This window comes from Felis catus, chromosome C2 (genome assembly GCF_018350175.1).
Source record: "Felis catus isolate Fca126 chromosome C2, F.catus_Fca126_mat1.0, whole genome shotgun sequence".
Lineage (NCBI taxonomy): Eukaryota > Metazoa > Chordata > Mammalia > Carnivora > Felidae > Felis > Felis catus.
Window position 1 is genome coordinate 20,600,442 of NC_058376.1, and position 144,179 is coordinate 20,744,620.

Genomic DNA, 144,179 nt, shown 5'->3' on the forward strand with positions numbered 1-144,179 from the left:
TTTCAAGAAGAAATCAAATGATTACAGTTGTATACTACCAGCAAATAAGTAAGTTTCTATAAGCCTTGGCCTGATATTATTGTGCTTAAAATTCTAAATGACCACATAAAAGTGAAGTACAGATGACCATAAGAAACACACAATTAACTTCAGGAAAGTCAAATGTTATATTGATTTTTTCATTATGTAAAGTCAATTAGCCATATCAGCAGTATTGACTCAGATGGAATGTGTTCCTATGGATTTGTGAAGATGAGATTGTGCTCCTGGAAGGCATAAATGCCTTAGTAAATTTTTGGTGTTGCTTTGATTTATTAACGAAAATAACAACAAAGGAAAAACCCAACAAAACAAAAACACTATAAATTCAGAAAAAAAATTGTTGTCTTGATTTTCGAAAACTTAAAAAACAAGTTACGATCTGTAGCAACTTTTTTCCCCCCCAATTTTAGGGAAATGGCTCTGGATCATCAGAAAACAAAAAGGTATTTTTTGGAAATCTATGTTACTTTAATTTGCTACCTACTCTAGCTATGTGATATCACATGATTAGCTTACTCAAAATTTTAATTATTTAGGAAAATGCATTAAGTATCTGCTCTGTGCCAGGAATTTTCATAGATGTTGAGAGTGTAGAGGAGAATAATATCTTGTCCCTAAAGTTTTGTTGTTCAACAACCAGGGGTGTAAAATAAATTCAGTGTGGTGACATAAATTTTCTAATAGAAATAAGTACAAGTAGAGTGATGGGTGAAAATATATTTATGGAAATTAGAGAAGGGATCACAAAAGAAGATTCAGTTCAGCTGGGCCTTAAAATCACTAGAAATCTGTCGGAAGAGATTTGGGGAAAAGATTTTCAAGCATTGGTAATAGAATGTACAAAGATTGATTTTTTTTAATCTAGCCAATAAGTTAAAATAATACCTTTCTTAAAAGTCTGTTTTAGTATCAGATGATGACACATTATAAACTGTAAATCACTATGCTTAGGGAATAATCAATTATTTCTCTTTTTAAATTAAATGTCCAGTATTTTATAAGTTCTCTCTTTCAGATTTTGATGATCTGTATCATTTCAAAGTGATTCATTTAGAACTTCTATTACCTCACGTGTAGCTCGAGCCAATAAAGATGATCTCAAGACAGTAAAATTCTAAATCTACCAATCAAAATGCATGCAAAATGCAAAATGCATTAAATTTTCTGCTTGTAAGAATGTTTTGATAAACTAAAAATTCAATATAAAAGCTCCTCTGTTTCAACACTTCTTTTAAATATAATTCCTAATATACTGGAAAGTTCTTGTACTCTACATTTGAAGATAATGAGACATTAATGTTTTGTATTACACATTCATTCATTCCTCAGTGAAGAGGATTTGTCCACAGGAAATGCCTATTTCTCTAGGCAGATCCAAATTGATTAGATACTAATCCAGAGGTCATTTGGTCCAATTCCCTTATCAATTACAGAGTCCCTTAGTGGTATATATGTTTAGCATATGCTTATTCATCTTCTGCTTGAGTAAATCCAATGAGACATCTGTGATGTTGAAGGCATCATTCCATTGTTGATTATCAGGAAGTGAACGGAAACTACTTTTCTAAAGTGCCAGGTTGCGTTTACCTTTGCTAAAGGAACTATTAAAGTCTGTTGATCATGTGCAAACAGATATTTGGATCCATCTGACAGAACACATCATTTTTCCCATTTCAAATGTTTAGAACTGGCCAGTCACAATTATGTATTATAAAGTATGATATGTATTTGCCCTGCAGTACTTTTTATCTAGGGGAGAAAAATAATAACTTGGAAGAAATCTTCTAATAGTGGTGAGGTTCATAGGTGCTCCGGATTAATTGCCTGTAAATTCAGGTATATGTCTTAACATCTATCCACAACCTTCTTATCAATAAACCAGGGATAGTATCTAGTGTTTTTCCCCAGATCACATGAGATAATATCACCAATATTATGGGAACAGCATCTAATTCAGAATAGCTATGTACTGTTAGTTGGTATTATTGAGAAATAGATAAATATAACTTTTCCAGTATGGAAAAGTGAATTGGCACATGAATCACTTTAATCGGGATCTTCTAATGTAGAACAGAATCGGTAGGAGTGGGGAAAAAAAAAAACAACCTCGCAAAATGCTTCATACTTCCTTTTGTCAATGTGAGTAGGACCGCAGTGAGAGCGGATTGAAAAAAAAAGATATTTCTCCACACAAACCTTCAATTAGGTTAGATGAATAATAGTAAATTGCAATCTTTATTTCTAATTTTTTTTATGTTTATTTATTTTTGAGAGAGAGAGAAGCATGAGCGGGAGGGGGGCAGAGAGAGACACACACAGAATCCGAAGCAGGCTCCAGGCTCCGAGCGGTCAGCATAGAGCCTGACGCGGGGCTCAAACCCACGGACCATGAGATCATGACCTGAGCCCAAGTTGGATGCTTAATTGACTGAGCCACCCAGGTGCCCCATAATCTTTATTTCTATGATGTTATTTAACTTGGAGAAATTTAGATAAAAACCTCATACCAATTAACAAGTAGAATTTGAAATTAAAAACACGATGCCATTTACTTTAGCATTCCACATCTACACTTATGTACACATCTAACAAAACATGTATAAGATCTATATGAGGAAAACAAAAATTTGCTAAGCAAAATCAAAGAGGAACCAAATACATGGACAGATTTTCCATTTTTATGGATAGGAAGACTCAATATTGCCAAGATGTCAGTTTTCTCCCAACTTGCATTGTCATCAGCGCAATCCCAATCAAAACACCAGCAGGCTACTTTGTGAACATTGAGAAACTGATCCCAAGGTGTTTACAGAGAGTTGAAAGGCCTAGATGGGCAACCCAGTATTGAAGGAGAAAAACAAGGTTGGAGGACTGACAACTACCCCACTTCAAGACTTACTATAAAACTATATTGATCAAGAAAGTATGGTATTGGCAAGAAGATGGACAAATAGATCAACAGAAGAGAATAGAGAACCTGGAAAATGGCCCTAAAAATATAGTCAACTCATCTCTGGCAAAGGAGCAAAAGCAATATAACGAATAGAATGGAGCAAAGACGGTATTTTCAACAAATGGTGTTGAAACACCATATATGTGAGTGTGTATGCATACATACATATGGCTCAGGCTCAGTTGGTTGAGCACCCAACTCTTGATTTCTATTCAGGTCATGATCTCAAGGTTTGTGGAATAGAGCCTTGCATTGGTCTCTGTGCTGACAGCATGGAGCCTGCTTGGAATTCTCTCTCTCCCTCTCTTCCCCCTCCACCACTTGTGGTCTCTTTTTCTTTCTCTCAAAACAAATAAATAAACATTAAAAAAAATAATGGAGACACAGACCTTACACCTTTCATGTAAGTTAATTCAGAATAGGCTAGGGACCTAAGTGTAAAACTCAAAACTATAATAGTTCCAGAAGAAAACATAGGAAAAAGCATAGATGACGTTTGTAATGGCAATGACTTCATAGAGACAACACCAATGACGTGATCCATGAAAGAAATAATTGACAACTTGGACATCACTAAAATTAAAACCTTTTCCTGTGCAAGAGAATGTCAAGAGAATGAGAAGGCAAGAGACACACTGGAGAAAACATTTGGAAAAGACACATCTGATTGATAAGACATTTGTTTGAAGTGTACAAAGAACTCATAAATCTCAACAATAAGAAAACAAACAACTTGATTAAAAATGGGCCAAGTGCCTTAACAGACATCTCAATAAAGAAGATAAACAAATGGTAAATAGATATATGAAAAGATGTTCCACGTCATGTATCATCAAGGACATGGCAATTAAAACAACAACTCAAGACCAACCAGAGAAAGCCAAATATGCTTCCTAAATCAGTCACATAAGATGATCTGCTTCCAGTTGCCTGGAACTGATTGGTTGATTGGCTGCCTCAAGTTGCCCCTTGAAAACAACCTTGAACCAGAGCAGGTCTAAAGATGCTTGTGTCCAGGATTGTGACAAACTAATAAGGATGAAAGGGAAAGGGACATCCATCTACCTTTTCCTATATCGAATCATACCCATAATGGTGATTAAATCTTTTTTTTTCTAGAATCAGGCTTGGATTTGAGCCCCAGGTCCCTAACCATCTCCTATCCTCTCCTGAGCAAAGTATTGCACCTCTCTGAGGTCTAGTTTCTACATGAGAAATAGGAGTAAATGATGGAGTTACCTCAAATGGCTATTACGGGGATTAAATAAGAGAATGACTATAAAGTCCCTAGCACACAATAAACACACACAGTTGAGATATTGCTCCTATAACATTTAGCATTAGAAAGAATAGAAAAACCCAATCAAAATTATGCAAAACCAGATAACAAGGTTTAGGCTGGAGTCCATCTCAAATATTAGTAAATCTGTATTATTGAATGCAATAGTTTCTATATTACAGGGAAATTATTTAGTTTTTATAAAAGGAAAAAATATATATATATATACACCATTAAATGGGAGAAATTATAGCAAGAACAATTTCTTGTTATGTGTTTCACAAATCAAAAGGCATGTGACATAATGAAATCTATGTAAGACAGATGGGCAGGTCTCATTTAGTCAAATAGCTCTTACACACTAAAGGTAAAATACAACAGGATTGCAATGACTAAATAAGAAGAAAAGATGCATCTGTGTTACTGAACTTTTTGTTAAATAAGTTATTGGCAAGTTAGCTAACATACAATGTAGTATTGGGTTCAGGTGTAGACTCCATGATTCATCCCTTACATACAACACCCAGTGCACATCCCAACAAGTGCCCTTCTCAATGACCATCTCCCATTTTCCCTACCCCCTTACCCCCCTCAGTTTGTTCTTTGTATTTGAGTCTCTGAATTTTTTTTCGTAACATCAAATCTTAAAGTCTGATAATTATTTGTTCATCAATGATATTTTTTTTGTTTAATGGGTGACTTCCAACAAAATGAAACTGAATTAAAACATCCTTGCTTTCACAGCTTTACATTGTTCACAATAGATTGTACTCATTTTTCATATTTTTACAAACTTTAAATTGTATAAAACATACATATTTTAGACATAATAATACCACAAACATTCTTTATATTTCAACATACGTTGTCAATTGTAATTGCGGTTTTTAATTGTGAGCAGCAACAACAAACAAACATAGTAAAACATAGGTAGAAAACAAAAGAACCCTCTCATAAATTATTTAATACTGTAACAGCTGCTATAACCATTCAATGTTTTTGCTTCTAATAAAATTTCTAGTTTTCTCTCATATACATGTTTGTGTGTTTGAGTGCATGTTTTATTTCCATAAACTATCTTGTTAAGAAGCTTCATTATATCTTGCTTCATGCACTTGAATTTATGCCAAATATATTTCCAGACAATAAGTTGACCTATGTGTTTTCTAGCAGCATGTAATTTTTTTTTCACCACTAATCATGAAGTATTTGTCTAAGTTTTTTAAACAAAAAGTGAACAAATAAATGGACAAATATACGACCTTCCATTGTGACTTTAAACTTTATATTTTCAATTACTGGTGATTTTAGTATTACCTGATCAGTTGTCTTCTTTTAACCTGCACTTTTATTTTATATACCTATTATTTACTCATTTCTTAAATTGGATTTTAGAAATCTCAAAAGATTTTTAAGATCTCAATTTTTTAGATATTTTATGTAACTCATAATAATTTAATATTGACATTTAAATATTAAACATTTCTTCTGAGAATATCTTAGCTACAAACTTCTTGGGGCACCTGAGTACTCTGTCGATTAAGCAACCTACTTTGGCTCAGGTCATGATCTCCTAGTTCAATAGGTCAAGTTCCACATCGGACCTGTTGCTGTCAGCGCAGAACCTGCTTCTGATCCTCTGTCCGCCTCTCTGCCCCTGCCCCGCTTGCTCTCTTTCAAAAATAAATCAACATTAAAAAAATTGTTTAAAGGATAACAACCACTTAAAGCTTTTTAAAAAATAATTTTCTAGAGTTAATACACACAAGCTGGATATATTATCTCTACCCTCAAATGAAAACTCAATTTATTTATATTACTATCTGTAATGAGTATCAAGGGTAGTGAAACTTTATTTAGATTCTTAGCTTATTGTCTTAAACAGTGGGATTTTAAAATATGAGATTGATAAAAGTCATTTGTAAGATGTTTCCAGATGAACACTTCACAGTGCATAAAGATATGGCAGGTGCTGGACTAGACGTTTCTTCCAGGTTTGAAATTCTTATGACACCTCAAGCCATTCTTGAATTGAAAAGGAGAATGAGTTTGCAAAGATTTTAAATTCACAGTGTGCCTGGGGCAAAGACAGAAACTTCACTCAGCCAGTTCTATTACTCATGGTAGACAAAGCTAAAAATTGAAGTTGGATTTTTATTATAGTGCATTAACTTTTCTTGATAAAAAAAGTTGTAACTGGAGAAACAAACTTCATTCATTTTAGACTATCTAGTGTAGACATTATAGAATATTAATGTTAAACCAAATCTTAACGGAAAATACATTGTTTTGCATTCTACATGAAACATTGAAATGTATGTTTCACTTTTAAAAGCATAGAGAAGAATATATGATTGTAAATTCCCATTGTTTCTTTCTATAAAAAATAGAACATTCATATTTAAAAAATTAAAAAGAAAATAATTTCAAAGACATTTTATAATCCTAGAAGTCAACTAAACAATAGGGAAATCAGGTGAAAATATTATAAATATGTTTAATGAAGTCTTAGAACCTTAGATTTCTAATAGAATGATATTTAGAAGGCAAGGACCTTTAAGGTGTCATAAAAAACTGCTTTCAGGATATTGACATGTCAAGAAATTCACTTGCACTCCCACTTTCCTCATTATTCGACATGAAAAGAAACATAGTGCACCTTAGAAATGAGCAGTTTATTTCCCTGCTGGTAATTAGTTCCCTGCTGGTCTCAGCCTGGAGTTCTAGAGTCTCCTATGCTTTACTCATCCTGTTCTACACCATCTGTGCCCCTCCCCACCCCCACACTGTGTTCACAATCTTGTCCCATACATAGACCTCTGTACACACTGAAATCTACAAGGCTCACCCTACAAATATAGCAATTCAGTCTTCAGGTTTTTTCTTAATCCTTATCTTATTTTTTATAGCCCAGTACAACGTTTATCAGTGAATTCCAGGGACGCTGTGACCACTGAACCTCACCAAATGCTTCTTAGTATTATTCCTTTCCATGCTCAAGAAGCCCGGTGTAATTGAACATAGGTGGCTTGAAGGTACGAGCCCCCCCCACCCCCAAATCCCATTAGCAATCCTATTTACCATGCAATGTGCATGCAATATGATTTCAGGTGCTTCCTAAATTATGTCTATTTGAGTACATTCTTCCCTGGAAACTTCGGTTTCCTCCAAGAAGTAAGTTGTGCTTTCCTTCTCCAAATACATATATAGACAAGATGCAATTTATTTTCCCAGGGTAGTATTACTTCTACAATTGATCCACTGAACACCTGGGGCTATGAAATATAATGGACTTCCACAGGAAAATAAACGTATTACAGGACTCAATACGTCCAGAGTTACATATACTTGCATCTTATTTCCATTGCAGTATTGAAATTGCATTTATTCATTTCATTATTTGGCAAATATTTATTGAGCTTTATCAAGCACTGTGAAAGGCAGGTAAAATACAGAATTTTTGACTGGACACTTACCCTAAGGAAACACAATTTATTGATCTCATTAAAGGCTTTTCCTTCAGTATTGACTTTCTGTAGAATACAACCAGAGGTTAAGTGAATCATGATATTTTAAATCATTGTCTGGCTTGGCATGTGTTCCTTAATGATTTACAAACGGTCTATCCATCGGACTACTTTGAGTCACACACTTATTTGTGCATATATTCATGTATTCATGTATTCATTCATTCATATATTCAACAAATGTTTTTTGAGTACCTGCTAAGTGATATGCCCTGTACAAAACATTGTGAAAACTTCATTGAACAAAACAAATAAAAATCTTTTCCCTCTTGAAGGAGTGGGTTGCTAGAAGTTGATAGGAAAACCATTTGAACCAGGTGAGTTGCACGTTTTGATTTGGTAAGTTTTTATCTACTGAAATTACAATGAAGTGTGATTGCAAATCATGGTTTCATTTTTCAAGAAGTGGGTGGTAGCATTTTCAGAGAAATTTTGGTGACAATGGTGGAAGAAAAAGCCTGTCTGGGGACTCCATAAGAAAGAATGGAGATAGAATGAGTCAGCTATGATAGACAACTCTTGGTAAGCATGTCGCTGCAAAAAGAGAGAGAGTTGAACAAATACCTGGGTAGGTGGTGGGGTGAAGAAAGATTTTTTTAACATGTGGTTAAAAAATAATAGTATATTGCATGCTGATGGGGACACTCTAATAGAGAAGGCAAATAATAACGCAAAAGGCAATGATGAAAAAAATTTAGAGCAATTTCCTTAAGAAATAGAATAGAATCTGGTATGTAATGGAAGATAGCTTTACCAAAAGAATGTGTGAATAAAGATGCTGGTAGGTAGGTAGGTATCTAGTGGGAGTCTACAGAAGTTTTCTTCAATATTCTTAGTGAAGTATAAAGGTTTTTTTTTTTAATTTAAATGAATGTCATTGTCTATGATCCCTTGGCTCCCAAAATGTATTTTTCAATTTGAAAATCACTGGGTTAACATTGATTTCAATCCTGCTCCTTTGAGCAGCTCACATCCCCGTTAAGATGTAGAATAGCCTCGTGGTTACGTGCATAAACTCAAGATTCTGGCTGCTGCAGTATTTTTTTTATTTTTATTTTTCAGGTTTTTCAAGAGTTGTAGCCTCCTTGGTTTTGAAAAGTTGTTCCCCATTACTCTGTCCTTTTGAGCAAGTTATTTGAACGAAGTTTCTATTTCCTCATCTCTAAAACAGCAAAATGAAAATAAAAGTAAATGCCCCATAGGGTTGCTGTAAGGATTTGTTAAGATATTGACTAGAAAGTGCCCTTTAGACAGTATCCAACAATTACACAGTTCATTAAATTGACATATATCAGCTAAATAAAAAAACAACAATAAACTGCATGTCCTTCAGCTCCGTAGTTCACTTACCCATGTCTCTGTTTTAGTGAAAAGCTTGTCATTGCAGGATTTAAATTCCGTAACTCAGATCCAGGCATTTTTCCTTCTTTGTTCCTCTAAATAGTTTGGCATGGCCACACAGTATGAAAAGCCAAACATTTTTCTTCACTGGCTTCAAGATGTAGCTTTTCTGCTTAGGTTAGTAAACTACAATACAACCACTTCTTAATGTATATAGACACATATTATATATAAATTTAGATTCACAATATGATTTTCAATTACCTTCTTAACATTTAGATTTTGCTTGATACGTTTGGCATCTAAGCTCTCTCCCTAGCTATTATTCTTCACTAAAGGCTTCGCTTTAACAAACTTTTCCTTCTGCAGGTAGCAGGAAGAACTAATTCAAAGGATGGGAAAGGGACGTGACGTTTCTCTCTCAATTCCCTTGCTCTAAAATTTATTTATTCCCTCTCTTCACAAAGGAAGATAAAAAAAACCCCACTACTTAGGAATATAAAGTCTCACTACCTAAATGTCTTTCAGTTATAAAAAAATTTCTCTGCTTCACATTATCTCGTATCTTTGCTCAAGTTTTCCTTCTTAAGAAGCTATGTTTTCATACTGAGGATGTTTGATTTTGCATTGCTTTCCAGTTTGAAATTATCTTTTAGCCAATGTCTTAAAATTATTATTGAAGTAGAATTAACATAGAGTCCTATGTTAGCTTCAGGTGTCCAACATTATGATTCAACAATTCTATAAATTGCTCAGTGTTCACCTGTCATCAGACAATGTTATTATTACCTTATTGACTATATTGTCTATGCTGTACTTTTCATCTTTGTGACTTAGTTATTTTGTAACTGGAAGTTTGTGCCTCTGAATCCCTTTATCTTTTAGCCAACATTTTATTCCCTTAGCAATACTCCTGGCAACTACACTGCCAGTTCTTTTTCTTTTTTTAGACTCCTCCAAACTTCATTTAAAAGCCCGAATGCACACATGAAATGATGTTGACAGTATGTTAATATCTAATTAATCAGTTATCATTATAACAAGTAAATAATGACGTATTTACAGGTAAAGTATAGGTCCTCTCTAAGAGCTGATTAGGCTACATTGCATTAAATCATTTTTTGCAAGTAGAATTTAGAACAATATTTTATGTAACCTTTATATTCAAATTCAGAATTATGTACAAAGGCAATAAACTCTTCGCAAATCAGTTCCAAAGAGCTTAATCATGGAAAGTCATTTTCAGGAGCACTTGCAACTATAGGGCAGAGAGACCTAGCAGGCAGTAGAGTTGAGGACAGATGTTTCTTCAACATGTCGCATTTTATCAAAGTTTCAAAGGTTGGAATGGAATTGGCATGACAACCTTTGTACAGCATTGTTAATAATGAACAATTTCCAAAGAAGGGATAAAGTATGTATAGAAATCTAGAGTGTGCATATGTATGTATGTATGTATGTATCTATCTATCTATCTATGTACCTATCTATCTATCCACACGTGTGCATACATAATGAGAACAAACATTATATTATTTTACAGATCAGGATTAACATAGGATTTGTGAATCATTCCAAATTTCTAGCAAATGAATTAAAATGCATCTTTGGGAAGGAGCTGAAAAGTAAAAGGATCGTGTTTTCCTCTGATGAGAAATAGAAAACCAAGTAATGTGGACAGAAAGACACAGGGGAAAAGAAAATGTACAATAAAAGAAATGATACTAAAGAAATCACAAAGGTTATGTTCGCCATCTCTGTATAAAAATGCTGGGCTAGACACAATATGTGATAAGCCCTACATAGGTGAAAAGGGGAACCAAGGCTGAGACTGAAGGAGGAAGACTGTAATCAGGACATTTTAATGTACTTAAACTGGAGTGTGTATACCATCAGCCAACTGCAATTCTGGAACTTTCAGCTGGAAAAGGAGCATGTCAAAGCAGGCCTCAGAGGTCAAGCAATGTACCTTTTTCCCCTGTGTGGAGTAGTGCTCTCTGGTTTGATGAGAAAATATTAACATTTCCTCTTGGACATCCAGCTCCAATTCACTGCTCTCTGCCATATTGTTTTCCAGGGACCCTAGCTGCAAAACATGACAAGAGCAATGGATTTGTAGCAGATGGAGCCATTCCCAATCCCCTAAAGCTTTGCTTGTCTCTGTGTTAACAGATGAAGGCAGAGGAACAGACGCCAGAAACAATCAAACAGTTCTCAGGGCAGGAAAAATAAACACTGAAGGAAACCTGTATCTTGCCAGAACAGATGATCAAGAAATTAAAACATCTGATGATAAAACACTTTGTCCAGATGGCATTTATCTCTGACTTCTCAGGAAAAAGAATAATGATGGATAGAAAAAAAAAAAAAAAACATTCCCAGAGATAATTTAATCCCCTATGAAATCAGGCATTATTGCAGAAAAATCAAAACAAAAAAAACTTAAAACATATATATGGGGAAATAATATGAAAATCATGGAGATTATAAAACTCATTTGCCTAAATCATGAAAACATCATTACATGTATTTACTACGCATTGCTAACGGATGTGATAATGGCTAAAGTTTAATCATGTCCATTTATTTTTTTTATTCCATCATGAAGTATTAATTAATATAGTAAGGACATCTATTTCCGGTTCTGCACCTGGACACAGGGCAGAGGTGTTCTCGATATTTCCCCCTCAAATTAAGAATTTTGCTGGCAGAGGATAATTCAACTGCATCAAAACTTAGTGACAGAGGATTTAGTACATCCTGTCTGGTTCTACTGGGAGAGGGCTTAGGTAAGTTTACACCTGGTTTCCTCTGGGTTTTGACCTATGCATCTTTTCCCTTGCCTGATCTCGCTTTGTATCCTTATGCAGTAGTAAATTATAGCCATGAAAACTACTACTGTACATTGAGTCTGTGAGTCCTCCTAGCAAGTCACTGACCTTTGGGGGTTGTCTTGCATAACCTAACACAATGTCACCTCCAGGTTGGGAGTGTTAAAAGTCAGTTCATGATTTGGCAATTATATTCCGGCAATTATTAATGCCTGGGTTGCATCCTCCCTGAGCCTGGATTCTAAACAAGGGTGATGTAAAGCAGAATGTCACTCTTGCAATGTTGAATGAGACTTTTTTTGTTGTAAGTCATGGAGATTTTGGTGTTATTAACTCAGTAAAAGTATCATGTCTGGCTCAGACATTGAGCATTGAAGTCAGGATGTTCCCTTGTAGACCTACTAATTTATTCAAGTTAACTGGTTTTAGGACATAATAAGGTAATTGTGCAGAATATTCTGCAAAGGCTTTGAGTAGTTGCAGAGCAAGCTGAGGTATCATGTTTTGTGTGTAAAACTGTGCACACATTGGGGCGCCTGGGTGGTGCAGTCCGTTAAGCGTCCGACTTCAGCCAGGTCATGATCTCACGGTCCGTGAGTTCGAGCCCCGCGTCAGGCTCTGGGCTGATGGCTCGGAGCCTGGAGCCTGTTTCCGATTCTGTGTCTCCCTCTCTCTCTGCCCCTCCCCCGTTCATGCTCTGTCTCTCTCTGTCCCAAAAATAAATAAAAACGCTGAAAAAAAAAATTAAAAAAAAATGTGCACACTAACAAAAACTGAAGAATGCAGTTTTCTGTTCCAGGATCATTTGATGTTATCTTCACTACCAAGTCCAATCATGTTCAGAGGATGAGTGCATCTTTTACCGTAATTGATGTTTAACATGCATTTTAGTTTGAAGTTGAATTGGAAAACAAGTGGATCTACAGAAGTGAATAAAGTTTGAGTTTAGATGAGGCAGTTGGATCAGGTGTCTACATGTAAGGATATGAGCCCAGAATTTTTTCTCCCCAAAGTAGAGCAATTGGATCACCCAGAGATCTGGATTCATATTCTTGTCTGTTTGATTCTAAAACTTGTGCTTTTCTTAAGTTACCATTGTTTCCATCATTGAGAACCGTTGCAGTGGTTTTCAAATTTAAGAGTACAACAGAATTGCCTGGAGTCTTGATAAAACAGATTATTGTGACCTAGCCTCAACCCTAGAGCTTTTTATTCCGTAGGAGTGGGATAGAGCCTAAGAATTTGCATTTATAACAAGATTCCAGGGATGCTGACTATCATTCCAGGGAGCCATACTTTAGGAACTCTGCTTCTTCTTCTTCTTTTTTTTTTTTTTTTTCATTCATTCAGTGTTATTTTTTATTTATTTATTTTTAACTTTATTTTTTTTTATTTTTTAAGATTTATATCCAAATTAGTATATAGTGAAGCAATGATTTCAGGAGTAAATTCCTTAATGCCCCTTACCCATTTAGCCCATCCCCCCTCCCACAACCCCTCCAGCAACCCTCAGTTTGTTTTCCATATTTATGAGTCTCTTTTGTTTTGTCCCCCTCCTTGTTTTTATATTATTTTTGTTTCCCTTCCCTTATGTTCATCTGTCTATTAAAGTTCTCATATGAGTGAAGTCATGATTTTTGTCTTTCTCTGACTAATTTCACTTAGCATAATACCCTCCAGTTCCATCCATTTGGTTGCAAATGGCAAGATTTCATTCTTTTTGATTGCCGAGTAATACTCCAATGTATATATATACACCACATCTTCTTTATCCATTCACCCATCAGTGGACATTTGGGGTCTTTCCATACTTTGGCTATTGTTGATAGTGCTGCTGTAAACATGGGGATGCATGTGTCCCTTCGAAACAGCACACCTGTATCCCTTGGATAAATGCCTAGTAGTACAATTGCTGGGTTGTAAGGTAGTTCTATTTTTAGTTTTTTGAGGAACCTCCATACTGTTTTCCAGAGTGGCTGCATCAGCTTGCATTCCCACCAACAATGCAAAAGAGATCCTCTTTCTCTGCATCCTCACCAACATCTGTTGTTGCCTGAGTTGTTAATGTTAGCCATTCTGACAGGTGTAAGGTGGTATCTCATTGTGGTTTTGACTTGTATTTCCCTGATGATGAGTGGTGTCGAGCATTTTTTCATGTGTCGTTTGGCCATCTGGATGTCTTCTTTGGAGAAGCATCTATTCATGTCTTTTGTACATTTCTTCACTGGATTATTTGTTTTTTGGGTGTTGAGTTTGAGAAGTTCTTTGTAGATTTTGGTTACTAATGCTTTATCTGAGATGTCATTTGCAAATATCTTCTCCCATTCCATTGGTTGCCTTTTAGTTTTGCTGATTGTTTCCTTCGCTGTGCAGTAGCTTTTTATTTTGATGAGGTCCCAGTAGTTCATTTTTGCTTTTGTTTCCCTTGCCTCCAGAGACGTTTTGAGTTAAGAAATTGCTGTGGGCAAGATCAAAGAGGTTTTTGCCTGCTTTCTCCTCGAGGATTTTGATGGCTTCCTGTCTTACATTGAGGTCTTTCATCCATTTTGAGTTTATTTTTGTGTATGGTGTAAGAAAGTGGTCCAGGTTCGTTCTTCATGTCGCTGTCCAGTTTTCCCAGCACCACTTGCTGAAGAGACTGTCTTTATTCCATTGGAGATTCTTTCCTGTTTTGTGAAAGGTTAGTTTGGCATACTTTTGTGGGCCCATTTCTGGGTTCTCTATTCTGTTCCATTGGTTTGCATGTCTGTTCTTGTGCCAGTGCCATCCTGTCTCGGTGATGACAGCTTTGTAGTATAGCTTTAAGTCTGGGATTGTGATGCCTCCTGCTTTGGTTTTCTTTTTCAAGATTGCTTTGGCTGTTCGGGGTCTTTTCTGGTTCCATACAACTTTTAGGATTATTTGTTCTAGCTCTGAGAAGCATGCTGGTGTTACTTTGATAGGGACTGCGTTGAATATGTAGATTGCTTTGGGTAGTATCGACATTTTAACAATATTTGTTCTTCTTATCCAGGAGCAATGAATCTTTTTCCATTTCTTTGTGTCTTCGTCAATTTCTTTCATAAGCTTTCTATAGTTTTCAGTGTATCGATTTTTCACCTCTTTGGTTGGATTTATTCTTAGGTATTTTATGGTTTTTGGTGCAAGGGAACTCTGCTTCCAATGAAGGAATAAAAGAAACAACACCAAATCCACCTCATTGTGGCAGAGAACAAGAGGAAAATTAGAACAGGAACAAAGTCTTGTCTGCAGTGTTTGTAGATATCAGGAAAAAAAAAGAAGAAAGAAAAAGAAAAAAAAGGAAAGAAATGGAAAGGAAAGGGAAAAAAAAGGAAAGAAAGAAATGGAAAAAAAGGGAGAGAGCACCAAAAGTGAGGAACTAGAAAATAAAATTAAAAAATTAGCAGTTTTAACATGTCCTACTTCCTGCTAATATATTTTTCTTTCCTGGTACCATAATTCAACGTCACATTTGAAAAATGTTAAAATTCAAATCAGTGAATAAATGTAAAAGCAAATAGTGTTTTTACAAGCCTAATTCTTCAAAACCATTCTGGCTTAAGTCCCTTATTTAATTATCCATTCAATAAATATTTGTTGAATGCCTACTTAGTGCCAGATATTGTTGTAGATGACAGAAGATAAAAGAAAACAAAATACATAAATTTCCTTCCCCCATGCAAAAAGTTTGCTTTTTAATTTCATTATATTATCTTTAAATTCTTTTCTGATTTTAGACTCCTGTCTTTTTCTTCATGTATTCACCATAGTTCGTCTACTTTACTCATTTTGCCAAATATCCAACTTTTGAGTTACCACTCATCTTTATTGCTGTTTTATTTTACAATCATCTGTTTCTGTATTAGTAAAGCTTCTTCAGAGAAACAGAACCAATAATGATAGATAGATAGATAGATAGATAGATAAATGATAGTTGATAGAGAGATAGATAGATAGATAGATAAGGAGATATCAAGAAGAGATTTATTATAGGAATGGTTAGGGAGGCCGAGAAGTCTGCATGCAGAGAATCGAGAAGGCCAGTAGATTCAGTATGAATCTAAAGAACTTTCAACCAGGGGAGCCTACGAGATACATCTAGAGTAACAGGGTCTAAGAACAGGGAGCTCTCATGTCCCAAGGCAGGACAGATAGATGTTCCAGCTAAAGGAAAGATGAAGAATTCCCCCTTCCTCTACCTTTTTGTTCTATTCAGGCCCTCAGTGGATTGGAGGAGGCTCACCGACATTGGTTACCTTGATCCTCTACTGATTCAAATGGTAACCTCTTCTAGAAATACCCTCACAGATACACCCATAAATAATGTTTTCCTACTTATCTGGGCATCCCTTAGTTCAATCAAGTTGACATGTAAAAGTAACCATCTCGGTTTCTAGACCTAATTTTATTACTTCTGTCTTGATCTGATTTGGGTTTACTCTGTTGTTCTTTCTTTGACTTTTCATTTGAATACTTAACTCATCAATTTCCACTGATGTCTTCTAATACTTAGATTGATAATATGTAGTGATTTTATTTTTAAATATATTTATATATACTTATATGTGTGCATGTACATATATACATATGTGCATGGTGTATGTATGTGTGTTTGTGCATACAAACATGTGTGTATATTTCTCCAAAGGCTGTTCTCTTTACAAACATCCTTAACTTAAAAGGGTCATAAGTGCTTTCTCTGCCTGTTAGATACGTACAAATGTGAGAGACCCACAGAGAAGTTTCTCTCAACTTTATATAGATGTAGAATTTTTTTTGGCAATTTACCTGCAGCACATTAGATATATCATTCTAACTTTTGTTGCTACTAATGGGAAGACAGTTGGCAGTCTATGAAAGTCCTATTGGATATGGACTTTGTCCTCCTATTGATCTCATATGCTAATAGTCTTCCCCTGCCTCACTGAATCCCAGACAACTTAACTTCCTCACTGTGCCTTGAACATACATGCTTCTTTCTCTGAGTCTTTCCACTGGCAATTCCCATTTCCTGGAATGTTCCTAAAACACAATTCCTTGCTCAAATGTCCACTTTTCAAGAAGGCCTAGCAAGCGTTCAAGTTCTACCCTTCCTGTGACAATCGTCATCCCCCTCTCCCTCTAGGGGGAAATGATGACCATCCCCATCATAGCTCTACGACGCCATATAATTAATTTTTAGAATATTTTTTTGTTTATCATAAAATCCAAGTTCCTCAACTCCAGGCGGTTGTTGTTCCTTTTGCGGGAATACATGTCTTTTACTCGAACACCAGTTTTTTTTTGTTCTGTTGAGCTGGTAAAACTCCAGCGTCTGTTTTGAAGGGTAAGTTGGTTTAGTAGGCCATGGAGAGTACCAGGGAGAAAGCACAGATGGGCAGGGATAGAGATCTGAGTGCAGTGAAACAATAGAAACTCTGCTCCAACTGCTACTTCCCCTTTCTTGCTCCCGGAATTTTTCAAAGACTAGAAGACTTTGAAAAAGACAATTCCTCTTCTGAAAATAGTACTCCCCCCCCAACTCCTTTCTTGGAAATACTTGTGAGCTTTACAATCAGAATTGGACCTGAGGGAAGTTCCATTTTGCACAGTAGTAATTGACTTAGGCCACTGTTAAAGAATTACCTTTTGTTCATGCTTTTCTCCCTTTGGTAACACATAAACTTGCCGAAATAACTTGACGTCTTGTGTGCATATCATCTCCAGAGCCTCTCCTCATCATGCAAAGCTTCATGGGATGAAATGTGTGTCAGTGGTGAGAATCCTGAGTATCCTCCAGCTGAGAGATTTGGTTTGCATAAAGAGATCCAATACTGTATGAAGAGCAGCTGGTATAATAATTCAAACTTTTTTTTTAATGTTTTTATTTATTTTTGAAGGAGAGAGAGAGACAGAGCATGAGTGGGGGAGGAACAGAGAGAAAAGGAGACACAGAATCTGAAGCAGACTCCAGGCTCTGAGCTGTCAGCACAGAGCCTGATGTGGGGCTCGAACCCACAAACTGTGAGATTGTGACCTGAGCCGAAGTCGGACGCTTAATCAACTGAGGCCCTTATGTTTGGGAGATTTCTAAATGAGAAAAACAAAAAATGCTAGAGCTCAGGGACCATCTACTTGAGTAGTAAAATATGATAAATGCAGTCAAATTGTCCATATTTTGCCCATTATGCTCTTATACACAATGAATTCTGGTATCGCATTTACTTTTCTAGTGAACTAGAACAGCAACCATGATAAACTACCCTCAGCAAACCCCTGTTTTTTTGTACATAATGTGATTTAAGAACATTCTTTACATTTTTAAGTGGTTACATGTTAAATGGTTACATACATAGCTCCATAATATATTGGATCTTCCCTTTTGTCTCACAAAGCCTAAAATATTTACTAACATGCCCTTTAAGAAAAAGTTGGCCAACCCTGATATAAAACACAAATGGATGTCTAATTCTTCCTCTATATGTAGCCACTGATGATATGAGGATATTTTACTTATATACTTCGTCTTATGTTTCTCTCTGTCTCTGTATCTCTCTCTGTCAGAGAAAAATGGGACTCTTGCCCCAGTGAGAAACCGTTGCTAGGGTAGCGCCATCAGGAGCAAAGAGGCAACAGGAAACTTCTTATCTCCCCTTCTGTTACCTACTGGTCGAGCTCAGTAGGGACCTAGCTGGCAAAAGAAATGAGTTTTGCAGAATCCCAGCCCCAGCATTGCAGAGTTGATCAAAGAAAGGTCAGTTTGAATCTGAGAGTCAGTAGCTAAAAAGCACATTGGTCATTGTTACAAAAGAAGGTTTAAATTGGGCTCCTTAGAAAAAAAAAATGGCTCCTAGAAGACAGTAAGATTCATTGCCACTTTTGGGTGTTCCAAATACTATTTTTATTAGTACATATTACTGCCTTAGCTAAGTTGTAACTTCAGTTCAATTTATCAACTACGTATTTATTATTTATTACATATATGAATCCTATTTAGTGCTACTTTCATAGCCTTTTGAAAAGAGGCACAGCCAATTTGGGGATCTCTATTCAGTTATATATTTTACCTGCAAAAAGAAAAACCCGAGTATGTCACATGTGATCTTCAACTACTAGTTTTCTTATGGATGAAATTATAAAATTAGGTTTCTCTTATAAAATCTGCTACAGAAGGGTGCCTGGGTGGCTCAGTCTGTTAAGTGCCCAACTTCAGCTCAAGTCATGATCTCACGGTTCGTGGGTTTGAGCCCTGCATCGGGCTCTGTGCTGACAGCTCAGAGCCTGGAGCCTGCTTCGGATTCTGTGCCTCCCCCTCTCTGCCCCTCCCCCATTAGCACTCTGTATATGTCTCAAAACTGAATAAAAACGTTAAAAAATTTTTAACAACTAAAAGTTGCCATAGAGTAAATACTATTGACATAGAGGAAAAGAGAAAATGTTCACAATTTCTAAATGAGAATTAATCAGAAATCACACTAATTTCCTGACTAGGTCTTTAATATTGGCTAAAAATAGTCAATATATGTGTGGCTTTTGCTGCAAAAGCTGTGAATTACCATACACGACATGGGTATACTTCTGTGAGCATATAATGAATGCCCAGAGCGGGGTAAACTTGAGAAGGAAAACACTTGATCTAAGAGAGAGGAATGAAATGTAATTTTAGAAATATAAATCAAAGGGCCTGCTTCTTGAGACTTATGTTTTAGGTGAATCAGGACATTCTATGGCTTATTCAATAGAATTGAAAATATAAAGAGATAAATTCTGAGATATATGTGTAACCTTAGCAGATATTGGAGGATCCAGGTCTCACGCATCACAGTTGATAGCTGGTTCTAATGAAATATAATATATCACTTAAAAATAATAGGATGGGAGCCTCACCACATCAGAGTTCTGTTCGGAAAACTCCCATCAGGGCAGACACTGACAAACATGAAGTGTTTTTTGTTTTTTGTTTTTTGTTTTTAATATATAAGCACATGCCATTTAAAAAAATAATTAATGTTTATTTATTTTTGAGACAGAGACAGAGCATGAACAGGGGAGGGGCAGAGAGAGAGGGAGGCACAGAATCTGAAGCAGGCTCCAGGCTCTGAGCGGTCAGCACAGAGCCCGATGCGGGGCTCGAACCCACGGACTGTGAGATCATGACCTGAGCCGAAGTCGGCCGCTCAACCGACTGAGCCACCCAGGCGCCCCAAACATGAAGTGTTTTATATTGAACATTCTCTCCTATCGTTGCCACAGCGCGTAATGAGCTGGCACTAAAATGAAAAGCAGGCTGCCTGCCTTTCTTTTCTCTTGCGGCAATTTTTGCTTCAGGGAGTATTATTTACCTCCAGACTCTGCTGAATTCCACATATTCTCCTTTCCCAAAATACTACTTTGAAACGACTCCCTTTGCCGTATCACATGGGAACCCCCAGTTCAACATTTTTAGATCAAACTTAAAGGAGTTATGGCATCTTTTAGATAAATGGGATATTTCTCTGTTTTATAACCTGGAAATTCATATGTTGAGTTTATATTACTCCTTCTAATCAGGAGACACTTCTTGTTATTTCCGAACTGATTTTTATCACTGTTTTCTTTGGAGAAGCGTTATATCTAAATGTAGTAAGAAATTGGTTAATAGCCCAAGATATGTATAAGTCAATATAGCATACACGTGTTAGTTTTTTAATAATGCCAAGAAACTCTGGAGAAGGAGGAGAATCGTCACCCTTCTCCAAGTTTGTCTCTTCTATTATGTGCTGTATTCCTGCATAATTGCAAAAATCAAGGGTAATTGTATCTTCTAACCAGGAAAAAAGTGAAACTAGCTAAAGAACATTCCAAGAAAGCCATTCTTTCCTCTTGTGTTTCTAGAAAATATTATTTCCCTTTAGCTGACACATCTCACATCTAAAAATGTTGTGCAGCTGTACAGAAAAGCAGACATTCATTTAAGAGTAAGTGAAATTTATATTGAAAGGAAGTTGGGCTTCAGTAGAGAGCTTGTTGTGGCCCTTGGAAGGATGATATGGAAATAAAGGTGGTAAATTCAACTTGTCCTGGTATATATAAACTGTCATTTCTTTTTCTCACCAAAGAATTTTTAGCACCACATGACACTGGCCTATGGCTTACACGAAGTTGATATGGTCTTTGTTCAAATCCTGGCTCTGCCACAGAAACTCTGTGACCTTGGCAAGTTATACAAAATCTCTGAGTTTGGCTTCCCTCATTTGTAGAAAACAGGGATAACAACAAATAAAATGTAGTTAGTTTGAGAAGTAAGTGAGCTAGCACATGAGGATTTGCTTAATGTATTCGTTTCAATAATTACAGGGTCTCTTACTTAGGCATTTCAGCTGGATATATATACCTTGGACATTCTGTTCTAAGCTTACATTTCCCTTTCATTTAAGAAAGAAAAAGAAAAGAAGAGAAGAGAAGAGAAGAGAAGAGAAGAGAAGAGAAGAGAAGAGAAGAGAAAGAAGAGAAGAGAAGAGAAGAGAAGAGAAGAGAAGAGAAGAGAAGAGAAGAAGAGAAGAAAGGAAGGAAGGAAGGAAGAAAGGGGGAGGGAGGGAGGGAAGGAGGGAGGGAGGGAGGGAGGGAGGAAGAGAAGGGAGAGAGGGAAAGAAGGACGGAGTTTGCAGACCACACAAATATATCAGCCCTTCATGGACTTTCTTTAAAAAGTTTTTAAATGTTTTATTTATTTTTTAGGCAGAGAGGAAAGCGTGTGAGCAGGGGAGGGGCAGAGAGAGTGAGACACAGAATCCAAAGCAGGCTCTAGGCTCTGAGCTGTCAGCACAGAGCCCGAGGTAGGGTTCGAGCTCAGACTGCAAGGTCATGACCTGAGCCTAAGTCAGACGCTCAACCGACTGATCCACCCAGGAGCCCCTACCCTTCATGTACTTTCAACACTCATGTGTATCCATATTCATATCAGAAAGTCATGTCATTTATTTTTAATTACTGACTTCCTCCGTTTTGGTTTATTACCATCTATTTTAGAGAACCATGAAGAACATAGACTTTATTTTATAAAGTAAATAGGTTAATGATATTCTGTTTCTCATATCATTTAACCAGCTCATTTTTTTTTTCCTGCTTCAAAGCTCATAACAGACCATCACAATAAAGTAGTGGAATGAATGCAGGGACTTTCAGGTACATCCAGTCATGAGTGCTCCTATAATGATCTAGTTTTGGCTTATACTTCAGTGTTTCGTATCCTTGGGGCAAGTTAAGTTTGTGCTATTAGAAAAAGGTTATTGTCTGCATTCTATAAAGAATGGAACACTTGAGATGAAACTGAACCATTTGTTTTCGGAGGTGCACGTAAGCAGCAGTTTTCTTCTACTGTTTTTTAATTCAGGAGTGTAAATGGAGGGACAAGTAGGTCAATGACGAAAGAACATAGGATTGATTTGTTTCTTGTTTGAAAAATGCCATGTGAACATATATGAATATCTGAATTAAAAATTGGCTTACAATGGACTCATTGCTCTCAGAGCCCAAGAAGCCAGGTAGTTAATGGGCTTCTGGCACTTAATCGTAGACATGCCTAAGCACTCAGCCCTGCCAATTTCCCACCCACACAAGCAGCTCTTGTACCGTAATGGAAAATGCAGGTGTCTCGTTGTACGTGCTTAAATTCAATCCAAGGTTGAGCTTTAGATGTGCAAATAAGCATCAAAGAAAAACTGTTTTTATTCTGTTTTTACTCACCATGTTTAAAAACAGAGCACTGGCAACAATACATATTATTATAGATATTTTGAAGAAAGAAGCATTGATATTAACTATAATTCTATGACATGTAATAAGTTAATCATACAATGGATAAATAATAAGATATGATTAAATATTATATTTTTAAATTAAACTAGATTTTCCTTTTAAAGTTTATGGTGAAACCTATTTCAGAATGAAATATAGCAGGGGCACCTGGGTGGCTCAGTCAGTTAAATGTCCGACTTCGGTTCAGGTCACGGTCTCCTGGTTCATTAGTTTGAGCCCCACGTCAGGCTCTGTGCTGACAGCTCAGAGCCTGGAGTCTGCTTCAGATTCTGTGTCTCCCTCTCTTTCAGTCCCTCCCCCACTCACTGCTGTCTCTCTCTCTTTTTCAAAAAGTAAATAAACATTAAAAATTTTTAAAATAAAATATAACATATTTCTTTCTTCGGGTCATTCTGATGAAAAGATTAGAATAACTATATTTAAAATCATGGTGGTGCTGGTTATAACTGAGTGCTTTACTTTTCCCCTCATGCCCTGTCCTTGAAAGACCATTTAAAAGTTACAATAAGGTGAGGTGTCTATATTTCATTTTGTTTCCCCAAAAGTTCTTTACCATACTTAGCACAGCATCTCTAGGGATCAGATTCCCCATCCCTTCACCCTCAGTCTGTACAACCCATGTGGGCCTCATCCCTAGATCCAGAGCATCACAGAAGTGATAATCCAGGCCAAAGCCACTCTGTTACAAGGCTGGGCACAGGAGCGAAACCTGGATCACATGGCATATGCAGAGGCGATGAGGATTCCTACTGATTTTCTTGGATAGAAATTGGTGGACATCCATCTTGTAACCACAAAAGAAGAATGTCTACCAATGAAGCGTAGAGATGAGCTGAGGCAGGAGATGGCTGAGAAATGGATGCGATCATGTTTCTGCTTTTATATCCAGGCGTAAGTGAAAGCAGATCTTAGACCTCTGAACTCATCAGTTACACGAGTCAATAAAATTCATTTTATTCCAGCCAGTTTCAATTAGGTTGTCTGTCATTTGCAACTAAAGGAACCCAACTCCATGCATCCCAAGATAAAAGGTTCTCTTCACATTTTGATGTTTCAAAATATTACATATTAATATTAACACCATTTACAATGTTGTAGAAATACTTCGAATAATAGTATAGCTTGATGTATAAAAGATACTTCAAAATAATTAACTACTGGTATTGTGGTTTCATAAATACACATGTATGATTTATCACACATAACACCTGGGTGGCTCGGTTGGTTCAGCATCACACTCTTGGTCTCCGTCCAGGTCACGATCTCAAAGCGTTCGTGAGTTTGAGCCCGGTGTCAGGCTCTGTGATGACAGTGCTGAGGCTGCTAGAGATTCTCTGTCTTCCTCTCTCTCCGCCCCTCCCCTGCTCAGGTTCACACACTATCTCCCTATAATTTATCACATATACCTGAGGGTGTGGTATTCTCTTTTTTCCAATATATAACAGTTTCCATATTTTTAATAGGACCTAGAAATCATGGGGGAGTAGATAAACATTTATAAAACAAGGGAGTCATAATCCGTCTTGACCTCTTCTACTGTTCATAGGTAGGGGATTCAATCGTCTTGATCCTCAGATTTCCCAAAAGCTCTTAGACAATGAAAAATAAAAATGGAATTGCAACTTTATATCTTGACTCCTAGATAATGCAAAATTTCATCAACTCCTTACTTTATGAAATCTATGACATTTAATTGAGCTCTTCTTCATTTTTTTAAGGGCTTTAATTAAATAACAGAAGTGTTCATTAACACTGACATGCTTAGCACTACCCCAGTAGTCGGGCTATTCTGGGCTTAAGCTTCACTTTGTCAGTGATGCAGGGAGCTTAGACTCCTTCTCTGCGCATCCTGGGTTAGATGCAAGCTGTCTACCTGGGGCTCCAGCTTTGTGCTCTGACTCACCATTACTTGAAACTGGTCCAGGACTTGGATTTGCTGTGTTGGGTCTGTAATGGAAATTTGATCTCTCACCACATGTTTTTCCTACCTTATTAATATTTAATTTTCTGCCATTCTTTAAATACTTTTTGAAGCTTATTTATTTGTTTTGAGAGAAAGAGAGAGAGAACAGAAGTGGCAGAGAGAGAGAGAGAAAGAATCCCAAGCAGGCTCCCCACCGTCAATGCAGAACCCAACATGGGGCTCGAACTTAGAAACTGTAAGATCATGACATGAATCAAAGTCAGATGCTTAAGCAACTGAGCCACCCAGGTGCCGCATTTCCTCCTATTCTTAAGTGTAGAGGGCCCAAGGGCCACACTTCCTAATTTTCATTGTAGTCATTTATGTGTTTTTCCAGGTCCTGTCAAAGAATTAGATTACAAGCTTTATTTCTAGTCTCTATTTGGAGGATGGGACCCACCTCCTGATCTCTCAATTTTACTTCTTGACGTCAACAGATCTAAAAATTCTATTATTGAGTTTCAATAACTTTTGGAGACATCTTGGTGTCAGTTGGATGACGTACAACTACACGATGCTTTGGAATACTTCTGAACAGAATATTTAAAAGTTGTTGCTGGGGGCGCCTGGGTGACTCAGTGCATTAAGCGTCTGATTCTTGATTTTGGCTCAGGTCATGATCTCATGGTTCATGGGTTCAAGCCCTCTGTGGGGTTCTGTGCTGACAGTGTGGAGCCTGCTTGGGTTTCTCACCCTCTCTCTCTCTGTCTCTGTCACTGCTCCCCTACCTTCCTCCTTCTCTCTCCAAAAAAAAAAAAAAAAAAAAAAAAAAAACCACGTTGTTTCTGAAACTCTTGGATGCCTCCTTCCTGATGGATCCCCAGAATTCATAGAGGTTTCCACAAATAACTGCCTTATTCTAGCTTGTCTGATCCTTCTTGGTCTACCACTTTCTCCCACTTTTTCCTTAGTTTTCAATTATGTCTTTGAAACAGCCAAAGAATTTTCACGTTAGGCGAATGATGTATACTTTGCTTTTTGTAGGAGAGCCTACGATGTAAGTTTTCACTTTAATTTGAGGAATCAAATGCTGAGTATGCCAAGAAGGTTTCCAAGAAGGCTCTGACCACTCTTTACCAGGGTCATTTCACAAGGTTTATCTGTAGAGCACAATCACGAGGGATGAAGAAGCATCTCCTAACTGACGCAAAGTAGGCTTGCTCACTCACTGATAAAGGTGGTACAGGGCTTTGCACTGTATATGTAAGTGTGTAGGTGGACCTGCCTTTTTCCTGTGGGAACTGAGCCTCAGGGATCTGACACGATTATGCGAACACTCTAGCTATTGCTTTCTCTGTGCCTAATAAAGCTTTTTATTTCTGACCCAGGGGTCCCATGGCTTCTTTCAGCTTCCATGGAATTATAACAGGCTTGCTTGTTCGTTTGCAACTTGGGTACAATCTTAGACTCTTTAGAGTTCTTAACAATAGAGTCATGGGACACTTTAGAAAAACCTGTAAATTTCATTTTTCTCATGCTTAAAAAAAAACTCAATATACGGTGGCTAATAATTCCATAGAATTGTTGTGTATGCAATGTAGCTTATAAACATAAGGTAAGGTGCACCTTTCAACATTATTATTAATAAAAACCCGCCAAGAATAATTATTATCAGAAAATTACATAGAGAACCCATATTATCCAACTAATCATTTAATAATAGATTATGAACAGTAGTTTTATACTTTTTGCCTTCAACTCCAGTGAACCGCAATTTCTCTGGTGTGCTCAGACACAGAAATTTTACTTTTCAAACATATTTATCTGAACATGTATATACTTATGCCTCTCACTAACTGCCAAGTTTGTACCCTTTGAGCCACATTTCCCAATTCAACTTTAATAAATGAAAACTGATTCATTACACTTGACATAGCCAGGATTTAAAAAGATAAGTGGGAACTATTACAAGTTACGAGAATCATATCCATTAATTATGACAAGAAAACTGTACTCATTTGTTTGCTCAATGATCTTACAGTCACTTTAATGAGACAATAAAATGCATTTAAACATTTAAATTTTAAATCAAAATTAGCACTTCTTTGCTCACCATCGAACACAGTGATCTGTTTCAGAAGGAACACCCTGAGTGGTATGACCAGAAATGGATGCTCTGTATGAAATAGTGAATTCTCTTGTATCTTACCTGTAGGTGGGTGAAGCAACCGGAAACATGTCAGCATTTATTCCTTGTATTAATGCATGAGTAAGGCAAAAGTTCACCAGAGCTGTTGACTTATCTGCATATAAAATGTTGAGTGCTATCCAGGAGAGAGTGCTAAATGTTCCACAGCATTGCAAATTTGCATAATGAAGAAGAGAGTGCATTTAATTTACCATTAACATGTTAAACCGCTCTGTAATATTTTCTCTCTGTAATTTATTTTATATATGCATTACAAGGTAATTGAAATCAAAACTGCAATAGGTTAATGTAGTAAAAGGGGGGAAAAAAAGGTAACTATGAACTGGATTTGCCCTTAGAAAATTATCATAAAGAACCAGGATATTAGAGTCTATAAGTGTTGAAGGCTATTCATTGAAGCCTGATATTGGACTTCCAGATGGTAAGTAAAACACTTCTAATCAATTTTTATTTATACCTTCTGGAGAGATTGTCCATTAGCAACAAAGAGTACAATACACTATGGGGCACTATCTTACATTTTGTGTGATCCCTATAATGGATGAAAATTCTGAGAAGTACAATAGGATGAACCAGACAAATTAGAAATAAGCAGGTGGGCAAATGCTTACCGTCCTCAGCACTCCAACTACGCTGATTTAAAAATATTAAGAAATCAGGTTTGTATTAAGTATAGAAATGACTTAGAAATTTTAGAATGGTGATCGTAAACATAAGTGGTATATTTTAACATAATCCCCATGATAAACATAATTCTTGTCAAATATATCCCTATAAATGGGGACGGGTCTAATATTTTTCTTAATACTCTGCACATGACATTAAAAATCATCCTTAGAGGGACACCTAAGTGGCTCAGTTGGTTAAGGGGATGAATTGCGTTCAGGTCATGATCTCGCAGCTCTTGGGTTCGAGCCCTGTGCCGGGCTCTGTGCTGACAGATCAGAGCCTGGAACCTGCTTCGGATTCTGTGTGCCCCTCTCTCTCTGTCCCTCCCCTGCTCACATTCTGTGTTTCTCTCCTTCAAAAATAAATGAATATTTTAAAAAAATGATCGTTATTGATAGATGATAATGATAAATGACTTTTTTTTTCTATACTCTGATGACAGGAACAGTAAATAGATTTTTAAATTCCTCTTACTGTTTTCCTTAGCGAAGTGAGGCTAAAATCTATCACTGCCCACTTCTCTTCAACCATCCTTTATTTTGTGGTTTTGATTTAACCTCTACTATGAGTATGGGCCTTATTTATCTGTGCTTCCATTGCTGACTAACTCAGATTACTTGGTAGTTGTGTTCACTACTAAGTAGTTTGCAAAGCACAGTGACAAGTTCTCTCTGAGAATGAATTTCCTCACTTGGTCAGTGGGTTCAATACCTGAGACAATAGATTTTCCACAGTTTTGTGATAATCTAGTGACTGATGTGTCAGTGTGCTTTAGAGGAAACCATTAAACCAAGCACATCTCATATTTTTTGAAATCATTCTTACTATGGTCTTGTTTGACATGCTTTACATAAATTAAATCATCTATGAGGTCATGGCTATTGTTATCCCTATTTTGCCACTGGGCAAAATTTCTGAAGCACAGTGATGGTCAGAAGCTTGTCTAAAGTCAGGCCGCTCTTAGGTGACAGATAGGGGAGTCAGTGAGAGAGGTGCTCACGCTGGACAAGGAGGGATCTAGAGAGCCCTGTGTTATACCACGAAGTGCCACTGTGGGGGCACGCGATGACTGGATGAGTTCTAGGAGGCTGGGGGGGGGTGTCTGCCCCAGGCTGATAGGGAGCAGCTGAGGGCACCCTTGCCTAATCATAGGCTCCTCTCGTCTTTGAGACATTGGATGTGACAGAGGAAATTACTTTCCCTCAGGCTTTCTCTCAGGAGACTTCTCACCAGTCTTTCAGCAAAACTGCACCCCAAAGCTGGAACCCAATCTCTTCCCACAGGAGCTTGGTGCTCTAGGCAGAGGCTTTTTGGTCTTTTTTAGTGGTAGACCAAATAAATCCTCTTGGTCCTTGATGATCCTGTTTATTTTACTACAACTTATACTCTTCCATTCTATTTTTCGTTCTGTAAATAGGAAAGAACGTGAAAATATGAGTGCGAGCTTCAGGTGGAGCCCAAGACCCCAATGCATATTCTTCCTTACTTAGGTCTGGAGGGGGTGCTATATTGAACGCTTAATTAACTGCCTCCACTCACTGTGGAGTCGGCGGTACCTAGATGTCTGGGGAATGCAAACAACTTCATCCATAAAATTGCTTCTCCAAGAAAATCTGATGGTGAAAATACAGATGAAAAATTCACCTCATGGGTCTGTGCGTCCCCAGGTGGCTTGGAGAGACTTGGAGAAAATTATGTTTTCTTAAACTTGTACATGTGTTATCTCTATAAAAGAAATCAATAAATTAAAAACTATGATCTTCGCCTTCCCTAGGAGCTCATGTCTCGGACTAAAAATAGAATCATCAGGGAATAATGAGAAATTAACCTTGCTCATTCTTTCTCCATACCTTTCACTCTATTTTAGACGTTCAAAGGCAGTAAGAGTTGGTCTCAACTCCGGGAGTTTCAAGAGAAGAGACTCTGTTAAATAAGTAATTGCAACATCTAAGGATGTGCCAGTTCAGTGGAGCCTGCCTCTTTATTTCAGAGCCAGAGGAATTTGAAAATTGCTTGCTGGGGAGCTAAGTGCCAAAGGAGTAGCCAAGAGGCAGTACCACACAACAGATCCAAATAGAGAACCAGATGGACCATTTTCTTGTACGTCAAGATGCACAATCCAGATTTGGGTAGTTGAAGAGGTTTAAAAAAAAATAATCAGAGAATGTGCCATCTCAAAAATCTAAAATCAGTGGGTTCAGGGCCAAACTGTGGATACTGGGCACGTAAGACGCAAGGCAAAAGCTGCAGTATGACTTTTGTGGATAGGAATCATTGGCTTCTTCTATAGCGCTGGTCTTTGGTGGCTCCTTAACTAAATGCAAGTGTTCCTCTTGTGCTATCTCTTCACTGGTGTGTTTTCAGAGCATTGATAGAGAAACAGTAGTCTGGAGGATTTAGTGAGAAGTAGCCTATCAACTTTTTAAACTATTCCTGCGGTCTGAGGTAGATAAGAAGAGTGTTATCTACTTGAAAACATGTGGGGGAAGACCCAGGCTTAGAATGAGGTCCTTAACTTTTCAGGAAACACTGGATCATTCGAACAGAGCCATTATTTCTGACTGACCCCTAAACAGTGAAAGAAGCTGGGTCATCAATGTTGTGCTAACTCTTTGTGTTCAAAAACACCCTGGAAACAAGATGGGGAATGAGGTTTGAGGGATGAGCATCATGGCAAAGTCTCCCATCTTTGGGGTCAGAAGCTGTCCAAAACCCAAAAGAAATGACAAAAATCCAAAAGTTAAAGACAGTGTTTTCTATTTGAAGGCATAAGATACTCACATAAGCATAGAAGCTTCTCATCATTCTTTGTTGACATGTGTCCAGTTTAGAGGAGAGATGTTTTCCACAACACTCTACTACAAGAAAAGGGAGATAGTAACTTTTTGATGAGGTGCTACAGTTGGACCCTACAAAATGGGGGTGGTGGTAGACAGGGCTTGACCTAGTGACCCAGATTCAGAAATACAGGGGCCCTCCTATTTCTTCACCAAGGTATAACTGAAGTTCATTTACATTTTATTCTTTACTTCTGTGGCTGGATTTGCAAAACAATAATTTGCAAGATAATATTGAGCCCCACCACAATACAATACAATTAAGTCAGAAAACAGTGTTACTCATATCTGTTTCAAAAGGTGGCACAGAATTCCTTAGCCATGGAAGCCCGTTTATGGCCCTCATTACATTTTAAAATTTAAATCCACACCCGCCTCCAATTTTTTAGTCGCTCCCCAAAGGAGAGTAAGCATTCAATTGATTTTAGATCATACAAATTGTTCCTAATTAAGTGAGTCCCTAGGAAGTTTAGATACTTGAAATTGAAAGATATTTATTAAGATATTTATTCAGATACTTGAAAATGAAAGAAAAAAAAGAGTTTGAGCTTTACTGACAATGGATAACTGAGAGTCCAAAACTGAAACAAGCAAAGCAGAACAAAAAGCACTTTTGTAACTGTTTAGTAAGCCTGAAAAAAGGCAACATTGTTGACGTTTCTGCCCCGCTCTAGTTTGTAGCAAAATTTGTAAGACTTTTAGAAAAGGAAGTGCATACTGTGTTACCTGGATTTGAGTTAAGTGAGCATGCCAGAAATCCATTTTGCCCATAAAATTTTATGACCTCATGCCTCTGATGGGCTGCATAATTAAATATTTGTTAATTTGGAATAGTTTTTTCTAAGTATAACTGGTTTTGAAAGATTTCTTTTTAAAAAAAACAGTATACTGTTTTCTCCTTTCCTTACTTGAGTATTTGTAAACTTTTTGGAAAAAAAATAATTGCTTCTTAGAAAATTGACTGGTTGATTTAAACACCATCGTGAGTAATGGGGCAAAATAGTTCGTGGAAAAACCAGTAGCTAGCATCTTGTGTTTGACAAAGAGGCAACTCAGGGCTCAAATCTCATGCACATTGGTGTTCAAGTAATCAAAGTGCAGTTGCTTTCAGATCCTTGTTTTGATAGATTTTTCATTGTGTGTTTTGATTAAATGTCTGGCTGATTGATTGATGGGCTTTTTCTCATTGCACTGAATTGATCGTGAAGGTGTCTGCAATAGAACTACTGTGTTGGGTATTTTGTAAATGGATTCGGCTGTTAGTTCTTTTTAATGTAGTTTACAGGAGATTACAGATCACTTTGGGATTGGGATTTCAAGGCTGTATTCCAGTTCCACCAGTTTGAATAATAATTTATACTTAATATTTAAAATACATATTGTACCTCAAGTTGGAAGATAAGACCTATGACTATGAAAACTTGCATTAACATTTTAAAGCCATGTGGTAATTATTTAACTATAAAATATTTTATCAATGAAAACTTAATAGCCATTCACATGCTTACTTCCACAACCACATAAATAATATTAAAATGTTGAAAGAAAGAAAGAGGAAAAGAAAAGAAAAGAAAAGAAAAGAGAAAAGAAAACCACCCAACAAGTTTGTAGTTCTGAATATGTTTGCAACAACAGGATTCTAGACTGTCATCACACTTACGTTGACCATGTGACCTAGATGTTCATGGATTCTGTAGTCAGTGTGGTCAGTTTAAAACTTAGCTCCACTGGTTGGTAATCAAATGACCTTGAGCAATTTACAAAACGATTCGATGTCTCAGTGTCTTTACTTGTAGAATGGAAAGAGTGATTACATCATACTGATGTCAGGAAAAATGAGTGATTAAATGCCCTGTGCACAATCGATACTAGTGTTTCAGATCCATTGAGCCTTAGAGAGAAAGGCATACTGGCAGTGTTAATAGTGAAATCCTTAAGGTTCGACTTTTATGATAATCATGCAATAGGAGTTAAAATATTTTATGTAATATTCTCTCCACAAAAAGTTGTTATACCCAACATGGGTCAGGCTAAGAAGAAAACTATGAAGACAAAATCCTTTTCTGAATAACTCAGTTAAAAGAAGACAATATGAGAAACTAGAAGTTATGAAAAAAGATATTAGGATAAGAAGCATGGAGGCCAGACCACTTGAATCAATTTAGAATCCACTATAATGATAAATTAATTAAAAAAAAAAAAAAAACCTGTCCTGTGTTTCACGTTTCATGGGCCCTTTGGAATATTATTAAAGAAAAAATCGGATTAAATCATAATGATACTAAGAGAAGAACAGCGAGGCTCAGAATCCCTTACCCTCCCACACACTGGGCCCAAGATACTCAAGAAAAAGTCCTATCCTAGGGATAGGTCTGCCTGTTCATGAACAATCTTTTTTTTTTTTAATTTTTTTAATGTTTATTTATTTTTGAGAGAGGGAGAGACAGAGTGCAAGCTGGGGAGGGGCAGGGACAGAGAGGGAGACACAGAATCCGAAGCAAACTCCAGGCTCTGAGCTGTCTGCACAGAGCTTGACGCGGGGCTCGAACTCATGAACCTTGAGATCATGACCTGAGCCGAAGTCGGTCGTTCAACTGACTGAGCCACCCAGGCGCCCCATGAGCAATCTTAATTGAACAAATATTTATATGGGTTGACATACTGTTTATGAGAGGAGGGTAAATCCCTGGGAATTCTTCAGTTTCTTAAAAAGAGTTCATCACATTCCTGCAAGGCCTATTTTGAGATACAATAAGCAGTTACTATGCAGTAGAATTCAGACACTAGCTATTTTATGATGGTCAGGAGAAAATGAGAGGCTTTGAACAAAAGGAATAGCTTAAAGATGACATCTAATTTAACTTGAACACTTAGAATCATATGCAAACAAGTGTCTCACTTATTCTGAACAGCCTTTGTAAGTTGTTTTTATACGTAGAAACAAGCTTCTTCTGAATAGGAGACACGGAAATTTGCTAGAACGAATGTAGTTTCGAGAGAGGGTAATGGGTTTTGAACAATGGCTTGGATGTCTAGTTGTATGACTTCGGCAATTAGCACATTTCTTAATTCCTCTGAGCCCTCCTATCTGTAAACCAAAATTTACTTTGGTAATTAATGATAGCAGTCCCCGAGTGCTTGGAACTGGAAAGGGTCAGAATAAATGGTCATTATTTTATTCACTGGAATGAATAAGTCAACAAATTCTACCTACAATGGAAGAAGATTTCCTTTTTTTTTTTTTTTTTTTTTTTTGGTCTTCTTTCGGAAATAATGCTTGGACTTCCATTCTTGGCTAGGTTTCCATTTGTTTGTATCTTCCCCTCTGGAATGTAAGTTTCTCTGGGAAGTGGAGAATCACCGAGTCCAGTGGTTCTCAAAGTTTAGAGGTTCTCAGGTTCCCCTGTAGGGACGGTTAAAACACATACTGCTAATCACATCTTCAGAGTTTCTGATGCCATAGGAGTTCCGTGGTGTCAGGGTCCAACACTCAACATTTCTCAGAATCTCCCAGAGGATGCTGATGATGTAAGGTGGGAGGTAATAATGAAGGTAGTTTTGTATGGGGCGCCTGGGTGGCTGAGTCAGTTGAGCATCCGACTTCGCTTAGGTCATGATCTCGCGCTCTGTGAATTCCAGCCCCGCGTTGGGCTCTGGGTTGACAGCTCAGGGCCTGGAGCCTGCTTCTGATTCTGTGTCTCCCTCTCTCTCTGCCCCTCCCCCATTCATGCTCTGTCTCTCTCACTCTCAAAAATGAATAAATGTTAACAAAAAAATTAAAGGCCACATAGATTTATTGCTTTTTGGCAGATTTAGTCCCATGATATATATCCCTCTCTACTGGTCACAAGAGGGCAGCTTAATAAAATGGCTATCCACGCCTTATAAATATTTGCAAGTTATAGGTAAGCAATCTTCTAATAGCAACAAACACAGCAAACCTCTAAAAAGATTGTAATTAGCCCTTTTAAGTGATATAGAGAATTGAAATAATCATCAATAATAAGCGGGGGGAAGTCCAATAAGTCAGCAAGTTTTCTCCATAAAATCCAATGTAAATTATACTTGGGAAAAAAAATTTAATTGAGGTACCAAATACAGAGTTGCTACATTTTACATTTCAGGGACACCATAAATGCTTCATTCATCTACTCTACCATTGTTTGATTATTTACACAACAGAAAAACTCTTATCTCCTCTTAGGAGTGATAATGATTTTCACTGAGGTCATTGGCTAATAGGTACAGGCACAGCAGAAAAGACTATGAAGGTGTGTTTGTTTCTCTGCTTTTTCTCAAATTACTATTTTACTCTTTGCTTTTTAATCAAAGTACGGATAAAAATTGCAAGTTATAGTGCATCGGTGGCCATATGTGCACTCACACAGCAAAAAGATTTAAGTTCTTTGCAATATTTTGCATATGATAGTAATTAATGGATACAAAAGGAATATCGGGGGTAACATCAGCTAAATGATATGGAGAAGAATGAACGAGCTGTGTGTACATGTGCGACTCTGTGACCTTAAGTGCCATGTGATAAACAAATGCTTTCCTCCTATATAATGTCTTTGTAAATTGTGGAATTGGGACAAAATGCTTTGGTAATTAGAGATTTATTAAAATTCAACTAGTTAATAAAAGTTCCCAAAAGAATGACTTAATAACTGCAGTTCTATTTTGCTTCCCATTGAAATTCCTGGTTGCTTATTCAGGCTATTTTGTTAAATACTTGCTATTTTCATGTAATATCTGCAAAAACAATAAAGTGACACAATTATTAGAGCCGGTACATTAGTTTAGCCAAGCAATCAGATGCAAAATCGATGTACAAAAGCATTTTGGCATTCCAACACAAAGTCATAGCTAACTCTATATTTTCTTTCTTTTTTTAATTTTTTTTTTGTTTATTATTTTTGAGAGACAGGGTGTGAGTGGGGGAGGGGCAGAGGGAGAGGGAGACATAGGATCGGAAGTAGACTCCAGGCTCTGACCTGTCAGCACAGAGCCCAACATGGGGCTCAAACTCACAAACTGTGAGAAAATGACCTGAGCTGAAGTCACAAGCTTAACTGACTGAGCCACCCAGGCATCCCTAACTCTACATTTTCATAGAAAGATCTTATGCACAGAAAAATCTATGAGGTTTCTAGGAATATGTTTAACATGAAATGTTTAAGTTGTATACAAAGAGATTGGAAAAATTTAGCTAAAGACAAAAAAAAAATCTTTTGGGAGGGGGAGATGTCATGGTTAATTTTATGTGTCACTTGACTGGATGCCCAGTCAGCTGCTTAAACGTTTTTTTCTGGGTGTATATGTGAGCATGTTCTGGAAGAAGTCAGCATTGACTTTAGTAGACTGAGCAAAGATTCGAACTCACCAATGTGTTGGGCATCAGCTGATCCTCTGAGGGTCTAGACGGAATAAAATAGGCAAAGGAAGGACAGGTCCTCATGCTGTCTTCTTGAGCTGGGACATTCATCTTGTTTTGCACTCAGATATGGGAGCTCCTCCTTCTCAGGTCCTTGCATTCTGGAACTTAACCCAAAAGCCACTCAGTTCTCAGGATTTTGTCATCGAATTGAATCATACCATTGGCTTTTCTGGTTCCCCAGCTTGAGGATAACATGCTGTGGGACTTCTTAGGCTCCATACCATATGAGCCAATTCCTAAAACAAATCTCATTTTTTATCTATATGTGTCCTATTGGTTCTCTTTTTCTGGAGCATCCTAATAAAAGGGATATGACACATCCATAACTAGCGATATGTTACATTGAAAGCACATCTGTTTTTTATCAATCCCTATGTTCAGTTAAATCATACCCAAAACTTCAACAGAAATTTGATAGACTTTGTTTCTCCTCATAGGAGGAGAAAATTGGCAAGAAAAATCAAAACTACTTTGAAAAACAAATTAATTAATGGGGATGAGTTTGATAGGCTATGAAAACATGCTACAAAACTACATTAACTAAACAAGTTGTATTGGCACAAAATAATAACTAAACAAGTGTGGCAAGTTAATCACTGGAACAAGATAGTAGTTTGGGATCAGTTGTTTGAAAACAGAATAAAAAACCTTTAATAAGAAATTTTTCATTTCTAATCAGGGAAACGTGTTGGCCATTCAAGTTTTTCCTTTTGAAAATTGGCTATCCATAAAAAAAAAAAGCAACACATTTACATTTCATATAATATACAAACATAAATTCCAGAATGGTTAGAGTAAGAAAAGGATCATAAGAAAAGCCTCCTGAACATTGAAGGCAAAACACTACCACTGTTTTCTATTGTGTCATGGAACATTTAGGTTTCTCGTTCTTGGTAAAATTGATCTTGGCTTTCCTGGCCAACTGCCTTACAAAAATCTTTAATGAAGCCAAGTTCCTGATGCTTGAGATGTTTGTGTCCTACATGCTTAGGTCACCTTCCTTCCTGTACAAGACAGCATCAAGTAGTGAATGGATAAAGAAGATGTGGTGTATACACACACACACACACACACACACACACACACACACACAATGGAGTATTACTCAGCAATGCAAAAAAATGAAAGCTTGCCATTTGCAACAACGTGGATGGAACTAGAGGGTATTATGCTAACCAAAGTAAGTGAGTCAGAGAAACACAGATATCATACATGTTTACTTATGCGGAATTTGAGAAACTCAACCGATGAAATAGGGGAAAGGAAGGGAAAATAAGAGAAAAACAGAGAGGGAGGCAAACCATAAGAGATTCTTAAATACAGAGAATAAACTGAGGGGTTCTGGAGATGGGGTTAAATGTGTGATGGCATTACGGAGGTCACTCTTTGGGATGAGCACTTGGTGTCATACGTAAGAGATGAATCACTGGGTTCTACTCCCGAAGTCAAGACTACACTGTATATTAACTAACTTGAAAAAACTGATAAATACACAAGTAAATAAGTAAGTAGGTAAATACATACCTACATACATAATACATAAATACATAAATAAATAAGAGAGCTTCAAGTGGAAAGGTATGGTAGCCATGGATACCCAGGACTGAGTTATTATTGAGATGTATCTTTAAAACCAGTTAGAAACCCTTAAAACTTTTGTCTAAGTCAATAAAACGGGGAGGAGTTCTCAGCCATATTAACATATCCCTTGAATCAGGGGACAAGCATAATAGAGTCAGCTTCACATGAAACCCACGTCAGTCTTATCTTTTTTCTCTGCCATTTTGACATTGAAAATTAGAATGATAGAAAGCTTTAACCGATGTGGCATATTTTGTTTAACTGACAAAGTTATTTGTTAGACAGTGCAGGTTAATGTGTTAGGAAAGCCTGTGGTGAATTTTCTTGGTTCCCTGATCCCACTTCCAGTTTTATGCATTTGGGAAATCTTACTCTTGGCTTTGTTGCCCTGGACCAAGCTTTTAGAAGTCATTTACCTTAAACTATATATCGGATTTTCTAAACTAAATCGAAATTTAGTTTCTATTAAAAAGAAGTTTCTATTAAACTAAATATCAGATTTTCTGCCTCATTCCAACCTGAATAGCTGACAGTTCAAATGCATAGGACTCTAAGGATTTTCTCATATCTCCCTTGTCCCGTGACTAGTCTTCAGCTGCTGTTTCAATTTTTTTGTTTTGTTTCTAAACTTTCATACTTCTCATATTGTGCCTTTTTTTGATGTCATAGACTATCTCTTTTTCACATTTATGTGTGATATGACCAGAGGACACAATTGGACATTTTTAAAGTAGATATTGACTTCATGCTTTCTTACAACCTTTTATTGTTGTTATTACTATTATGTTTATTGTTACTATTATTAAGCATCTAAAACATTTACAACAATTCCAGGCAGTATAATTTTGATCACATCTTTTTTTTTCTTCTATTTCTTACTCCATTTTCATGATCAACAGCTTTATGGTTTTATTCTACCCTAATTTAAATAAGGCTATTGCTGAATGTAATAATAATTCCATTGATCAATACTAATTGTGATCTCACTCTTAGTCAAATCTATAACTGTCTGCTATATTCGACAAGATACCACACACTCTGATCGGGGTTTATTCTTACCTCTTCTTCTCCTAACACCCTCTTCCTCACTCATTCATTTGTTGGTACTTTCTTGATGGCCTTCAAACATAGGAAACTTGTTTTCTTTTCAGGGTCTCTCTGTTTGATTTTCCCCGAGACCTATTCACAGACTTTATCTTCAGATCATTCAAGGTTCTGCTTAAATGTTACTTCCTCACAGAGGAGACCCCTATCACCTTACCTAAAATAACCTTCTTCTTCCCCAAGATTTTCCTGACCTATTGTTTTTGAAGAACTGGCTTCAGTTATAATATTTCCCAATAAACTTTTATAACAAAAGTATATCAGGTAATACAGGTAAATAGTTAACCTAGTGCATACTATATGCTAATTATAGTATTTCCATTAATGTTAGTTTGTGATCCTTACAGCGTGTGAGAAGTGCTATGAGGACAGGGACCACGGCTTTCTTGCTAAAATGATACCACCACCTCAGGATGCCTGGGTGGCTCAGTCGGTTAAGCGTCCAACTTCAGCTCAGGTCCTGGTCTCACAGTTTGTGAGTTCGAGCCCCGTGTCAGGCTCTGTGCTGACAGGTCAGACCATGGAGCCTGCTTTGGATTCTGTATCTCCCTCTCTCTCTGGCCTCCCTCACTCACGCTCTGTCTCTCAAAAATGAGTACATGTTAAAAATAAATAAATAAAATAATACCACCAATGCCTGCCCAATGTTAGTAGTTCAATAAATATTTGTTGAATGGATGAAAATGAATAAAAGAATGCATGAAAGATAAAGTATATATGTATACATATACACACATATTTGTATTTATTATATTACTGTCTATATACAGTAACATACAGTATACACAGCACTCACTATATTATCTATCTATCTATCATCTATCTATCTATCTATCTATCTATTATCTATCTATCATCTATCTATCTAACAGCAGTAATAATAGGTCTTTTGACATACTATGTTGGCATTAATCAAAGTAAACACCACATTTTGTGAGATGATCATAGGTATTATGTTGTTTTAGATCTTTTTATTTTCAGGAGTGGGTAACTCAGTAATTTCAGTATTTCAGAACTCACAAGGATATGTGAAGCTTCAGGTCTAGAAATTTTAATAGTTATATCTTACAGAACAGGAGATATTTGGTACATGCCTCTTAGAGTGTTATGCTGAAAATGACCTCACTAAAAGTGAGAACACGTCTGGCATATCTGATAGCCAGGAAATGTTGGTGTTCTTGGAGGAGGCTGGAGGGCAAATCTGTGAAGGGCTGTGGTTGTCCGTTACCTACAGCAGGTGTCATCAGGGCTTCCATCCCTGGCACGGAGACTCCATAAGGGTACATCTTGGGCTAGGACTCATTTATAGGCACATTGTCTTCTGGAATTGCCGTTTTTAAAAAAAGATATATTTCAGAGCCCTCTTCCAAAAACCTAACTCTCCCCACTTGCCGACTTAGGCCAACTTACACTTCTAAAATTACTCTGAACTTGCTCTTGATTGCCAATATTTTGTCTGGTCCACAATCAATGTAATTTTGATGTAATGTGAAAAGATCGATAACAACTTTGAAGTTTTCTTTTCAGTATAAAAGAAACACATTTTCTTTCTATTGTTATTTTTGCCAAGAAAAATAGTTAAACGATGATGCTAAGATTTGAAAACCTACAATACATGTATTTGACATCTCTGATTAAAAGGATTTTAAAATAATCGTTTCAAGTATATCCTTAAGATGGTTTTGAAATTTGATTTTTCGCCCCTACGCTTGAGTTTCAGCAGACAAAAGAATGGGCCTACATACATTTTGATATGAAAGGGCCGTTTGGTAATATTTCTTACAAATGCAACTACTAAGCAAAACTGTATAAAACAAAACAAACAAAACAAAGGAAAACAATCTCATTAAAAATTGTATGGAAATTTCATGGTTGACTTCCAGTTCTGATTCATGACTAAGGGTATATATTTTGCCCTGGAAGATGCCCAATCCTCACAAGTTATTGTTCTTAAGCTGGCATCTCAGTTTCACTTACAGGAGATCATTTTAATGTTCTAGCAGACGAGTGGTGACTGCATGGCACGCAATGTTATGGGACAAAGCATTCCAAGATTATTTTACCTAATCAACCACCCACCCTCCGCTTTGGTGTTGAATCGATCCCTTAGTCTTCAACGTTATGTAGAATTCTGTGTTCTTGATGAAACTATTTATAATTCTTCAAATATTGGAATTGCTCAAGGCCCCATGGGTAGAAAAAGCAAACCCATTCCTAGAATATGTGTTGATCTTAGTAAACATGATCCACTGTCTTTTCTAAGATTTGAAGGGTTCAGTGCAATAAACTTAACAACAAGTAGATGGTTGGTCTCCTTGAAGGATGAACATTTCCGGTACTAAGGGTTGATCTTTGTGGATAGCTGACCGATCATTGAGCAACGACGGCAACTTGCTCCAAGTTGCTCCAACTTGCTCCAAGGACCGTCTTGGTGAGTGGGAACACATGTTGTTACACTCTGTGCAGACTTCATCCCTGACACAATGACCAGTTCATTCATTCACCCGTTCTGTCAGCACTGGGGTGGCAGATGACACAGGCTGGCTGATGCCAAGTAATAGAGTCATACTGACTATCCAAATGTTCAGGGGTTTTTCTATGGTTAATCCTTTCTGGTGGTTGTTAACGTGAGTTAAAAGAGCCCCACCCTTCATGACCATAAAAGTCCGTCTGCATGCCTCCTCTCAAACTTTAATTTTCTTTATATTTCCAATTTTTCTTTGTCCTTTAAGCCACATGGCCAGGTAGCCAGCCTAATAAGCAATTACTTGCTCTTATGTCTGTGTAGACACTTACCACATGCCAGTTCTCTTTTCCTGCATATTGGATAACAGGTGCACTGCTCACAACAGCACCCTGGGAAGCTTTCTCCTCATTGCCTTCTATGTGAGGTTGTAATACCACAGGATCCATTTTTGGATTACATTTATATACTGAGCTAACCGACCTTTTATCCAAGCTTGATTTTTTTTTACATCCTCTGGTCATCAGAACCCGCTATGAAGCCATTCTAGATACAATACCTCTATTGTACTGACTTGCATCTTCCCCACCCAACATATGCACGAGTGGGTCTAACAGACCCTAACTCATATGGAATTCTCTGGTTGCCTAACCATTTGATAATTCATTGTCAGGTACATTGTCAGCACTGGTAGGGCCCACGTTCTAAGGACTGCTTTTTCAAATGTTGCATAGTTTTCTTCTGCAAATGATGTGGCCTTGCTCCAGAGTTCTAAGGGACTACATTTTAATTTAAGTCCTTGCCGCACACTTCATGTAATATCTTTCCCAACAGCACAGCAGATTGGATTGCACTTTTCTCCTCTGGCACTCACACCGAGTTGGGAGCCTAAGTTTTCCATGTTGCTTGGTAAATGAGTCTGGATATTATTCACATGTGTGAAAGATGATGACCCCAGAATCTAAAGAGTTATACAAAGTAATGTGCTAGATCCTTGTGAGAGATGAGAGATGCATACGTTTGTTCTCCATTTTAGATGGGGCATCAGACCCAACATTCTTTTGTGTGTATTTTCTCTGTATGCTTTGAAATTACAATGACAAAATTGACAAGCTACAACAGACTGAAAGCCTAAAGAATTTACTACTTGAATCTGAAAAAGTTTGTCAATCTCTTTATCTTCCCAATATTATTAGTCCTTAAAACCATCAACAATATGTTAGGCTCCTGTATCTTTGAAGGGCTGTCTTCTACTGTATTAATTATCTATTATTTTGTGACAATTTTATCAAAAACTTAGCAGTGTCAACATCATACATTTATTATCTCACCATTTCTGTGGGTCAGAAGTCTGGGTCTGGCAAAGCTGGGTATTCTACAAGGCTGTAATTTGCGGTTGGCTGGGAATGTAGTCCCATCTAAGGCTGGTGATCTTCAAGCTCATGTGGTTGTTGGAAGCACTCAGTTTTTTGGAAGTTATTATACCAAGATCCTTGTTTTCTCTTTGGCTATTGGCCAGAGACCTCCCCTCATTCCATTGTATGGCCCTTTCCATATGCAGGTCATAACCTGACAGTTTCCTTCTTTTTTTAAGTTTATTTACTTATTTTGAGACAGAGACAGTGGGCATGAACTGGGAAGGGTCAGAGAGAGACAGATAGAGAGAATCCCAAGCAGGCTCTGCACTGTTAGTGCAAAGCCTGATGCAAGGCTCGAACTCACAACCATGAGATCATGATCTGAGCTGAAATCAAGACTTGGAGGTTCAACAGACTGAGCCACCCAGTTTTCATTAATATGTTTCTTCAACCGGTAACTTCATTAATATGTAACATAATCTTGCACATGTCATCGTGTTTATTCTGTCACCTTTTCTTTAATCTATTGATTAGGAGCAAGTCACAGGGCCTACCCACACTAGAAGGGAGGTGGTTACACGGAAAGGTAAATACCAGGAGTGTGACTGTGGGACCATGTTGACGACTGGTCTACAATATTCACACTTGAAAGCAAATATATTTTTATGGAGTTCTCCAACATTTTTCCACTTCTGGCTTATCTGGCTTGGTTGACATCCACCCACACAGTGGCCAGCTGCAATGTCCTGTCTACTGTTTCAACAGTCCACATACTTTGGGATAAAATTACAACAAAAGGTGGAAAGTTAATATGGCCCTGGAATAATGTGTGAAATCATCCTCTTGTCTATTTAACTTTAGTAATAACTATTTCTGGTCCTCTTTCCTGATAGTAATGAAAAACGTATGTATTCATAAGATTATTGCCCACTTACGAGGTGCCAGAAACCATGTGCCCTGCCACATGTGACACAGCAGCTACAATAGAGGCTACTACTTGATTATTTGGAGTAGTTCGCTGTCAGCCATGAATTTACATACATTTTCAGTCCCTTCAAATAGGTGAATTAATTTGGGATCTGGTAAGGAGAAATACCCAACATTAAGAATCCATGGCGTAACCCATCCCAAAATAATCCATCAGCCTAAGGTGACATTAATGTGTACTTTTTTCTCCTGCTCCCCAGTAGACGTTATGTTTTTTTTTCATTTACTATCTTGGGGTGTATGCAGTTTCATCAACTTGTTTGGGTCTTCCCCACTCATAGTTATCACCCCATGGGTCAAGTGACCGATATGAGGGATCTTCCAACACCAAGTGCATCCATTTCTATTATAATTCAGAGAATGGGGCACTGAGTACTAAGTGGTTTTGTAGATATAGGGGGCCCACTATAAGCTAGATATGGCCCCCATTTGTCTTCACTCTAACAAGGATATAAGGGTCAGTTTGTCCCTACATCCTCTAACATTTGGGTCTTCCCCTTTCTTCAATTCATATTTAATCAAATATTGTTTTATAGATCCCTTTGTGAACTCTAAGGTGAGTTGCTATAGGATAGATTAGTCTTGGGGTGAAAATTTCTTCCTAATAGAGAGTCAAGTTTTCCTTTAGCCCATGGGTTCTGGATTGAAAACTAGCTTAAGTCTACAAACTAGGTAGGGGTGGTGTCATTTTATTTTGGTGACTGTCTTCAGCTCTCTATTTAAAAAAAAAAAATAACATTTATTTATTTTTGAGACAGAGAGAGACAGAGCATGAACAGGGGAGGGCCAGAGAGAGAGGGAGACACAGAATCTGAAACAGGCTCCAGGCTCTGAGCTGTCAGCACAGAGCCCGACACGGAGCTCGAACTCACAGACCGCGAGATCATGACCTGAGCCGAAGTCGGAGGCTTAACTGACTGAGCCACCCAGGCGATCCACTTCTCTGGATTTTGACACTGTCCTTCAAAGCCATTATAGTCTGGCATTTCTACTTCAATTAATCTATACCATCATTTTTTTGCAAGTTTTCAAGAGCCTTTGTAGGCGTGTTAGTACTGCACCCAGTGTGTTTGCTAGGATGTTAACTCCTATATCAAAAGAGTATGTTCCCATATTGGTAAGCTATTCTCTATTAAACTTTGTGTAGGGTATCCTACTTATTCAGTACACCATAGAATACAGTACCATAAACACTCTTCTACCCCCTAAATGTATATATTAGCCACATCCTGGAGTTCTTCCACTTGATAATCTTCCTTAGCAGGGTCAATATATCTACAACTGGCTATTGGTCAGATGGCCTGCAGGACATTTTGAGGTAGATCCTGAAGGGGTACAGAATTGTCTCATAAGATATGAGGACATTTATATCATGTATCCACATGATTTTAATGCAAAGGGAGAGTGGCTTTATGAGCTGGAGTTAAAATGTAAACTTTTTTTGTAAAAAAAGAAATCAAAGCAGACCCCCCCAATAATGTGCATGCATATGAATTTATGTGTTTTTTAATGTGTACATGAACCTTGTGTATGTGTGCCTGTGTGTATGTGTGTGTATTTGTGTGTATAATATGATAATTCCAGATAATTTGCTTCAGTCTAAAAGAAGATTCTACTGATTTACTTTATAAAGAAGAAAGAGAGGAATTAAACTCTGATAAAAAAAAAACATAACTAATAGAATACTGCTAGGTAATAAAAAGGAATAGAATATAGAAACACATCATTTTGGATGGATGTCAAGGACTTCATGCTAATTGAAAAAATATATAAACCTCAAAAGGTCACATAATATACAATTCCATTTATATAACATTATTGAAATGTTATAGAGATAGAATTATAGAGATAGAGATAGAGAATTATAGAGATAGAAAACAATATACTGATTGTTAGAGGTTAAGGGTAGTATTTATCTGAATTATTTAGAGAAATATAACCAAATATAACCATATAACTAAATATACACTAAATATGTATATTATTTATATATATTATATATTGTATATATTCTCTAGAGAAATGCGACCAATAAATATATACATTTACATGTGTATGTATATATATGTATATAATATATATACATATATGTATATATATATGGCACATAAATGCTAATATATATTACTACATAAAGACATATACTATAAGGAATTGATTCACATAGTTATGGAGACTGAGAAGTCCAAGATCTGCAGTCTGTAAGCTGGAGACTCAGGAGAAACTATGGTTTAGTTCCAGTCTGAATCCAAGTCCAAAAGAAGTCCAAAAGAAGACTGACATCCCAGCTTATGGACAGGTACATAGAAATAATTCTTTCTTGGTCTTTTATTCTGCTCAGACTAAGTGGATAAAATGGATTAGATGAGGTGCAGCCACAGTAGGGAAGTCAATATACTTCATCCAGTCTACCACTCAAATGTTAATCTCATCCAGAAACCCCCTCGCAGACACACCCAGAATAACATTTGATCAAATACCTGGGCACCTCAAGACCCAATCAGGTTGACATGTAAAATGAACCATTACAGGAGATGGGGTGGAGGGTGGAGTGAAGGTGAGATGTACTACAGAGGGGAAACATGGGGGAGAGTTTCACTGTGATGGGATAGCCCTGTGTCTCCATTGTTACTTATTATACCAAACTTCATATGGGATAAAATGGAATCACACTGTGCACACACATTATCCAAGGTCACGTTCATGATTTTTATATTGCGCTATAGTTGCATATCATTGGGAAAAAAAATAAAACTAGTTACACCGTTCTCTCTGTGCTACTTTTGAAATTTCTTATGAATCTATAATTACTTTTTAATTAAAGAATAACTTTTAAATTTCTTATTTAAAAAATTATTTCATTGTTTTAAGCATTGAGAAAAAAAACCCAGATTACCCAAAAAAGTCATATTCAAGATGCAATATAATATATGCAATATTTCTCTTAATGATTGACATTCTAATCAATAAAATTATTAAGTTATTTAGTACAGTATTAAAATCTAATCAATGATTTGTTAGATGAATATTTATAGACCTCCAGAAATGTATTTTTACTTAGTTCAAATTCCTGAGTGTGCTTTTTATTTTTTTAGACCTACGGGCATTAAAGTGAATTTCCTTTTCTGAGTGGTTTGATGCACCTTGAGACCAAATGGAAATAATAACAAGTTTTCCCAGAACCATACCTATTTATTACTGTGGTGATATATAAGATATTATCACCTTGGAAGGTGAGTTGATGTCTGATTTACTCCCAAGCTTCTATTGTTCCCTTATTTTATACCACAGTTACTTGTTAATGCCAGGGATCGATACCCCATGCCAAAGGTTTAAAATAGCTTATGTAAAACCAATGAATCAGGTAGGTAGTAATTCGTAAACACTTATTGTGCACATACTAAGAAGACAGTTTGCAAACCAGGAGCACTCACACCAGGACACAGAATGAGGCTAAGGGGTATACTTTTATAAAACAGCTTATATAGTGAGAAAATGGAGACTGCTTATTCTTCACAGTGATTGGTTACAGTATTACACTTTTCAGTGGCTACCTCATATCAGCCTTGTGAAACAAGCCAAGTTTTGCTTATCATTTCCAGAGGCAAAAACAAGAAATGACCCAGGTCAAGTTAGCCTTGCAAAATACACTAAATTAAGCTCTGCCTGCGCGACTAAACTGTCTCTGTCCTCTCTGGGAACCTTCAAGGCTGGTCTCTGTCTGTCCTTGATTTTAACACCTGCTGAAAATAAGAAGCAAAAGGGATTAAAAACTTGAATCTAAGCCAACTTCCTGGAACATATAGCAGTAGAGGGTTTTTTTAAATGATTATATAGATGGCAATATAGTTACAAGAGTTCTGTCTAAAGTAAAGGCATCTTATCTTAAGCGGATGATGTTTGCTGAGCTGACAGCCTTTTCAGCGTGAGTCCAGACCAACAGTTTTATTCACACACTTTGTTTACTGCTTGAATTCAAGAAAAATAAAACAAGGCAAAGGAAAACCAAAGGCAGTATGGCAAATGAAAACTGAAAGATTTCATGTCTAATTACTACCTACCTGATTTATTGGTTTTACATGAGCTATTTTGAGCCTTTGATATGGGATATAATCTGAAGCTTTGGGTTTGTAGTTTATGTATTTCAAGATTTTCCTCTTTCGTTATGATCCTAATGATGTGGAGACACAATTTCTAATTAATGCAATGGTGATAACATAAAACAACAAATAAATCACAAAGTGGACTTTTCAATTATTCTAACAGAATCATCTCAAAAAAAATTGGGTCTACCTTGTTGCTTATGTTTCTGGGCAAGTGGAATATCATAGGCAAGCGGAAGGAGGGTTTTGGGGGCAAATAACTGTCTGAGTTTCATTTTCTTCCAACATCAACGTCTTCTTAAAAGCAACAACTTAATGTCCAGTTCTCATACCTTCAGTGGTCACTCTTGTCTTTATAAACTGGATAATATAAAACATAGTTTGGGTTGTCTCTTTGTGTGTGATGGCTTTAAGGTCTTGATTTTTATACAGTCTTGTCCCGGGAATGATTATATTTCCAACAAATTCATCATAAGTACCTCCATGTCCTCTGTTGCTTGAAACTCCTACTCTGAGCCTCTCTGATGATTACTTTTTATTTTTGAAAACCATTTCCCCAACCAGTGGCCTTGTGCATATATCGTTATATATTACAAGCAAAGCCATTCCTGCAAACACACACACACACACACACACACACACACATACACACACATGCTCTTCACTAAAGAAAAGCCTGGATGAAGCTAGGATAAAAGACAAAAATAAAAATAAATAACTTTCTGAAAAATTGGGAATCTGAGAATGAAAATAAAATGCAAAATAAATAAATAAATAAAAGTGTGCGCGCGCGCACACACACACACACACACACACACAAACTGGCTCCTAGGTTTCACTGTTCCTATTTTACCAGGATTTCTTACCGTCTTTACTCCGTGGCTCCCTCGACTTCCTCCAGCCATTTCTCAGGGGTCAACTTTCACTTTTCAGGAGTCCAGTTCAACTGTATTGTTCCTCTGCAGAGTGCAAATCCCACATCATGAACTCAGAGAGTGAAATGCATTCTTCCTATCCCCAGATTAAGGCCTGCTGCTTTGATGTGTCCCTGAGTGATATCTGAAACAGCACTTCCTTCAGAGGAAAGCACTACTTGGACTTCTGAAAGTTTTATGTGGTCTAGAGCCAGGTTAGGTGATCACAGGACATGATATATCTTTCCCCGGGCAGCATTCAAGGCTTCCCTGAGAATTATACTGCCTGTTTGCATAAGCTCACCAAGTGGTCCATCTCTTAGTTGAGGAAGGGTCTGTCCAGAGATAAACTTCAATTTCCACCCAGGAAAGCAGAAGGTACATACATGACCAACTACTTGTTTGTTTGTTTGTTTGTTTGTTTGTTTGTTTTTGCAGCTCTATATGTCAAGGATCTGTCTTTGACAACAGAAATGAATTGTTGATAACTTTAAAATAATAATTTGTTCCTGCTACATGAATGGGTTGGCCACTAATGTTGCAGCTTTGTCTTTTGGGTTGTGTCTATATGTGTGTGCATGTAGGTGTATTTATTTGTTTTGGTGGTTGTTCATCAATATAGTTAAGCATCCGACTTCGGCTCAGGTCGTGATCTCATGGTTCATGGGTTCAAGCCCCGCATCGGGCTCTGTGCTGACAGCTCAGAGCATGGAGCCTGCTTCAGACTCTGTGTCTCCATCTCTCTCTGCCCCTCCCCCGCTTGTGCTCTGTCTCTCTCTCTCTCTCTCTCTCAAGAATAAATAAACATTTAAAAAATGTACTTTACTTTTAAAAATCATATAAGTTATAATATTGTCCAAAATTAATGATTCTCTTATTTTTGTATTTTCAAGTTTGGTTTTTATTTTAAAGTGTATTTGGAGAGGATATGGTATTATAGGTGGCAGCTGATTTTGTGATAAATATAATCAAAAATGGATACAATTGATAGGGGAAATATATACTTTTGGTAGATATAAAGAATAAAATTAATATTTGCAGATATTCTTAAGAAATATCAAAGAAAGAGTTAACTAACAAGTATTGCTAAGAATAATTTACATTCTAGGCCTAGCCTTGGACTAGATGCTATGGGAGAAATACCAGTTAAATTCAAGAGAAGCCTTTAGTATCAAATCATTCTTTTCGGAGATGTCATATTCCTCATAAACCTGAATGTGCATTTCTAAAAATCCTAAATTTATTAGGATTTTCAAAGGCAGTTTAATTTCTTTCAAAGTCTACTTCCTGACTGATACATAATCTGTGGTGATTTTTTGGTAAACAAGTGTTATTTATTTTATTATTATTATTATTTTTGCTGTCTGCAGTGAAAAACATAAATATGTCATGTGTTTGATATATTAAGTTTAAAGGCTTCTTTTGTCAAATTAATCTCATTTAATTATACTAGTCTCAGGCTGACAGCATACTCATTTTGGTTACTTTATTGTATTTCAGTAGGATGATAAAATCATACTCAATTATTGATTTCATATTCTAATCAGCTATGACCTGACCCCTTGTATCAAACTTGAGTCAAATTTCTCCTCTCTCTGGATTTGCGGCAGTGAAACGCTCTCCTTTGGCAGGTTTTGCCTGGAGGAATAACTGTTCTCCGTCTTCCTAACAGAATCTATCAAAGTGGTTGTGCATCATGGCCTGTCCGGTGAGAGTTATTCAAGAAAAACTGCTGATTGAAAATAATGTGTGGAACCACTGCTGATCATTGCCGAGGTAAATCTTCCTTTTTACTAGCGAAGGGCCACTGGTAACCGCTAGGAGTACACATATCCACGGAGCTATAGTTTGGAATATAGCTTCACTAAATAGTTCCTTTGAGGTCTCACACTGTGTTTTGAAAATAGTTTTGAAGAGGCCATGGAAATCTGATAAATATATTCATGACTGTGTAGAAAAGGTAAAAACTCACAGAGTCCTCTATGACACCTCACCAGGGCCTTTTAAACATTATGTTTTCAAAGTAAGTTCTAGAAGAACGTTGAGAAGTGGAACTTGAGCTTCACAATTCTAAAGATCAAGGGCTCTGCGTTTTGTTTTTAATGTCTATTTATTTTTGAAAGAGAGACAGACCCATAGTGCAAGTGGGAGAGGGGCAGAGAGGGAGGGGGACACAGAATCCGAAGCGGGCTCCAGGCTCCAAGCTGTCAGCACAGAGCCGGATGGGGGGCTTGAACCCGTGAACTGTGAGACCACTACCTGAGCCGAAGTTGGACGCTTTGACTGACTGAGCCACCCAGGTGACCCCCTGAGTTTTAATACATATCAATTGGTGATTTGACTGAGGTTGTTTTTATAGTCGTGGCCTCTTAATTCTGAGAGTTCTTTCCCGAACTCATACTACTTTGTTTTCTCTTTTTCCATTTTTCTAAAAAAGCTGCTGGTATTTTAATACGTCGGTGTAAAGACTTTTTATATTTTAGTTGTATGCTAGAATGGCGTGAGGCAAAAGTGTTTAGAAATTAGGATACTAATTAAGTTTTCTGGATAACTTTCTACTTTGTTTTAAATCCAATGAAAATGGTAGCAAATTGCAGTCCAAAGCTATCACTAGCAAGTAATTTACAAAAACAAAAAACAAACCAAAAAATTTACTTTTATGCTATTCGCGAAGTGATGCTATTTTATGGTCTCATATCAGTTTTTTTTTTCGTATATATGGACAAGATGGACCTCCACCCAGAAGCCCCTATTTTTTTCTATTTCTGTATAAAATTTCATTAATATGACTAACACATTAAATTCCTTCAATCCACGAACTTGGGATATCTTTCCATGTATTTGTATCTTCTTCACTTTCTTTCATCAATGTCTGACCGTTTTGTGTATATGGGTCTTTCACTTCCTTGGTTAAATTTATTGCCAAATGCTTTACTGTTTTTGATGCTATTGCAAATACCATTGTTCTCTTTTTTTCTGCTACAGATAGTTCACTGTTAGTACCTAGAAATGCAACTGTTTTTTGTATGTTGATTTTGTGCCCTGAAACTTTCCTGAAATTGTTTATTAGTTCTTATACGATTTTGTTTTTCATTTTTGTTTTGAGTCTTTAGAGTTATACGTGTGTGTGTGTGCGTGTGTGTGCGTGTGTGTGTGTGTGTGTGTGTGTGTGTATGGAACCATGTCATCTGCAAATAGGGACAGTTTTACTTTTTCCTTTCCAATTTGGATGTCTTTTTTTTTTTTTCTTTTCATGTCTGATATCTCTGGGTGGGACTTCCAGTGCTATGTTGAACAAGCATGTTGAGAATGGGAACTCTTGATTTGTCCTTCATCTTAAAGGAAATGCTTTCAGATTTTTACCATTGTATATGATGTTAGCTGTGGCTTGTCAGAAAGTCTTTATTATGTTATTTATTATTATTATTTATTATTTATTATTATGCATCCATTTACACATAATTTGTTGAGAATTTTTACTATGAAACTGTGTTAAATTCTGTCGAATGTTTTTTCTACATTTATTGTAATGATCATATGATTTTACTGTTTTGGATTATTAATATGGTATATTACATGCATTAATTTACATATGTTGAACCATCTTTGCATATCAGAAATGAATCCCACTTGGTCATCATGTGCACTGTTTTCATTATGGTATTAAATTTGATTTGCTAGTATTTTGTTGAAAACTTTTCATCAGGGATATTCATCTACTTTTTTTTCTTGTGTCTTTATCTGGCTTCAGGTGTCAGAGTAATGCTGGCCCTGTAGAATGAGTTTAGGAGTGTTCCCTTTTTTGGAAGCATTTGGAAAGGATTAGTGTTAATTCTTCAAATATTTGGCAGAAATCACCAGTGAAGCCATCTGGTCTTGGGCTTTATTTTGAGGAGGGGGAAAGGAGTTGATAACTGAATCAATTTCAATGCTTGTTATTGATCTGCTCAGATTTTCTACTTCTTCACGATTCAGTCCTGGTAGATTGTATGTTTCCAAGAATTTTTCCATTTCTTCTTTGTTATCCAATTTATTGTCATATAATTTTTCATCGTATTCACTTATGATTCTTCGTATTTGGGGCACCAATGTAATTTTTCTTTTTTCATTTACAATTTTATCGATTTACATCCTCTCTCCTTTTTTTGGCAACTCTAGCTACAGGCTAATCAATTTTGTTTCTTCCTGGGAAGTGTCCTAAAATCCTGGGGAAGCTAGATGTCCATCTTGGGTTCTGTTTTCCCACTGGAAGGACCAGAAGGCCTTCTTATGCAGCACTGTGCTGGTTTTAAGGAGAGGCTTTATCGTCAAAGTGAAACTGTTCCTCTTACCTTTGTAATGTGGTTCTTCTTGATATCTGTGGTCAAGGCAAGATATTTCAGCCTCATCCCCAGGTTCATGGATTTTCACACTGATGTCTTGTCTATGGATAGTTGCTAGTTGGTTATCTTGTGAGGAGAGATGAAATTGGGAACATCATTATATCATTATATCACGTGTTTGGTTTTTAACTAAGTTTTTATGGGAATGTGTGTTTGTGTGTGTGTGTGTGTGTGTGTGTGTGTGTGTGTGTTTATATGTGACTGTATTTGTGAGTATGTATATGAAAAAGAGAGAGATTGTTTTCATTTGAATGAGGTGAAATAATCCAGCTATAGTTCTAGTTAATTGAGACTGATTCCACAAGTGTGATACTGAATTATCATTTGATAAAAGAAAATAAAAATTGTAAAATGCCTGTGACTTGGAGAAATTCTTATGTTGCTCTTTGATAAAGGTAAACGTAAGAAGTTAAATGGGACAAAATCCCTTGTATATAGCATTTTATATCATAATTACTACTGGCATGGGTTGCTGTGATAGCATTACTTTGAGGCCAGTCCTTCTAAAGCTGTAGGTGTGAAATGTATGAGTGCTTCAGCCTATATCTGATTTTCCCCTTCATTCTCCAAATGCAGGAAGGTTTCTACCTTTCTGTCCTGAGCAAATGAATAATTGTGTAAGAAATGGTTAAACAGCAAAGCCAGAGGCTCTAGGAGCCAGGGATGTAATTAATCAAGGCCACAGAGGAAATTAGTATTGATTTTTCAAATAATGGGTGAAGACTTTCTGAAATAGCGTTCAATGTGGATGTTATTATTTTTGTGTCTCTATTCAGTACGTTCACAAGTACTTCTTCATTAACACCTTTCTATCCATAGTCCATCATTTTCCACTACCCATATCACTTAATCAGTGTAGAAGAAGAAGGCATGGCTTGGAATTTGGATGTGGTTCCAGTGGGCACACTTTGAGAAGAGTGAACATCCTTAAACTCTGCAGGTACACAATACAAACTTTACAAGGGCAAGATGGTTTGCTTTGTTTTGTTCATTCATGTGTCCAGTACCTTGTACAGAGAGGGCACATAAAAGACCCTCGATAAATATCCCCTAATTAAATAAATAGTTAAACAAAATAAAACTAAATGTTGATAAAAAAATTCTTTTTTGAAATTCTGAATCTTAGGGAACGAAAACAGAAAGGGAGAATTATCCATTGGTAGATTCTTCTTTCTGATACAAATAAGGGATCAAACCAATAGCAATTACGTTTTCAGCTCAAGAATCCAAAACAGAATAACACAGAACCAGGAGCATAACACGGATCAGCTGTAAAGTAAGAATTGAATAGGTTTCAGAGAAGGTGCTTACATTTCCCTAAGCCATAAATGATGCACCCACACGTAAACACACACACACACACACACACACACACACACTCTTTAATATCCCATTTAACCACTTAGTAAACAATTTGTTATATTTTAATTTCAATAATTCTATTTTTTGGTTTCCAAGAAGTTCTTAAAAACAGTGATTCTCAAACAATTTTCCTTCTCGGGGGATATTTGGCAATGTCTTGAGACATTTTTTAATTGTCACGACTGCAGGATTGCTCTTGTCATGTAGTGGGCAGAGGCCAAGGATGCTGTTAAACATTTGACAGTACATAGAACAGTCACCACAACAAAGAATCATACAGTCCAAGAAATCAATAGTGCTGAGGTTGAGGAATCCTGCTATGAAGGAACATGTATCATAGTTTTACTGAGAACTGATGATTAGAACAGAAGAGACCCTGCCAAACAAGACTCTGATACTCAGGTTAAGTCATCCAAGTAAAAGACACAGGTCTATCCAATCATCTCATTGTTAGATCATAATGAGGCCTACAGATGAGTGTAAATTAAAAATACATTTAAAATTGTCCTGGAAAATTTTCTTTGATTAGAGATACTTTTGACAGTCGTAAAAATCAGAGATGAAAATTTTTATCAAGACGGTGATTCCAACTATGAGACCGTGTGAGTTATGTGAAACTGTGTCCGTATGACACATAGTCAGACCTCAATAATTACTGAGTGTCTGGATAATTGGATGTATTGAATGCAACACTTGAATTTCCTTGAGTTACGTAAAATGATATTAAGGCCTAATTATTCATCCAGTTGATATCCGTGATCAAGGTGTGATATATTCACAATGATATGTTAGGTTAGTTTCTTCTAGAAGCAAAATCAAAAATGGAATGAGAGGTGCACAAGATTTATTGGGGGAGTCCCTGTTCAACACGGTGAAGGAGCCAGAGAAGGTGGGCAGAGCAATGAGACTGACTTACAGTTCTAGCAACTGTAAAGGGGGTAGGGCTCGCAGGAGGATATGTAGGAAGCACCCTGGGACTCCAGCACACTTCCAAGACTGGTTTGATCAGGCCAATTAGATATCTTCAAGTGCACGTCCTCTGTGGAAGAACTCCCTGTCTTGTAGGAATGGGGCTGCATCACTGTTCCCATTGTACAGGGTCATCAATATGAACAACCCACAGGAAGCATGACCTTGTTGTGGATGTAGCATCAGGTCCACAGAAGCAGCAGCAGGGCTGAGTTCCCCGTAGTCGGAGATGGGAATAGTGTGTGTTTATAGTTGTTACGTCACTGAAGATGAGAAGGTAGAATGTTCTCCAGCCTATTTGTGCACGTGAGACACCAGAAACATTGAAAATCTCTACTGAGAATATTAAGTGAAGGCACAAATAACAATCTGTCTTTTCTCCCCACCGTTTTGGTAATATTCTATAACTCTAAAGTCTTTAAACATAGAATTATGCCGTGGGTTTCATATCAGCCACACATAATTGATATTTCCAAAGTCATTAATTGATATCAAGAGCCAGTGTGGACTGACAAATGTAGAATCTCGACTCAAGGTTTTGAAAGGATAATTGAAAAGAGTCCTCGACAACTTGCCAATAGAGAATGTATCCATCTAATAATGCAACGATTACCTGATACGCGAAAATTTACTTACACTCACAAGTTTCTGATCAAAGGGTTTAAAGAGTTCTTCAGCTTTCTTCCTTTTTAATGGGAAGAAGAGTTAGAAATGGTTTTAATGTAACGATACTGGGATTTCTCCCTCTGGACTCTATGATAATCCACAACATTTTCTGATAAAATTAGAAATGAAATTGTATATGCTGATTTTTACACATTTTGGTTCCTGCTTGAACTTTCTAGTAGAAATTAGCCTTCATACTTTACATTTCTATCATGCATCTCTTAATTTCTGGCACGATTATTCTTTTTTTTTTCTTTCAATGTTTGTTTGTTTTGTTTTTAGAGAGTGCAAGGAAGGGAAGGGCAGAGAGAGAATCCCAAACAGATTCTGCTCTGTTAGCCTGGAGCCAACATGGGACTTGATTTCATGAACCAGGGGATTACCTGGGCCGAAATGAAGGGTCAGTCACGTAGCCAACTGAGCCGCCCAGGTGTCCCCGCAATTATTCTTTTTAGCAATATTAAAAAATGTATTTGTGAAGGCTGTGGGGGCTATTCTGAATCAAGATGCATCACCAGTTAGATTAATTAAGTTGATGCCATGAATTCACCGTCTTTTGATATTCATCTTTAGATCACTCTAATTTAGCTTTATCTTTTGAACCAGTGCTTCTTAACAGTGGTAGTGGACATGCTGTTATTCCCAGTGGGGAAGAGATGCATGCTGGGGCCACATGAAAAGGACCAGCACTTTAGGGCACACTGAAATTAACACCCCTGTGACCACCTCCCAAGATCAATTCCCATACCACCCTCTATAGTGGATTGCCATCGTCCACACTCTGGACTCTATGCTGTTTCAAATACCACATTTTGTCTGCCTTTATTCTAACTTAATAACTAATAGACAGATTTTGAAAGGGGAAGTTTAAAAAGCTCAGAAATCTGGTGGGTACTATTTTTGGACCACAGTTGCATTTATTACCTTATTTTTCTAAAGTGTTCAGTTATTTTTAGCTAATTTTTCTGGGAAGGTATAAGCTTCATGTGCTTTCACACCTTACTTTATTCCTAACCTTCTGCTTCCATCAAAGTATAGAGGGGGAAAAAAAAGAAAAAGATAAGCAAAGCACAGTTAAGGAAAAGAAGTCTGGCTAGTCCTAATTTATCCCTATTTTTGGTAAACTTCGATGATATTGTAAACTCTGCACATTACTTAGGCCTGCAACATCCTTCATGGCTTATTGTGGAAACCTCTCAAACTCACGTCACATCATTCTGCAGGACAGGTTCTTGAGAAACTTTCTGTCTGTTGTTTTGCCAATCTTTTCCTTCTCCTTTTTGTTGTTGTTGTTTGTTTGTTTGTTTTGTTTTTGTTTTTTGTCATTCTCCCTTTGGTCCTTTTCTTCCTGTGTTGTATATCTCATATACAATATTTATACATTTAATCTATCTTCTGCCCCAAAAGAATGTACGCCTGTTGAAAATAAGTATGCTAAACATTTTTTATAGCCTCTAAATGTTTTCTATATATTATCCCATTTAATCCTCTTCTCACTTTGCAAATGGAAAATCTGATAGATAAATAACTTAAGGGACCTGCCAAAAGTCATATGGCTAGTAAAGCTAGATGAGTAAATGAGTATATACTACAGAGATTGGAGTTATACTTAATTCAATCAGATTTAAAGCCTATGATTCAAATCCCGTTTAAAATGCTGCCTTGTCCAACCATGGTGTGAATTAATGTAGTAAATGTATCTATTAAAAGGAAATACAACATTAGTTTAAGATCAAAGCAATAAATTCTTTTAGATATTAATATGTAAAACTTTATCAATGGAAGCAACATGATATTCAGCCATTAGTTAATGCTGAGGAATTATTCACATACTTTCCCCTTCCATATAACTTCCATTATAAGAGCAAACATAAAAGAAAATATCTTAATGAAGTAGTGATTAGCTAACAACTGAAGACTTCATCACTTCATTCAAATCAATACACCAAGAAATGGGAAGAATAACATTTACCAATTTTTTAAAGTAAAATGTTCCCCACCCAGGTGTTAGCAACTCCTTGGAATCAGTCATGTTAAGTTAAATTTATGAGAGGACATAATATCTTGGTTGAGATTAACAGATTTTCTTTGGATTTCAAACTTGCAAGTATAAGATTGATAGTCTCTCCTGGAATAATATCTCTGACTCCAGATAACTTGTGTTCTCACAGCGATTGCAGAGCAACCCATCTTTATAAATAAATCAGTAGGAAATTCTTAGCATTTCTTCACATAGCAATTTCGCATTTCTCTTGAACCTTGGTAAGTGAATATTCAAAACATTAAGAGACCTTTGTTAGAGGAAAAGGAAGTGATAATTACAGCTGGACACTTTAAAATTCCATTATCCCGTTCAAAATGTTTGATCACATCAATGACAGGAAAACCCCATGCTGCTGTGTAAAACATTCACGTCAATGATTGTTTTGGTTTTAAAGATCAGTTACCATTCATTCAGTTACCAATGGAAGGTTACACTCAGAAATTCAGAAAACAAGAACCCTGGAGTAGCATCACATTGAAATAACAAATGTGAGGGGCAGGATAATCATGCTATTGACCCCAATGGATGGAGTTTATTTAAATGTATTCTATTGTCCCGTCATAAATATGACTCAACTCCGTTGTCTCGGCTTCTGTTTGCATTTCATCTTCCAAATACCAAAATCTTGATTATTTCTATTTCACATTCAATCTCTCAGAGAGAATCTAATAGGTATAATCTATTTATACCTATTATATACCTTGTTATAGTAAGTCATCATTAGCCTGAAAGGCTGGGGATCTAGAGCTTTAGATCACTGGACAACATACAGATTGGCTGGCCTTGGGTCAGGTATTCCTTCATATCCCAAACTCTAGCTGGATATCATGACAGCAGAAAATTTCAGAGCCACTGCCTTTATATGGGTGAAGGATAGGAACAGCTAGTATAATCTTGGGAGATAGCGTGTCTTTCTCCAACTCATTGTGTATAATGAATAGACCCTTAAGGGACGCTTAACACAACTGGTTAATTGCACATATTTACAGCTTTTTAAATCAAATTTGCTCTCTAAATGATATGGATTTTTTACTACTGACCATTTTATTTGTAAAGAATTCTACCAAAACTTGGCCAAAACTAATAATGTTTTTTTTTTTTTCAATTAGACTAGAAAATGAGAAGATTTGGCTGTTGAAGCCACTATTTTTTTTTTCCAAGGAGCGCAAAACTGTATTATTGTTGCAAGGGAAGATACAACTTTGCTGCCATGGCAAAAAGTCAGTCCTCTAGTTAATTGAAAATATGCATCAGTGTATTTAGGTATACATTAAAAGTGTAGTAAAGGCTGAGAAAAAGTCCTCTTTTATGCTATTTAAGGAAAAACTGCTGTCTTTCAGTGCTTGCTAGCCTACCCTGATTCTGTCAGGGAAAGATAGTTCTTCAGAAAAGTCATTACATAATAGTTTCGAAAGTTGAACTTGTGTAGCTTAGCCCGGGAGTGATTTCTACTAAAGTCTTAAAAGCTGCTGATCACTTAATATTCAAGTGCTACACAATGCTCCGTATTCAAGGGTAATGACATATACAAAGCAGAGATACTTAAAACATTTCTGCGTGTTTATTCTGAACTTTGCGGGAATATTCTTTTGCTACAATCAACAAGCCTTTTGCTTGTGTTTGTATGTTTCTAGAAATCTTAACTGAATGAAGAACTAAAAAGCCCAGACTTTCCATGTACCTTCGCATGGAAAGGAAAGGACCATCTAGTACTGTAGAAAAGTCTTGGAGGAAATAATCAACTTTCAATAATCAACATGGCCACTCCTTACCTTCAGGGTGGGTTGCACTTACTGACTTGCTTCTACATATTATAAAGAAAGGGAGAAAAAGTAGCTTTACTGTGTAAACTTGGCTGGTGCGACTTTGGCCAAGGGATCAAGATGAACATCGGTGATCAGTCATGTTGACAGCAAATACAGATGACATGATGTGACAAGAAGAGCACTGCATCTCCATGGCATTTGGTCCATCAGACATAATGACAGTCTGACTATGAGGGAGAAGAATCCAAATTGAGGGATACTCTGCAAAATACCTCACCAGGACTCCTCAGAAGTGTTCACCTTGTGAAAATCATGGACAACCTGAGAAATAATGACAGACCAAGGGACAATAAAGAGGCTTGACAACTAAGTGTGATGTGGTATTCTGGATAGGATCCTAGAATGGAAAATAGGGAAAAAGTAGAGAAATGTTGAATTTTAAATTCAGTGTAGCTTTTAGTTAATAGTATTTGAATAAAACCAGGTTGTTAGTCATAACAAATGGTCCACACGAATTTGTGTAAAATGTTTGCAATATGGGAATCTGGGTGAGAGGGAAAGGGTAGCTCTCCATACCACCCTTGCGACCTATCTATGAATCTAAACACCGTCTAAATTAAACAGTTTATTAAAATCATTGTGAGAAAATATTATTTATTTCTTTGATTTTAGATGTTTTATTTCTACACCTTCTTGCTCTATTTTAACTTTGTTAACCATCGTCTAATCTTAGCATTCCAGTCATCAAAATAAAGCAAAATCAAACAGAAGAGCTGTTTTGCATAACAAGATGCAAAGTAGAAGCAGGGTGGAGTATAGCGATTTTTTTCACTTTTTTTTTTTTTGGCTCCTGTTTAGCATAATTTTTTGTCCTTCCATCTCAATAACAAGAAAAAGGGAAAGTCAGTCCATGTCATCGGGACTATCAATTCAAGGTTATAACCAGTGTTATGGGTTGTGTTACGCCTCCCTCAAAATTCAGGCATTTAAGTCCCAACCCCTAGGACCTGACCTGAGAACGTGATCCTTTTAGAGATAGCATCTTTATAGAGGTCATCACATTAAAGTGATGTCATTAGTGTGGGTCCTAGCCCAATATGACTCATAAAGGGGAATTTGGACAAAACAACACAAATAAAGGGTAGGTGGTGAAAATAAATGCAGGGTGAAGACGACCATCAAAAAGCCAAGGAGAGAGGCTTGGGGCAGATAGTTCCCTCATGGCCCTGCCAACATCTTGGCTTGGGATTTCAAACCTCCAGAACTATGAGACAAGACATTTCTTAAATTTCCATAACATTAACAACCCAATCTATGGGATTTTGTGAAACCTGCCTTACGAAAGTAATACATCCTGTAACTAGTCATTGAAAAAAAAAATGTATCTGTTGTCCCAGCAGAGTCAGCTTCAGGAGCTATACAGAGTGCCAAGGTGTAGCCGAGGAGATTACATTTGGCAAAGAACTCCAGGAACAATGTTCTAAGCAAGGAAAAAAGGTCAATGTTAAATGGTATGGGTAGAAAGGAAGGACTTGGGGTTTACTAGGCTCAGAGTTCTACTGCTACTCAGAAATAAAGTATCATATCCATGGCAGAAGAATCAAGACAGGGCTCAACTTTGGGTCTCCTAAAAGCTCTTAAATAGGGAACTGGAGCAGGGCATCTGCATGGCTCAGTCACTTAAGCATCCAACTCTTGATTCGGTGCAGGTTATGATCTCACGGTGTGTGAGATCAAGCTCCACTTTGGATGCTCTCTCTCTCCCTCTCTCTCTTCGCCTCCTAAGCTCACACTCTCGCTGCTCTTGTTCTGTCTTAAAATAAATAAGTAAACTTAAAAAAAATAAAAGCAAAAAACAAAACCAGAGAGCAGGAGTATATCTATCTGGAGCATCTAATTGGTGGACCACTGCTAAGATTTTTACCTCAAGGTAAATGAAAATAACCAAAACTACAACAAATAAAATATTAGTTGTTAATATTAAGCTGAAGGAAAAAGATCAGATTCAATGTTTTAAAGACATGAGGGGTCTTGATGGTTCATACCATCATAAGTGAAGTGAAAGTAAAGAAATAGATTGAGGATGGTTGGAGGGAACATGGCTACACTGTCTCCTACTTTAGAAGGGTTGTTGATAAATAAGTGTCCATAGTTCTTACCTTCTCATGTGACCATTCTTGTAAGCCATGCCATCAGCTCTCATGTATTTATACATTCACGAGACGGTCATTATTATATTCTACCACATTCACAGTCCTGATGAATCATGTGGAAGACAGAAACAAAAGAGAAATCACAGTCTTCCCCCTCAAGTTTTCTTTCCAATAAATTCATCCAGGAGACAAACAATGGTTGAGCATCAGCTACGTATAATACACCCTGGTAAGAACTACACAGTGTATAGTAGATTCAAGAGACTCTTGGTTGTAAATTAGCAGTGAAAGAAAATAACCTAGAAAGCCATTAATTTTCAAAAATTGATTGTAGTAATTTACTAAATTGTGCTAGATAATAAGTAATTTAACTTCTATTTTTGGGGTGTGTGTGTGTGTGTGTTTGTGTGTGCACGTGCACACAAAAGCACATGCTTTGAGCTAAAGAAATTTCATTGATTAAATGGAAAAATTCTGGTGAGTACAACTTCCACATATATAACAAGGGGTAAGTAATACTAAAGAAATAACTAGATAGATAGATAGATGGATGGATAGATAGATGATAGATAGATTGATAGATGATAGATTGATTGACTGATAGATGATAGATAGATAGATTCATTGATAGATGATAGATTGATGATAGATTGATAGATGATAAATTGATTGATAGATAATACATGATAGATAGATAGATGATAGATAGACTGATAGATAGATGATTGATTGATAGATGATTGATTGATAGAGGATAGATAAATAGATGATAGATAGATAGACAGATAGATAGATAGATAGATAGATGATAGATGATAGAGAGACGACTCATGTTGAATTTTTTAAAAGCTCTAGTAGATGACAATAAAAAAACTCTCTAAAAGTGGGATGAAGCAAAAGGTAAATTCCAGATTAAAAGCACAAATGCCTTCAGTGTTGTACAACCAAACCGTGAAGCAAATACCCCAGAATTTAGTGCTAAATAACATCACTTATTACTGCTCATAAGTCTACAGGTCTGCTGGACATTTCACATAATATGGACCAGACTTGCCTGATCTTAACTAGGCTCATAGTTGGTGGATGAGGAGGAAATTAATAACCTAGCTTAATTCTAATGCCTGGTACCTGGTTGGTGGTCTGCTAAGGTGAAAAAGATGGCTGGGTGTCCTCTCACTTGTCATCCACCAAGTGAATGGCTTTTGTTCATGGAGAAGACAAGTTCCAAGAAAGGGAGAAATGCACAAGGTTTCTGGAGGCCTGGGCTGGTAACTGGCACACTGTAATTTCTGGTATATTCCATCAGCCAAGGCAAGTCTCAAGGCCAGTGCAAATTCAAAGGTAGAAAAATACAGATTATATCTTTCAATGGGAGAAATGGCACAGGGTATGGACACAGGAAGGGATGAAGGTTGCACCCACTTTTGCAAGCTACCACAGCTGTTAACAAAGTAGTGCTCTGCACCGCCACATTTAGACAAGTAATCTTGGAAGGTGTCTTTTATTTACATCCTCAACGTGAAGCAATGTCTACAGTATTGTCATACATATATTACATATACATGCAAAGCATACAAATATTTCACCTTCTTTTAAAAATTGGTATTTAACTATTTTCAGAAATTATCCGTCTGGGGGTATCGTTATAAAAGTTGAAAAACACAAGAAGCACTTTGTGTCCTCGTTTGCTCGGGCTGCCATCACAAAGTGCCATTGACTGTGTGGCTCAAACAACAATATTTACTCTCTCACATTTCTGGAGGCAAAACTGAGGTCAAAGCATCAGTAGCGATGATTTCATTCTGAAGCTTCTCTCTTTGGCTTGTAGATGACTGTGTTCTTGCTGTGACCTCACACTGCTACCTCTAATTCTGGGTGTGTCCATGTCCCTATCTCCTCTTCTTTCAAGGACAGGAGTCGAATTGGTTTAAGGCCCAGACATATGACCTCGTTTCACCTTTATTACCTCTTCAAAAACCCCTATCTCCAAATACAGTCACATGTTGAGGCACGGAGGGTTAGGACTTCAACATATAAATTTGAGTGGGGTAGGGGGCACAATTTAGCAAATAACAACTTCCATGCAAATAAAACCAGTTTCTTAGTTGTTCAAGATATAGAGTTCTTTAAGGATGCTATTTATATTAGTATGAATATTACCTCCACTGTTGTTCTGTTCCCACCTTCCTCAGTTGAGACCGTTGGGAATGAATATTATTTTCTACTTATTTTCTTGAGAATTATTTGTCCTGTACTTTGATACACAGGTTTTTCTTGACATGCGTCTGGAACAAGCTTTTATTGTTTGGTAAATACATGTATGGGTAAAATACCTCACAGCAAGTATGATTTGAAACTTCTGGAAAAAACTTGACTTAGTTGGATGGATTTTAGTATCACTCTTTTACCTTCATCTCAGATCAGCCGCAGGTGAGAATTACCAAAATAGGTTAAAGTCCTGTACACATTTTGACTTTTTAACACATAGTACAAATTACATGTGTACACATTACATATGCATTTATACATGCTATATTTATTACACTCTCCCCAGTCCCTAACAAGGAGGTGGGATGATACAATTCCTATTTTCTTATTATACAGGTACAAATGGGTTTTGACAGTTCTGGAGGTAGAGTTAGTGCAAGAATCGAAATAAAAAGCCAGACTCCCAGCCTTTCTTCCACCCTCATCTTTATTCCGTAACTAATTGGGGAACTGCAGTTGCCTGGAGCTGTAGAAATCTGTATCTATCAGAAAAGAGAGGACTTTATTTCAGCATATTGTTCCTGTGTCAAGCCAAATTCACAGTCTTCACTGTGTTAAAACAAGTTAAATATTCTACATGTGATCATTTATCTCGATGACTGGATATTGCTTCTTTCTCTACAATGCTAAGATTATTGTTTAACTAACGGAGACTTGCATACCAGACCTGAAAGTATTTCCTAAAACACAGCTTCTTCTTACTCTGAAGAGACGGGGTAAATAAAGCAAAATACTCTACAACTAGTACATTGACATTTAGATTCCTGGGATTTTCCCAGCCCTACTCTAGAATTAAACACATCCCTATATCTATTGCTCTATCAAGGACATGTGCCCCTTACATTAAAATATGTCTAGACAGTACTCCTGTATCCCTTGGGTAAATTCCTAGCAGTGCTATTGCTGGGTCATAGGGTAGGTCTATTTGTAATTTTTTGAGGAACCTCCACACTGTTTTCCAGAGTGGCTGCACCAATTTGCATTCCCACCAACAGTGCAGGAGGGTTCTGGTTTCTCCACATCCTCTCCAGCATCTATAGTCTCCTGATTTGTTCATTTTGGCCACTCTGACTGGCGTGAGGTGATATCTGAGTGTGGTTTTGATTTGTATTTCCCTGATGAGGAGCAATGTTGAGCCAAAGCATAAGAGACTCTTAAAAACTGAGAACAAACTGAAGGTTGATGGGGGGTGGGAGGGAGGGGAGGGTGGGTGATGGGTATTGAGGAGGGCAGCTTTTGGGATGAGCACTGGGTGTTGTATGGAAACCAATTTGACAATAAATTTCATATACTGAAAAAAAAAGAAAAAAGAAAAATAAATAAAAATAAATAAAATATGTCTAGACAGCTTGAAAAAAACAAAGTACAAAAAATATATATATATACAAGTATGCCATATGTAGTCATAAAAGAAACATACACCATTTCTAAATTTGCAAAGAGGGGATCCTAAATAACTATTTTCTTCTTCTGCAAAGCTCAGCGTATTTGTTGACAATTTTGGATCTTGAGTTCAAACCCAGGGCTTTCTGGCACCCAAATCTGTGTTATTTTTACTACTCCATATTGCATGAAACATTAGACTTGTTCATGTTGCTTTCCTGGCTTAACTCTCTTGGCTTAGAAATTCAGCTCAAGGGTAGATACCTTCCCTTAGACATAAAGAGTGGAAATAATGTACTAGACACCTGGGATGTTGCCTTCTAATAACTATGGCATTTTCCTCTAATCGAAAGACCCCAGACAGAGACTTGACAATCTTGCAAAAGCTTCCAGAAGAACTTTCTATGGTGCTCTGAAAATTTCCGTACTGCCATCCTTTGTAAATCTATGGACCTTGATTGTTCTTACCACTTGACAGATTGGCATTGCAGATTCCTGTTTATATTCCCTTGTTTCATTTGCATTCCAGCATTTTTTTCTAAATTATTTATTTCCCAATTCAAACTTTAATGACTTTATTTAAATTTTTCACAGTTATCCCCCCAAATTGACTGATTAGACTTATTCGACTTTGATTATCATTAGTTTGGTCCCCAGGGCCATGACCATCTAATGCCAAGATAGTATGATCCTGATAGGCTGTAAGTTAGAGATGGTGTGCTTTGTTTAAGTTATCCATGCACCGGTATCATCAGGAAATATTGGAGTATTGAACAAAAGAATTAAGGGGTGGTACTATGTAGATCGTATATTTATTTTATTTTCAGGCTTGTTACTTTTTCTCCAAGCTCTAAGGCACTCCCAGTTGCTGAATCAAGTAGGATATAAAATATTTTACTGCATTACACAGGGCCCCAAAATCTCAATGACTGTAAAAGAAAATTTATTTTTTGCATGTGCGACTTGTCTATCTAGGTTCAGCAAGGGGTCTCTGCTTATTAGTATTAAGGGACTGTTGTTGATTGTGGCTTAACTTTGAAACATGCTTCCGTATTCTACAGCAAGTGAAAGAAAGGTCTGGCGAGCTCTGCACTGGCTCTTCACCTTCAAACAGAGGTGCCCATCATGTGTGCCCATATTTCACCAGCCTAACCATAACATATGGCCAGGACTGAGGCCAATGAGAGAAGAGTGCAATTATTCCCCATAGATGGGAAGTCAATATTTGCATACCAAAACGGAACCAGTGTGGGCTACCACACATCTACCCTTCTGTTAGTAGACTCTGGGTCTGGAGTTCTCTTTTGTCCAGCAAGAGAGCGGACACAGAATTAAATGTGAGAGCGGCTAATGTCTGGGAGGAGACAAAAGCCCTGAATAAGGGTCCTCGCTCTGTTTTTATTGGGATCAGAAGGCTTACAAGCATGATGGACCTGCACAAAGAGACAGTGACACTGTCATTGGCTCATGGGTGTGAGGGAAAGGGGGTTTTGAAGATAGGCAGTGTTAGGGGTTTGGGTCGATACAAAACAAAATCCTGGTGCCCGGCAGATGTTGTTTACGGTAGGCATGAGGCCAGAGTCTGTTCACCTAAACTTGCCCAGGGGACAAGATAGACAGAGCATGCTGCCTCAGGATCAACAAGGCACCTTTCTTTCGCTAATTAGTTCCTCTATGGGCAACTTCGCCCTGAGCCCTGCTTCGGTCTATAGCCCTGTTTACTTACCTATTTTGGTCCTTCCTTCCTGTGAAAGAAGCTTTTTGCTATTGTACTAAGTCGGAGGGTGTTTCCACTCTGAATACCTAATCTTGTTTACCTAATCCTGGATGCTTTCATCCTGATGCTTCTTATTCCTATATGCCTTGTTAACCCATGGGTACAAACTCAGGGAACTCCTAAGCTTATTCCCCACACCCTTCTGGTCCCCAGTGTTCTATTTAGTCTCCCTTATACTTGAAGAGGACATTCCCTCCTACTCCCTCCACTTCCCCCAAGAGAAACCTATGTCAGTTACAGCACTAGATTCAAGAGCTGGGGTCTTATCGTCCTCCGCCACAGGTCCTTATGTTCTAGAAAGCAATAAATAAAAATGTCAAGTTATCTGTTCCCTAGTTGTAAACCCTCACCGCCTTCCTCCTTCACATACCCAGTATACACTGGGAGAAGCGGGTCATCATAACCACAATAAACACTCCCACTGACTTCACTTATTTGTGGAGTATAACAAACCAAAACAAAACAAATGAGCAATGAAGCAACAACAGAAAGAGAAATAGCCTCATAAATATGGAGAAAAAAACTGGTGGTTGCCAGCAGGGATATGGATATGGGTAAAGGTGAAATAGGTGAAGGGCATTGAGAGGTACAAACTTCCAGTCATAAAATAAATAAGTCACTGGGATGAAAAGTACAGCATAGGGAATATAATCAATCACCTTGTAATAAGTTTATATGGTGACAGATGGTAACTACATTTACCATGATGCGCATAGTATAAGGTACAGAATTGTGGAATCACTACATTACATACCTGAAACTAATATAATATTATATGTCAGCTATAATTCAGCTTTAAAAAATAAAGAAAATGGGATTTACACAGCATTCCTTGGCCCATGACAATTCTAAAATCTTGGTAGGCAGATATTTTGAAGAGCTTGTTTTCAACACATCGCCAGAAATATTAATAGAGCCAAACAAACATTACAAATGTTTTCATAGTGCAAAGATTAATGACACAAATACATGTTCCAACAGAAAGCAACATACATCCGTAAAATTATATCTAAGTTAATTGATAAATTAAGTTAGAGAATTGCCCTAAGAGATGTTAAATCATCTTTTAAGCCTTTCAGAACTCTCCTTTTCAGAGAAGTTACTTTAGCAAGACTATTTTTAAATATCTTGTTACCTATTAGGTTGATGTTCAACCCTGACCCCTGCTGTTCTTTGCCTAAATGGCTGCTTTTTCTTTCCTGCTCTGTGGATCACCGAAGGCTGCCCTCCCTCTGGCTGGGGACCTCGCCCCTGCATGGGGATTTGGGCCTTTGGTCTTTTGTGGCCAGTCCACACATGTGTTGTTCAGTCTCCTTCTCACTTAACTCGGAGATTTTTATCAGCCAACTCACACCCTTTCCGTGCACCTCTCCGCTGGCTTTTTTTTTTTTTTTTTTTCTGGAATGTAAAAGTATAACTTTTATTTATTTTTTTTTTAATTTTTTTTCAACGTTTATTTATTTTTTGGGGGACAGAGAGAGACAGAGCATGAACGGGGGAGGGGCAGAGAGAGAGGGAGACACAGAATCGGAAACAGGCTCCAGGCTCGGAGCCATCAGCCCAGAGCCTGACGCGGGGCTCGAACTCACAGACCGCGAGATCGTGACCTGGCTGAAGTCGGACGCTTAACCGACTGCGCCACCCAGGCGCCCCTAAAAGTATAACTTTTAATTGTCCTGGTCCAATTTTGGTGGCTTCACCTTCTGATTTTTGTTTTCGGAGCTGTTTGTTCATTGCTTGTCCATGTTCCTAATGTCTCTGTTCTGTTTTACTGAGAGATAATTCTGACTGATTTGCTGGAGTTGGTATTCTGTGGACAGGCAGAAACTAGGCAGGTTTGTCTCAGTTTTCATGATGCATCTTTTAACTGGAAAAATCAGCCTAGAACTCAGAAAATCCAAGACACCGCTTAAAGTAGCCGTGGGGAGACTTCAAAACACTACCATTGCAGCACACAAGCCCTTGAAAAAGGCCGAAGGCTGAGCAGCTCGTCATTTGTGAGCCCTGCTTCTTCCGCCTCTAAACACACGTCTTGATTTTCATCCAAATGGATCACGAGCTGTAGGCAATGTTAGTTACCCTCCCACAACATTGTGTTGTAGAGCTAGAAAAGTCTCAGATAATTCCTGGAGTTGCGTTTTGGCTGCACTGTAACACATCTTTAGAAGACCGTTCACATCAGAGGCTTTCCTGGACCCACGTCTGGTCGGCCTTGTACGTCTAATTTGCTACACCATGCTTGATTTGGGAAGCGGGAAACCCGTGGTGGTTCTTTGAAATCTGGATTTGAAATATTTGTCTGTATCTCTTTTCTTCTCACTTCGTCTACAAATTCAAGGAGAATCCACCAGGAGAATTTAGATGTAAAGAGGTGGGAAGGTAGGCACCAGCTTATTTCCATTGGAGATTCTTTTAAGTTCATGGATCTGAAAGACTTTATCTAAAAGCAGCAGTCGTGTATCATCTCATTCACTTACCTGCCGTCCCCATCTCGCATTGCTCTCTTCCTATCTCGTTCTCATTAGCAATGAGGAGATTTCAGGGAAATTAAAAGCAATTTCTTAAGGAGATGTTGAAGGTACATGTTACCGAGTTGAGAAAATAGATGTGGATTATGTTCCTGGACAGAGTAATATGGAGAAGCCAATATCTTAGAAGTCTCAAACTCATTCAGTCTAAGTAAGCCATTCCATTGAGACTTGACCACGTTTTGCATATGAATACTCTCCCTTTAGCTTCTGTCTGGTACTTTAAAAGCCCAAGTTGCATGAAAATGGAGGGTTATGAAGCTACCTCTATTAAATAGAAAGTATAAAGTTTTTTTTTTATTGCTCTTTAGGCACAGATTATTAATGCTATAATGACACTAAAGGGTATTAAATGCAAATTTGCAAAGCTCTAAAGAGCTTTATTAAGATAAGCAAGATTTTATTGAGTCAATTCTGTTGCTATTTTAATGAAAATCTGGCTACATAAATCTCCGTGGAAGCCACCACAGATGTTGTATCATGCATTCTGGGGAATAAGCAACGGAATTTGGCAGGGTGGTGAGAGAGAAAAACCTGTAAGAAGGAGGAGAAGGTTGGGAAAGGTGAAGAATGGGGCTCTAATCTAGATTTTAGATGATCTGCATTTCATTTACTGAAATTGCAAAATTGCCTTTGGGTATCATACAAACCAATACCTGTCTTTTGATACTAAATGACATTTCCTTTTCTAAACAGATGAATGGCATTTCTTAACTTTTCTAAGTGAAGAAAAGTGTGTGTGCATGTGTGTGTAAGTTTGAACTTCAAGAGAGGCTGGAAAGAAAGAGGAAAAAGGGAAAAAAGAATCAAAGATGGCATTTAAAAAGAGGAAAAGTAAGAAAAGAAACAAGTGGGGGGAGGAAGTGGAGGATGCAGGGAAGGATGGAGAAAGGGAAGGAGGAAGGAAGGAAGGAAGGAGAGAAAGGAAAGGAGAGAAGGAACCAGTTGTTTGAATGGCGGTACTTAACAAAATAGCCATAATGCTCCCCTTGGCTTGAATAAATGTTGATAGGCTTCTTTTTATTTATGTGGGGGTGAGGGTGGGGTGGGTGGCTTAGCCATCCTTTGCTTAAAGCATTTGCTATAGAAAAGTTGCAGTTGTGATTTCTCTCTCTGATCTTTTGAGGTATGTCTTCTCCTACCCAGGACTTTCTTTTTCTTTTTTTCTTTTCTTTTCTTTTTTTTTTTTTTTTTTTTTTTTTTGTATACATTGATTTATTTTTGACAGACAGAGAGAGAGAGAGACAGAGCCCAAGTGGGGGAGGGGCAGAGAGAGAAGGAGACACAGAATCCGAAGCAGGCTCCAGGCTCTGAGCTGTCAGCACAGAGCCCGACAAGGGGCTTGAACTCACAAACCGCGAGATCCTGACCTGAGCCGAAGTCAGACCCACTTCGGCTTAACCCACTGAGCCACCCAGGTGCCCTGAAAGAGTCTCTTTTTCAAGGATCTGACAGCTATCCCTTTGATACGTAATCAAGAAAGATAAGGTCCTTATCTCCTAGCCTCTGTTGGGAGGGAAGGAATCTAAAGTCAAGAAACCACAATTAGCAAACACAAAGGGTGTCATCACATTGACCAAACTCCCACTAAGTGAATTTTCTGGTACTTTTCCATTAACCCACCACAGTGTTTAAAAATCTTCTGACCTTTTGTTTCAGCAGACTTGAGTTTGGTCTCCCTCCCCTCTTACAAGTCTTGACTCCTACTGCAATTGTGTTGAAGAGCCTGCCTTGTTGTTTTTAATGTGTCTGATACAACTTTTCTTCTAAGAAAAAATGATGAGCGTGCAAAGCCAGAGCGCTAGGTTCTGATTTTGGCTTGACCAGGATCTTGACTCAGCGTGTGACCTTGGACAAATCACTCAACGTTACTGAATATCAGCTCTTCGATCTTTCAGTTGAGATTGTCAGTCTATAAGTTTCTCACCAGGTGCACTATTACTGTTCTGAATCGCACAATTCTTCCTTGGTTAGTCCTGACCCTGCACATGGCACTAGGATCAGTACTCCTGTCTCCTATCCCCCAAATACCAGTAGTGCCCGAACAATTATGATAATGTAAATTCTATCACCTTGTTATGTAAAGGGTGACCCTCAAACCAGAAGCAGAATTACCCAGGGAACTTGTTAGAAAAGCAAACTCTTGGGGCACCTGGGTGGCTCAGTCGGTTAAGCGGCCAACATCAGCTCAGGTCATGATCTCATGGTTCCTGAGTTTGAGCCCCACATCAGGCTCTGCATTGACAGCTCAGAGCTCAGAGCCTGGAGCTTGCTTCGCATTCTCTGTCTCCCTCTCTTTCTGCCCCTCCCATGCTCGTGCTCTGTCTCTCTCTGTCACTCAAAACTGAATAAAGGTAAAAAAGAAAAGAAAAGAAAAGAAAAAAGAAAAGAAAAGAGAAAAGAAAAGAAAAGAAAAGAAAAGAAAAGAAAAGAAAAGAAAAGAAAAGAAAAAAGAAACGAAAAGAAAAGAAAAATCTTAGACCCTATCTCAGACCTGCTGAATCAGGATATCCCTTATAACAATTTTCCCAGACGTGTCATATGCAAACTAGATGTTTTCAAAAGTCGGATTTTGTGGGGGTGGGGCTGGGGGAGGGTGCACTTGTGCGAGCTTATAGACTGGGGTGCTGTTACCAGCTTGAAGACTATTAGATCCTCACTGATTTCCAAGATTTCTTTCATCTTTGACTGAATTCTTTTCAATATCTTTTAATATTCTATAGTTTTCTGTCTTGCATTCTGTCTTGCAATAGGTTCTCAAAACCTATTGCTAAATTGATTCATTGTTATTTTATATATGATTGCACGTCCTGAAGTATGTATTTTAAAAATTTTATGACTATATTGCTAATGTATACAAGTTCGTTTCCCATATGCATCCCTTGTCTAGCCAAATTCACATGTTCACTTAAAATTTCTAACAGTGTGCTTCACAATTATTTAAACTCTTTTCTGTGAATAATGGCATCTTTAATACTGCAAACCTTTCAATTTTGGGTTTTCTGATTTCTAGAACTATTTTGAAGTGATCATAACAGGCACCTTTGTTTCACTTTTATTCCTAACACAAAAATGTTACTTTGCCATTAAGTGAATGTATAAAAAGTGTCTTTTACTCTATCAAGGAAGTTTCCTTAAATTTCTAGTTTGCCTAGTGTGTATCATATTCATGTTTGATGTTTGATTAATAGGTATTCAGTTACATATGCTTTCCTGCATCCTTGGAGATGAGTATCATTTTTTTTCCTTTAAATTTGTGATTTAAACTGATTCATTCTCAAGTATTAAGTATGTCCTATATTCCCATAATAAATCCAACCTGGCTGTGATCTATTTTTCTTTATACATATTGCTGAATTAGTTTGCCAATATTTTGGTTAGAATTTCTGGTAAAAATAGTATATGATTTTTCTTTCTTGCCAATTATTATCAAGTTTTAGTTCCATAAGATGCTGGTATCATAAAACCACTTGTGGAATACTCTTTTTTTTTAATAGTCTATACAACTTTTATAAGTATCCTTTTAAATTTTTTTTTAATTTTCTTCCATAGAATTTACTTATTGAGTTGCTGTATCTAATTTTTCCTTGGTGAAAAGTATTTTATTACATTTTTAACTTAGTTGATATTTATTAAAATATTAAGATTCCCTTTTTTCTTTCTTTTTTGGCAATTTTTATTTTGTAAGAGTTTGTCCATCTATCTAATTCTTTCACATATTGGCATAGAGTACTATTACCTAATAACAGTATTTTATTATTAATATTATTTAATATTTTATTTTTAAATGTTTTGTTATTTTATTTATTATTTTATTTTTTATAAAGACTGAAATACCAGTGATAATTCCCCATTTTTATTATTGGTAACCATTACTGATTTCAAAGTGAAAGAAACATAAACCAGTTAAATCTCTTTCAATATATTCTATTATATTCAGGTAATTTAGTTACAAATAAACTTTAAAAAATATTTATTTGTTTGTTTGTTTTTAAGTAGGCTCCACAGCCAGTGTGGAGCCCAACACAGGCTTGAACTCATGACCCTGAGATCGAGACCTGAGCTGAGATCAAGAGTCAAAGTTTAACTGAGCCACCCAGGCATACCCAAATTTTTTTTAAGTGGGCTCCACAGCCAACATGGGGCTTGAACTCATGACCCTGAGATTAACAGTCCATATAAACTTTGAACCCAACTAGTTATCGCTCAATGGTCTTTGGTACATACTCACACATTAGCTCTTTTAATTGTTTTGTTGTTTTTGTTTTTGTTTTTCTGTCTTTTTCAATCTTTGACCTTTAAAGATCATTTACATTTTCTGTAAAAATACCTTTGGTATTTTCTTTGCTAAGATTTACTAGTTTTGTCCCTTCCACCCGACTGTATATTCAATATCTCATTCTAACTCTATGAGGTTCTCAAAAACAGATTTCACTCTATGTGCCTCTGTCCTCTTCCACATCCTGGACAAATAATTTTCCATAAGCTTGTTGTATATCTGATGGTTTTAGATGGATCGTCCTAATATTTTAAGCAAATAACTTTTTCTCCTCAGCAAGACATTAGGTCCAGATGAGCTCATCTACCATTGCTGGAGTTGAAATATCTACTAGATAGATTATTGTTTACCAAGCTTTTAGTGACTCACTCTGCCTCAAAGACTTCAGGGCTTAACTTTTTATTTTTCTTTCCCACCTGCCTGTCTATATGGTCTAGGGAAACATTTCCTGGCAATTATTACTGGGTTTCTTGTTTAGCTTCTCTTCGCTGTGTACTGAAGGACATTGTGAGTGTCCAGGCTTGCCCTATAGTTTCTTGGAATGCTACTATCAAAGTCACATTCCCAAAAATACTGAATTCTTTAGCAGTGTTTTTGATAATAAAAGTTAGGAAATGTTTTATCATTTGGTAGGAACAATGATTAGTGTAATTAGTGCAGAAACTCTAAAATATTGCATGCCAAACTTTGGGAAGTGTAGTACAATCATAAATTAATAAATATAGGACACCTATTTAAGATTTTATATCCAACTATTTTATTTTTAGTATAGAGATAATTCTTTTTTGCGGCAAATGATAATGACTATTAGCCAGCCTTTTGTATGGGAAATATTTAGGTGAATGAATGAATGATAAAACAAATGAATTAATGGGTAGATTTTGAGTATATTACACGTCAAACAACATCATGTACTTTAGTTAATACAGCAGGCAGGTGAAGAATTATAATTTCCCAAACTTGAAGATGAAAACAAACAAACAAACAAACAAGTTTTCTGCTTCCAATATAGCAGTTTTCCAATATTATCAGGGGACTGTAAATGATGAAATCAGAGATTCAGGGAAATAGTGTATATGGTATCTCATCTCTACTAGCAATATGGATGGCAGGTGCTATTAAAATAATGACAAAATGGTATTTTTCATGATACAGATGAGGGTATAATATTATATTAAATTCCTAAATGAATATTGCCAAATTGGTTCTCACAGTGGGTGAAATAATTTATGTTGCTATTAGAAATGTAAGGAAATTTCTACTTTCCCACTTCCCTATGCCTCCACTCTGATCAATAATACAGTACATTATCCAATGGTTTCTGATATTTGTCATGTAAGAGGTAAGGTAATAGCACTTCAGGGTAGATTTCATTTGAAACATGATTGAGGAATTTTACATATGCTTAAAATCCACTCATGTTTTGTTTTCTATGAACTGTATATTCATATACTTTGTTTATATTCTGTTAAGATTTTGGTTCTTATTGATACAGAGACTTTATTTTTTTTTTTAATGTTTACTCATTTATTTTGAGAGAGAGGGAGAGGGAGCAGGCATGTGAGCAAGTGTGGGAGGGGCAGAGAGAGGGAGAGAGAGAATCTTAAGCGGGTTTTGCACTCAGCGCTGAACCAGACTACCAGACTGGGGGCTCAGTGTCACAAACCATGAGATCATAACCTGGGAAGAGATCAAGAGTTAGATACTTAACCAACTGAGCCCAGGCATCCGAATCCAGAGACTTTTAGAAATGTGTTAGATAAATGGCAAGTCATGGTGATATTTATTGCAAAGATTTTTTTTACCAGTTTGTTCTATGCCTTTTACCTTTGTTTGTGATATTTATTCCAGGAATCGTTACTTTAATGTAGTCTTTTCTTTTGCAGCTTTTTATTTTACTGTATATTTAAAAAAATGTAATCCACTCTGATAAAAAAATAAATTTCCTGTGCTTTCTCCTTGTATTTTAAGGATTGCTTTTTTTCTGTGCTTAAATCATATGTCAATCAGAAATTATTTTTGTACAAAATTAAAATAGATGTGTCTTTTTTCCAAATAACTTTCCAATTGTTCTAATACCATGTAATGAATAATTCATCTTTTCCTTGCTTATTTGAAATGAGTGGGTTGCCGCTGTTTTCAGTGCTTCTTATGATCCTCTATGGTATCATCTCTTAAAGTACCAATATATACCTATTCTGTCCTTGTAACCATCAAAATCCATGGTCAAAAAACACCAAAACATCCATTTCAATTTTAGTTTAAATCCAATAGTGTAACTGACTTTCTGTCAGAAAATTTGGATTTAAGAGTTTTTGCTTGTACTATTTTTATTTGATAATTTGCCTAATGACACAATTAAAGTAATTTTATACATTAACTACAGGCTAAGATAGGGTTTGGTTGATGTAGATCAACCACTCCTGTTTCTGCAAATCATAAACTATCAACCTATATTTATAAAAAAACTAGCCATGACTTTGAAGCAATAAGTAAATCTGATAGAAGAGCGAATGTCAAGTAAAGACAGTGAAAAATAGCTAAGCTTTTGATCTGAGTTAAAATTCTGGCCTTGCCACCTCATAGTTCTGTGAATTTGGGAAATTTACTTTGCCTTTCTGAATCCTCATTTTTCAGAATCGCAAAATTGAGAAGATAATAGATACTTCATGAAATCCTCTTAAGATTAAAATCAACATAGTATACAGTATACAAAGGTTTTTTTTGTCATTGATTATGATAATGTATATAGATCCATTGCAAAAATGAGTTAGATACATCTGAAATTTATGAGGGTAAAACAGAAAATTCAAATTTTGTTCCTTAGAGCAGTTGTAGTTAACATGTGGTGTCTGCTTTTCAAATTTCCCTGTGTTTACAAGCACATATATGAGACATTTTGCAAAAAAAAAATATATATATATACATATATATATATCATTACCATATATTCTTACGCAGCTTGCTAATTTTATTAAATAACACACACCTACACATAGACTTTTTTGCCTCCACTGAATGCACTCATTTTTGTATTACTAGTTGCAAGAGATTTGTGTCTCATTCTGATAACAGGTCTTTGGTTCTGTTAAATGACAAAGCATTACATGAGTGAATAGTTTGAAGGTGGAGTAAGTTCTTTATTCTTCTTCTTCTTCTGTTTTAAATGTTTATTTATTTATTTTGAGAGAGAGGGAGAGAGAAAAATAGAGAACGTGAGGGAAGGGCAGAGAGAGAAGGAGAGAGAGAATCCTAAGCAGGCTCTGTGCCCTCAGTGCAGAGCCTGATGCAGGACTCGAGCTCATGAATCGTGAGATCATGACCCGAGCCAAAATCAAGAGTTGGTGGCCTAACCAATTGAAGCACCCAGACGCCCTTTTATTCTTCTTTTTCATATTCATCTCAACTATATTTCTTAAAGCCCAATAAAGAAATATTGAAACACAGGTTTCTTAATTTATCTAATTGTAAGAGAAATTGAAGTGCAAGCCTAAGGTTTAGAGTCAGACTAGGATGTAGCTATTTCACCGCAGATTGTGTGACCTTGGATGAATTTCCAAAACAGTAAAATGGGGATGATAATGCTAACCTGGACAAAGTGGTCTTTAGAATAGTTTCAAAACCATAAAATACTTTAAAAATATTTATTGACTTGGGGGGGGTGGGGCAGAGAGAGAGAAAGAGAGGGAGAGAGCATCCCAGGTAAGCTCCCCATTGTCAGCACAGCCTCATGAACTGTGAGATCATGACATGGGCCAAAATCAAGAGTCCGACACTTAACCCACTAAGCCACCCAGGTGCCCCAGGACCACAAAAATACTTACCAAGTGTTAATCATACATGTTTCTTATTTTGACCCATTACACCCAGAAAATTTGCAGGTTTTACTTAAAATTAACCGAGAAAATAGGTCAACATCAAGGAGACATTCTGGCTTATTGCAAATCGGTGCTTAGTTTTTACACAAGTGTTAAGACAACTGTGTGCACATTGTTGCTCAAGATATAGTCAAGACAGTTTAGAAGGGAACAGCTGAGGCTAAATATTTCTTTTTATTTTGTGTTTTCGACCTGGGCAGATTCATTTGGAAAGGATGCTTTGTTGAGAGGATGGATGTATTTGCAGATGAATTTATATTCACAAGTTTCATATTAGGTCATGAACCCAAAGAGATGTGTTATAAGTTTGAGGCTAAATCCAAGAGACTATTATTTTTTTTTTCTATTGGTATTTGTCGTGGTAGTGATATAAGCACTGAAGATGGAAACATAGTTTTTTGTTGCTGTTAAAGTAAATTCAGAGAAATCAGATTATAGCTGATGTAATTTAGATGCTTGGAGGTGGGGGGATTTTCTGATAGCAAAATCTAATATATGTAGCTCCCGGAATGGAAAGCCTCTCTCCGGGGGATGACCTGCCATCGGGAATTTATTTTTCAATGTGGTGATGCTGACACCAACTTTTCAAACCGATTTTTTTTTATGGAGGTTTTTTGATTGGAAGTGACTCAGATTTTGTACTTAGCCTTAACTGGGAGTGGGAGTGAGAGAAAGAGACACCGTTTCTTTCTGCACACCACTGCCTTTAGTCTGAATTAATGTCTTCAACACTTCAACTGTGTATCACTTCAGTTTCTTTTTATTGATATTTCACATGCGGTGAGCACCATAATATTCTCCTTAACACTTCCTTCTTTTATTGGTACTCTACACGGTGAAGTAAGGGTTATCCTGCTTGTTTTATAGAAAAGAAAACTTGACACTTAAGAAGTATAATGTACCCTAAGTCACAAAGTTCATGTTTCAAATCACTATGTTACAAGGCGGACTGATAGCAGTCATTGTGTGTCATATATACTTTTCTGTCTCCAGAACTTAATAATTAGCCACTCTGGGGCTTGTCATCTTAGTGTCTCCACAGCACCAAGCTTGTGTCTAAATAGTTGTTGAACTCAATCTGCAACAGCTAGAAATTCCTAAACTCTGCCTGGGAACAAGGGAAGATTTACATTTTAGTTATTGGCTCCTCAAAGACCAGTGACCATGACCACTGAAAGGGCATCTGTTGTTGCTTTTTGTTTGTTCATTTGGTTTGGTTTCTTGTTTTTCCAAAAACCCTGTACTACTGGCTTCTTCTTCTTCTTCTTCTCCTTCTTCTTCTCCTTCTCCTCCTCCTTCTTCTTCTTCTTCTTCTTCTTCTTCTTCTTCTTCTTCTTCTTCTTCTAACACACTGGGCTTTTATTTTGTCCCTCATCTTGCACATCTGGGAGAGGAAAGTTTTAGTCATGAGAATGGAAGATGGTAATTCTCAGTTTCTGTTAAATTGTATGTAAAAGCCGTTTGCAAACATGACTCAACCCATTGTTCAGTTTTGTGCAGAATTCATCACACTTGCCATAGCTGACTACTGCACATTTGGTTTGAAAGTCCATTTTCCTTTTATCTTTAAAAGGGCCATGAAGACAACTTTCCGTGAAAGGTACAACCGTATAAAAGAATCAATCCATATAATTATTCAATTATAAGCTTAGATATATGATGCGCAGTTTCAAAGAAATTTTTATCCTCTTGGGTTTGATATGAACAGTTACATATTTTGTTGGTTTTTATCCTGAGGAAAATGCCTTTCAGCTCTATCCTATATTCTTCATTACCCACGCCCATTCCTGTAGAACTATTTAATCTTTTCCAAACAGTTATCATGAGACACTTATGCGTTGCTTCCTTTGGAGCCATATGTTGTCAGTACACTTATTTTTATCACTTAAGAGGCAGAAAAAGCTTACATAAAATTCTAAATATATCCCCTGCACATTTTAGATAACCCCCCACCTCACCTTTTTAAGGATTTATTCTCTAATTGGCTTTCTCTCCAAATCTCCACACAGCTATTTCCAGCTTTCTGAATTCTTCAATTTGAGATCCTTTCTTCTCCCACCTTATTCTTATCAGATGAGCTCATATACATCTTAGAAAAACATAGGAATAAAATAGAAATCATCAAACGACCTTTTTTTCCCCCTCGGCATCCTGTTCCCAAAGTTACAAATTTATATGGACCCTCATTTGATCTTTCTTCCTTATTTCCTATTAGAAAGAATCATTTTCCCCTTGAGCTGCAGAAAGTTCATTTTTCTGTCTGTGCCCTTCTATCCCTTGCTTCTCACATTTTCAGGGAAAATCAATTATTTCCTCTATGTGTGTTTAACCTATCACTGTCCACAAGTATCTTCCTTCCTTTAAGCTTTTATACATGCATACTTGTCGCCAAAAACCTTAAATAAATTTTAAAAAAGTAATTAACAAATTAGAAAATGCTTTCTTAGACATGGCAGGTCCTTATGGCTAATTGTCTCTCCCCTTGCTGACACAGCAAAAATTCTCAAGTTGAAAGAGCCCATGCTCACTGTTCTACTCCTCATTTGCTGGTCCTCAGGAATCAGACATCTTCTCCATTGTTCTACTCACACTGATCATATCAGATCAAAATTGGTCTTCCTGTTGCTGAATTTAGTACAACTATATCCGTTCTTATCATAGCTGACCGAAAACAACATCGTTATAACAGCATTGACCACTTCTTCTTGAATGAAATGACTTTGGCTTCCAGAAGACCAAGTTCTCCTGGTCTTGTTTGCTGTTCTTTTATACTAGGATGCCTTTTTATTCTAATATTTTGATATCTGGGGTCTTACTGTTTCTAAGGAGACTGTCCCTTCCAGCGCTAGCCAATTCATAGAAATGGTAAAGGACTCACAAGAGAACATGCCTTTCAAGTAAAAGCTAAACAATCAAGAGCCCATAACCTTACCCTCACCTCCATCAAGCTTTTATACTCCTGGCCAATATTCCCGAATCCTAATAACCCCAGGGCCAGGTACCAGATGTAGAAGAACCCATATTCCAGACTCCACTGATATCATTTAAACTAATCATTCCTAAGTTTGCATACCCTTGTGCATCATTTCTTCCCATAGAAGCCACAATGGAAACTTTTGCTTGCATTTTCCTCACACTGTCTCTGCCTCCTGACTGACCCTGGTGCTTTCCTGGATAGCACTCTGGAGTGAGAAGTGCCCCCTTCTCTTAGAAACCGTATAACAAGCCACCTTTCAATGGCAAACATGTCATGATTTGTTACCCTCCCCAAAGCCTCACCGCTTGATGTAACCATCTGAAGAATTAGGTTTCAACAAAAGAAGTGAGGAGTAGGGGATCAAGAATTCGGAATAAGTAACTTCTAAGCCTGGCAAAAATAAAGCAAGGTACAAATCATCGATATCCAGGATGAAAAGAATATTGGCACTAGCATTTCTGAAGCCATCAAAAAATATAATGAAAGAATACTACAACTTAATGCTCAGAAAAAAATAGACCAATTGCTTAACAAACAGGCAAGTGAATCAAGATGAAATTGTCAACTTGAATAGTCTATAATCATAACAGAAACTTAATTTCTATTTTAAAATCGTCCTCCAAAATATCTCCAGGCCCAGATGGTTTCACTGGTGAATTCTATGAAATACTTAAGAGAATTGGCACCAATTTTGCACATCTCTTCCAGAAAATAGAAGATGAGAGAACACTTCCATCACTTGTTTTGTGGCCAGTTTTATCCCGATTAAAAAAACCAGACAAAGATAGCACCAAAGGAAAACCCATTATCTTTCATGAATTTAGATATTAAAGTCAACATAAGATTAGCAAATAGAATCTAATAATAAATAAAATGATTGTATGCCAAGACCAGTGGCATATACATGAGACTGATTGAACACTGGAATAAATTACTGTAATCCATCTTATCAACAGGTGAAAGAAGAAAAATCCCATGATCTACAATTTCTCTGAAGAAAATAAAATACTAATGCATAAATCTAATAAGACATATAGGAACTGCATGCTGTAAAGTACAAAACTCTGATAAAAGATATTAAAGACGCCCTAAATAAATGGAGAGACAAACTGTGTATGTTTTGGGAGACTCAACATAGTAAATATGTCAATTCTCAACAAATTGATAAATAGGTTTAATAAAATTCCTATCAAAATCCCAGCAAGGTTTTCCGTAGACATATACATGCTTATTCTAAAATTTATATGGAAAGGCATAAGCCCTGGAAAACCTAAAAAATCTTGCAAAAAAAAAATAAAGTAGGAGAAATAACTCCATCTGGTATTGTGTCTTACTATATAGCTACAATAATCAAGACAGTATGGCAGATGGAGGGATATATATGTAGATGCATAGATTAATATAACAGAATAGAGAACTCAAAAATAGACCCGCACAAATATGCCCAAGTTATTTTTATAAGGGTGCAAAAGTCATTTAATGCAGGAGATTAGCCTTCTTAACAAATAGTACTGAAGCAATTAGACATCTATAGGCCAGAAAGGAAAGAAAGAAAGAAAGAAAGAAAGAAAGAAAGAAAGAAAGAAAGAAAGAAAGGAAGAAAGAAAGAAAGAAAATAATATTAAATTTAATTTCACTCTTTATACAAAAAGGTAACTGATTATAGTACATATTTAAATCTATAAAGTAAAACTAATTTTTTTGGGAAACATAGAAGAAAACATTCATCATCTTGTGCTACACATGCAAAGTTCTTAGCACTAACACCCAAACATACCCATAAAAAGAAAAACTGACCAACTGTACTTCATCCAAATTTCGTTTTATTTTTTTTTTATGAATGACCCTATGAAAATTGGATTCTTCCCCCTTCAGAAAACAAGACCCAGCCCTTAATTTGGGTAAGGAATATATCCATCACTTCCAAAAGTTTCCTTGTCTCTCTTTGCTCGCTGTTTTTTTTTTCTTTCTTTTTCTTTTTTTCTCTTTTTCTTTTTCTTTCTTTCTTTCTCTCTCTTTCTTTCATCTTTCTCTTCTTTCTTTCTTTCTTTCTTTCTTTCTTTCTTTCTTTCTTTCCTCTCTCTTTCTTATATGGTAAGATTATTTAACATGAGATCTACCCTGTTAACAAATTTTTAAATTACAACACCATATTTGTTAACTATAGGCACTATGTTTTACAACAGACACTTAAAACTTACTCATCTAAAATCGTAACTTCATACCCATTGAACAACAACTACCCATTTTCCCCTTCCCCTATTCCCTGACAACTACCATTCTATTGTCTGATTCTATGACTTTGTTTTGCGTGCCCCATATAAGTGAAATCATGCAGTCTTTGTCCCTCAGTGCCTGATTTATTTTACTTAGCATATCTTCCAGGTCCATCCATGTTGCTGCGAATGGTAGGATTTCCTTCTTTTTTAAATGCTGAATAATGTTTATTGCATATATATATATATGTATATATATGCATGTATATATATGTATATGCGTGTATATATATATATATATATAATATATATTTTTATCCATTCTTTTTCTGATGAACATATGGGTTGTTTCCATATCTTGGCTTGTGATTAATGCCATAATGAACATAGAAGTGTAGATATGTCTTTGAGATCCTAATTTTATTCTTTGGATATATATCTAGGACTGGAATTGCTGGATCATATGGTAGTTTTATTTTAAAATTTTGAGTAAACTTCATACTGTTTTACATAGTGAATGCACCATTTACATTCCCACAAACAACGTACAAGGGTTCCAATTTCTCTGCATATTCACCAACATTTGTTATCTTTTGTTTTTATGACAAGAGGATTCCTAATGGCTGTGAATTATGTGATAGCTTATTGTAATTTCTATCTGTATTTCCCTGATGATTAGCAATTTTGAATACCTTGCCATATACTTGTTAGCAATTTATATGTCTTCTTTCAATAAATATCCATTCAAGCCCTTGCCTGTTTAAAATTTTTTATTTATTTATCTATATTTTCCTTTGCCCATTTTTAAATTGGGTTATTTGTCATTTTGTTATTATGTTATGGTTGTTTTTTATATATTTTGGACATTAACCCTTATGATAAATATTTTCTCCCATTCTGTGGTTTGCTTATCCACTCTGTTGATTGTCTATTTTTCTGTGAAGTTTCAGTCTTTTTTTTCCCCACTTCCATTTGTCTATCTTTGCTTTTGTTGTCACATCTATGAAATCATTGCTGAGACCAATGTCATAAATCTTCCCCCGCTATGTTTTCTTCTAAGAGTTTTATAGTTTCAAGTCTTCTGTTTTAAGTCTTCAATCCATTTTTAGCTGATTTTTTTTGGGGGGGGTATGGTGTAAGATAGGAGTTTAATTTCATCCTTTTGCAAGTGGATAGCCTGTTTTCCCAAAATTATACGTTGAAGTGACTATCCTTTCTCTTTTTGCACCTTAGTTTCAGAATAGTTGACTATAGATGTGTGGATTTGTTTCTGTGCTCTCTATTGTGTTCTATGGGTCTATATGTCTGTGTTTTTTTTTGTTTTTTTTTTTTTTGTTTGTTTTTTTTTTTTTTTTTTTGCTAACACCATACAATTTTAACTGTCATAGCTTTGTCATGCATTTTAAAATCAGGAAGTGTGATGCCTCCAACTTTGCTCTTCTTTTTCAAGATTTTTGACTATTCTGGGTCTTTTTTGTTCCATATGAATTTTAGGATTTTTTTTTATATTCCTGTAAGAAATTCCATTGAGATTTTGATGGGAATGGCATAGAATCTATAAATTGCTTAGGGTCATATGGACATTTTAACAATATCAAATCTTTCAACCCATGAATATTGGATGTCTTTACAATTAGTTGTCTTTTTAAATTCCTTTCATTAGTGTTACATAATTTTCAGTGTCATGAGACTTTCACTTCCTTGGTTAAGTTTATTTCAAAGTATTTTATTCTTTTTGATGCTATAGTAATGACCTCATCTCATTCATTGACACTCCATGAGAATACATTTTAAATGCCTTCATGACAAATACAAAAAGAAATCCTAAATTGCATATATTTCTATAAAATGTTGTTAGAAATAATAATTAAAAAAATCTTTTTCATAAATATCTTTACAGGGGAGGTGACCGTACCCCTCTTAAGAACACAAGGACATAGATCTTAATTTAGAAATTCTATGGGGCACTTGGGTGCCTCAGTCAATTAAGCATCTGACTCTTGATTTTGGCTCACATCATGATCTCATGGTTCATGGGTTTGAGCCCTGCATCAGGCTCTGCTCTGACAATGAGAACCCTGTTCTAGATTCTCTCTCTCCCTCTTTCTCTGCCCTTCCCTTGCTCATGCTTCCTCTCTTCCTCTCAAAATAAAAAAATAAACATTAAAAAATATTTAAATTTGTTGATGTAGAGAGTAGTAAAGAAAACACATTTGTTGACATGATTAAAATTCAAATCCATATTTCCTTGAAAAGTCTGAGAAAACCTAATGAAATGGTTGGTATCTGATGAGTTTTTAGTCTTTACTTTAGTAATATGCAGGTTTCCTTATAATTAAGAAAAGTACACTTCAACCATAAATACACATCTGTCTCATTCCAAAGCCTTTGATTTCAACTAATATACAACAGAGCTCCTCGAATAGTTCAAAGGTTGCTTACAGATGCTATATATAATTTATATGAAAGTTTAGACATTAATCACAAATTTTATTTGTTTCATACTTACTTTTTAGACCTACCTTATAGTTTCTTTCTTCTTTCTTTTCTTTTCTTTTCTTTTCTTTTCTTTTTTTTTCTTTTTTCTGTCCTTTTAATGTGCCAGCTACTAGTTGTGTAGTAAATCCAATAACTACTCAGGATTCATATAGATTACACCTTGAAAACTCAAGATTATGGTTTAGAGTATGGAGTGTCAATCAAGGAATTTTTATTATGGAGGAGGAATTGTAATTTTAAAACTTACTGTCACAAGAAGTTTTGTACCGACAGAAGGAAAGATAGAGTAGAATATTATGGAGAACTTAAGAAGTTAAATATGATAATTATTGTAATTAAAAAAAAAACACAGTTTTGGGGCACCTGGGTGGCTCAGTTGGTTAAGTGGCCAACTTAGGCTTAGGTCATTACCTCGCGGTTGTGAATTCGAGCCCTGCGTTGGGCTCTGTGCTGACAGCTCAGAGCCTGGAGCCTGTTTCAGATTCTGTGTCTCCCTCTCTCTGACCCGCCCCCATTCATGCTCTGTCTCTCTCTGTCTCAAAAATAAATAAACGTTAAAAAAAATTAAAAAAAAAAACATTTTTTTCATTCAATTGAAAGTGTATAAATAAAAGATAAACAAAAGTGTAATATATATTGACTTCAGGAAACAAAAAATACATGATAAATAGATAAAGTAACTAAAAGAGCAGCACTATTCACTATAGACAAGACATGGGAACAACCTAAATGTCCATGATAGATGAATGGATAACAAAAAAGGTGTATACACATATAATGGAATACTATTCAGCCTTTAAAAAGAAGTGAATTCTGCAATATGTGAAAAAGTGGATGAACCTTGAGGACATTTATGATAAGTGAAAAAAAACAGTCACAGAAAGATAAATACTGCACAATTTCACTTATATGAGCTATCTAAAGTGGTCAAGTTCATAAAATCAAAGAGTGGAATGGTAGTCACCAGGGGATGAGGGGTAGGGGAAATGGGGAGATACTAATCAACAAGCATAAATTTCAGTTAAGCAGGATGTTTAGTAATCTACAGTACATTTTATCCATGACCAACAAATTGTATTATATATTTAAAAATTCATTAAGAGGCTAGATCTCATGTTGTGTTCTTAGTATAATAAAATGCTTTTTAAGAAAAGAAGTAATTAGAAAATGAAAACAGTCATCAGAAAAATAGGACTTGATAATTACTCAGAAATCTTTTCCAGTTACAAGTAAAGCAACGTGTAAGTTATTCATAACAGTAGCAACATGGTGAAGTATGGGTACAATGTCCCCGAGTTTCAGCAACAGAGGCTTAGCTTAGGAATGATGAACTGGATTTATGAAAGGAGGGCAGGACCATAGATGGTCTCAACATGACTATAAGCACTTGCATTTAGCATGGAGGTCAAATACAGGAGAGTCAAAGTTTTAAGTAGACATTGGTTATATGTAGTATAACTGTCAGGGACTTTCCCTGAATTAGAGTATTGAAATATTTATTATAAAATATGGCTTTAGGGGTGCCTGAGTGGCTCAGTCGGTTAAGCATTTGACTTTGGCTCAGGTCATGATCTCATGGTTCTTGAGTTCGAGCCCCACATCAGGCTCTGTGCTGACAGCTCAGAGCCTGGAGACTGCTTCAGATTCTATGTGTGTGTGTCTCTCTCTGCCCCTCTTCTGCTCATGCTCTGTCTCTGTCTCTCTCTCTCAAAAATAAATGAACACTGGGGCGCCTGGGTGGCTCAGTCGGTTGAGCGTCCGACTTCGGCTCAGGTCATGATCTCACAGTCTGTGGGTTTGAGCCCCACGTCGGGCTCTGTGCTGACAGCTCAGAGCCTGGAGCCTGTTTCAGATTCTGTGTCTCCCTCTTTCTCTGACCCTCCCCTGTTCATGCTCTCTCTCTCTGTCTCAAAAATAAATGTTAAAAAATAAATAAATAAATAAATAAATAAACACTAAAAAAAATTAAATAAATAAAATGTGGCTTTATTGATTTAAAAAATGTTTAGTACATATGTGAATTCTAGAGAAAATGAAAAATATGTAAGTTGAATTACAAAATTAAAAAGCTTTGGAAATTCTTAAGAACAAAAGTGCTCACCATGAAGTCAGTAGGTATTAAAGAAATGTTTCTCCAAAGCTTGTAGAACAGCTGAGAAAAGAAATGCCTTAACAACATTTTTATAAATAAATCTCAGGAGGGGCGCCTGAGTGGCCGAGTTGGTTAAGCGTCCGACTTCAGCTCAGGTCACGATCTCACGGTTTGTGAGTTTGAGCCCCGCATCCGGAGTTGAAGAAATCTAGTACTAAAAGGAAAGAAAAGAAAATAAGGCAAAACGAGGCCAGGAAGTAAAAGGTAAATCACTGCTGGGTTTATGAAAATCAGAACCAGATTATGTGATTACTCATTATTCTCTGACTAATCGAAAAAAAAAATCAGCAAATGTGCTTGCAAGCTCAAGTGTGTTTTGGAACATTGACAAGTTTGTGCGTTATTTCAGTAGTTGGCAGTGGGATATAGAAAAGCATGAATGATGTGTAAATGAAGATGTAATACATCAGGAGAGATTTTGGAATCCAGAGATGATGTGGTGGTTGTAAACACTACAGGTCATAGAGGTAGAACGCTGCATTCTTGGTCAGTCTCCAGAGGCAATTTTACTTCTTCTTCTTATTTATTTATTTTTTTAAGAGAGAGAGAGAGAAAGAGAGCGAACAGGGGAGGAGCAGAGAGAAAGGGAGACACAGAAGCCAAAGCAGACTCCAAGCTCTAAACTGTCAGCACAGAGCCTTGACGGGGAGCTTGAACTCATGAACCACAAGATCGTGACCTGGACCAAAGTCAGATGCTTAACCAACTGAGCCACCCAGGGGCCCCAAGGCAATTTTGCTTCTAATTGCCAGAGGTAATATTTCACCTCATTTTAAAAAAAGCTCTTAACCATTAAACTTTTAGCAATTTTCCAACATCCAGCATTTATCCTGAACCACATTGAAAAGGCTGATTGAATCTTCTACTAATATTTACAGTGTCTCTGCGTACCAGACTTGCTGTTGGATCTAGGGATATGTTGATGAAAAGATAGAGATACTGTTCGTCCTTCATAGAAGTTTGCAAGTAAGTAGCCGAGGTATACATTACTCAGGATTACAGAAATGTGTGAAATTATAACTGTGGTAAGTTCTACAAAGAAAAAAATATATATATGGTACATTGAGATCAACTAACAGAACAGGAAAATCTGAATTCTTCCAGGATTGAGTGTCAGAGAACGTTCTTGAGGATGGGTCCTTTGAGTTGAATTCAGAAAGATGAGCAGGTCCAATGAGAAAACGGAAACTATTTAGCAATTTGAGGAGAATTTAATATAAGGAACTCAACTATAACAGGGAATGGGAGTAATGAGAAATAGGTAAGAAGTAAAAAGAACTCTTGTTTTTAATTTATTTTTGAGAGAGAGAGAGAGAGAGAGAGAGAGCACACGCAAGTGGTGTGGTGGGTGAGGGGCAGAGGTTGGGGCACATGGGATCCAAAGGAGGCTCTGCACTGACAGCAGTGATCCCCATGCAGGGCTCGAACCCATGAACCACGAGATAACGACCTGAGCTGAAATCAGATGCTCAACTGACTGAACCACCCAGATGCCCCGGAAGTCAAAAGAATTCTAAAAACAAAGAAATACAAGGTGCAACAGACAGCAGCTCCCCTTAAGACAGGGAACGCAAGGAAATTCCTCATCTCTCCACTAGCACTGGAAGCCACAGTGATAGAGAAGTAGCTGAGGGGCCACACTGGTGGAACTTGCCAGAAATATGCCCTCTACAGTGCCAAGGGCATGTTCACGGAGAGTATCTCACTGGAGCCAGTTGTCTACAAAACCACCCGGCGGGGCTGCCAGGTGAGGCTCTTGGCCCTGGGCTGCTGACCTCTCTGTACCCGGAGGAACCCTACACTGAAGAAGTTGCAAGGCCCGGCGCCGAAGAAGTCCTTCACATTGCTAGAGCCGGACACTGGGGACATGCTGGAGCCTGCCAAGAGGAACATCTCGGACCAGGAAGAAAAGCTCTTTCTTTTTGCAAAATCTGTTCACCATTCTCTACTGATAAAGCTCACGGTGTGCCAGCTGGCTAAGGAAGAAAAATGTTTAGTGGGCCAGCTTTATTCCCAGAGTACGTTTGGACCCGAGAGACAGTCAATTGATAACCGGCCAGGGAATTGATTTTGCAAAGGCTCTGGGCGAGTAAACAAAACACACTTGAGGAAATAATTCACGGTTTAGTGCATGTGGTTTAACTCTTCAGTTCACATCGGAGCCGAAATGAACTTTGCGTACTTTGCAAGGAGAGTTAGCGTAAACTGTAGATGTGTCGCATGTATTCCGGAGAATATTTGCAATAACCGTGAGTGCGGTGCAAGTATTTCCCTCTTGTGCATGCGATGATGCGATTTTCATATGTAGGTGCCAGTAAAAGCCTCCAAAGCACCGTCAGCATGTCACAGAACCAGAAATGTCATTTGCGGTAGTCAAAGTCTGAGGAATACCCTCATAGATCTGCCACTCTGATTCAATGGGTACTTTGAAGTGACCACCATTGGCAAAGCGATAGATCCTTTCTATTTTGTTTTTTTTATGCTCCAGGAAATGACTTTGACAATTTTCTTCAACATACGAGGGAGAATTTATCCTAAGTGTTGGCTTACAGTAGCTTTAGTTAAGTCGAAGATGTAGTCATTGGAGTGTTATGTGATGGTAACGTCAAGTCATTGGAGTGTTAAGTGGCATTTTGCCCCTCTGATGCCATGATTTTCACAAGATGGCATCTGCCAGTTCCTGGGTCTGTAAAGACTGTAATTAATATTCAAAACCACCATCAGTTTGCAAGTTTATCCTGAATGATTCTTTTTTTTATATGTCTGATTAACAAGATGATAATGAATCGTAACAGTTTTGTAAAAAACAAAATTTCCTGAGATGTCTTTTCACATATAAGCTCTGATAGTGATAGAGAAATTTGGTTAAAATAAAGGATGCGCCTTCATGCAAATCATGAATCTTTTTTAAAGCTGTATTCAGCAAAGCTTTTCTTAATCATAAAATTTTTATTAAGCCTTATTATTTTCTGGTTTTCAAATGACCTAGGAGAAGATGTTAAAAGATGAAAATGAACACCATTTTCCATAAATTTCTGGCTCATGGAGTTTGGGACAGCATCCAGACCCACTTTCAATAGATTTTATGTCATAGATTTGCCACATCTGAAGATGCTAACCCTTATATGTTGGTTCCTTTAGGGAGATAAAAAAAAAAGAGAAGGGGGATTTTTCTGTATCTCAGTAACATTTTTTAATGCCGACTACTTTTTCTAGAACAGCAGCTTATGATGTCCATTTAATTGACTTAAATTTGCCCTTTCCTTTCTCTGTTTTAATCAAAAGTAACCTTGTAATTAGAGAAAATAGAGAGCTATTTTTAGAGGTGGTGAAAAACTTCTGCCTACAAATCCAGTTATATCTATATATCTAAATTATGTATTAATATTTGTTCTTTTTTTTTTCTAGAGAGAGAGAGAGAGAGAGGGTGCAATGAGCAAGGATCAGGAGAGGGAGAAAGGGAGAGAATACCACCAGAGGCAGAAAGAGTGAGTGAGAGAGAGAGAAAAGAGAGCAGCGGGGCTCATCTGAAGCAGGGCTTGAACCCACTCAAAGTAGGGCTTGAGCTCACCCAATGCAGGACTTGAACTCAAGAATCATGAGATCATGACCTAAGCCAAAGTCAGATGCTTAAGCAACTGAGTCACCCAGGCACCCTGTTTTTTTTTGTTTAATTTAAAGAGATTATTTTATGTAACTGGGTTTTGTTAAATTTAAGATAAATTAATCTATGAATGTTTCAATTTGCTTCTTTGACTTATCAACTGACTCAACGTTTTTATGAAGATATTCCATGAAGAAAATCTGTATACCAGAAATTATTTATGAGCAGCTTTTCCATATCAATGCATCTTTGCAACATAGTGTGTAAGTCATATCATTAATTCACTCATTCAGCACATGCTGACTTTGCCAGATTCTGGAAACACAACAGAAACCCAAAAACACAACATCATGAAGCTTCTAGTCCAATGGATAAGTTTTATTATTTAGTCTTAACTGGCAATATGGAGAAGAGAAATGCAAGATAACTGATACTTGAAAATAATCCTTCAATAAGGAACTATTATGATTTGCGTTTTTGGCTAAATGATGTGATTGAAATCTGAGAGGCAAGAATAATGCAACATATTGTATATTTATGAAATATAGGAGAGGAAGTAAGTGCAAAGTCAGGGAATAAAAGTATTCTGACGAGCTAGACAGATGAGCCTAAGTTTATATGATGAAATTTAACTGGCTTTAAAACAAGTCCTTAGGTCAAAACCAAGGCAATAAGCAAGTATTTAACAGAATAACTACACAAATATAGAGGAAGAGAAGCACCATTGGTCTCAAATCTTGGCAGTTTGTGGACAGAAAATTCAATACTAGGCAACCATGAGTTATATTAATAACGTGAGTCATGGTAAGTCATACTTCCAAGAAAAGTCTTCTTCACCTTGGTTACACTGATAGGCTTATAGAATGAGAAATGTGATAGGAACACAGAACAAGGAAAACAATAGCACTTTGTCGTTTGGTTGAGTCTACGTGTGTTCAGCTGGAAGCACCAGACGCTGAGAAAGATATTGACAAAGCGGAAGACCTTCAGAGCTGAGGGAGGCCACATTTGTGACGGGAATCAGCAGCATGACAGATGAAGCCTCCTTAAAGGAATTGCAGGTATTAAATCCGTAGAAGACTCAAGGGGAATTTGAGAGTTCCCCTTAAATAGGCCAAGAGCTCTCCTGTGCAAGAGGCATTTGATTTGTTCCTTGTGGTCCCACAGTTTCAAGTTGGAGTGAAAAAGTGGAAACTATTATAGGGAGCATAATTTCGGCTAAAAGTAAAGAGGAATTTTATACCAGTCACAGCTATCCAAAGATACTTCAGGCTTCCTCTGGAGAGGGAGGACCGCAGGCTGTAATATTTTCTGCATTACTGAAGGGGTTCAGGTGCACATCTGGTAAGTCATTAGATGGGGGATTCAACATCCAGCACAAACTGGACTAGATGCCCCTAAAGATCTCCTATCCTTTTCCACTCTACACAAAGTACATGTTTATTCTTTTGGCTGTTGAACAGGTGCCATTGAAGGAACCAGCCGAATGAAGTCTCATTCTGCGCTGCCATGAGGACAAAGGTCCTCTCTTGGGAATCACTGCAAGGCAGTGACCCGTCGCCAAACCGCCTGCTGCTAGTTTTGCTTTTACTCTCTATTCTCCTTTTCACCTATGGGGAAGCCTGGAAACTGGAGACATATGTAAAATATTTACTAGATCCTAATGATAGGATGTGTATGTGGAGTGATTGGGGTCCTTATACTAATTATGGGATGAGGGGACTTTGCCAGAGGAAATTGAAAGGGGGTTTTCAATCACCTTGTATTGGGTTCATTTATAATCAGAAATATTATTCTGTAAGTCATCTTACTAGTACTAGATATACTGCATGGAAAGTTCCTTGGAAATTAGTCAAAGATATGTTTAGATGTTGCCCCTGGCCAAGATATTGCAATGCATTGTGTCCTAAGTTTATGACTAATCCTAAAGGTTGCCATTGTGAAGTGTACAATGGATTAGAAGACAACCTGTACCCTAATGTGTATAAATAAATTGTAAAACTCTGACTGCGTCAATATGAACACAACAACATTGTAAAGCTTCTTAGAAAAGTTATCATGACCCTAAGAACCTGGTGAACTTTACACAAGAATTGTAATAAGATAAATGACCCTGTTTGTGACATTGTTAAAGATTTCTTTTCATTGTATCTACCTTATGTAAACTGAGGAAATAACCTTTGAGGAACTTTCTGTGAACTTTGTACCTTCCCCTTTCCCTGAAAATAATCATGTTAGACTATATATGTCGGTACACTCATGCCTGCCTCATGCCTATCATGTAGAATTAGTTATCCCCCACCTGTTAAGACTCCGGTCCCCAAGTGATAAATAACTCCTTCGCTACCTACAATAAAAGCTGATGTGCAGAAACTGAAGTGTGACTTCCTTCGCCGACGTCCACCCATCCCATCAGGAACCCTGACTGCTGGAGCTGGTCTCCGGCATGCCATCATCCACTTAGCTACATGTATCCAACAGTGAAGTCTTTGAATCTTTTTTTTTCCCCTCTGTAGACATTTAATTGATAACATTAAAATCTTTTTATTTAGCAAAGCCACCTAAGAAAAAAATTTGTATCTCTCTATCTACTGTCTAGCTACCTAGCTAGTTATCCATCCATATCATCTATATCTGTATCTGTATCTGCGTCCATATCTGTACCTCTGTCTCTCTCTTTATCTCTTCCCTTTAAAACATAACCACAATTTGTCTCATGATAAATGGATGAATTTTAAATATGGCTAGGTGCTAAGGATTTGGGGTTTAGCAAAGTTAGCAAAAGGAAAATAGCAAAATAGCAAATTTCAATAATGCCAAAGTTTTTATCCCCAATCCTAGAACTAAAGGGAGTTTGTAGGAAAATAGAATCCTGCATTGTGAGAACGCCAAACGTGGGAGCCCAGACTCCCACAGTGACAGAAGACTTGTGTTGGGGCGTAGTTGAGCCATTGGTAACGTCATCATTGCTGCCTCTTCTTTTGCCATTGTTGTGCCATTGACTTGCATTTTTAGTCAGTGTGCCCCACAGGCGTCAGAGATGGGCTTTGCTACCAGCAGCTTTCTGCTGACCCCAAATGTGCCTACAAGAATCTTGGCCATTTTTCTCTAGGGGGTGGTGTAGTTTGTATCTTCTTTTCATAGCAGCCGTCCTGCATGTAGGCAGCCCAGGTCTTCACAACTCCTAGTTGACTCACCTGTCTGCCAGACTACCTGTCTCAAGGATACTCAAGGCATCAGACTTCTGTTAGCTTCAATCCTTTCTAGCTATGGACCCAGCCAGCTTATTAGTCATCAGTGAGCCAGAAAATTAACTGATCTCTCTTAACTCTTTGGAGGTAGACATGGGGGTCAGGGGTTAATGCTTATCTACTGTTTTCTTTAGAAAAATAGTGTTGAATCCTCTCCTTTATTTCCTTGTATTAACAAAGGTTCTCTCTTTAACCAAACTCTAGTCAAGCATCACTGAGGCCTTTTTTGGACTAGGCCTCAGCCTTGGCCTACATATGTCTGAATAAACACTAACATACTTTCCAACAGCTGTAGGCTGTATCGCTGGGATGATTCTCGTCTCCCTCACAGTGCCTGCCTGAGAAAACTCAAGTCTGCGAAAATCATTTACTATTTCTTCCAGCCAACACTTAAAGATAGGGCCCCTTGGGGCGCCTGGGTGGCACAGTCGGTTAAGCGTCCAACTTCAGCCAGGTCACGATCTCGCGGTCCGGGAGTTCGAGCCCCGCGTCAGGCTCTGGGCTGATGGCTCAGAGCCTGGAGCCTGTTTCCGATTCTGTGTCTCCCTCTCTCTCTGCCCCTCCCCCGTTCATGCTCTGTCTCTCTCTGTCCCAAAAATAAATAAACATTGAAAAAAAATTAAAAAATAAAAAGATAGGGCCCCTTTCTACCAGATTCTGGGATGGTAGAAACCTAACTTTGTTAAGAGCCAGTTAGCAGACCAACATGAGTTTTGTATGGCCCAACCTTCCTTTCCTACTTTTTGTAATCTTTCACTTCTCTGACTGTGCTCAAGTCTCATACATTCCCCCTTCCCATTCCCTCATGTTCCCTTTAAAACAACTAGTCACCTCTTTTTAAACTAAAATTGAGTTCAATTCACATTGGATCCCCTTATCTATTACAATAGTGTATATTACTGATTAAAATTGGTCCTTACCAGTTTAACTAACTAGTGTCTGCTTTGTTGGTTATTTGACAGTGTTTGAGGAATGGACATGATGGCAATTTAATTTTCTTAACTCATCCTGTTAAAAAACCAGTCTCATTAATAAATCATAGAGCATTGATGTTTCAAAGCACTTTCCTGAAGAGCAAGGCCCAAATCAGAGGTAATCATTGGTGGAATGCAAAGCTTCCTGTAGGAAATTGAAATTGAAAGGATGAGTTTCTTTTCATTTCCCTTCTCATCTGCTTTCTTCTCCCTTGCCTCCTTCTTTCCCTTTTCTTTATTAGATTATTTTTAAGGTGTTTAGGCTTTTGTTCTAGTAAGTAGATACGGTACATAGAGGCTGCTTTGGAGCTAAGATGAAATGCAGATTGTGATCCTGTCTGTCTTACAAAGTAGATCCTGTGTTATCCTTTGTGCTTATGTATTTCTACTTGCAATGCCTTAGTCTTCAGTGCAGTTTTTAAATGCTATTTTATTGTCATAGTATCTTTACTACAAGATTTAAAGGGAAGAATTCTGCATCCAGAGGGCTAAAAAGCGATCAGTGATATTCCTCCCACTGATTGCAATGATTTCTGAAAATGCATGTTAAAAATATGGATCCATGACCTCTGGTTCAACTTCTTTAAATATTTTAATTGGTTGATAAATGTAACACACGTAACATAACAGGAACAAAAAGCGGCTTCTTTATAAACAATGATTAGAGTCAGTAATGCTGAAAAGAGGCACTTCGAGCACAAGGTACAAACACAAGAGATAACACAAGAGATTCTGCTTCAATGATTTTTAAAATCTAAATTAGTAAATGGATATTATACGTTTAAGTTGTAAGACATAACATTATTCCTATCACAGATCTTTAATTTATGTACCGTCCAATATATTTATTTTTTAAGGCAGAACTTCATTATACTTCAAAACACAACTCCTATACAACCAAAAAGTCAAATTTCACAGTAAGATGTTGGCAAGAAAACATGGTATTTCATTTGCAATGCAGGGTGAATGGTTAACATCCTTAGTCATAAATGATCTCTTAGAAACCAGTAACAAAGATACTGATATTCCATGGGAAATGAAAAAAAAAAAGCTACAGAGGAAAATGAAATAACAAATGACATGAAACATAATTTTAGAAATGGAAAGTAGCTCTCAGAAAAAGTAGTAGTTGGTGATGTATACAAAAATGACTTCCAGTGGCCAAAAAATGGAAGTGAAGCCCAGGTAAGATCAGGCTGCCTTATTTGGTCATTTTAGTTAGTCATTGTTTTGTGTGAATTCTGAACCCTGTGGACAGATCATTTGCTGCTAAAGCCAGAAAAAACTGGAAAGAATATGTATAAACTGAAGCAACTCTACTCTTTTTTGTTCTTGTTCTTTTTCTAGTAGGTTCGATGGCACTGAAGAAACACCTTGTGGTATTTTGCAACCCAAAGTGTTTGACAATAAAGACATTCACAAAATCAAGTCTAACATCTACCTGTTTATATGAAAGTGAATCTCATGTTCGATTTATCCTTTTCTTTGTCTCTCTTATTTAATCTACTTGTAGGTCCTATTGATATGATCTTTGTATATTTCTTCTCTCCTCTTCATGTCCACGTCCACTATTCTTGTGAAGGCCTCAATAACTAAGGTAGAAATAAAAGAACTGTTCTATGTGTCTCCCTGGTTCCACTGTTTCTACAATAGTTTTTATATTTCACTGTCATATGAAGCTTCCTGAAACACAGATCTGACGGCCTCTTTATTTTAACAAAAAATTGTAGAGTCCCCTTTACCTGAGGCCAAGAGCAAAAATATTTAAATTCATCAGCATTTAAGGTCTTCATTGCCCAGATCACAAAATGCTTTTCCAATGTCATTCCCTTGAAAATATGTTTCCTTTCTTTTGGCATTGCCTGAACTGGGCCACTTTTACTTACAATATATTTCATGTTTGTCAACACTTTCTTTATTCTATTATCCTTAGCTGAAGTACTTTTCTAAATTATTCTCAAAGGTGTAAATTGTTTCCATTCGTTATCATTACGCCCTACAAAAAATGGTTGCACATTATAAGCATTCAATAAAAACATATTTTTTCATAAATGAATAAATTTCTCAATTAAATTTAAAAAAACACAAAGGGGCACTTGGGTGGATCAGTCGGAGAAGCATCCGACTCTTGATTCTGGCTCAGGTCATGATCTCATGGAGGTAAGATTGAGCCCAAGGTAGGGCTCTAGCCTGAGTGTGGAGCCTGCTTAAGATTCTTTCTCTCCCTCTCCCTCTGTCTCTCCCCATCTTGTGCTCTCTCTTTCTCGCTCTTTGTCTCTCAAAAAAATACAAAAAAAATAAAAAATGCAATATTAAAAAATTCACCGTTTATTCACTCACCAAATATCTATTGAACACCTATTATGAACTGAGCTGTGTTGAGTTTAAAGATAATCAAACATGATCCCTATTATTAAGGATTTCACAGGCTACCGAGAGATTTGAAAATTCACAAATTATCATATATGTTAGCATCTTAATAGGAAAATTCATTAAATAAAAAACACTTTCAATATGAATTTAACAATATGAACTTTTCAATTTTTGCAGCCTTTCTAGGATAAGGTATAATACAATGTCATCTTATATAATATATAGTCAAATTGTATTTTGTAACTGTTTTATGAGACAGAATCAAGGCCCTTTTTAACATTTCTTTTAATATTCAACTTATTTTTTAAAAAGAGAGAGAGAGAGAGAGCAGGGGAGGGACAGAGAGAGAGGGAGACACAGAATCCAAAGCAGGTTCCAGGCTCTGAGTTGTCAGCACAAGAGCCCGAGGTGGGGCTCAAACTCACGAACTGTAAGATCGTGACCTGAGCCGAAGTAGGATGCTTAACTGACTGATCCATCCAGGCACCCCTCAAGGCCCTTTTTAATAGGGTCTTGCTATGTTGATTTACTTATCATTTATATCAACTTTTTTCTCAGAGGATTCCAACAGAAATTGGTTGTTAAGTGTAGCTTTCACAGATGAGTTATGTTTAATGTTATTAGTAAAATGACCACTGCTGCAATGTAATGTTTTAAATCCCGCTCTGCTCCATATAGATATATAAAATATGTCTATCACGAGAGTTGAAACATTCCCAAAATTATGTCTTAAAATTTTCAGGGATAAACTGGTCATCAATATTACTTGGGGGTCAAAATTATTTTGAAAGGGTAAAAAATAGGTTTTGAAATCTCAAAACAGGTGATGCATTAAATTAATGTAAATTAATGTTTTGTTTATGTCATTCATTATTTGAGTTGCCATGCCCACAATAGTAGCGATCAGGATTTTTTAGGTTCGTTATGACTAGGCTCTATGTTTTTACAAAGAGAAGGTAAAAACAACATCTACTGATTTATACAAGTATATCTATTCCATTCATTAGCTGAAATCATCATATTGATCTCTCAGATTTATCATCGCGTGTTAAAAGGATTGAATCCTTATTAATCCTTATTAATAAATATTTACTGATATTTAGCATATAGTGTTATGATCTTCCTGCAAAAGAGGAACACAATTATTAATAATGAGAGTCCAGTTTGCTTATTGTTTAGATGAGTAACAGTTAAGTTATGCTATTCTTATGAAATCTCGTTTTCCACCTGCCTTCCCTTGGTGGCTGTGAGTATATTGGATTGACTTTTTTCCTATCGTGACATAAAATATGAGATGACAATTTGGGCAATGGGTCAGAAGTCATAGAGTATTAATTATTCTAGGTATTAGGAAGTTTAAGAAATTTAGGAAAAGCAATCTGGTTTAGCTCAAAGTACCAGGGGTATCTACACTGGAATTTAGGATAAAAGATAAAAAAAATAGTAAAGAGTAAACTTTTTTTTTTTAATGTTTATTTAATTTTGAGAGAGAGAGAGAGAGAGAGCATGGGTGGTGGAGGGGCAGAGAGAGAGAGGGAGACACAGAATCAGAAGCTGGCTCCAGGCTCCGAGCTGTCAGCACAGAGTCTGATGCAGGGCTCGAACCCACAAACTGCAAGATCATGACCTGAGCTGAAGTCAGACACCCAACCAACTGAGCCACCCAGGCACCCCTAAAATGTAAATTTTCTAATTTACCTTTATTTCTGAGGTATAAATCTCTTACAGGGAATTTATCAGGAGAGTTGACTTGAAGTTTTAAGAGTTAAGTGTTTTTATGTTCGTTTGGAAAATATCACTTTAGTTCTTACTAAAATCACTGACTTTCATAACCACATTTGACATAGAGTATCCCCAATGTCCTTGATGTTGTGAAGGATAAATATATGTTACCTTTCTAGTAACATTGGAAAATTATCCTTTATGTAGAATTTTAACTTAATTTAACCAATGCGAACATGTTATTAGCAATTACAGTGTCAATATTTAGTATGTATTCACATGTTTATGTGGTTTTCATAGGTATTTTCCACACATTAAAATATGTATTAAATATATACAAATATGCATATATATATAGATTTCTGCATATGCTTAATTAATGGTAATTCAATGGTTTAGTATATGATTCTATTTAAAAATATACTCTATTAGGGGTGCCTGGGTGGTTCAGGCTGTTAAGTACCTGACTCTTGGTTTTAGCTCAGGTCATGATCTGACAGTTTATGGGATCAAGTTCCATGTCGGGTCCCATGCTGACATCATGGAGCCTGCTTGGTATTCTCTCTCTCTCTCTCTCTCTCTCTCTCTCTCTCTCTCTCCCTGCTTCTCCCCTTCTTTCTCTCTCACTCAAAATAAAATAAACTTCAAAAAATACATATATAGGGGTGGTTAGGTCAGTTAAGTGTCCAACTTCGGCTCAGGTCATGGTCTCACAGTTTGTGGGTTCGAACCCTGCATCAGGCTCTGTGCTGATAGCTCAGAGCCTGGAGCCTTCTTTGGATTCTGTGTCCCCCTCTCTGTCTGATCCTCTCCTGCTCACACTCTGCCTCTCTCTCTTTCTCTCTCTCTCTTATATAAATAAGCATTTACAAATTAAAAAGTATGTATATATACTTTTTAAATTCATTAATAATCCTTACTGATTTCAGAATACATACTTTATATACTTCTTTCAGAATCTCTATCTCTTTTTTCTTTTCTCCTATAACTCCAACTAACCTTTATATCTTCTCTGGATACCTATCAGTTTTTCAGTTGTTTTGTTTATCTCTTTGTTTTCAAATGGTACCATTTTTTTTCAATACTAACTTCTAAAGCTCAAGAGACCACAATGATCCATTTCCATTACCTGTTCTGTGTGAAATGATATCTGTGTCATCTTTTATCTGATTTACTTGTAAAAAGCAATTTCCCTGAAATTTAGTCAATAAGATTACCATATTATTTTATAATAATTTGTTAGTCAATTTTACCATTGATAAAAGTAACAATCTCTACCTCGTATAAATTTTTATGTTATCTGTCACTAAAGTTTGATCTTAAGATATCAAATGAAAAGGGTTCCTCGTATTGACTTACTTATATGAAATTTTAATCATTTTCTCTTATTCCATGTAAAAGTGAGAAATCATATTCTAGAAATATATATACATACGAATATATATACACACGTGTGTGTGTTTATGATGTGCTGAATAATGCTTCCACAAGGAAGTGCACATCCGAATCCCCAGAAAAAAATTTTGCAGATGTGGTTGAAGTTATGAACCTCGAAATGGAGATGTTATTTTGGATTGTGCAGGTAGGCCCAATGTATGTGCATGAGACTTTAAAAGTAGAGAGGAAAGAGGAAATATCAGAGAAATACATCAGCAGAAGAGACAGATTGGACCTGCCTTGTTGGCTTTGAAGATTGAGTAAGTGGGCCTATAAACCAGCCTTAAGCTGAAGAATGTCGGTGGGCCTCTGAAAGCCACCAGGGAAACTGGGACCTAAAACCATGAGGAACTGAATTCTTTCAACAAGCTAAATAAATGAGGACTCAAATTCTTTCCTGGAGACTGCAGAAAGGAACACAATCTGCCTGTACATTGATATTTATCCCGTAAAGCCTCCACCAGGCTTCGGATCTACAGAACAATGAAATAATAAATTCATGTTAAGTTTGCGGTAGTAGAAAACGAAGATGGAATTAAAGATTTGTATTTCAAGAGTCATTTATGGCATAGCATGTCATTTATTTATGTATTTATCTATCTATCTATTTATTTATTTATTTATTTATTTATTTATTTATTTATTTAAAATCCAGTGTGGTTAACATACACTGTTACATTCATTTTATGTGTGTAATATAGCAACTCACCAATTCCATATATCTATCACCCAGGGCCCATCAGGATAAGTGCATTCTTAATGCCCTTGATCTATTTCACCTATCTCCCTACCCACATCCCTCTGGTAACCATCTTTTCCTTCTCTACAGCTAAGAGTCTGTTTCTGGGTTTGTCTTTTTTTCCTCTTTATTCCTTTGTTTTGTTTCTTAAACTCCACATATGATTGGAACGGTATGACATTTGTCTTTCTCTGACTTAGCCTACCATTTTGAATAAAATGCCATCGAATTTCTCTTCCAAAACAGAATTATTTTGCTTAGAAGCAAGTTCTGAGTCATGTAGGGCAATGATGCATGCTCTTAGAATTGCTAATATATCTATGTATGTGTTATCTATACAAATTTAGCCTTCCAAATAACCCTTAAATTTATGGTGGTGTGATTGAACTGAAAACTCTTTTCTTCTTGATGCAGAGGGACTACAAAATCATTACCACAAGGCAGATTAACATTAAACAGTGTTGCTAAGAGGCGCATAGTGATTTAAGAATGGTAAGTAAATGGATGTTGCCTTCAGTATTTCTGTATCCTACAAGTCATACTAGCTGATTGAGGAAAACATGAAATATCTAGATAAGAAAAGAGAAAAAAATGACATAAATTCCATTAAAAATACATATCAATTTTTAGTATGCAATGTGAAGTTCTATGACCCTTTAAAAATATGTATCTGTAAATATGTAATTATGTACATAATTAGAGACTCTTTTTGCAATAATGGAATCAGGCTCTGTGCATGGTTTATTTTCCACTGCGTCATAAAACTAATTCTGTTGTTTGATTTGAATTAAATTAAAATTCTTTAATAATTTATTCTAAAATTTAATTAATATGCCCCTTTATCATTTCTTGGTATGCTTCATGTTTTACATTGAAAAGTAGTTATTCTTTTTTTTAAATTTTTTATTCTTTATTTTTGAAAGAGAGACAGCGAGACAGAGTGCAGTGGGGGAGGAACAGAGAGAGGGGGAGACACAGAATCTGAAGTGGGATCCAAGCTCTGAGCTGTCAGCACAGAACTTGATGTGGGGCTTGGGCTTAAGAACTGCAAGATCATGACCTGAGCTGAAGTCAGAGGCTTAACCAACTGAGCCACCCAGGTGCCCTGCAAAATAGTTATTAGGGAGTCTAATATTAATCCTCTTTAACAAGTTATGATATAAAGAAAAAACAAGCAACTAAGGACAATATGCAAGGCTCAGTGACACATATACACACAATTTCCCATCAAAATCTAAACAGAGCTATCCAAAAAGATATTGATTTGATTTTTCTGCTAAGTTAATTTCTTGAAACAACTTGGCATAGAGTACAGCATTTTATATATGGGAGATGACTAAAATCATTAATTTAAATTCTCATTTCCATACTTACATTTTACTCATGTTTTCTCACACTGAAAAAGCATGATGTAATTATTTAATTTGAAAATACTTATTCTATTCAGTAAGCCTTCTTTAATTAATATGAAAATCATTCAGTACTTTTTAGGGTTACCTCAAAAATTGTATATTCGTGTCTCACAGGAATATCTCATCGCATAGAAACAAATTTTTGGAAAAGTAGACATCCTCCAACTGGCTGTTCACTTAGCCCAAGACTTATCAAAAATGCACCAACTTGGACTTCATGTTATTTTAAGTTAATACTCCCCAACTGCAACATGGATGTGAAAACTGAAATGATCAGTAGGGAACATCAAGTTTTTGCCAGATGGTTTTGCCAAACTTTGATGGAGTGTGTGTGTGTGTGTGTGTGTGTGTGTGTGTGTGTGTTCGGTTTGATACTCAACCACAATTTCCTTCCTTATCTTGGTGTTGTTCTAAAAATTTATTATGGAGCATCTTGAAAAAACAAATAATTTAGTCTCAGGCCATGTAAAGCAAAAATGGTTAGGGTTCTCTTATTGTTAAAATAAACAGGAAAATATGTAGTGTAAAAGATACTTCTTTTTTCAACTCTTAAAATATGTATTTTTAAAAAAAATGTTTGTTTATTTATTTATTTACTTATTTCTTACGAGAATGGGGGAGGGGCGGGGGGGGGAGGCACGTGCACAAGCCAGGAAAGGGCAGAGAGAGAGAGAATCCCAAGCAGGCTCTGCACTTTCAGCTTGAGCCCAATGCAGGGCTTGATCCCATCCACCGTGAGATCATGACCTGAACCAAAATCAAGAGGCTGATGCTCAACAGACAGAGCCATCCAGGCTCCCCTAAAATATGTATTCTATAAAGAAAAGAATGAATCAGTAATAGGCAACATCCCTCGTCAATATTTATAAAGAATGTTTTAAATTATCAAAGAGATTTTCTAATATTTAAAAATGTTTCAAGAAGACAACAAGGAATTCTTCACTTGAAGGCTCCGAACATTAAATTCGAGCAAACTACTGAAATGGTAGTGGTGGTGAGGAGACGCCTCATCAGCGTAAATCCGGTTGTGGTATTAACAATGAGCGGGTATAAACGTGAAAGAGACAAGAAACTGAGACGGAGGAGAGTCATACAAATAAAAAATCTAATTAAATTATACATTTTACACTTTTTTGGAAACAGAGCTCGATGATGACCACGGAAGAAAAAACAATGCTTTGCCACGCCATGAGAGCAGAATGGAAGGAAATAATAAATTATCTTCAAATAGCATCACTGGAAACTAGAAACCAGAAGGGGAAAAGAGAGGTCATGCTAGGAGGTATACAGAAAATCAGGACTTTTAATATCCTAGAAACCTGAGTTTTCACTTGGGTTAGGGTGGAAGGTTCCATAAAGTCTAAGAACGTAATTCTCCCATAAAATAATTTTTTGACCAAGTTTTAACAGGCGCCCATTCTGTCAGAAGAGCTGTGACCATGTTACATCTCACAGGCTGTTTGCGATCACATTGCATTCTCGCTAACAGGGCATTTATTACCATGGCTTTTTCTCATCTTTCCCTGGTAAGAGTTAGGACTATGTACAGGTTGTCAGGTTTCCAAATCTCATCTTTGATAGAATTAGTGAAGGAATGATCTAAGAAATTACCTTGAGTTTCATTTGGCCACATCAGTTAAATTAGATGAATCAAAGTTTTCTTCTGGTACTGAACTCTCAGTTCGTATCATCAAGATCTATGAACCACAGGGAGCCTCGGTGACTCAGTTGGTTAAGCATCTTACTTCGGCTCAGGTCATGATATCCCGGTTCGTGAGTTCGAGCTCCGTGTCAGGCTCTGTGCTAACCGGCTCAGAGACTGGAGCCTGCTTTGGATTCTGTGCCTCCCTCTCTCTCTCTGCCCCTCTCCTATTTTCTGTCTCTCTCTCTCTCTCTCTCTCTCTCTCTCTCTCTCTCTCAATAAATAAACATTACAATTTTTTACAAAAAAATCTATGAACCACAACTATGTAACATTTTTACTTTTTCTACCTTTTCCCAGGCTATAACTATAGGGAATATACGCAGAAGCTAACAAAATAGGTGATCATGTAGCACTTTAATGAGTAATTTGGGGAATAACGTGCAAAGACCCCTCCAATAAAACGTCTAATAGAAGGGCTCACAATACAGTTCTAGGCAAATAGGCTGAATGTCTAGGGAAAAATAATATTATTGGTGCAGCATCAATGCTGTCTGGAAGATATATAGAAAGTCAATTTTAGGAAATTCTTCTGAAACAAATGTTTATCCTGTTATTGGTGTAAATCTCTATAATTACAGTTGCATGGGATTCTTATTATCATTTGGTCATGTTAAATGGTCATTACGGTGTCATAAACACTTGAAATGGCTACAACAATTGCAGTGAGTTGAAAGGAAATCCATACACACAGGATTGCATTTTACCCAGTAGGAAAAGTTTTCTAATACTTAATTTTGTACAAAGCACAAATCTGGAAGGGAATAAAAAAAAAGCTTGAATTATTTAAGCTAATTTTTCAAATAGAGAAAAAATAAGGACTCTACCTCGGGACTTCCATCTGTCTGAACGGTGTGATAGTCAGCACCTGGCTTCTGTGTAAGATCATTCCTCCTACAGCAAATGTCACAATCTCCATTTCATAACTCCTTTTCAACTGTCTCTTCCTCTACCTCAAAATAGCAAATCATGTAGTATCATGGTCGGAAGAAATCCCCTATCTTTGTGATAAAGATGAGAGGACATACCTCAAGAAACAATCATGGTGGGTTGGTTGCTCTCTACTGCACTGTTTCTATGTGACACGAGAGAGATTGGAGGTGTTGGAAAATAGAGAATTAGCCACGTTTACTCTCTACTCACTCCTAAGACATGATCATACCCATTCTGGTGCTGCGACAGCAGCTCAAACTCTACAATGACTGCTGCAAGATTGCTTTAACTACAAGATTGCCAGGTCTTGGGATTTGTCCCCATCTTTGTGTATTGGGAATATGTGTGGAGAAATACCACTTTGTCATCCAAGAATCATTTTATTTTTGTTTTCAAAATAAAAAGCAGGTACCATAACACCTGCCTTTCTCCCTTTGTAGAGTTGGAGGCTTAATAAAATGATGGGTGGGTAGATCTATGCAACTATTCTGCGATGTCCAAAACCATATCTTTCCAGCGTAGATAGCATTAGTCACCTGGCCTTCGTTTATAACAATATCTCTTCCTGTGTTATACACTGTGTTCACGATAAGGAAGTAAAACCACCTGATTTATTTAAAGCCCAAGGGTATAATTTATTTGGAATATCTCCAATTCCTTCTATTATGTAAGCAACAGGGAAAAAAAGTGACTCTTATTTACCATTAAATTGAAGTTTTTCCCTTTTATATGTGTGTTTTTTTGTCTATATTTAGCCATTAGTCACATTTTCAAACACATTCCTTCTGAATTCTATATTATAGTGGCTGAGAATTTAAATACATACAACTATAGCTACAGATTTTTTTCAAAAGGACTTTATTTTTGGAACACTTTTAGATTTACAGAAAAGTTAAGAAGATACTATAGACTTCTCATATACCCTTCCCTGTAGACAGTTTCCCCTCCTATTACAACTTACACTAGTATGGCGTATTTGTTAAAATTAATGAACTTATATTGATACCTTAATATTTAATATACGTTATTATTTAATAAAGTCCCCAGTATATTAAGATTTACATAGTTTTTATATCATGCCTTTTTTTTTTCCTATTCCAGGGTCCATTCCAGGATATTATAGTACATTTGCTTGTCTTGCTTCCATAGGCTCCTCTGGATGTGACAGTTTTTCAATTTTGTTTCTGATGACCTTGAGGCTTTTGAACAATATGGGTTACATATACAATAGGATGCTCCTCATTGGGATTTGTCTAATGGTCTTCTCATGGATTACACTGAGATTATGGGCATGGGGAGGAAGATCATAGAAGTAAAGTGACATTTTTATTACTATCAACAAAATTTAGGACTGCTGATGTTGACCTTGGTCACCAAGCTGAAATAGAGGTTTTAGATTTCTCCACTAGGAAGCTATTCTTCTTTCCCCCACCTTTTTGTACTATACTCTTCAGATGAAAGTCACAATGCACAATCTACACTTAAGAAAGAGCAGTTCTGCTTCCCTTCCTTGTTGGCTGAGTATGTTCTATGGACTTCTACTAATGAGAGATTTATTTTTTTCATCTTCTTTCCCATTCATTTATTTATTCAGTCATTCATATTGGTATAAATGGATGTTTATTTTATAATTTAGGTTGTGATCCAGTACCACTTTTTTTTTATTTTATTGCTCAAATTGTTCCAGTTTTGGCTGCTAGAAATTCACTTGGCTCTGATCACCCCTCTCCCAAACACATCAATGTGAAATTTTTAAAAGCATTTCTCTTCTTTAGGTACAACAAGATGTTTGGGGTTTAATTTGTAAATTTCCTGCCTTAGTCTTAGCATCTGCCATTTCTCTGAGGAGCAGTGGTTGCTTTTATCAGATAATGGTATCGAAAATTATGATCTGGACCCCAGGTATGCTTAGCGTTATTAGGGTGCCATTCTTTTCACACATTCTCAGCTAACAGAGAAATGAAATACATGTGTGCATACCAACCCTTGTATGTTCACATATCCAGAAATGTTTCTATGTGTAAACACATATGTCTACATTAAACTAAACATGAGTCCTCGCTTATGTCTACAACTCTAATCCATTACTCGTAGAGCATTCCAGCCTCTTCTCATTGCTTATTTTGCAAAATCTCACTCCAGCGGTGAAAAACCTGGCTCCCACCATCTGCTCTTCACTATCTTAATTGTTTAATTCCTGTAGACACATGTAGCAGCCTTGGAATTGTAAACCTTACCTCTGGGGGAGTTGCAGAATGCTTATTTGCAGGTAATTTTGCCTTCAGTCTTACAGACTCTACTCAGTTACAAAGCTACTTTGGTCAGCACCTTTTCCTCCACCTTTTGTGAGATTATTTAATATATTTTTAATAAAGCTAGAGTGTCTTGACACAGTCTGCATTCTTTTCTGGGATCTCCTCAGATCATAAATGATTTTTAATTTGTATACAGTAAGGTTCACTATGGTATAAAATTCTATGAATTTGAAAAATACATAACACCTATATCCATCGTTGTGGTATCTTACAGAGCAGTTTTAGCACCTTAAAATATTACCCATTTCATCTATTCACCCCTACCCCTTCCACTGAACCTGAGGCAACCCCTGATCCTTTCACTGTGTCAATAATTCAGTTTTTTCCTTAGTGACATACAACTACATTGTACCACAATATATAGCATTTTCAGGTTGGCATCATTCGTTAGCAATATGTATTTAAGGTTCACCATGTCTTTTCATAAAGCGATAGATCATTTCTTTTTGTTGTTGAAAATATGCTTGGTATATATGTCCATTTTATCCATTCACATATACAAAGACATCTTGGTTTATTCTAGATTGGGGCAATTATAAACAAAGTTCTCTTAGGCATTCACATGCAAATATTTGTATGATCCTAGGTAAGAGCACCATTTGTGAATCATATAGTAAAACTATGTTTAGTTTTGTGAGAAACTCCCACGCTGTCTTAAAAAGTGGTTGTATTATTTTGTAGCCCAACCAACAATGAATGAGAGTTCCTGTTGCTCCAAATCCTCACCAGCATTTGCTAGTGTCTGAATTCTTTCTAGATTTTATTTATTTAATGTAAATATGGTGGTATCAGTTGTTTCCATTTGTAATTTGCTAATGATAAATAACGTTGCACATTCTCCTATATACATACTTGGCTTCTGAGTTTTTGTGAGATGTCTGTTTATATATTTTGCCCATTTTTAATTGGTTTTATTTTGTTTTGTTTACTTATTGTAAACAATACAATTTTGTTTACTTATTGACGAATACTGAATTCTTTGTAGGTTTTCTACATAAGTACTTAATCAGATGTGTATTCTGAAAATAGGTTCTTCAAGTCTGTGACTTGTCTTTTATTTCTCTCATAGTGTCTTTTACAGAACAGAAGTTTTAAATTTAAATGAAGTCCAATTTATCGTTTTTTTTCTATCATGCATTGTGCTTTTGGGGTTTGTATATAAACACTCATCACCAAACACAACATCACATAGATTTCCTTCTATATTATCTTTTATCAGATAGGCAGTTTTGCATTTAATGTATTCCCAGCCAATGGTTGAGTATGAAATGTACACTAAATCTGGGTGATTCCTACCCAGCGTTTGCTCTAGAGTTTCCCATATGATGCCTGAGACATTTTCCAAGCTGTTCTTCAGTCAGAGTCTCTTTTTACTTAATCTTCCTTGTTATCGTCCTTGTTTCACATGTTTTTCTCTGCAAGACTTGCTTTCTTGTCTGAAGTCTCTCCCTAGCAACTCCTGCCCCCCTCCCCTTTATTATTCTTAAGGTTTCTCTTTCTTCTCGTTCTAGTCCATCATGGCAGCTGCTAAGAACCCAAACTGCTTCAACATTCATATAAGAAAAACTTAGATACTTACATGCATTCATATGAGAGCTTAGATACTTTGCTCTGGTTTATAATTGAGTTACTTGGATAAAAGGATACCATGGAATAAGATACAGTATATTCCCTGATTTTCAAAAGTCTGCCCTAGGCCAGTTCATTTTTACAAAAGACAATCATTAGTTTCTGGTTTTACTAAGCAAAAACAAACAAGCAAACAAAAACACAAAAATAATTTTCCCTTTTATAAAAAATGCATTTTGGCATTTATTTGCAATGAGCCATTACAGAGGCAGAACATCCCAAGCAGTGAGTGCAGCCCCACCAAACTCTTTCCCTGGATACACACTCTGCATTTCAGCATCAGGCTTTCAGAGATCTGAACTGTGTTTGTGAGCATCTGTGCTTTATCTCGATTTATTTTGTACACCTATCAACAATATGAGTCCTAAAGAATCAGAACAGCCTAAGAGAGATTATTTTCTGAGTCTGAGAATGCTCAAAAATGTCTCCATATGAATTAATGGTGATTGCTTCTTTGCTTTAAGGTCACTTGGGCTTGGGGCGCCTGGATGGTTCAGTCGGTTGAGCACCCGACTTCAGCTCAGGTCATGATCTCGCGGTCTGTGAGTTTGAGCCCCCTGTTGGGCTCTGTGCTGACAGCTCAGAGCCTGGAGCCTGTTTCAGATTCTGTGTCTCCCTCTCTCTCTGCCCCTTCCCGGCTCATGCCTTGTCTCTCTCTGTCTGTCAAAAATTAATAAACATTAAAAAAAATTAAGGTCATTTGGGCTTGCAAAAGTTTTCCTAGGAACAATCTACTTTGGGATAACAGGGTATCTGTATATATTATCTATTAGTTCTATTTTCTTGGATTTTTCTTAGTATTACAAGTGATTATAGGTTGTTCTTTATGAACAAACAAAAAATAAAAGAGATTGTATAAGATTTGCTTATACAATTTTTCAGCTGGAATCTTCAGAAAGCATATTTGGATACATGATGTTCAAGTCACATTTAAATAACAAAAACTGTACTACAATTGTTGCTTTTCTTCTTTAATCATTGTGAGAACACTGACAGAAATGCTATACCTTTAGATTTCCAATGTCCAATCAATATTATTTGGTTGAACAAAAAATATATTATCCTGGTGCAATCCTGTATAAAAATAACAATAGCAAACTAAATGGCAAACACTTTTCTGCCAAATTTGAAGGTATTTTCCCCAGGTTCATCTTCTTTGATTTTCAGATAAGCAGTATATAAGAAATGACTATCATGTAGAAAGGCTTATTCAATTCAAAACAAAGCATACACCATACTAATAGAATAAAGAAAAAAATGAAATAGCAATCTTAATAAATATAGATGAAGCACTTGATATTATTCAACATCCTTTTTGGTTATAGTCTAATATCCAGAACATAAAGAACTCATTACTTAACAATTAAATGATGATGATGGTGATGAATAGGTATTCACTATTCATCATTCCAAGGAAAATAACAAAAAGGCTAGTAATCACCTGGAAAAAAATGCTCAACGTCATTAATCTTGAGGGAAATGCAAATCAAAAATATAATAAAATACTACTTTTATCCACTAAGGTAGCTAATTTTTTTTTTAAGGCAGCAACAGGGGCACCTGGCTGGCTCAGTCAGGTAAGCATCCGACTCTTGATTTCGGTTCAGGTCATGATCTCATGGTTTGCGAAATTGAGGCCTTTTCTTGGGATTGTCTCTCTTCCTCTCTCTCTGCTTCTCCTCCACTCATGCTAGTGCTTTCTCTCTCTTTCTCTCAAAGTAACTAAATTAGTGTTTTTTTAAAGGCTATAACAAGTGTTGAGTCTGTGGAGAAAAATACCTCATTTATCATCAGTGGGAGTATAAAATTATTCACCCACTTTGGAAAATTATTTGGGAGTTCTTCAAAAACACAGATTTAGAGTTACCATGTGACTCAGGAACTTGGTTCCTTAGGATTATGCCTAAAAGAAATGAGTAGATAAACAACATGTGGTATATCTATACAACAGAGTATTATTTATCAATAAATGAAATAATGGCACAGGCCAGCACATAGATGAAACTTGAAAACTTTATGTTAAGTGAAAGACGTCAGTCACTATAAGCCACATGTTGTATGAAATATCATTCATTTGAAATATCCCAAATAGGCAAGTTCATAGAGACAGAATGTATGTTAGCGGTTGTTAGGGCTGGCGGGAGAGAATTAGAGAGGTTCCCCTAGTGGGTTTCTTTCTAAAATGACAGAAATAATCTAAAATTAGATAGTGGTGATGGCTACACAACTGTGAATATACTGAAAAACCATTGAAATGTACCCTTGAAATGGCTAATTTTATGATATGTAAAAGATTTGAATAGATATTTTATCAAAGAAGAATGTATAAGTAGCCATTGAACACATTAAAAGATGCTTAACATCGTTCAAGTCCACCCCTGGTATTCAGTGCCATACTGCCACTGTCTGAAGAAGGAAACTGGTTTACTGTTGCCAAGAAACATCTTCTAGAAACCTTTCCTATCATTGGCATACCTCTGTCAGCATCGCCCATCTCATGTGATGATGGAGGACACATTTCTGTTATGGGCTTTCTTTCTTCTCCCAGGACTCAGATATCCAAAAGCTTCTCTTCAGGGGACTGCCTTGGAGCCATCACGTCACCATAAATTCATGTTTCTAAGTTGCTGGGGTGGGTCTTCTGGGCACTTCACAGATAAAAACATCTGTCTTCCAAATTCCCCCACCTCGCCCTCCCACTTCCATTTGTTAATGAAGGTAGCTGTTGCTAATGCTCTATTCCTAAATTAGACTTAATTATTCACCCTATTTCCTCACATCATTCCTCTGCTGAAGGAATTGTGTGTGTGTGTGTGTGTGTGTGTGTGTGTGTGTGTGAATCTCTAGGAAGTATGTATATGTAAATATGTTCTGCATCTCAGGGTCTGGACCCATCTTCCTCTCTTCTCTCCTCCCCTTCTCTTCTTTCTTGTCTTTGTTCCTCTTTCATTCTCTTTTCTTCCCTGATTTCCCTTCCCCCTTCCATTCCACACCCCTGCCTCTTTCTCTCTGCTTCTGTCTATCTATCTATCTATCTATCTATCATCTATCATCATCTATCTATCCAAAGTAGTCCATTTCCCTGTAACACAGTACAAATATATGTTGATATTGATTGATATTGAGGAATATCTCTTTAGAAAGAAATCTCTGAATAAACAATGGAGATAATTTATAGAATTTAGTGAAAATGAAGAAGATGAAGACACGTTCAGTTTTCTGATATCATACAATCAAGTTTAGCAATTAGGGTGACACTAAATTTTATAGAAAAAGGAAGTCTATTTATTGTAAGAAGATCAATTTTTAACAAGTAAATCTAAAATTTACTGTAAATTTGAGTTTTTTTCTTAATGGGAAAGCCCACTGAGGGTAAACTGGTGGGTTTTAGATTCTTCATTTCCTGCTCATTCTTCACCCAAGGGAGGGAATTTCAGTTTGGGGATCATAAAAGGTATAATGCAAAACATATAACTTGTCCTTTTTTTTTAACTCCAAGAAATGGATTTAAGGAAAATGTATTTTGCTTGCCTTGAAATGGTACTAAGGACTCAGAGAAGTTAAAATAATTGACTTCAGCAGCCCTGCTCTGATATCATGTTTCACTCTTCCTGTAAGCAGGTGGGCTCTATTAAGAAAGCTACAACAGTTTGGTAGCATGACATCTTTGGGGAAACAAAATCTATAATGACAAATGGAGTAATAAACAAGCAAAGATGAGTAATTCTAATAGATTTATAAAAGTAGAAATTGAAAGGAAGGAAATAAAAGTATTGATTAAACATGACTTCTAAAAAAAATCTCATACTCTAGTGACTTTCTTGAATATTTTATAATGCAATTACGCATATGTTTTAAAAGGTAACATTCTAAAAGTTCTGTTAGCTATGCATAATTAATAGGATTTTACAGAAAAAAATACTAGACTTCTATGAAAAAAGATAACCATTTATGTGAGCTATATAGTCATTTTTCAGTTTATTTGACTTTTTTTCTATGTGTTACTAGACTTCATTATCAAAAAATAACATGCCCACTGCTCATAGCAGCTGTAATCTATTAGCCTAATGGATTGGAATTATAGGCTGTTTTCGGAATTGTCTATTGTGTGGCAGAAAACTAATGTAAACCCTTTAGTGAAAAGTCTTGCCATTATTAAATGTAAGAAGTACAATGTGTTCCAGAAGATGTTAGTGAAAAGAATTTACAATATTTGACTAACCCACCAGAAAGTAATATGATGTTTAGGCCAAATAGAAGCCACTTGTGTTTTCTTGTTATTCTTTAGTAATTGAATACTGTGAGTTTTTTGCACACTGTTGGTTTTTGCCCAACAGTGCTGGATGTAAAATGGGTACTAATTGATTAATTGTCTTCTTGTTCTGTCCAACTTTATGAATATGCTCTGTGCACATGGATTTTATTATTACTCAAAATAGTACCTTGGTCAATTGCTTTAATCATCTAGTCAGAAACAACAAATGCAACAGCACAACAAAATGTGTCCCTGCTCTATACCCAGCATTGGATAGGCATAAGCTCATAGACATGACCAGATCCCAACAGTAACTTTCAAGGAAATAATCATATGTTCACATTCTCATAACTAACATGGGCATATTCTTACCACTTGTTCACATTGTCATATTCTCTCTGTTGTGTATGTCTCACCTTTACCACATGGCATTATCAACATTTCTGCTTTTAGGTGTTTTCTGATAGGGACTGAGTCCACAAGCAGAATCTCCTGGAGTCTGAACTTTGATATTCTCACATCCAGTTTTGAAACAAAGAGAAAAGGAAGGAAGGAATGATTCAGCTTTCCTTGCAGGGGCTACCCTAGGAGTAGGGGTGTAGGGAGCATCTGCCCAGTGAGGTGAGTCACCTGTGGACAGGAAGCATCAGAGCAGCAAGAGCACTATATGGAAGGACTTGTGCGTGGCCAAATTTCCAAGAGGAAAAAGAGTTGTCATTTGCCACTGCTCAGGGGACACTTGAGGCACCTTGACTAAACCCTTCAAACCTACAAAGATGATACAGCTCTAGAAGCTCACTTGTGGCTGAGCTAACATTGATATTAGCTGTTAGATCTGTTCGAGCTTACTCTTCCAACATTCAACTTTCTTTTATGCATTTTAGTTATTCCTCATGAATAGCACTTTCCCTACAAATAAACCTCAATCATCGTTATGGACTGAAAGTTTGTGTCCTCCCAAAATTCAAGTGTTCAAACCCTAACCCCCAAAGTGGCGGCACTGGGAAGTGAGGCATTTGGGAGGCGATTCAATTTAGATGAAGTCATGAGAGTGGAGCCCCAGGATGGGATTAGTGTCCTTGTACAAGAAGGGATCAGAGCTCTCAGCTCACTCTGCCATGTGAGGACACAATGAGAAAGCAGCCATCGGCAGCCGGGGCGGGGCAGGGGGAGGGGGGAGCTTTCGTCAGAAGCTGAATCTGCCAGTGCCTTGATCATGGACTTCATAGCATCAGAATTGTAAGAAATAAATGTTTACTGTGTAAGTTATTCAGTGTACTGAATTTTGTTGCAGAAGTTGAAGCCAACTAAGATAACCATTTATATTTAAAATTAAAACAAGTAATAAAAGGAGCACCTGGTTGGCTCAGTCATTTGGGCATCTGACTTCAGCTCAGGTCATGATCTCACAGTTTGTGGGTTTGAGCCTGGCATTGGGCTCTGTGCTGACAGCTCGGAGCCTGGAACCTGCTTCAGACTCTCTCTCTCTCTCCCTCTCTCTCTCTCTCTCTCTCTCTCTGCCCCTCCTCTGCTCACGCTCTCTCTAAATAATAAATAAACATTAAGATATTAAAAAAAACAAGTAATAAAAAATGCTTAGTTAATTGAAAATTCATTTTTCATGATATTAGTACTATCCAACTTCAAAGATAGGAAATGATCATATTTTTAATGTAAATCCTGGAAACATCTGTGAAATAAACATTTCTTTCTTTCTTTCTTTTTTTAAAATTATTTTTACGTGAGCTCTATGCACAGATTGGGGCTTAAACTCATGACCCTGAAATCAAGAGTCACATGCTTTACCAACTGAGCCAACCCGGCGTCCCAAGAAAGGATTTCCAATAAGTTGGCCAACACAGAACTAAGAGTTAATATTCAAATTGGAAATAAGGAAAGAATAAAAACAAAACAGCTTTTACATATGAATATTTTCCTACCTAAGTGTCTTAGAAACCAAACCAACCAAACAAACAACAACAACAAAAAAAACAGCAACAAAAATATCTGAATCATACTATGGTAGGGTTTAATATTCTTTCTTGGAGAAAGCTCCTCATTTAGAAACTTAAACTGCCTCCACCAGTTCTCAAGGACACCCTTCTTTGTGTCTCTTTATCTCCTCTCTGTCTCTGTCTCTCTTTGTCTTTCTCTCTCTTTCACACAAACACATAATCTATTCATTTTTTGGTTGTTTTTTTTTTTCTTTCTTCTTTTTTTTTTTGTAGTCTAACAACATTTAATATTCTCTGACCATGTGCTTATAATTTAATTTGGAAGACAAAATATCTGCCGGCTCATTCATTCAATAGACATTTAACCAATGCCATTATTATTCCAAATATATGCACACACTAGGTAAATAACAAAAATAATTGAAGCACTAAGATGTGACATCAGGCCCCAAGGTGAATAGGAGAATTGTAGGTATAATAACCTGAGATCAACACTACTGAGATCTTATTGTAAATGGAACTTAGACTGAATACGTAGATTTAGATAAAGGTAGAGGAAAGGAAAGGCCATTCAATTAGTGCGTTGGTGAAAATAGGGCACAAGTCTAGAGAGAAGAAGGGATGTTGATATTAAATAGCAAAGACGACTCTAGAAAGAATACGGGCAGAGTGGGAGGACACTAATTATATATTAACTTACTGAATTTACTCAGAAGAAAGATATTTTCTATGGATTTAGACCTAAGAAAAATGCATGCGCACATTATTTCATACAATTTTAGAGACTTACTAGAACATATCACCTATCATTTTATGAAATCAGTTTAAGAAAATGTCACTTAAGAAAATCCTAACTCTGGTGTTCTGAATGGGAAAAATTCTGAATCAGAGTATGCAGATGTGGCCCATACCTTGAATAATCACTCTCCTCTTTGCTCACTTCCTATGTCATTAAAGAGTTGAGTTGGGGAGTAGGAGCGCAGACTCCATTTTCAATGCAATGTCCTGGGAATGTAAAATAAGGGTGATGCATCTTGGAAGTTGTCCAAGATCTACGGTTCTTTGCGAGTCATTTTCCCCCCCTATTGAGCATGTCTCATTGGGATCCATAATTATTGTTAACTTCTATTGACTAACTTGGCAGTTTGTGATCTAACTTGGAAGCATTTCATCCCCAGTTGAACCACCAAGCTGATGTTGTGTGGAACAAAGACAACGCATTCCCACTTTGATACCCCCAAATCACATACTTATAAACAAAATAAAGGATTGTTGGTTTTGTAGTCCACTTTGTCTTGTGGTGGTGCATTACACAAAAATTTTTTATTGTAACGTGTTTTAGTATCAGAAATGAGGTGTTTCAATAATAAAACACTCTACTTGGGAAATGGCAGTATGCAGTTACTAGAAAAACTTAACCAAAGTGAGAAAAATATTCATAAAGGATGGAAAAGAGATGATTGGGGCGCCTGGGTGGCGCAGTCGGTTAAGCATCCGACTTCAGCCAGATCATGATCTCGCAGTCCGTGAGTTCCAGCCCCGCGTCGGGCTCTGGGCTGATGGCTCAGAGCCTGGAGCCTGTTTCCGATTCTGTGTCTCCCTCTCTCTCTGCCCCTCCCCCGTTCATGCTCTGTCTCTCTCTGTCCCAAAAATAAATAAACGTTGAAAAAAAAAAATTTAAAAAAAAGAAAAGAGATGACTAATGCTTATAATGGCAAGGAACTTAATAAAACTGTTGACTGTGCTGTGGTATTTAGAAATGTTACCTAGTGAACTAAACTATTGGATTTAGCTATAGAGATGTCTATGCAAACTAACTCCATATTGTTTAGCTGCATATAATGGAATACAAAGAAGGAAGATGATATAAGGAGGGGACTGGTATATTTTTAGAACAATTGAGAAAAAATGTAAAAGAATAAAGACTAGTTGGTTTCAAATGTAAAAGTAGTTTGCACCCCCAATACTTTGCAATGGGTGATTATCAAATCAAGAAATGATATTATGGCAAAGGCCCAGGCCACTGACTATAAACCATGACCTCAGGAATGAGATATCAAAAGAATGTATTTGAGACTTTTTAAGACTGCAGAAAGATGTAAGATGGTGCCTTATCTACTATTTAAGAAAAGTCTCAGAGATTATTAAGAACATTATATATATATATTATATATATATAATATTTATATATATATATATATATATATATATATATATATATATATGTATGTAGAGAAGGCCTCAAAAACAAAATGGTTGTGATTTTGGTCTATGGATTTAATTTTATTTAAAAAAATTTTGGGGCGCCTGGGTGGCTCAGTCGGTTGAGCCTCCGACTTCAGCCCAGGTCACGATCTCGCGGTCTGTGAGTTCGAGCCCCGCGTCGGGCTCTGGGCTGATGGCTCAAACCCTGAAGCCTGCTTCCGATTCTGTGTCTTGAACTCACAGACCACGAGATCGTGACCCGGGCTGAAGTCCGACGCTCAACCGACTGAGCCACCCAGGCGCCCCTATGGATTTAATTTTAAATTGGCACATAGCTATCCAGGGCATTTTTATGTCTTGCATATTTAGATTAAAAGGATAGAAATGGTGCACAAGGAAAAGAAGACCGTGGGTTCCCAAACTTCTTTTGACAGGAAGAAAATGACAACTCTCCCCAGGGACAAATACAGGCTACTTCTCCTAAAAACACAAGAATAATTCAGAAAGAAGCACTTAGATTGTAGAGAATCATTCCCCAGGAACATAGCTGGATCCTAATCAAGGACCTGGCTACATATTTTTGGCTTGACTTCAAAATTGCTATGAACCTATGAATCCTTAGGGTCTCCCATCCCTCTCCTCTCCTCATTCGAATGGGAGTTTCTTTTGTGGTTACCTAATGCATGCCATGTTGCTGTATGTTTGGAGTGTGGTTTGAAGTCACTTTTCTCTGTAGTTAAGGGTCTTCATATTATAAGGTACAGGCTATGGAGTGTGTGTGTGTGTGTGTGTGTGTGTATCTGAAAAACAGTAATCAAGATCGTTATTCTCACTTGAACTTGGTTAGTGACGAGATCCTGGACCTCAAAACAGCACACAATAGGAAGAAGTCTCTTTACACCTTGGAACAGGGAGATTTTTTATGCATTTTTCATGTCCAGGTGTTGTAAATGACTTGTGGTCAGATGGAATATGGTGTTTTATGCCCTACATTGAATGATGGTTTGTTATGCAGCAATTGATAATCAGAACATAAAGTCAGCTGAGATTAAGAGAGAGCATAAGTTCGGAAGTTTCAGGATAGAGCAAGTGGTATGATTTTCATCTAGAATAAATGGACAAAAAAACTTAGCATGATTGGTAGTCAGCACTGAAGTTTTGATTATAATTGTTATAATAATAAATCACAATGTACTTAATGCATTATAAATCATAGTTTTAAAAAATTCTTGTTATTTTTAACGTAAGGCTTCCTCCCCATAACATTCACTCTTAGAAATGTAATTCATGAACATGATGTCATAAGAACAGTTCTCAAAGTATTATCTCACCACAAATTAGTATCTGGTTTATAACTGTCTTATTCTCAGCTGTGGGCCAAATGGAAGAGTTAGGTGACACAGGGTTGCCAAGTAGTACGGATATTGAGAGACAAACAGGGAAAAGGCAGAAGACAGAGTCTATACAGAAACCAAAATTATGCATAGTAGAAGCCATGGTAAATAGAAGGCACAAGGGAAAGAAAGATTAATATATATATATATATATATATATATATATATATATATATATATATTCATATACACACTACAAATTAAATGTGCTCTCCCAAAAACTCATTTGTGAAAGCCCTAATTTCAGCTGTGATGATATTAGAAGGTGTGGTCTTTGGGAAGTAGTAGTTTTAGATGAAGTCAGAAGACTGTAACTCCCATGATGGGATTAGAAACTATAGAGAGAGCTATCTCTTTCTGCAAGGATACAGCAAGAAGGTGGCCATATGCAAACCTGGAAGGAGTATGTCACCACACACTGAATTTGCTGGCATGTTGATCTTGAAATTACCAGCCTCCAGAACTGTGAGAAATCAATACTTGTTGTTTAAGCCATCCAATTTATGATACTGATGGCCCTCAATTTGTGATGTTTCGACATGATTTTTTGACTTCGCAGTGGTGCAAAATCGATATGCGTTCCTTAGAAACTGTACTTCAAATTTTGAATTCTGCTATTTTCCTGGGCCAGCAATCAATATGCTCTATGACCCACTCTCGTGTCACTGGCCAATGGTAGCGGCCATAGTTCCCAGTCAGCCATGTGATCACAAAGGTCAACAACTGATACAGTTACAACTATTCTGTACCATGCAACTGTTCTGTTTTTCATTTTTAGTACAGTATTCAATAAATCACATGAGCTATTCAACACTTTATTATAAAATGGGCTTGGGGTGCCTGGGTGGCTTGGTCGGTTGAGCCTCCAGCTTCAGCTCAGATCATGATCTCATGGTTCATGAGTTGGAGCCCCATATTGGTCTCTCTGTTGTTAGCACACCACAGGCTCTGTGTTAGATGATATGTCCAACTGCAGGCTAAGGTAAGTGTCTTAAGCATCTTTAAAGAGACTAGACTAAGCTATAATGCTCGATAGACTAAGTGTATTAAATGCAGTTTTGACTTGGGACTTTTCAATTTGTGATGAGTTTATCGAGACATAACTCCATTGTAAGTCAAGGAAGGTCTGGATTTGTCATAGCGGCCTGGGCTAAGAATCTATATGTATATCTGTATTTACCTTACAGCAGTGGAATAAGGTAAAATTTGTAGAAAAGCGAAGATGAAGGGACTGATGTTGATTCAGAGAAGTGTCTTACTCATAGAGTCATTAGTTAATACAGTAATTCACAAAAATAATTGAATTTTTAAAATGAATCAGCACTATTCTAGGTATTAGAGGTGAACATATTGACAATAGAGAATACTAAATACAATAGAGAATACAGTGAGGGACATAGATCTTAACCTGAAAAAAGCATACACATATATAGACATAGGTAAAATAATTTTTAAAATTAAATGTATGAATACATATAAACTAATAAAATATATCAAAATAAGTGGAAATACATATGCCATAGGAAGGCAAGATAATGGTAGATACAATGGAGTAGCTTGGTATTCTCCATTAGATGGTTAGGATGCCCCCATTGAAGAAGTAACATTTTTTTCCTGCTTTCTTCTCTAGGGTTTTGATTGTTTCCTTCCCTGTCTCACTTTCAGGTCCTTCATCCATTTTGAGTTTATTTTTGTGAATGGTGGAATAAAGTGGTCTAGTTTCAACCTTCTGCATGTTGCTGTCCAGTTCTCCCAGCACCATTTGTTAAAGAGAGTCTTTTTTCCATTGGATATTCTTTCCTGCTTTGTCAAAGATTAGTTGGCCATACATTTGTGGGTCCAATTCTGGAGTCTCTATTTTATTCCATTGGTTTATGTGTCTGTTTTTATGCCAATACCATACTGTCTTGATGATAACAGATTTGTAGTAAAGGCTAAAGTCTGGGATCATGATGCCTCCCGCTTTGGTTTTCTTCTTCAATATTACTTTGGTTATTTGGGGTCTTTTGTGGTTCTATACAAATTTTAGGATTGCTTGTTCTACCTCAGCCGCAGCAAGTTCTTACTTGACACATTTCCAAAGGCAAGGGAATTAAAAGCAAAAATGAACTATTGGGACCTCATCAAGATAAAAAGTTTCTGCACTGCAAAGGAAACAATCAATAAAAGTAAAAGGCAACTGACAAAATGGGAAAAGATATTTGCAAATGACATATCGGATAAAGGGCTAGTATCCAAAATATATAAAGAACTCAACAAACTCCACACCCAAAAAACAAATAATCTAGTGATGAAATGGGCAGAAGACATGAATAGACCCTTCTCTCAAGAAGACATCCAGATGGCCAACAGGCACATGAAAAGTTGCTCAGCGTCACTCCTCATCAGGGAACTACAAATCAAAACCACACTGAGATATCACCTCATGCCAGTCAGAGTGGCTAAAAAGGACAAATCAGGAGATTATAGATGCTGGTGAGGATGTGAAGAAAAGGGAACCCTCTTGCACTGTTGGTAGGGATGCAAACTGGCGCAGCCTCTCTGGAAGACAGTGTGGAGGTTCCTCAAAAAATTAAAAATAGATCTACCCTATGACCCATGAATAGCACTGCTAGGAATTCATTTATCCGAGGGATACAGGAGTGCTGATGCATAGGGGCACTTGTACCCCAAAGTTTATAGCAGCACTTTCAACAATAGCCAAATTATGGAAAGAGCCTAAATATCCATCAACTGATGAATGGATAAAGAAGATGTGGTTTATATGTACAATGGAATACTACTTGGCAAGGAGAAAGAATGAAATCTGGCCATTTGTAGCAACGTGAATGGAACTGGAGAGTGTTATGCTAAGTGAAATAAGTCAGGCAGAGAAAGACAGATACCATATGTTTTCACTCATATATGGATCCTGAGAAACTTAACAGAAGACCATGGGAGAGGGGAAGGGGGGGTTACAGAGAGGGAATGAGGCAAACCATAAGAGACTCTTAAATACTGAGACAAACTGAGGGTTGATGGGGGGTGGGCGAGAGGGGAAAGTGGGAGATGGGCACTGAGGAGGACACCAGTTGGGATAAGCACTGGGTGTTGTATGGAAACCAATTTGACAATAGATTATATAAAGAAGAAGAAGAAGAAGAAGAAGGAGAAACATTTGAGGAAAGAAATGAAACAAAGGAGAAAGACATCTGAACAAACATTCCAGGGAGAAGGAATGGTAGGTGCCTTGGTCCAAAAAGGGAGTGTGTTTGAAAGTTTGTAAACAAGTGATATAACAGGAGTGAGAATAAGATAGATTTGTAACGAAAGAGCAGACAGAAGCCAGTTTGGGCAATAGATTTTATTTTGAGAGAAATAGAAATTGAATGGTAGGCTTAGCTCAGGCGAGTGACCTGACCCAGTATAGATTTGAGTAGACTCGTCTCGTCTCTGTATAGAGAACCTCAGAGCAAGAGTGGAGACAGGGCTGCGGTGAGTAGACTGTTGTAGATGTCCTAAGAATGTTGGAACTTTTGACTACAGCAGTTAGCTGATTCACAGTGGAAGGCAGTGATTACAAAGGGGATAGATTTTGAAAGCAGAGGCTAAGTCACTGCTGATGTATTGTTTGTGAGAGATAACGATGTCAAGTTTTAGTTTGCTAGTTAATTCTGTTTTGTCTTGTGTATCCTAAGCTCCTGGATGAGTGGGAGCTCTACTTCTTCAGGTAGAGAACAGTATCATAGGAGCGATTCTGGAACTGATTTTGGGAAGAATTCAGAGTTTGCCTTAGAATGTGTTAAACTTGAAGTACAATATTATCATCCGAGTGGGGGTATCTTGAAGTAATTTGATCTCTGGGTAACTGGATGGAGTGACAGGTCATTCGTTCAATTATAGGATGCAGGAGGGAGGATAAATTGAAAGTGAGACGTGGGAGGAGACGTACATTTGTTGCTGAGTCGCAAGCACTATTGTTGAATACCTAGAATTAATATTGTATAATGGTAAGGAAAGAAAGGTATATTTTTGATTGGTCTGTTGATCCTGACACATAGGACCCTTTAATGATTACATCACTATGGTAGAGAGAGTTGGGCTGTGTATAGCAATACCTAATCGTGAGTACAATAGGTGAAAAGTATTTTTTTGAAAAATGGTAGAGCAGTAGAGGTAAAAATAATTGTAAGTGCCTTTAGGGGAGCTAGAAATATACAAGAAAAGCACTAGCTCGTATCTCTTAAAAGTGGTTTTATTACATAATAATTGATAATAAAAAGAATACAGATAATTTATATGTTAATTAAAATATAATAGTTAAACAAATTTCCATTAACTCACCACAACACCATACTGAAAATGGTTTGAAGGTATAAACAGCTATTTTCTATTAAAACAGTCATTAAACATTTTGCAAACATGTAAAACAATGCCATTCCTCTCATCAATATTTTTAAAGATTTTATGTTTTCAGTGAAGTTTCAGGTTCATAGTCAAGTTGTTGAGAAAGTCCAGGGATTTCTCATATACTATACCCTGTCCGCACACACATAGGCTCCCCCATTATTAGATCATTTTCCAGAATATCCCTCACTCACATGCGTTACAACTGCTAAACCTACATTTACTTGGTACTGTATGTTCTATGGATTTGGACAAATGTAAAATGACATGTGTCCTTCAATACTGTATCATACAGAGTATTTTCACTGCCCTAAAGATTCTCCATGCTCTGCCTATTCATCCCTTCCCCACCCTCACCCCTGGAAATCATTTTACTGTCTCCATGGTTTCACCTCTTACAGAATGTCACATAGGTGGAATCATACAGTAGGTGGCCTTTCAGATGTATTTCAGATAAGAATTCAGCTTATTTCTTTTTAGTGCTGACTAACATTCCACCGTTTGGATATATTATTTATCCATTCAATTACTGAAGGACATCTGGCTGTTGCCAAATTTTGTCAATTATGAATAACGCTGCCACAACCCTATGTGTGCAAGTTTTTGTGTGGGACTCCTGCTGTTCCACAACCACACCAGCATTTAGGGTTCTTTTTACCAATAATTTTCTGGAAAAATATTATTTTTTAATATGAGATTTGGCTATTGATGTTAACATACCAAGGTCTTCTTACTGTTATTTTTCAACTAGCTAAAAATATTTTAGGAATCATTCTGTTTTAATTAACAATATAGTAAATATCAATGCATATATAGTCCATAAAAATTGTGATCCATATTAGTTACAGTTCCTTCGAGAAACAGAACAATAGGATCTATATCTATCTATATCATCTATATCTATATCTATATCTATATCTATGTCTATATCTATATCATATACGGATATCTGCATCGTCTATATTTATATCTGTATCTATATCAAGAGAGAGAGAGACTTGTTATAAGGAATTGACTTACGTAAGTATGAAAGCTGGCAAGTCCAAAGTCTGCATGGTGAGCCAGTGGTATGGGAGATCCAAAGAGAACTGAGGTTACAGTTTGAAAGTTTAAAATCTCTCATACATGAAGAGCCAATGTTGCAGTAAAAGTCCAAAGACAGTCAGCTAGAATTCCCTCTGGCTTGAGGCGGTTGGTCTTTTTATTTTAGTCCAACCTTCAGCTGATTGAATGAAGCCCACCCACACTGTATGGAGGACAGATTGCTTTATGCAAGTGAACAAATGCAAATATTAATCTCACTCAAAAACACCCAAACAGAAACTAACAGGATAATTTTTGAACAACCATCTGGGTAGTACCTGGGTATCCTGCAGCGCAATAGATAAAATATCCCAATATATGTGTGTATATATCTATATATATACACCTTTGTATATATCTATAAAATACACCTTTGATTTACTCTACTTTAGGTGGACATTTGAATTGTTTAGGGATTTTTGTATGAAGAAATTTCTAAGACTTGAGACTCCTGGGGTTTGTTTTGTTTTTTTTGTTTTGTTTTGTTTTGTTTTTTGTTTGTTGTTTTTTTCGGTTCTTGCTGCATTCAGGACGATTTTCTAGAATATATATTTCTAGAACATTCTAGAATTTTCTAGAACATATATAGGTGAGGAAATGCTTGGGTACAAGATATGCTCATGCTTAGTTTATAGAATAATGGTAATTTGTTTTCCAAACTGCCAATTCATTTTCCAAATATACTAATTTATACTCTCACCAGTAATGCAGAAGTATTTTCTATAAATCCTAATCAACTATACGTGTTGTTAAAATTATTTATTTTTTAAATTTTTCTCATGTTTACTTATTTTTGAGAGAAAGAGGGACAGAGTGTGAGTGAGGGAGGGGCAGAAAGAGAGGGAGACATAGAACCCGAAGCAGGGTCCATGCTCTGAACTGTCAGCACAGAGCCCGATGCGGGGCTCAAAATCACGAACCCAGAGATCATGACCTGAGCCGAAGTCGGCCACTTAACTGACTGAGCCACCCGGGCATCCCTGGTGTTGTTAAAATTTTTAATGTTTGACAGTTGTTGGGAGCTAAATTTTTTTCCTACCATTGTAATTTTGAATGGAGGATGGAGAGGACTGTGAATTAACTGATAATAAATTAATAGAAAAAAAGACAAGGTGTATTTACACATTCACACATTTGCACTCACTAATGAGTTACTCAACAAGTAACCAAAGGTAAAGGTTTATATACTAATTCCACAAAAAAACTTGGGGTATCAGGGGTGGGGGACTTCAGCATAAAAATTTCGTGGGGCTTCTTGATGCTAATGGGAATGGGCAGTCTGTCTTCTTCCCAACTGGCAGTTTCCCTGTAGGGGAATTTATGGTCACTCAATTCCCACTCCCCAGTGCTAAAGGTCAGTTTTCTTTCAAACAGGAAAATTCCTCAGAGCAGGGTGGTCAATGAGAGCTGCACAGGTGTTTTTTTCTGGGCAGGAGGCTCTGCTTAAGTTTAGATAATGTTTTTGTTTGTTTGTTTGTTTGTTTTTGTTTGTTTGTTTTTTAGATAATTTCAGTTTAAAATAAGCCAAACACCACAAATACCTCTAATTTCTTTGTAGTGTAATAGTTACAATATTGAATGTTATTGAAGTCTGCGTTTACATTTTCCCTGATGATTAATGACTTTGCGTATCTTCTGACATGTTAATAAGCTTTTCAGATGACCTGTTTTGTAACATGTCTGTTCGTGCTGTGGCCATTTTTTTTGTGTTGGGTTAATGTACTTACATTTCTTAATTTGCAGGCTTCTTTCTATATTTTTGGAGGCAATTCTTTTGTGTGGTATAAATATTGAAAATGACTGTTTCTTGTTAAGGAATTTGGATAAAAGAGGCTCTGTATTTAATGTTATCTAATAATTTATTTACTTTTAGTGACTCCTGTGTGTGTGTGTGTGTGTGTGTGAGTGTGAGTGTGTGTGTGTGTGTGTGTGTGTGTGTGTTTAAGAAAGCCTATATCACCTTTAGGTTTTCAATCTATTTTCATTTTTTCCCCTAAAAAGGCTAAAATGTTTGGTGGTAGATAATTCCAAAGAGGGTCATTACCCAGGATTCTGATCCCTTGGAATCAAATACCAAAGGAGGAACTGCTGTGAACTGATTTTGAAGAAGTAATTTAAGTCCCAGTTACTTGGCCTTAAGGTTCAGAAATCTTCTGGGGTGCTTTACCCAATCAATGAGCTTCTTAAACGCAGAAAACTTCCTCCGGGTAGCAGAAGCAGTAGAAGTCAGAGTGTCAAAGCACAAAAAGGGTTTCATGTACTGTTGTAGCTTAACCATGTAGGATCCATGCAGTTAGAGCTGCAGAGTTCTCTAGAAGTTGAGACTGGCACCTACTAACAGCCTGTAAAGAAATGGGAATCCCAGTCCTACAACCAACCACGAAGAACTGAGTTCAGCCAATGAACTGAGTGAACCTGAAAGAAGATTTGTCAATGTGCCTCCAGAAAAGGGCCCAGTCTAGCCAACACCTTGGTTGTGGCCTTGTGAGGTGCTTAAGAAAAGAACCCATCTGAACATACCTGGGCCTCCTGGCCTATAGAACTGTGAGATCACAAATGAATATTGTTTTAAGCTACTATGACTATGAACTTGTAATGCAGAAATATAAGCTAATACATTTTGCCTTTATATTTCAATCTTTAATGTGAAGACTTAGTGAGGGTTTAATTTTATTTTCCCCTATGGATAAGCAGTACCTGATAGAAATTAGGGATACAATTTTATTTTTCCATATATCTGACTAATTGCTTTAAAACTTCTTATCATCCTACCAAACTCTAAGCTTAATCCATATTAAACTTTCCTTCTTAATAATAAAGGACCTTCTAATATTCTATTTTCATCATCCTTGTTCTGCTATACTATTATTTTTTAATATTTTTGACTTATTTTAATTTCAAAGTTAGCTATTGGTATTGTTATAGATATTGCCATGTTCATTATTTATAAAGGATTTTTTATTACCTAACATCAACTAAGTCCTTTGTATTTTTTACAAGCTTACTTTCTCCCCCACATCATTCCTTATTCATTACATTCCTCACATTTCAGGGCTTCCTCATAAGATTCTTCTTATTATGCCTGAATTTATTGTAGAAAACTATATCGGTTACATTCCTTAGCTTTTTGCACTATTTCATATTAAAGCAGCAAAATTCAAAAGCCACCTCCAAAGGCATCTTGTTAATCACTAGTACTCCCACATCATTTTACAGATGAGGAGATTGAGCCCCAGAGGCTGAGTCTCATAGGCCACAAAAAGACAAAGCAGAAAAACTAGAACATTTCTGGGCCTCATCTTGTATGAATTTGGTATCCTCTCCACTATTCCCTACGCTTGGAAATTCCGTCTGACTTAGAAACATCTTGAATTCATTTTCACCTCCTCTTCCTGTAATAACATCTTGCCTGGTTCTCCGAACTCTGAGGGAAGTTGGATGAGGGGATAAAGCACTGAAAATGCTCTTTTTTGAGTATCTTTTTTGAGTATCTCACAGTAGTAAGATTGTCTGATAATATGTACATAGTCATGTTTTCAAACTTTGTCCCAGGACTAGAGTACATTGAATAATAAAGTAGTGATTCCTGCTCTGGTATCCTGTTGTTTGTGCCTATTAAATAAAATGTTTCTCATTATTCCCTTATAGAGGAAAACTGAGAGTGCTGATTTCTAATGATTTCACATCAGGAACATTACATTTCATTTGATTGATATACAGAATGGGTAAAATTGTTGCATGAATATTTCATAGCATAGTTGCAATCCTTGTATTTGCACCTAACATATTTAGAGTATATTATTTATGAAACTTCACGTCAGTGATACTCCACGTATCTACCAGGCAAAAGTGAAATAAGGCAAGATTTTTAGAAAGAAAAAAAAATTAGGGACGCCTGGATGGCTCAGTCGGTTAAGCATCCAACTTGATCTCAGGTCATGATCTCATGGTTTGGGGGTTCAAGCCCTACACCAGGCTCTGTGCTGTCAGCTCAGAGCCTAGAGCCTGCTTCAGATTCTGTGTCTCCCTCTCTCCCTCCCCCACTTGTGCTCTGTCTCTCTCTCTCTCTCTCTCAAAATAAATAAGCATTAAAAATTTAAAAAGAAAGAAAAAAGTTTAATTTATTATTTTTAATAACTTGTGATGCATCAGTTTTTAAAAATTGTCTTTAGAAGTAGAATATGGCCCACTACCTTAATTACACATTCATTATTTGTGCAAGAAACTCATTCAGGGAGTTTAATTTGGAAAATTCTTGATATATGTATTATTATTTACTCTGCATTTTGTATCATCAAGTCTCTTATAAACTGCTAGTGAATCACATAAACTTAATTGATTAAGTGTTCATTCAAATTTATAACTCTGATTAGACACTAAATGTTTTGCATACAAATCATTTTATGCTGGTTGGGTCCATTTAAAGTATTGCAGTGAATTTTATAAATGAATATTGACATTTCAATATTGCAACATTTTGCTAACACATTATCTGATAACAACAAAAATAAGCAAAGGAGTTTAAAAAAAGAAGGCAATTTAATTTCACAAATAAAACAGCTCAGTCTCCATTCACTATGTGCAATTGAAAAGATTAATCTTTGGTCCTCATGGTGACTACCGTAATAGGGGTGGAAAGTCTATGGAGAATGTCAGCATTGTTATCAAACAGCATCACATGCTACAAGGAAATCATTCATGAAAGGAAGAGTTAATAGCATAAAACTTCACTCATCAACTTTTAATAAATTGCCACATCCACTCTAACTTTCGGTAACCATCACCCTAATCAGTCAGGAGCTATCAACATCAAGTCAAGAGTTTTCACCGGTGAAAAGATAATGACTCACTGAAAGCTCAGATGATGGTTAGCATTTTTTTTTAGTAATAAAGTATTTTTTAATTAAGGAAGTAAAAAAAGGGAAAAAAATCCTGCATTGTTTATAGCTACCTACAAACATCCCTTCTTTATACAGAGAAAGTATCTATAGTGGTAATATCCTGTGATTAGATTTCTCATGAGACAAAAACAAAGCACAGTTGATTCAACGCCTAGTATGCAACCAGTGGGCAAAGAAGAAAGAACTGTCTTGTCCTCAAAGTGATACTCTTCTTATACTATTTCCTCTTAATGGGCTAGTTGTGTCTAGTTGCCAAGAGTTGTTGGTATTGTGATTATTTTTCCCATTTCCTTTTTTGTCTTCTCTCAGCCCTGTCTTAGACACTCTTTGCTTTTTGATTGATCTCTGTCTGGGACCTATGTCCACCTGACATGATGTTCATCCCATGGGCACTTGTTTCTGGGGAAGAGTGGTACAAGGACATCTAATCTTCCTTTTCCAGCTCTTTTCATTAATAACACAAAATTCTATTAACACAAAGATGGCAAGGATAACTCGAGGGACTTTTGAAATAGAGGGATATAATTTGAAAGTCAGGGATTAGCGTATTATACCAGTAGTCCAAAAGAAAACCACTCATACACAAAACACAAAACTTAATCGAGAAGGTCTCTAGTCCTACTCCCTAGATTTGTGATTTGCTTTTTTTCCCTTAAGTTCCAAGAGTCTCATTATTCAATCATTCCAGGGTATGTTTCTGAACTTGTCGTAAAATCTTGTTCATTACCACGAAAATTGTTCTCATTTTATGATTGATTCTTTCTGCCTACCAAAAATCCAAAGATAAAGAAGCTCATGTCAGTGAATTCTATAGGTAAAGACCACCCAGTCAATAATAAAACCATGTGGAGCTGGTCAGCTTTTCTCCTCTCGTGGTAACTTTTGGACCCGATGTATACATTCACATGCACACAAATTTTAAAGAAAAAGTATTAATACGAATCACCATGATAGAACAAGTCTAATTTCATATTAAAGAATGTTTTCTCTTTTAAACATTACATAAAATCCCCAGGTTTCCTTAACTTTAAAATAATGTTATTTTTATCTTTTTTTTTCTGTTTTCCAACAATATCAAAAGTTACTCACGCACAAGAAATGCAGCCCAATTAGCATGTCTCATCAGACTGCAAAATTTCTGCTGGAACACACTCCACTTTGCATAAGCTTTGAAATTTTCTACTGTTTGATGGGTCAAAATTCTTGCGAGGATCAACTCTCCTCACTAATCCCTGGAGGTGAAAAAAAAAGAGACATGATATGCATTTATTAAACTTTTTTTTCCAGAGAAAATTCTCTGCATGGCAAAAGTAATACTTCAGGTACAAAAAGATTTATAGTAATATTTCTTACATACCTAAATTGCAGTGGAAAAGGAATCAACAGAAGTCCCTCACACTGAGTATACTATGAAGTTGCTATAAAGTGCTATAATGTGTTGACCCCATTGGTAGGCATGTTACTATGTAGTTCCAGGGGTTAAGACCAAAGTTATTCATGGTAAGACCTTGGATTTAGTACTCTCTAAGCTGCACCTCTTTCAAAGTTATATTATTGGCTACAGGGGACTTGGTTAGAATTAGTAAAATTTCATTTTATCAGCAAAAGCAAATTAGATGTCACGTTCGAGTGTTAGTGTGGGAGAAACACAGCTTGCTCAAAAAGGTTTCAACAGCTAATGCCCACTTGGAAAGAAAATGTTTTTGTGTCTTATGCTGTATAATACTCATTTCCTTTTCTTAGGAGATGATTATGTGAGGCATCCAAAGTGGAACTTTATGTTTGAATGGTTTGTTTATATAAGGCTGGAGCACATCTTTTTTAAAACAAAGAACAGTGCATACTTTTTAAAATGATATCTCAGGCATTAGTGTAGCTGTGATCATTCCTGCTTAGTTAAATTTCTTCCTAGCAATAAAAAATTCAGTTGTGGTCATTATAACATAAACTAGAGTGGAAAAGTACAAATTATCAAATCAACTGGAATTATTTGCTAACCTAGGAGACTTTAACCATTCATTTGAAAAAAAAATAATCTGGATGATTAGCTATTAATTGCTGATTTTGACAATATGTATGGAATAGTTGCTTATCTAGTCTACTACAGTCAATCAGTATAACAAACAAACAGTGAGGATTTTGCATGGCTGAAGGATTTCCTCTTGTGATCTCCCGCTGGAGAAGCAAGCCAGTGAAGAATGCTTGATCAGAGATTAGAAAATGTCACTTTTTCAAAATCCCTCCATAAACTGTTGTGTTTCTCTTTCCCCTGAAACAAATTGAGACCAAGAACAGTTTGAAAGATTTCTGAACTTGAAATATTGGTTAGCTGCATGCTTTAGTATATGTGTTATATAATACTATTAAAGAGAGTCAAATTTATTGAAATGGCATACTATTTTCAAAAATACATGTAATCTAAATTACATATACATTCTCCAGTTGTTAACAGAATTTAACTTAGAAAAAAATTCATGGCCCATTATGGTTAATAGCTTCTCTATGCTGTTTGCCAAAAACAGTAAAACACTGCTCCATATAATCATTATAAAATAACAAGCATTTACATGGTTAGACAAACTAAGTGATGGTTCACTGTAAACCACTGAAAAATTATGAAAGACTAGCGAAATGAACTTCTCATAACGGCTACCCTTATAGTGAATTTCACCAGTATATATGGCATTCCCCTACAAAATCAGAAATAATCACACAGGATGGAGATAAAGCATAGAATCTAAGTGAACAACAGTAGAAAGTAAAATTTAAGTGTAAAGTGAAAAAAATGTTTATACATGAACATTGAACTTGGATTTAATACTGTTTACTCCAGTTTCAAGATGAATATCACACCACCAAAATGTACTTGGAATTTAGTATATTAAGACATGGAAAATAGATCTCTTAAGTCTTTTTTTTTCCAAGTTTAAATGCTCACCATGTAATAAAATTGGGAAAATCTTTAAGAAATAACATTCTCGATGCCATAATAAAGGCACAGCCAAAGTATTAAAAACTAAAACCATCATATAATTGTATAAATACCTAAGAATGATAAATTTTGAATTATAAATATTTTTTTTCCTCAGCTTTGCTCTTTATTAACTTATCAATATATCCTGGAGGTGGCTTTTAAGTACAACACAGAGATACCCTCACTCTACTTTTTAGCTATACAACACCCTATAGTGTATATTTGCCACAATTTAACCACTGGTTTCACATTTATCACCATTTGGGTTCTGTCCAGTCTTTTGCTATGATCATCAGTGCTTCAGTGAATAGCCTTGTGCATTTTTCCTTTTGCATTTTGGGGTAGTTTCCTAGAAATGGGATGCTGGAACAAAGAGAGAGAAGCATATGTAATTTTGCTAGATATTACTAAACTTCTACAATCGGGAGGGAACCATTTTGCATTTTCGCCAGCCAATCTGTTCCTTACAGCCTCACCAACAGTTTATGTTGAAAACTTTTGGGGTTTGCCAATGCAATAGGTGAAAAGCAAAAAGCATTTTTAAATGCCAGTAATCCCAGTTTTGCCAGTGAGAGTTTACTCAACATACCTCTTGTGTAAATCAATTTGCTTTTCTAAAACTCACACCTTTAGAACTGAGCATATTCTTTTCTTGTCCTACACATTTTATCTTTTTTTTCTTTTAAAAAACAGAATAAAAAACTGTATACTATTTCTCTTTTGAAATCAGACTCTGAGGAAATGAATTCAGGAAGACATGGATAATTCACATAAGCACAGACCACCTCTGCTTGTTTTAAATTAAAAAAGAATTACAAATGCAAATGGCGGTCTTCAAGGACCAGTATTTTGATATAAAGGCCATATGGCAGTTTCTTTTCTACAACAACATGGCAGATTTAAATGCAAGCAGTGCTCCACATTGCTCTTCTGTAGCCCAACTCAAATACTTCTGAGGATATATATGCAACTTTTGGGTGTGATCAGCACTTTGAAAATATTTTGTTATCTTACACGTCTGTACAAGCCATAGATAATTTAAGTAAAATGTAAAACTTTCATTCTGAATGATGACTTAGAAGTTTTTTAGAATCACTTTTTTACTCCTGTTACATAATTTAGGGCAGTAGTTTTCTCCCTAATGTGCGATTGGTTCATGGATAAACTGCTCTTTTATTCTGAGTTGATAATACAGATTCCTACTACCAAAAACCCATTTCTCTTAGAGCCAGAGATCCTGATTGTGTTTTAGCAACTAAAATATATGGAATAAATGGTGGGATTGTATTTACATTGTATATAGGGCAAATAGAGCTTTACCCAGAGTGGTAATAAAGTCTTAACTTAGTGCTTCCAATAGATTCTTGTTGTTTTCCTTGGGGTCTACTATAATTCAAAATGTGCTGAGAACATGAAGGTATATTTTCTATTTGGGGCTCTTTGAGGCTCTTTGTTCCCTTTCTCCATTATAAGAGAGACTATAACTTTCCAGGTATTTTATAGATTCTCCTCAGGGAAACGTCCACAGTAGATATTCCACTCTGTTGTTAAAAAGCTAATGCCGGAAACTAAAATCCCTGTTTCCAATGTGGCAGTGTTACCACTTTCAAGGAAAACAAAACAAATTTTTCTGGTAACTTCTCACTGATGCACGTATTCATCATTCTTTGTCTACCAAATAGCAACTCTGTTACATGTATTATTTCTGTTTCACAAGATATCTTAAGATAGTTATTATTAAACATTTTACACTTAAAAAATGAGAACCTGAAAAGTCAAGTAACCTACTGGTTGTCACACTGTTGTTTGATCTGTGAACCTCAAACACAGTTCCCAAAGCATTTTTACGCAATGAGCCACTTCCCCAGTGACGTTGTCATGTGATCCTTGACGATTTTTATAGTTATTTCCCTGGAAGAAAATGGAAGGTTTTTCTGTGTGCATGCGATTTTATTGTGGCCATGGCATTTATCCATTATACTCTAAGACTGCATGTATATAAAAGTAATTTTGTTAACAGGAAATGAAAAATGTCTATACTTGCAGTCAACAAAATATTAAGGCATTCTTCTTAGTGTTAAAGATCATAGGTTTGGGAGGCACTTGGGTGGCTGAGTTGGATCCGAGAAAAAAATTGGGGAAAGATAAGCATCCGACTCTTGGTTTCAGCTCAGGTCATGAGCTCATGGTTTCGTGAGTTCAAACCCCACCTTGGACTCTGTTCGGAGAGCACAGAACCTGCATGGGTTCTCCCTCTCTGTCTCTCTCTGTCCATCCCCCACTCAAGCTGTCTCTGTGTCTCTCAAAATAGATAAATACACTTTAATAAATAATCATAGACTTTGGATTCATATTGCTCAGGTTCATGTCCTCCTGAATCAGATATTAGGTGTGTAGTTTTGGGAAAGTCATTTAATCTTTCTGTGCTTCAATTTCTATACCTATTAAATCAGCATAATAATATACAACTCATTGGATTCAGAAAAACCGTAGTTAAAAATATATGTATATATTCACCCTCAAAGGAACACATGTGCATATATGCCATATGTATGTAAACCTTAGGACAGTAACTAACACATAATAACTAATCTGCATAATAAATGACAATTATTATTGGAATTATTCCTAAAAACAAACGAATGAAAAAAAAAACTTTGTCAAATATTTTCTACTACAGAATCTCTCCCAATTTGCTGACAATTAGTCGCTTCTGCCTGTATTTATAGAAAAAACAAAATCTTTCTCTTCTTTATGGCTGGTTCAAGATTTTATTGTGTCGCTGGCTGCCTATACCAAAAGTATTTAAACTTAATAAGCAATAATAAATACCAATATTGTTGAAATAAGTACTAATGTCTCAGATACATTAAGGACCAAATGCATCATATAATAGGCTGGAATACAAGATACATTCTGGACTCAAACAGATTTGGATTAAAATTTTTGCTTAAATTGTTTAATCTATCTTAGATTTAAATTCTCCATACATAACAATCAATGAATAGAAAACTCTACTATTGTATAGTGATTTTTGAGACATAATGGGGTCTATCATGGAAAGTGGCTGGTGTATCCTGAGGCTTTCAAATGAATATCAGCTCTTTCTCTGCTCTGAGAGCTGGCTGAGGCTCATACCTGAAATAAATACTTAGGGAAACTCTGCCGTGGTGCACTGGTAGTTTACAATTGAAAATTTGGAAACAAAACTTACCATATATTATAATTTATACTTTTGTAAAATTTTTAAATTCAGGCACGTATATTTTTAAGTGAACCCTGACATACCTTGTACAATTTCTGAAAAAGAGTTTCTAGGTTGTGGCTGTGTAAATAAACAAAGCAATCTATGATTTCACATATTTAATATCCAGAATATAAACCCTATAAAATAATTGTTAAAGCCTTGAAAAATAAAAAAAAACATGGTAAATCAGCATACAAGTATAATATTATTTCAGCAACTCTTTCCTTCTTTCTTATTGTTGATTCTTTCCAAAGGGGCTAGACCATCTCATAGATGTTAATCTTTCTTAACAACTAAGTTGACAATATGGCACTAAACATTCATCCAGACTTTTTTTTTTAATGTTTATTTATTTTTGAGAGACAGAGACAGAGTGCGAGCGGTGAGGGGCAGAGAGAGAGAGAGAGACAGAGGGAGATACGAAATTGAAGCAGGCTCCAGGCTCCAAGCCCGCAGCACAGAGCCCGATGCGGGGCTCAAACTCACGGACTGTGAGATCATGACCTAAGCCAAAGTCAGACCCTTAACTGACTGAGCCACCCAACGCCCTCACCAGCCCCCCCACACTGTTATTTTTTTAAATAAGCTTGTCTTTATATTGCCGCTTTTCCTCTAGGAAGGACACGTTTTCTTTTCTTCATATTGAAATAAGCCGTAGTAGAAATAGTCTGATGCCTGTGATGGTGAAATGGATATTGTATCCAGCTTGTGCTATGACTACAGTCCAGGGTGACAGAGTGCCCACCCTATAAATTATCTTTCTCTACAACCAAATGCGTGTCTTAATTCTGAATATAGACCTTAGGCAATTATTAATCTTCAGTGGGAGAAAAATTCAAGTCTAATCTTTTTATATTACCTCATTATTTCTGTTCATTAATGAAATTTTAATTTCTGTTTTAGTATTTCATGCAGTCAACTGTTAGGTTATTAATTATAAAACTGTTTCTAATTCCTAAGAATGGTATTTTAATAATGTTTAATCTCTTTCCCACATTCTAGTATCTTTTATAATCATGTCTCTATTTTTCTCCTTGGTTTTATTTTATTTGGAAACAAACCCAGCAGTGCGCATTATAATTCCAAGTTGACTGATGTTTCCGAATCAGACACATTGCTCATAACACTCTGTAAATTTTAAGGAGAAAACAATTGGGGAAAGAAATTCAATTTCATTTCAAATGCCAACTGCAATCTTGAGCTGACAATCTCAAGCCTTACTTGATGTTTAATGCCTTCACAATTACTGAGTGGTCATTTAAGTTTTTGGCAACTGATCTTGAAGATTTTCCAGGTGGAAATTGTTTTGAATATCACAGGGTACACGGTTTCTTTGATATAATTATCTCTGAGATAATTTGATAGAAGTCTCTTTGAGAGACTTCTCCAAAAGGGACTATAGCTCTGTGTGTATATGGAAACAGATTGAAGTATCTCACTCCTATGCATTTGATAACTTACTTTTGCTAAGGGGTATGTCTGTCAGAAATATTAGACCTGCATCATTTTATTGTGTTTCTCCCTTAAGTTAAAGGGCCTCGGGGTTAAATTTGCCTTTGTTTGGCTGGAATTTCCCACAATTATATCTCTTTTCGTGTTGCAGTAACAGAATATGTAATGACAGAAATAACTTCCTCTTTCTTTAAGACCATTTTAGTTTTTCCTTATTTGATTTACTATACACATAAATAGACCTATTTATCTCATTGAGGGTAGATATGGGAGAGAATCCAATCAATAGTCTTGGTGACAATGTGTTGCGAGTATCAGGTTCTTTAGGACGTCGTCATAGGGTTTGTGCTACATCTCACCTCCCACTCAGACTAGGAGTGAATGGATCTTATTAGCGATTGCCTAAACAGATTTGGATTTCAAGAGAGAGGAGACAGGGAATAAAGTCGAGATTTATTCAACTTGTTCAAAAAGAGTTGTTGATTACACTCTGGCAAAGTTGTCGAACAAACAAACAAACAAAATGTTTGATGTCCTCAAGAAGTTCCCGACCATATCATTAAGAAAGACAATGTATCATTTATTACAAAGCATTATGATAAGAAGTGTGAGTAAATAGAGGGTGGGAGAAGAAGAGATCTAGAACAGGTCATCTAATACGGGACCAAAGATAGAAGCTATGGCCCTGTGAACTTGAAAAGGAAAAAAAAGAATCATCATTTTCACTAACCTCTTCAAAAATGCCATTTCATCCAATTTGTTACCATAGGCAATGGTATCTGCTTTATTTCCAACATACATCACAGGCACTTTTGTATCACATTGTAGTTGCTGCAGAAATTCTGCATTATTAATGATCATCCCTATTTTAAAACTATGGTACTTATTAGACTTGTCTCTAAATCTTCCAGTTTCTGTTAATAACATATTTTAAATTTTTTTGGAGTTTTATCTGAATTATTGCTTCATTACCCTTTGTATTTCATTTCATACCTTAAAAAGTCACACTCAGAAAGGGTTCGTAGGCTTCACAAGACTTCCAAACAGGCACATACGTGACAGAAGAAGTAATCAAGAATCTCAGACAGCTTTCCGATGGGAAAGAGAAGAAACAAAACAAGAAGCTTTCAGGAACACCAAAATTAAAGGAAATGAGGAAAAAAACTACAGAGACTAAAGAAGAAATGAGAAAGAGAAGAGACAACAAGACAGAAGACAAATACAGTTTCAAGAAAGAGGAACTGTTCGACAAAGCAAAGCGTGGGGAGAAGCGAAGTTTGCGTGAGAAAAGAAGAGTTGTGTTTAGGTTTGGTAATTTGTAGAAAACTGGGGAAATATGCGCAGAGACCCCATAGGAGCCATCCTGAGATAAAAGGCCTTAGGTGACACAGCCCATATCCTATTTCACATTTAAGGATCACGCTTTATTCCCTAGTCCACACTGCACCCAAGGGAATAAAACTGAAAATTTTACTGGGGCTAGATTGACTTAGGTGGTTACATGCCTAAGAGGATTCCCTTTTCTTATTAGGATGTAATTGCTTATACACATGAAATTCTTTCCTCCTGGAATCGTTTGCTTTTATGCAAACAAAGCCTCACTTCTAAAGCAAACATTGACTTTGATAATAGCAGTTTCTTATTACAGTTGGGAGGTCAGACTCTCCTCTAAAATATCGCCAGTCAAAAGATGGCACAGCTTCTGACACGCTTCTATTATAGGCTCTCTTTAAGATGAATGCTTCCGTAAGAAACCTCTTTTTAGAATACAGATATATCTGCACGTGAAATCTGTTGTTACTAATGTCTTAACTAGAATTATTTCATTGGCCGTTTTTGTTGTTGTTGTTCCCAGGAGTGAATGTATGATAGAAATACATTCTGAAAGCAGAGGACTTTAAGGCAAGAGGAAGCAGAAATTAATTTCATCACCTTGACTGCATACCAGATAAATGCATTTAAAATCAAGAGCAAGTTCAGTATAATCATACATACACACATACATATATGCATGCCTACACATATATATGATGTATATATTTTTTATACTCATGTTTAATTTTGTAAATATGTATTCTGAAGTAACGGACTCACGGATGTTCTAATGGTTGTTTTACACAAAAATTAAAAATTAAAAATATGATTTATTGACTTTATGACGAATTTCACTGGGATCTTTGAATAATTTACCCTAATCATATTAGCTAAAATCACTTCTCAGTGAGTAATTAAAGTGGCCAGTCAGCTCAAGTATCAAAGGAGTCCATGGTCTCCATGGTAAAGTCTGCCTTAGCAGAGAGAGCTACATATATTAACTGTATATACACAGAAATGTATATATGTATCTACAAATGATAAATGCATGAATGGTAATGGATGTTTTTTTTTTTAACTGTGATCTTCAGAAGTCTTCAACGTTGCAGACTTCCCATTTTATGAAAATCTCAAGCGTAAAAAATATATTTTCCACCATGGGGAAAGAAATAGATATAACTCCTTAGAAGTGACACTTTGCAAGACTGATGGAACATTTGGGATCAGCAGGATTCCCCAGGAGGGCTTCACCTCAAAGAACCTTCTGGACTAAAATCAGCAAGGCCATCCCATTCTGCAACATTTTCCAAATTATTTCTCTTCTTGAAAAGAATAACTATTAACTGTGAATGAAAATTGCATCCACAGATTTGTTGAAAAGGGGATGCTATAATGACACTGAACTGTATAGAAATAGCTAAATCAAATTTAAAAATAATAAAAACACACACTTGAAATTTGATGAATATATGTAACATTATAAAATGAAACTTTCGATTAGCTTGGTATTATAATCTTTGTTATAATAATATATGTATTTTTCTGGAATAGAAAAAGGAACATAACCCTTGGGGTTTTGACAAATCATTATTTCACACTTGCTCCAGAAATTTTCTCTTTGGAGCTTAGAGCTATTATTTACTTAAGATACAAATATTTCTTTCGAATGTATATGATTGGCTGATGTGCTCTCTCTCTTTCCTTCTATTGTCCCCTGACTACAAAAAAGAAGAACAGTGCTGGAAAATATCAATATTTGAATTAGCTTAAGGAATTAACAAAATCTCAACTGCTGGAAGCAAGAGATGAGAGAATTCTTGCGGTGTAAGCAAACCTGTTCCATGCAGTTCAGAACAAACCTCTGCATCTTAAGCCTGTTTTGAATGTGTATTTCTTTGTATATGTCAGGAATGAATAAAATCCACACAAAGCAAAAGATAGCTAACTTTTTCAATTCTTTTCTTCTAAAATCATTGATGACCACAGTATTTCTATTTTCAGAGACCACCCCCAAAATAACGCTGACATGAACATTAATACGAAAAAAAAAAGAACACAAAAAACAAAAAGCAAACATTGGAACGGGAAGAAACAATATGCTGCTCCTTAACTTTAAATGTATTGTTGAATTTTATCCTACAACTGACCCAGACATCTTTAAAGTGATATTGTTGCTCAAATATAAAAATTCATGCCAGATGAATAATAATTTCGGACCCACCGACCTCAAATCATAGAACAGAACGGGCCAAAATGGTTCAAGTTTACTCAAATCTGATGCATTGTTAGCTACTCCTCTTAATAAATTCACACATGTGAAGGACTTAGAACACTGTCTCCTACATAGTAAGAACTTCATAAATACAAAATACCATTATTATTGTTTTGTTATTATTACCCCTAAGTATCTATATCTTCTTGTCCATGTCTGCAAATGATTTTTAATGTCAAGGGATTTAATAATCCATATTGGTTTTGGCATACCTCATTTATAGCTGACCACATTCTCCCTAAGCTAGTAATTTTCACAAAATTAAACAGTGCTGTTGTATATTGTGCCCAGATAAATTAAAAAGAAAAAGCAAATGGAAAACAATGTGGAAAAGTGACCTGAGACAAATAGTTTAAAGGAACAGAAACTTTAGAAGGAAGTTCTTTTTAAGGTAATTAGAAACTTAAAGTTCCTGTCAAAATGTACTTTGTATGATTTAAGATAAAAACCCTTTAAAAGGGGGTATAATATCCAATACATTATCCTATCAACTGCTATATCTAATTCCTGTTATTTCAAGCAAGATAATTGCGTGGTAAACAGCATTAGCTATTCATTAGTTGTAGCAGCTCTTGCTGATTCTTTCTCAGGCGGCAAGATTTAATTTAGTGACAAGAAAAGTACTGAAAATCAACTCCGTCATATGAAGTAAGTAAATAAAAAGATAAGTGCAAAAAAATCCATACACTCATGAAATGGCCCACATTAGAAAATGCAATCTCTAAAATTTAGTTGTCACTGATATAATAGTCTGCACTAGTTAGATTGATAGATTAGTAAGTAATGTCATTAATGCAATATTTTGGTAAGAGCGATCAGCGGAGAGATCAAGGTGTTCAGGGAGTCACCAACATATTAATTACGTAGTGTCATACTTTCTTATCCATTGTCAATAGTATTAACATGTTGATTTGAACCAAACTCCTCTCACCGCATTACCGCCTTAAGATGCTCGTTAATAGTGAAATCATGATTGAGTTTCACATGAATGTGGGAAGCTTATTATTTTCTTTCTTAGTCATAACACAGATTAACTCAAACTTTTCACATAATTTCTTTGAGTAAATGCATAAGCTTTTTAATGGAGCTAATAATAGGTTTGTTTTTCCTTTGTAGAAAACAACGGAACAGGACATTTCAAGTGATTTTTCTTATTATTCTTTTATATGCATTTGCCTTTCATATATAATTTATAAAAATGCAAAAAATAATTATCTTTATCACCGGCCTTTTCATAAAATATTCCACTGAGAACAATTATGGGCAAAGTTAAATGTCACAGACAGAGTAGGTTTATATAGAAAAAAGCATATACTTACAAGGTTTAGATCATTGATTGGGTTCATGTAAATTAACCCACAAATCTTTTAAAAATATACTTGAGCCTATTTTATTTTTTGAAAAATAGCATACCAGAAAAATAGCTCATTTGATAAACCTGGACATTTCTCTATCATTTCAGTTAACTTTTTTGAAATAAATGCAGAGATAAATAGAAAAGGAAAATATCATTATTAACTTAGAAAAAAGAAACCTGAGGGGAACTGTAATAACTTCCATAGCAGGTTGTTGTTGAACCATTATATTCATTACAGACTTAACTTTTCTATGTTGTTCAAGAAGACTGGTGAACGTAAATTTAAAAGAGGAAATTTTCAATTCAGTACAGGAATGTACTTCATTCCTCCTCTTCTACCTCTATTCTTTCCTTCTTTTCTTTCCTTCTTTCCTTTGATTCTTTCTTTCCTTCTTTTCTTTCTTTCTCTCTCTCTTTCTTTCTTTCTTTCTTTCTTTCTTTCTTTCTTTCTTTTGTTCTTTCTTTCCCTCCCTCCCTCCTTCCCTTTCTCTCATTCTACTTTTCTTTCCTTTGTCTAACTTCTTTTTGTTCTTTTGCTTTTCTTTTTTCTAAATAAAACCCATTTGAGGAAATTGGATAACTCCTTAAAACACACAGAAAAATAAGTAAAAGAGTTTTATGATTCATAAAAAACAAAAGTACATAATTTTAAGTATCTTAATCTTTCCCTAAGTACAAATATAAAAACATATATATAGGTTTTAAGAGGAAAGAATATAATATTAATTAACAATGGAATGAATGAGTACCAATAGCAACTTTGTTCCAATTCTCAATGCATTTTCCAAATTGCATTTGAATGACTAACATCAGACCTGTTAGGATTCTTGTACATACAGATGATCGAATACTGTTAACTTCAAAGGTCCTTTGAATTACTAAGGTTCCATGTATTAAGAATTATTGTGGTAGGACTTTAAGAGATAAAACATGAACATAAGGGAAGGGAAACAAAAATAATATAAAAATAGGGAGGGGGACAAAACAGAAGAGACTGATAAATATGGAGAAGAAACTGAGGGTTACTGGAGGGGTTGTGGGAGGGGGGATGAGATAAATGGGTAAGAGACATTAAGGAATCTACTCTTGAAATCACTGTTTCACTATATGCTAAGTAATTTTGATGTAAATTTTAAAAAATAAAAAAATTAAATTAAAAAAAAGAATTATTGTGGTACCACAAGTTCCTAATGAATCACTAACTTTTAAATAAAATAGGTTATCTTTTATGACTCTATCCTATTGGTTGTTTTCTGTAGATAATTTCTAGATCTTTGGGAACTCCTTGTCTCACATTTTTTTTTTTTTTTGGTTCTTCTTTTCATTAGCATTGTACGTTGTATTCACCATTTTTCTGAAAGTAACCCAAAGCAATATTTTTTGGTATAATCACATCAACTAGCTTATGAAAAAAAAAAAAATCCCTCAACTAACATTCATTTATTCATTCTATTATCCCTCACTTTGAGAAATATTTTAAATTTTTTTTTCAACGTTTTTTATTTATTTTTGTGACAGAGCGAGACAGAGCATGAACGGGGGAGGGGCAGAGAGAGAAGGAGACACAGAATCGGAAACAGGCTCCAGGCTCCGAGCCATCAGCCCAGAGCCTGACGCGGGGCTACAACTCACAGACCGCGAGATCGTGACCTGGCTGAAGTCGGACGCTTAACCGACTG

General features: G+C 36.5%; 1 long non-coding RNA gene across 1 annotated transcript; it reads right to left on the reverse strand.

Annotated features, from left to right (window-relative positions):
* Positions 1 to 7,394: 7,394 nt before the first annotated feature.
* LOC123379893 lies at positions 7,395 to 48,493 on the reverse strand. Its single transcript, XR_006584911.1, has 4 exons — positions 48,268 to 48,493; positions 35,751 to 35,908; positions 30,312 to 30,388; positions 7,395 to 11,228 (listed from the first exon to the last, which is right to left on the reverse strand). It is a non-coding gene; the product is annotated as an uncharacterized LOC123379893 (long non-coding RNA).
* Positions 48,494 to 144,179: the final 95,686 nt, after the last annotated feature.